Raw genomic sequence first — 144,179 nt, forward strand, 5'->3', positions numbered from 1 at the left:
GAATAAAGTCCATGCATGTATTGTGACGCTATAAAAAGTCATGAAAAGAACCACAGGCATTTCATCATTTTTAAAGGTGCCCTGCCATACAAAACCGTTTTTACTTGCATTTTTTTGAAATATGTTAGGTCCATTTGTGTTTGTGTTATGTTGTGAATGTGAAAATGAACTGCTACCTCCTTTGTCAGCTCTAGCCACTGATAAGAAATAAGCAGAGAAATCAGGCCAATTACAAAACCTGGTCAGTCTGACATCATATTGCCTGAGCTTATTACTATTCATTAGCTTGCCCAGTTGGGCTGGGTAAAGGATTCTGACAGCCAGGCTCTCATTGGCTAGCTGTTAGCCAATCAGATTCAAACAGCTTAGCTTGTTGAATATTAATGTAGGCTTTCTATACCACGCTAGAACGGCTTGTTACAGAGTCCATGGTAGAACTTCAGACATTACCACAAAGTAATGAAATACGTGTGGCAGGGCACCTTTAACTTCTTTTTGGCAGCTATATTCCTATAAAAAGCTTGTCAGTGGTTGAACCCAGAGAGATAGGCTAACAGGACATTCTTAAACTGATATTTTATAATTTCCTGTAACATCTTTTAATCCCACTTGTTGGCCAACATTAACTGGGTGTATCTGCATTTACATCCTATGGTTTGCTGTAACATTTGTATTTGTGTAATTTCTGTAGACCACAAAAACAAACAACTCAGTAATGCACTCCGGAAGCCTTGTAGGCTACTGAAACCAGTTACTGAAGTGTAGATTACTTGGCCAAATGGGTGGCTTCAGCTCTGATTTATTCGCTAAAGAGATACTACAGTGATTAAGTCACACCTCTTAGAAATCAGGCTGTAACGTAATAATTTATTCACTGTAGTCGTGGATGCTGCGATAGATTGCTCTGCAGTAAGAATGATATTAAGGAATTTGATGAAAACCATTTAAATGCAGTGTGTCCTCCTTAAAGTAGCAAAATAAAACTCTTAATATGCTAGAACTAGGCTTTTAATATTAATGATAGAAGACGGGGTTTTAAGTGAAAGCATGTTTGTATTTTATTTTTTTACTATATAGCATAATGATCACTGAATAAAGACCTATTTTTCCTCCTCACTGCTCGGAAAGCATCATGAATAATCTGCACAGTATACACTTGATTTAGTGCCGCATGTCCTCTTAATGGAGATACAATAAATGCAGCGTACATAGATAAAATAGTCCATCAAATTAAGTAGTTAGAGGTGACTGGGCTGCCTTTATGGGTCTCATCGCCTTGCATTTAGTTGATGTTCCTTGTAAGTGCTCCGCTGAGGAGTTATTGGTTTTGTGAATGAGATAATTAAATGATGCGGCACCACGTGCCAGGGCCAGGACAGGTCAGCACAACAGTCTATGGTCAGCACTGTTGAGTCATTGTTTTCTCCCCTGAAGACCGACACTGCCGCCTTGTGGACATAAATGGCAATACCTCATATGGAAAACAAAAACAGCCAATGCACAAAAAGCAGAACTATATCACAATACAATACAACAGACCTGCAAACTTTTTACATTACTTGTTCTCTTCACATTATGTTTGTAGTTATGGTTTGTTGTATTGTTGGGTGTGTCCCTCTTTCAGTGGTGGAAAAAGGACTCCTTTACACAACAATGTAAAAAATACTCTATTACAAGTATTGCATTCAAACCTGTACCTTAGTGAAGTAGGCATATAATTAGCTAGTACAGGAGGATTATTAGCATAAGTATAAACTGGTTCTGCTGAAAAATGGCCCCTGTGACTGATATTATGTATGACATTATATTGTTCATACTGATGCATTAATGCATAAAGCAGTATTTTGTGTTGTAGCTGGTAATGGTGGTCCTATGGTTATTTTAATTTGCCTACTTTATTTTGGTAGTTTATAGACAAAAATAGGGGTCCGAAATGGTCACAAGAAAATTCTGAGGGGTCGTGAGATGATTAATGTGGTAGAAAAGAAGAAATGTTTTACAACATAGTTTTTAAAGGCTCTGAACACCCACAGAGGTGTTTTCAGTTAATGCTTGGTCTAACCAGGACTGTGTGGGTGTGTATAGACTGTGATTGATTGACATCTTCCTGAGTCTCCTGTTAGCATTGTTGCAGGGCAGGGCACCTTTGTCATTCTTAGATGACGATTTGTGACCTAATACATTTCCCACCAACTGTTCCTAATGCCCCGACAGTTAGACCTACCACACTGTGGATTTTTAAAGTGCATTTTCAATTATTCAGGAGCTAGCAGCACATGTCTCTCCAAATTCAAAGATAAGAGAAACTCAGATAGAAAAGAAAGAAATAGGGAACTCTGGTCCACACTCCAGTAGCCTGGTAAGTGGCGGTAGGCTAATGCACCTCAAACGCTAGATGCCACCTGCTCTTAAAGGTCCCATGGCATGAAAATTTCACTTTATGAGGTTTTTTAACATTAATATGCATTCCCCCAGCCTGCCTATGGTCCCCCAGTGGCTAGAAATGGCGATAGGTGTAAACCGAGCCCTGGGTATCCTGCTCTGCCTTTGAGAAAATGAAAGCTCAGATGGGCCGATCTGGAATCTTGCTCCTTATGAGGTCATAAGGAGCAACACCGCCACCCTCTCTCCTCCTCAATAGCTACAGACACAGAAATGGCACATACTAAGGAAAGCTCATTGAGGGACTGGCTCTAGTGGCTGTAATTCTGCACCAAGGCTGAATTTCGGGAAAGAGACTTCAGATACAGTATTAGGGGACCACTAAGGTCTATATAAAAGCATCCAAAGAGCAGCATGTCATGGGACCTTTAAACAAAAAAGATGGGGAAGGTAATTTGCAGAAAGATAGCTACATGTTGAATGTGTGGCCGAGTGTCAGGGTAGGCTTGCAGTTAGTGATAATAATGCAATAACATTAAGGATGAACTCATTACCAGTACTGTACCTCGGCATAGTTAAAAAGAAAAGAAAAAAAAGGTGGTTGCATTGCACAAATTAATCACTCGTTAATGCACCACCCAGACAGTGCGCTATCAGCTTTAACTACTGTTGATTCGCACATCCGACTTAAGTGATCCAAATAAACACATCTGGCTAACATACTAAATACTAAGATGCACACGGTGGATCCTCCAGCTGTGACTTCTGCTTCACTGAGGAACTTCTATCTTCAGTGAGCAGTGCGAGGCCTTTCTGATGTCTGTGACATTAAAATCCTTCTCCCAGGTATGACTGCAGACTCCTTTATTCAGAGATTCAGACTTTGAGGAGGCAGTGGGACAGAGAGACTGAGTGCAATGGTTACATTGTGCTTTGAGAATGAACGAGCAGAGCAAGTTGAACCTGGAGCAGATGAGGTTAACTTCTAGGTGCACAAGAGTCACCTGGGCATTCACCCAGGTGAGTAACAACAAACTTAGTACTGTGTGTGTGTGTGTGTGTGTGTGTGTGTGTGTGTGTGTGTGTGTGTGTGTGTGTGTGTGTGTGTGTGTGAGAGAGAGAGAGAGAGAGAGAGAGAGAGAAATGAGTGTTATTTTTCCATGCAATCACCATGGGGTGTAAACTCTGTGAGTCTGTTGACAGGTGGAAAGAGAACTAACTTAAAAATTAGAAATCATGATTTGATTAAAAGAATATATCAGCTGTAAACACCTGAACCCTAGATTTTGCAGTTATGTAAGAGTGCTTGCAAACTAGTTAGCAAGCGAGCACAGAAGTTTAAATAGGTTGTTAGCTAAAAGTAATGAATAAATTGGTAGAAATCTTAAAGTATTGCATAAGCAGCTGAAAGGGTTAGGGTAGGCCCACTTACTAAACAGTTCAAATAACTAGCTAAAAGTAATAGATACATGGTTGAAACATGCATGAATCTAAATATTGACAGTTCAGGTATTTAAAAAAATTAACAATATCCACTTTCATATAATGAATAGTGTTATACATTTGGAATTGATGAAGGGGTAGCCTACGTTAGTTCATCTGACAGGGCTGTGGGGGTACATAAGACCAAAAAGGTTGGGGACCACTGATTTAGGGGAACTGACCCTTTAGAGTCAAAGTCACTCTTTGTGTCAATAGAACAGCAGGTGGCAGTATGTATTCATTACTAGAGCAGGATTTTGTATTTTTAGTTCAGACCTTAAAGGTTACAGACAAAGATATTTAATCTTCTGTTGTGTAGTGAGAAGGAATCTCATATAGCACAAGGAGACCGTGTTGGTGTAGGCTAATCACGCTCCACATATCCACAAAAGTAAATAAATACTTAGTTAATAGTATGTGGATTACACTAACTCTCATGCTAACTATTCTACACAGTCTGTTGCATTTGCCAGCAAGTGGGTGTTGTGTTCTTCATTCCCATTACCTGTATAGTATGTGCTAAGAGATGCTTTAATGGATTATGCTACTCAACCAATAAACTCATTACACCCAAGCGTGTGAATTGCCACTGCCAGATCACTCAACAAGAGGGTAGATGGGAAAAAAAATGGCCACTGGTTAAATTGGTAAGGAGCCAGTATGCCGTAACTTCTAGCTTCTAGCCAAGAAGACTGCGAAAACAAACAAAAGCTTTTACAAACATCATTGGCTCCATCATATGTAATGCATGCTTTGGCATCATCTGTACACTTCAACCCTGAGACTAACCACTGATTTTGTTTATTGTGCCCATGTGTTGTAAGTTTGGTGGGATGAGAAAAGAAATGAAATGCTGTAGGGCACTTGTGGTGTCAATGTAAGTATAGTTATAAGTACATCATGTCAAGTACTGTACGTAAATAGATATTTTGTTGATTTAAATCAAGCCCTGTGTCATAGCAGTGTGTCCAGGTGAACGGTGTGTGGCTTCTCTCCGTGGCCGAGCTCGGAGCAGCCGTGATCTGCCGGATGACGCGAAACGCTGTGGCGCCACGGAGTGAAGCCCAACACTGTTCATCTGCACACACTGCCCACAGTGCCATGACACCGACCTGGATTCAAATCGGCAAAGTATCCCTTTAAGTACAATTTTGAGGTACTTGTTTTTGTTGCTTAATAATTTCCATGTAATGCTACTTTATACATATATTTCACTAACATCTTTAGAGGGAAATATCGTACTTTTAAAGTGTAGTCAGAATTTGCTCTACCCTGACCAGCTACAACAATATATTGCTGCTTATACTTCAGGGTTTAACACTGTGGCTCCTAACCCCAGGGTAGGGACTTCCAAAATGATCTTGACAAAAATCTTAGTCATCACAAGATGATCAAATTGAAAAAAACTCATATCTCTAAATTTAATTATAATTATTTTTCTCCAACTTGTATCCAGTCTTTGCTTTTCTAAAGCCAAATACTGGACTGTTTTACTTCTTCAAGCTTCTATAAAACAGTTCAAATGAAACAATCTCAGAAGGCAAGAGCATATGTTTGAACTGTTCAGTCCATAAACATAAGGGAGTCTTACTTAATAAGGGTCATTAACAACACAAAATAGCAGCACTGAAGGCATTCAGCATCTTGCTCAAAGATATTTTAGTAAAGCGTGAAATAATAACATTTACCTGCGTGTATCTAGAAGGTAACCAAGCGGAATAGACCATTAATACACCTTAATACTTTCAGTTTTAAGCAGGTAAGTCACCATAGCCACAGAACATGAAGCTTTTATTATATTCCTTATATCATGCGGTAATAATTCATGCAGACAGCATGCATGGGATTTGAGTTATTTGTTATAAATCCCAGTATTTGCTTAGCTTTAATGGAAGTGAAATATCGGTGTGTTTGTATTTCAGGCACACACATCCTCAGAGACCAGCAGACTCTAAATGTCTGGCAGAATGGTGACACAGTACTTTATTCAGGCCAAATTACACCACTGAGCAACATTATGCATCCAGTAACCTACTTAGACAATAGAGGAAGTCTCCAAACTACACCAGGTGTCCAAGGTAAGTACATCTCTGTTCCTGCATCCTATTCCTGTGTTCCTTTTAACCACAGCCATTTCCTGTGATGGATACATTTTCAAACTCTATTTAGCTGCTGGGACGTGTTCTGAAATGTTATCCTTGGCCTCACAGTGAAACTATTATATGAAGCTTTTTGCATTATGCCTCTCTTCTAATCCTTTTTTTCAGACTCCAACCTGCAGTCCAGAACATTTCCCTGACTGTGCTTTGCTGGTACATTACCATACTAGCCCTGTCAGAGCTAATGAGGAGAAGAGCCACTCTGCGAGCACCCACAGCATACTGATGTATGTTCAGAGTGGCTCAGTGCGGTTGGTTGGGAAAAACAGACATTCTGCCTTGTAACATTTTGCCTGTGTCAAAGCAGCATATCATTAATGCCTGCATCCTACATCATTAAGCCCCTATGGGATATTGATTGGGACACTGCTGACTTTGGCCCCAGAAGTGCTGAGTGGAACTTTATGCCCACAAGGTGTCTCACCACTCCTCTTTGTGGTCACATCCATAGTCACATCTCTCTGGGCTGGTCTCTAAACTCTAAAGGCACAGAGCTGGACAATGTAAATAGACTCTGGTTTCTTTTTGTGACGAATATAAGAGATACTGGCAGTTGCATCTGTGATCACAAAAGTTTAACAATTTGTTTCTATCACACGAGCCACCGTACTTTCTCCAAAATAATCTTTATTTTATGAGTGGCTAGGGCTGGGTATCGTTCAAAAATGTTCAATACCGGTACCGATACCGTGACTTCAATACTGGTTCCTAAATTATACTTTTTTTTATACCAATTTTACAAAATAAAAAAAATTACACATTATAGCACAAATCTTAGTATTTATTTCTCAGCTCGTACTATGTGAGCCCAGTCTCTGTGTATAACGTAGAGTTTTCCTGCCTGCCTCTACAACGTGTAACGTTAGACAGCCAATCTATTAGATCTGGGTAGAAGCATGCTGCATGTTTATTGGCTCACTGACGATGATGAGATTTACTCCTTAGGTATTGAAATTAGGTATTGAATGACGAGGCATTTTTCGATACTCAATACTTTAGAGGCAATTCGGTCGGTGCCTAAAAAGTATTGAATTCGGTACCCAGCCCTATGAGTGGCCCTGTTCCATGTGTATTGATGGAGAGGTCATCCCACCCTATGGCTCTGGCTCCATGTACGGAAGCTGAATCATACAAAGCAGGTTATATTGTTTAATCAAAAACTGTCATGACCTCAACACAAACTCATATTTTTCTGAGCTGTCTATGCAGGGAAGTTGCAACAATGAGCCATACGCGAGCCCCAAGTTCCTGCAAATCCTGCTGTGGAATATGCAGCATAAACAGACATTTCCTCTAGCTCCTACTGTTCCAGCACCACACACCTTACTGTAAAACAAGCAGCAGTAAACAGTCAGAAATAAGCAAATACTTGCTGAAAGAAATATGAATTCATTATCATTAGTCTATCAATTCATTGTTTCTTCTATTTCATCACATCTGAGGGGCAGAAGTGCACTTTATTCTGAAGATATGTCACAGTCAGTTCAAAATTAACAATCAATATACAGTGTTTAGTTTATAGTGACTTTTTGCTCTTACAATATTACATTTTAATTTGGATATATGTATGGAGAGTTGCCGTAATCAATATTTTTTCAAGAGGGTTTTTCTAGGGTTGGCTTCAACTTTATTTGCCTTTCAGCTATAATGGGCATTTTTGCAAATCACTTCTCTGCTTGCTGCAATATAGGCTTATCTTATAGCCCTACCCAGACAGCCAAACCCACCCAATCACAGGCGCCATTCCTTGGGTTTCATCAGCTCTCTCCGTGTTTTCCAGCCTGCCTTCTGTCTCGTCCCACTCACACTCTGTCAGAGCGCCGCGTTGACAGCCACTGGCCACTGATCAGCCCACTTTGTCGGGGTTTGTGTCTCCATGCAAGACTGCTGAAAAAGAAGCTCTGACTCTCGCATTTTCTTTTATTCGCAAAGGCAAGCATACGCGACCAAACAACAAGTCCGTCCACGGCAACGAAAGCACGAGGTGTAAAAAAAAAAGAAAAAAAAAAGCCTTTAAGTCATTTTCTAGACTCATCACTGTCTCACAGCTCCCTGCACAATGTCTGGAGAGGACGCACCTGCCGAGCAGCAAAACGCCGTGGACCAGAAGCAGGAGACCAAAGCCGCCGAGGAACCCAAAGCCGAGCCGCCCAAGACGGAGCCCGCACCCGCCGCCGCCGAGGCGACGGCTACCCCCGCGGCGGCCACCGAGAAGGTCCCCGAGGAGGACACGTTCACCTATCGTGCTCTGGTGCTCACCGGCTACGGGGGGTATGATAAAGTCAAGCTGCAGGTGAAGAAGGGCAAGCCGGCGCTCAAGGCTGGCGAAGTCCTGGTTCGGGTCAAGGCTTGCGGGCTCAACTTCGCAGACCTGATGGCTCGGCAGGGGCTTTACGACCGGCTGCCGTCCCCGCCGGTCACCCCGGGAATGGAGTGCTCTGGGGTGGTGGAGGCTGTGGGGGAAGAAGTGACGGACCGAAAAGTAAGCACACTCTCAGCTTTAATCCTGCCACTTTTAAGTCTCATTTTTCTGTGTGTGTTTTATTGTTGAAGTGATGAGTTTTTGCCTCGCTTCGGGGTTTTTTTGGTTCTGAACTGCTACATCGGTATGGGCGTGTCAGGCTTTGCTCGCTGCACAGGCAGTGGTGGTTGTGCTGTGCAGTTTCATGACTTAACGTTAAATGCGAATAGGCCATTGGGTCAGGTAATTAACACAACAATAGGTTAATCATAAATATTGATCTATAGTTTATGTTTGAGCTGTTATTGGTGCTCATTTATTCATTCTTTTCAGTGCGTAAAGAGACATTTGTTATCTCAAACTGGAAAGCATGAAGCCTGTTATTGTGTTCATGTTGTATGTAATATCTGTAGAACAAGCCAAGTGTGTAAATGACACGAGTTGAGTACAATGAAGTCAGCAGCAGGCGTCGCCCCTCTAGTCTCCCCCGGTTTTCAAATTGCGCTGAACTGTGCGCACTTAGATTGAGCAGCTTCAAGTCCAAAATAGTTGCCGAGATGCAGATGGATTCATTTATAATACGCAACCTTAGTTGTAAGTTTTAAGTCTAAATAAAGACATAAACTGCGGGATGCTTACCACCCTTGCAGCACCTACGCTGTTGCCTACTGCGCTTTGATGTGTGCCAAGGCGCGGAGAGCTGCGTCAAAGCAGACCGAATAAGACCGGAAATTAGACTGCTGTGCCTTCAAAATGAAAGCTTTGAATAGTCACCTCGGAGAGTTTCCTTTTCCTTTTTATTGTAGCAAAAGAAGATAAATTAAAGAAAATATGTGCACAATACGGAATTCACGAAGGAGTGATGAGTAGCTATGGAAAACATATTTAGCTTAATGGACGTGTCAGATTTGGTCATATAGCTACAGTGCACATGTAGGCAATAGGTGTGCATTTCTTCATCCTGCTTAGGGCATTTAATCCTCTAAAGTTAAAATCTAAAATGTATTTTTATTTAAAATACCGTTTTGGTTAAAACTAAACAAAAATGCCACCTCGGTTCCAGTTTGCTACTCCTAGTTTGCTTGCAGTGTGTCAATTAATAAGGGATTTTATTTTGGAGACGATGGCCAGATGCCACAGTTATTAATATGGCTGACTTGACACCGGTGGCGGAGACCGAAGTCACCGACGCCTTTTGTTACCGGGAGCGACGGTGGCGCACAGACTCACCGAGTGGAAAGGGCGAGGCGCGCCGCAACCGACAGCATGGTGTGAGAAATAGGATCACTCGCCCTCACTGTCATCAGACAGCCTATCAGAGAATATTAACACTTATTTAGAGTAAATATATCACAATTAAAGTTCAAACAGACAATGAAGCCAAGTCAATTAAACAATCATAATACAACAGCTTTTCTTTAATGTTCAGCCACAAGGAATGAAGTGGTGTTTGAAAGATGCTTAGTCTTTTTCTTACATTGCATGATGAGTCACAGGCCTATATGTCTGTCTCCTGGCTGCATGGCATCACCACGGTAACACTTGTGTAAGGCAATTAAACTACAATGCCGAGATGTTACACATAAGCCAGTGATGACTCACGACATTTGTTGTAAGAGCACCACATATTCTCACATCAGTCAGTTAATGTCCGTGGGTAACATCAGGCTGATCAGATGTGTGATGCAAATGCAGAATCAGTGCATCTGGCTGGGAGTGGCACATATGCCAAGTCCTTATGGATGGGGAATCTATGCAGACTAATAGGAATATGATTGGTGACAGGTCAGCCAATGGCAGCCATACATCATAGAAGGTTAAGACCCTTGTGTTTCTAAAATACTTAATAGCTTCTTTCCACATTGTCAGTAATGTAGATTGGATTTAAAGGTCACACATTACACACACACACACACACACACACACACACACATGCACAAACACACAGCTTGTCATCAAGGCCTCACACTCCCACATCCCCTTGCAGCCCTTAGCTTATAGAATTAAGAGCCAATCTTCCTAATGGATGGAGATCTGAGATCTTTTGGCAGCCAACTCAGAGGGAATGTGCTGACCCTGACGGCACAGAATTTTTGGGAGGCTCATCACTCACAGCAGCCCTATCTGTCTGCCTATCTATCTCTGTTTCACACACACACACACACTCACACAAACACACACACACTTTTTTCTCTCTCTCTCTCTCTCTCTCTCTCTCTCTCACTCACACACACACACACACACACACACACACACACACACACACACAGACACAGACAAACAATAATAGGTGTGTCTAATAGTTTGTTCCACATACAGTGTATACAAAGCTATGCACACATCCATGCCATTTTGGTATCAAAACTCATGTATAGAAACAATTCAAACAACACTCATCCCCAGATATAATGTAATTAGACATTTGCAGATTTAATAAAGGCAGCACTTGCACCATTGTTTCCCTCTAGTCTCCCTGTCTTTGTCTTGTTTATTGTTTTCCTGCTTGCTGCCTCTTGTATTTGTTTATGTATTTATTATCCACTGCATGCCTTCCATTATATTTCAATAACTTCTTTAAAACAAGTATCCCTTGAGGGGGACAATAAAGTTGAATGAGGTAATGCTACAGTGCTCTCACCCGAAATGACCTAAGAGGGACTGTGGGGAAAAGTGTAACAGTGAGTAAGCGAGGACGAGGGGAAATATTACAAATCACACCGAAGCTCCCCTGACACCAAACATCAGCACTTTTTTCTCCTGACCTGCTTTTTTTTTCATTTTTCATGCTCTCCCTCTGTGAGTTTTGGTCGGATCTGACCCATATGTTCTCAATTATCTCCCCCTGGCCCGCATTGTCAGTCTGGTATTTCCTCCATCCCTCCTTCCCTTCCTACTAACTATCTCTCTGTCTTTCTTATGATCTCTTGATTCTTCCTCTGTCGATCGTTCTGTCAGTGAATCCCTCTATCATGCTGTCCTCTCTTTATGTTACCATCCTATCTGCTGTTTGTAAGCAGGGCGCGGCCTTTATCCGAACATCATACAAACTGTGTCAAAGCACAATAACACCTATTCTGACACAAGGCAGATATTTGTGTGGGTGTTACATTTAACCATCTTTCGCCTCAACCTGACTCAGGAACACTATCAGAAATTCGGTTCATTCTTTTTTTTTTCTCTGATAATTTTTTGCTGAGATCGTCAAAGCTCAGAGCCACGAAGCAGCTGACTTGGAGGCCTGCATACCCCAAAATTGAATCACCATCTGATTAAGTCCATTCATGTACAGTTAACTGGAAGTGTCTTTGTTCAGTGTCCCCGCACTCCTGACCCCAACTGTGACTACATTTGATGCAGTGGCAAGAAGGCTGAGAAAGGAGGTGTGTGTGTGTGTCAGTCACACTGTGAATATGTTGTAACAGAACTGTCACAAGGCTAGCTCGCTTGGCCTTGAGTGTTCCTACCCAGATTCTGTGTGACTGACAGTAACTCACATGCTTTACGTGGGCACAGAAGACAGAAGAATAGCTGCAGAATGTGTTTTGTGAGTCATATTTATGTGTGTTTCCTGTAAAAGCCTGAACTCCCTCACCTATTGATTTGTGCCATACTGCACCCCTAATTAAACCTGCGAGGCTGATGAGTTTGAAGACTTAAAAAGGGGGAGGGGGGATCTCAGCTGTAGATGGGAGAGAGCAAGTCAGCATGAATAACAAAGGGGAGGAAAGAGAAGTAGCCCACAGTGAAAAAGTGAAAGTTGAGTTTGAAAATAAACCAAATGAGTAGAACCTCAGAGAGAAAGATGCGGGTATGAAAAGAGAGAGGGAGAAAGGGAGAGAAAGAGGGAGATCTCTCTAATTGGAGTGGATAGACAGCGAGGCGCATTGCTCCCTCCAGACCATTAGAGAGGCCCGGGTGGAGAGGGTTTGTTCCCAGGAGGAGAGAGCTTGTCTTATGCTCAGCCATGGGGAAGAATCTGGCAAGGACTCTGATGAGTGGAGGGAAGCCAGGGGAGAAGATGGGCCCCATTGTCCTGTCTCACTGATGAGGAAGAGGGAGATACGGGACACTCCTCGCAAGAGAAAAGAAAGAGGATGTTACAGACAAAATGAGACAGTGAAGGATGAAGAAATGGGGAGGAAAGAGAGAACGTCAAAGAAGGCGGCACGACCGAGACACAGACAGGACGAGACGAGGGACTGGAGAAGGGGAAGGAAGACGTTCTAAAGTTGTAAGGGGAAAAGGAGTCAGGAAGTGAAAGAGAAACAAGGGAAGAGAAAAAGTGAGGAGAATGGAAACGGTGCAGGAGGGAGAGCTATGTCGACAGGGGTGAAGGGGGAGGAAGAAAACAGGAAGACAGTTATAATGCTGCAGTCCTCTGTTTCCTGTGTCCCTCGAGCAGGCTCTCCTGATTGGTCAGTGAGGGAGCCAGGAATACGTTTACATCGAGGCTTGTCCTTCTGGAAAGAGACAGTTGTGAATCAGAGGATCCTGCTTTGATAGGGAGTGTTTGGAAGCACAACATGACAAGATGCTGATTGTGGTGTGCAGCACGGTGAATGATGTCTGTGGCTTCCTCACTGTCACTATAGTGGTTCCGAAAGATAGTATATAACATGGTAAACAAAAAATAGAGCCACTTCCTTTTTTTTTTTACCCTGATTCATCTGTCACTTAATTATTTCTAAAAGTACTAATACCACACTGTAAAGAATACTCTGTTACAAATAAAAGTCCTGCATTGAAAATGTGATTTAAGTAAAAGTATGTATTAAAAGTAAGTATCATCAGGAAAATGTACTTGAAGTATTAAAAGTAAAAAGTACTCAATGCAGAAAAATCCTCACATTTTAGAAGCAGTCAATCAAAACAGTTCTGTGTTTAATCGGCTAATCATTTCAGCTAGACTTTAATTTATAATAAAACATCGTATTTTATTACCTACATGTGTTTTGTGGGCAAAAATCTGAATTTGTAAAGTAACTAGTAACTAAAGCTGTCAAATTAATGTAGTGGAGTAAAAAGTACAATAGTTCTCTCTGAAATGTAGTGGAGTAGTAGTAGAAAGTGTCATGAAAAGAAAAGACTCAAGTACAAGTACCTCAAATTTGTACTTAAGTACAGTACTTGAGTACATTTACTTAGTTACATTCCACCACTGTCTGCAACTACCCCTGGTTGGGGATCACTGCATTAAGGCTCTGACACACAAACCCGACTTGAGCGTACGTTCTGCGCGTGCGCAAGACGTAATATGTCTCCATAACAGCAGGTGGCGCTAATCTGTATTGTCGCCCAAAAACTGGCAGCTGATTGGACGAACGCGTCACTTCTCCCGAATTCCAAAACTGACCATAATGGCGGCTCGTTCGGAATACGATCTCGTATTTTATGAAAGTAGTTCACCGAAACGTGTTTCTGAAAACATTTAAAGTGAGAAACAGGTCATGCAGTTGCTGAATCTGTCTTCATTTCAGATCGACAAAGGTCAGTTTGTCGGATTTTGAGAGGCGCTCATCCCACTCATCATTTCCGGGTTAGCACTCCACCAATCAGATTGGTCATTGAGTCCGACTGCCCACTGGCCGACTAACCCTAACCCCAAGTGAAGTTGGCCCAAATGAACGCCGACGGCTCCTCCGACTGACGACGGCACGGAACACACCGAACATACTCGAGTCACTGACCTCACCAGACTGTCCGACGGCCGATAATCGTGTGCCAGTGCCTTTAGGTTAAAGCTATAGTGCGTAGTTTCTGTCTCCCCCATGAGGAATTCTAAGTAATGACAACAATTCTGTGGGTGCATCCACATGATACAAGCCTTTCCTGACCACGCACCCCCCCCACCCCCACACACACACACACACACACACACACACACACACACACACACACACACACACACACACACAGAGTTGCTAGTAGCCAAGGAGGACATGGAGGATTAAAAAAAAACATGATTTACTCTTAAGAGGAGATAATTATCTTTACTCGAGTTTCTGCCGGAAGACACCAGTTTCTAAACATAGCCATACTGAGAAATAAAGAGATAGTTTTGTGGAGCCGATAGTCTTGACTAGCTTTGTAGCAACTAATTTGGCAATGGCTTGAATGTAACGGACGTTCATTATTATAAAAAAGTTACGCACTAAAGCTTTAAGTTACATTGTTTTCAGTAACTGGAAACAGGTACAGACAAAGAGTCCTTTTCTTTACCTTCTTCTCACCCCCTGTCTTCCTGTGCCTTCTGTTCCAGGTTGGCGATAAGGTGATGGTGTTGAACCGCTTTGGACTGTGGCAGGAGGTGGCAGTGGTGCCGTCAACCCACACCTTCCTCATCCCAGAGGGCATGAGTTTTGAGGAGGCAGCGGCCCTCCCTGTGAACTACATCACTGCCTATATGATGCTGTTTGACTTTGGCAACCTGCGACCCAACCAGAGCGTCCTCATCCACGCTGCTGCAGGTAAAGAGACAAATACAGAAGGATACACACGGCACACATGCACATAGGACACACATAAACCCTTTTAATCTATGTCAATCTTAGGTTGGGAATCTTCATGAAAGAGTCATACATTTCAATGATGGTTGAATTCATTATAAATTGATTAATAATTCATTCACAAACCAAAGCAAACATTGTTTTACTGTTGCTGTAGTATCTATGACCAACTGTCGATTTATGTTGTAATCCTGCAACTGAAAACCACATATAATCAATTTAATATATATTAGACTCTCTCTAACTGCTCTGTAGTCTGCAGCAACACAAATCACAAATAATTTAGTATATTACCACCAGCCTTCTCTAGAGAATCATTTTGAAATCCTCTACAGAAGCTCAACACAACGATGCAAAGCTTGTATTATGACTTTAAGGAAACGCCTTTTGAATGTTTACTGTACCAGACTTCTTCCTTCTCTGCACCTCCTGTTTATGCTTTTTTTAATATATGAATTATGGCTGCTGGAGAAGGTCCCACTGTCCATAAGTATGAGATATGGCTCAGTGCTTTTCACTCTCTAGGACTGCACTAATACTGGAGCACCTGCCACCTGGACTGTGAGGTCAAAGTTCAAAGTGAGTGGGTGGGGGAAAGATGGGGATTGAGGGAGTAAAAACACCTGTTTTTGGGTGTGATGCACTGAGCCTGAGAGCATTTTATTTTGATGTGTTTACACAATCAAGCCAGCTGGAGAGAATGGGGAGTGCATTAGCCAAAAGAAATGGTTCTCTCCCCGTTTCTCTCTCGATGTCTGCCGGTGTACAACTTACAATTTTCCTCCTGTTCCTACTCTGTCTTTGCAGAGGGAGTCAGAAAGGAATCCCTCGGCATTTGGGACAGTGTGTGGGCGTGGATGGCTAAGAGAATCAAGCACACGATGAAACCTGAGCCCGTTTTCTTTCTGTGAGACAAAAAAATGACAGAGAGCTGTAGTAGGCTGCCAGCCCAGGTGGATGTATCCCTTGGTACTAACACAATAACACTCAAAAGGAATGAGTATGTAAGAATATCATTTAAACCGTGCAGTTTCCCCAGAGCTGACTGACAGCTAACAGACTCATAGTTGTGGGATTTGTGGTTTGCATAGGAATCCCAAATGTTTGCGTTCATTTCATCCAGCTGATGTCACTCATCTTGCCAGATTTTCTGTGCAGAATATGTTTGCTATAGGAGGAATGCTGTGGAAGTGTGGTGTGAGACACTTTCCCCCACTGGTTTGGTCGAGGCGGCGGTCTCTGGTTTCTCAGGGCAGGCTGCCAGTCTTGTCTCGCCAGCTGTCCGGACATCAGGATTGTAAAAGCACATTACTGAGGCTATGACAAAAACATTTGCTTAACAGTCTGCCTCACTGCATTCTGTCATTCTTTGCATGTGCAAATCATTATCATACTGTATGCTCTACAACGCCCCTCCATTGAGACTTTAGAAGTTAATAGCAGTGAACTTGATAGTAGTGGTGTGAGAGATGTGCACATCCTTCGCCTCCCTCCATCGTGGGGCTGCATGGCTCACATGGTGCTGGAAGCTGAGTGTGGGTGGGGGTGGTCTAAAACCCCTGAGGCTGTCAAAAAATGCTCCTGATATTCTCTGATTAGAGAGATCAAAAGTATCTGATGTGACAGGGCCCGAGAGAGAAAATTAGATTGTGATTGTCTTTTCAGGTCTGACATTTTTTAATATTATGAAGGAAATTGCAGACAGGGTGGCATATGTACCTCACTAAATGTATTCTAATTCTGGAACTGGCTGTTTTAGCAAAATTGTAACATAGCAGTGTATTTGTGACAATATCAAGGAATCTATTTAATTTATTAGTCGATCGACAATCAATTTTGATAATTAACTAAAAGTTTGTGTCAAGTCATTTATCAAGCAAAGATGCCAAACATTCGCTGGTTCAGGCTTTTATAATGTATCGAATATCTGCTTTCTCTGTTTTATATCGCTGTCATTTGAATATCTTTGGGTTTTGCACTGTCGGTCGCACAACGCAAGCAATTTGAAGACATGGGATGACAGATCTTGGTCTCTGGGGAAATTTAACAACCATTTTGTAGCATTTTCGACATTTTACAGAACCAAACCAGATTCACTGATAAACCTGAACTCTTCAGTCCCCCTACAGGTTGGAAGCGGAATTGTCCATTACTGCTGTCATTCGAACTACAGATCCACTACCCGATCTGGCAAACTTGCACAGTGCGGTTATAGCTGATAGAGGGCCACAAAGCGAATGCAGAAGTGCAGTTCACCCGGTTACGAGTTGATGAACCACTGAAACTGATTGATTTTGGAAACATTATTTTAAGGTACAAAAGAATCTTTGGTGTTGCTTTAATTGATCATGAAAATAAATGTTAGTTGCAGCACTGCAGTAATGTAATTTAAGGGTGTGGTTCCCTTTTTGGCTTAATATCATTACAGTCCATCCTCAGGTCACACGTATGTCTGAGTTGTATGCAGATCAAAGAGATTTTCCCATCTATGATTATCTCCCATGAATATCTTATAATGGCCTGAAGAGCTAAAACTTTACAGTATTTCACTAAGGGTGTGACGAGATTAAAACGTGACGAGATTTCTCGTCGAGGTGAAAAGTTGTCTCGTGAGGCGATGTGATGTCAGCGTGATGGAGCGTGAAATTACTATTGAAGATCCCCCTGCCACTTTTAAATCATTTGTGTGGCAACATTTTGGTTTTCCTGCGGAAATAATAAACGGCGAAAGAGTGACAGACAAGACGAACACAATATGTAAACATTGTAAGAAAAAATGCCGTATACCGCGGGCTAACACGAGCACTATGCAAAAACACTTACAGCACCACCACAGCTCTCTACTAACTACTGCACCCGCGACGAAAACATTAAAAGGGCAAACAACTCTAAAAGCCTTAGCATCTCTGCCACCGGTAAGTGCAAGAGCCACGGCAATAACGAGGGACATAGGCGTTTTCATTGCAGCTGATATGAGGCCATTTTCTGTGGTGGAAAATGTCGGATTTCGGCGACTCCTCCACACATTTATTTTTTATGTTCGATTTGTGGAAAGGAGTTAGATTTCTCATGTGAAATTGTACAGGGCAGAAGCCAGTTGGTAGAGTTTATACAAAACATTTTGCAGTGTTTGCGACCGCTTTACTGCATATAATTCATTAAAATAGTAAAAAAAAAGTTAAATAACATTAATCATTAATAGTTGATTTCAAAATGCACCTAAATTTTTTGCATTTTGTGATTTTTCAGTTGAATAAAAAAACAATTTTCCATTCATATATTTCATTATTGAGGATTTCTTTAAATTGTTTTTAAAAATCTCGTCTCGTCTCGTTCTCGTGAACCCAATCTCGTGATGTGTCTCGTCTCGTGGAGTAAGCGTCTCGTCACACCCCTATATTTCACACAAACATTTTCTTTTCTCCCTTCATCTTGAAACACCCGGTGGGGATCCTGACCCGCTGGTTTGAAACCACTAAAGTATTATCCATCCTAAGTAATGAACTCTGATTACTTTGCACTCACTTCATTAATTTGACTGTAATGTGTCGCATGTAAATTTAGAAAACCACCACTGTTGCCTCAATACAAATTCCTTGTTTCAGTTTAAACGTTTGCCAAGAATTAAACTTGTCTTTTTTCACAAGTATCTGCAGTGAAAACATTTCGAAGTAACACATCAATTCAATTAAATTTTATTTATAGTATCAAATCATAACAGAGTTATCTCGAGACACTTCACAGATAGAGTAGGTCTAGACCACACTCTTTAAATTCCAAAACCCCAACAATTACAGTAATTCCCTCAAGAGTAAGCATTAGCAGTGGCTGTTGCGACAGTGGCGAGGAAAAACTCCCTTTTAGGAAGAAACCTCGGCAGACCCAGACTCTTGGTAGGTGGTGTCTGACAGGGCCGGTTGGGGGTGTGATGAACAGTGGCAAATAATAGTCACATTAAAGATAATGGAACAGTGACTTCGAAGGTAGTCGTGGAAGTTCATGTCATAGCAGGACACACCGTGTCATACTGAGTAGTGCATCAAAAGCTAACAGAGCATGTCTTGTATTTTGATTGTGAAACCGTAATTAACAAGTACTCTGTTACTACTCAACCCTGCCCACAGCTCCAGTGAACAGCCCATTTAACCACACACAGTATTACAGTGGTTGAATGGCTTCAACCCGTCAGACTGTCTCACAAGACTTTGCAACTGACCATTGCATATACAGTTTTGCAACTAAACAGTAGTGATTTTGTGTGGCAGACATGCCTGCACAACATTACATTTCTGCTAGATCAGTCCAGGTCTTGCGAAGATAAAATAGTAAGCTTTTACATGGGATTAACTGGGCCTATTTGTTCAGCCGAGGAGTAGAGGCAGTAGAGAAGACAGCGATTCGTTTTTCACCCTCACATGGTACGGTTTGTTAACCATGATTACCAAACGGCAGCCATAGACTGTGTTTGAGGAGCAGTTTTCTTCTTCTGTCACAAAAAAAAGCTTGTTTATTCTCATAATAAGGACGTAATCCACTGATTTATCCACATCAGGAAAACGATTATCCTCTTTTCAATTACTTTTTGATTACTTTGTGTCCAAAGCCCCTGGAACGTCGGTGTTAAACAAATAACTAATTCAACAATTACAAAAATGTAATAATATTCATGTAATATCGTCATCTTCAACAGGTATTTCAGAGATTTCAGTCAAGATATGTCAGGTTCTTCATCTTGTGACCCTGTCATTAAGAAATAGTGTCATTTTTGGTCATTTATGTTTTGTTCAATTTTGTTCATATGGTCCAAAATCCCTAATACTGTATGTCTGAGAGTGCTTTACGAGTTACACAAGTTAACAGTTTATCCTAAGACCCTTGATTAGGATAAGGAGAACCCTTAAGTAGGAGAGACAAGGAAGAAACTGAGGAAGAACAACAGAGGAGAGATAGAAGTTAATTACAGAGCTGCTGGTCGACACATTTAGTTAATCTTTGGACAAAGCCAGGCTAGCTGTTTCCCTCTGATTCCAGTCCTGATGCTAAGCTAAGCTAACTGGCTGCTGGCTCCAGCTACATACAGTACTGTAGAGTACTGTACAGAAATTAGACTATCAATCTTCTCATCTAAGTCAGAGCAAATAAGCAAATTTCCCAAATGTCATGTCCCATGTCAAACTAAGTAAAATAGATTTTTAGATAAAATGTAAAATTGTTCAGAGTGGAGATTAAGGTATGGTTGTAAAAAAACAGAAATGACAACATAACTTAGCTGGTCACATTCAATGATCATCATAAATGTGTTCATCTTAAATATTGCTGGTGCAAAAGCTCAAACGACAGCTCTGTATGGTAAATAACCTGTTGAACCATGTTGTAACAAGTGCTTTTACAGAGCGATGACGATGGGTATCCATCCTCCTGCCTATCGCTTCTCCATTGTTCCATGTTTGCAGGTAATGCCAAGAGCTCTCCATAAAGAATATAATTTCCTCAAAAGCATGGTGACCTTTAGCCATCCCAATCAGGTGACCAGCGCAGAATGCTCGACTGGTGCTTTGTGTGTGTGTGTGTGTGTGTGTGTGTGTGTGTGTGTGTGTGTGTGTGTGTGTGTGTGTGTGTGTGTGTGTGTGTGTGTGTGTGTGTGTGTGTGTGTGTGTGTGTGTGTGTGTGTGTGTGTGTGTGTGTGTGTGTGTGTGTGTGTGTAAACTCTGGTGAATAGTCCTCAGCTGCCTCTCCCGTGGGTTTGCTCCTGTCCTCTCTCTCCAAACAATAGCTTGTTGTATTTCCTCCCATCGTGCCTCCCTTCTCCAACGCACCGCACATCTGCATCCTCCGTTCTCCTCCTCCCCCTCCGGCTCTCCGTAACCTCCGCTCCCTCTGCGTGACCTCGCCATATCCGTGCTTGATTCCTCGTCATCGGGGAACGAGTACACGTTTCTCCTTGTGTTTTCCCCGGAGGGCTTGGGCGGGGGAAAGTTCAGTGACATTTGGATGTATCTCGTGGGTCTTCTACTGTGCCCGGCCAACAGCCTTTCCTCTGACCTCTCCCTGAACTTGTCCTAATGTTTATGAACCCTGGCTGGCTACCCCACCACCACACCCACACTACACATTCCTGCATCCATAAGGGGCTCTGCTGCATCCAATGATGACGTCCACCTTGGTTTTATTTATGAGCTCTCAGTTGACTGGAGGCCAACGTCAAGCATTGTGTTGCAGATGTGGAATGCATAATATAAATTAGGTGGTGGTAAAGGAGTCCGTGTCATCAATTTATCTTATAATTTTGCTTCATGCCCTCAGCCATCTCCCCCTGTGTGACATTATGGCTCTGATGCGATTCTGCCAGAGTTTGTGGTTTCCAACTTGATAAATAAAATATATTATCAATAATCTCCTGTCATAAAGCTCCACAGTAGTGTGTTTGAGGTTTGTCTGTTAGATTCCACACATCCTGCGCGCTGTTTAAGCTGACTTTTACTAAACCTTTTATTTTTCCTACCAGCCAATTATGGTGGCTTCCATACTTTTGCAGCTGCTTCTTGCTGGAGTATCTGTGTATAGGATATAGTTACACCAGGTTACGTAGAGGATTATCTGGAAACCATTGATGTGAGTGGCTTCCAGCTGCTGCATGTGGGTGTAATATACCCATGAGAGTGATGGGGTGACAGCAGTCACAGCTAAGGAGTTAAATCCTTGTTAATGGCAATCTATAGAATTGAGCTGCTGGTTCTGGAAGTTATTTTTGCCATTGGATAATTTAATGGTATTATATGTTTATGGTAATGCCATCAGTTATAATTATTTTAACTTTGTTTCTTAGAAATCATGTTTTTCGGTTGTCTATTTGGTATGACAGATTGCTCTAAATACTGTGCTGATGCCAGTTGGGCGTGCAGAGCTGTGGTAAATTCAGGATGCTTCACATTTGCAATCTGGAACAAAGAAATGCACCATAGTCGCCAAATTCATCCAAAATTGACCCTCAATCTAAAATGCCGTTAATTTGAACTTCTATCTACAATACCTGATCTTAAGGTTTGAATCACTTTTGCTGGCACAAAGATATCATTTTAAGTTTGTAATTGGATGTTTTTTACTGACATGCTCCTCTGGGTTTGTACTGCAGTTGACCTTTCTCCTTAAGTTCTTAGCTACACAAGCTCACATATGTTATTACTTATGCATGTTCTCATCAGCAGAATGTCCTGCCCTATCATGTAACATTGTCATTAAAAAACATCAACAGGACTTTAACTTCTGGAATTAAATGACTGACTCTATTAGCTGTGTCTGACAGGGAAGGTGGCTTTAAACATTTCTGTACCACAATCTTAGAAAAGTGTTGTCAGAGGTGTACTGTAAATGCCTAAAGCAAGAGGAACAGGTGGCTGGATCTCTTGGGTGTGGTGAAGGAGAGCCCTATCCTGGTGTAGATCTTCATGACTGCTGTCAGACCTTGAAGCAGGGCCTCAGGCATATGAGCCCTCAGTGCATAGCTGATTGCAGATGGGATTGAAAAATGAGAAGCAAATTATATTTTTGGAGGTTGGGTGATTGCAAGAAACTTGTGAGCTATAATGAAAGAAATATAGATTTCTATGTATGTTATTTCTCCTAGGACTCCCCCAGACAGATTATTGTTCTCATTTATTATATACCAGCTGACAGAGTCCCTTGCTGTTTAAGCATTAGCTCAAGTGTAGTTACAACTCTCTCTTTTATGGACCCATTGTTCCTGGGAGCCATGAAAAAATGTGATGTGCCTTGAAAATAGTTCCCTCTCCTCCCAGTATGTCTGCTCTGGAGGTCTTACCCTAGTTTAGAGAATGCTAATTCAGTCTGACCACTAAGCGGGAGTCTGGGCTGCGTGGTTGAACCGTCTCTGTGTTCCCCAGGCCTGGCATCGCCGGCGGCAGATCAGCTGCACTGATAGGAGAGGGAAACCAGGGCAACCTCCAACCTACCCCACCAATCACATCGCTCGTCGCGTTCTCATCGCTGCAGCCGTTGACAAATTACCCCATCCACCCACCCCCCACCCTAACCACCACATACAGTCGCAGGTGTATGTGAAACCTGTGTCAGGACACCTGCTTGTGTGAAACTGGATGAGTGTGCACAAGCTTGTGTTTCATTTTGCACCCGGGTTCATGCGAGGAAAGAGAGGTCCTTATGTCAGAAATAAATTGTTTTGGTCCATACACACAGATGCATATTATGTGCATGTGTGTTGTGTTTCTGTGTTTGGGTTAGTTCACAGTGTGAGAATCCTTACTCAGTGAATCACAGGGACCACCTTCAGCAAATGATGTTTTTTTTTAATTCACCCAGTAAAAAAAAATGGGCTTCCTCTCTGCTGCACGAAGAAAAAATTCACCATCAGAGAGAGCACATTAAACTGCTCTTCAAGCCCACAGTGTGTGCACACACACATACACACACACTTACACAGTCCCAGAAAAAACACCAAGGTTACATAATGCAGAGTAATACCTCAAGAGTAAATGTTCACAAACCGCCAACCACAGCTCCTATCACCGTTACAGGACTCATTTGAACTCTACAAAGTGGCAATAAAAAGTTCATTTATTTGGTTCAGCTTGTTGATGTTGTAGCGCAGCCACAGCGAGTTTGGGTAAAAAGAGATGCTTGGGTCCACGTTTGTATTTCATTCTTTGCCAGCCACTACCACTGCAGGCTAATGATAGGTTAAGAAAGACAAGAGTCCTTGAGGAACTGTGGAAATAAATGCAAAAGAAATTGCACAAGAAAACAACATGGAGCTCAGACACAAGGGCCCAGTCATCACTCTGGTGTTGACAGTAGACATATGGCCACCATCCGTCCCCCGACTAACACCTAGGATCATAGCCTGGCTCACACAGTTTGAAGAAATGCTGTGATGTGAGCTCTTTTTTTTATTTTGACAAGAAACATGAGCTGTCGATGAGGGATGTATTAATTGGGACGAGGCAGACATGTCCGTCCCATTATTTTTTCATAAATAAGAAAAACATTTCTGATGTCCCCACCCACCCCTGTTGTTAAGCTCTGGGTGTGGAGCAATGACAGTGGCCTCAGTGTCAGTCTGGATTCCACTGTGTTTTGGGGTAAATTCCTCTTCGCAGTAATGGAAGCCAAGTTCAATTTGTGCCAAAATGCGAGTATGTAAGGATTCAGAGGAAGACAAAACCCTATGTATCCTGTTTCTCCAGTGGGAAAGAGAAAAACAAAATGGATAGATGGATGCTTTCCATTTCCAAGTGTAAACAATTCAGTTGAATCCTGAGGAGAGCAAATACAATTAGCAACAAGAATTTGTTTTCTACTACCCCTGAGGAAAGTGTTTATGGATGGTCATAATTCACACTCAACCCCTACCAAGAAAGATGATTTTAGTCTAGAGATAGAGAAAGGTAAATATTTTAATCTCTGTGCATATTCGTAAAGATAAGGTAATTCGATCAGCCATTCAGGATGTTCAAGGCTGCAGCCCCATTTCTCTCTCCCTTGTGATCTGTGTGTGTGTGTGTGTGTGTGTGTGTGTGTGTGTGTGTGTGTGTGTGTGTGTGTGTGTGTGTGTGTGTGTGTGTGTGTGTGTGTGTGTGTGTGTGTGTGTGTGTGTGTGTGTGTGTGTGTGTGCGCACGCGTCTTTGTAAAGTGAGGTGGGGAGCAGTAAGGGGTTCTTGGCACAGCTCAACAGTCTTGTGATGGGCGATCAGGAGTTTGTTTCTGGGGATTCATATTAACTGTCTCACTTTTTTGGAGTTCCCTTCTACCTCAGACAGTTGCTCATGTGTAAAAACCTGTGTCAAAGGCAAACAGACGCACATTCACTAGTGTTTGTATGTGTAAAAATATGTATACAAGTACATGTGTTATCACATATCAGTGTATAGCATAAATCCACTGCCCCTTAAACTACCTATAAATTACTCCTTACTTACACTTACTTACAGATGGCTTGCTAAACAAAGCTTGGTGGCTACTAAAAGGACGGTATGACCCAGTCTGTGAAATATAAACTGATGACAAACATATGATTGCCATTAAATGACTCTTATACAGTATGCCCAAAGGAAGAACAGTCAATGACACAAAATGGCTCCCTTTGCTCAGTCATCACTGGCAATTTGGCTAAGGTTTCCTTGGCAACACAAACTTGGTTTCTCACTGAGGACAAGGAGAGATGGTGCTGTTATAACGCAGCTGCAACAACACTTGCATCCAACAGCAACAGCCTTGATTTTTATTTTCTCATTCAATTCTCTCCTCGTTGTCAGCAGGCGTGATTATAGTAATGCAGTGCAATGGACCTCTAAGATGAGAACCACAGATCAAAAAATGTTTTTGATCCTTACACTGAAATAGAGGGCAGGAAAGGGGTTGTATTCAAATGATTTGTCTTGCCTTTTTTTACATCAAGGGACTATTTTCTGTAACAAGGCACTCTGAGGATTTTAAAACAAGTTTAAAGGCCCTGAAATGAACTTTTTTTGTATTCTCATGCTGAGCGTTTCCTGAACAGAGATTAATAAAGAGGATAATGTGATTTGGCACTAATCTTATCTTTACATCTCACTTCATTTTTTTGGCCAGTGTCAGTGCTGTTTTTATGTAACCGTGCAGCCTCAGACACTAACTGCCAGGATGTCGTTGAGGAAATTGTCCTAAGACTGATTCAATGGCTCAGAATATTTTCTATGCTGAGATGAAGAGGGACCAGAGGTGCATCAGTGTCATCTAATGTTCTACTCCATATAAAAGATATAAAGACATGATATTTCTGATATTAGTCCAGTTACACTGAGTATGCAAACTAGACTATAGAAGATTCTCGTAGCTGTCCAAGGAAAACATCTTTATCCATTTTTGGTGATTTTGAATTAGTCAGATAAACCAAAGGATTGAGTGTACCTTTATGGGTTGAGAAAATTCTCCTACATCGTAAGCTGAAAAAGCAATTTAAAAAGCCGTTGGATTTCCCTAAAATGCATTGTAACACAACTAGAAACGGGGCTGATTTTTTTTTTTTTAGCTTGTGAAAAGTTGACATTTTGGACATACATGGTTTTCATTGGACATGGAATGGTGCAAGTTACAGTCTGATGTAATATGTGTCATTTCTGTGTGTGTGTGTGTTTATACAGATAAAGAAAGAAGATTTTTTTTTTTATTAATGTCACATGAGAACAAGAAATGTGCTAGATTAAAAATATATCTAGTCTAATCACACATGCATAGGCCTTCTCGCGCATGTGCCTGCCTTCCTGCCTTTCTTTTGTGCATATTAAATGTTGGGTTTAGTAAGTAAGCAAATCAAGATTTCATCATTCATTTAATTTAAACCTTACCAGCAGTCTGGCAGCTCCACTATGCCATTACAAATGGATGTAAATGCACATGTTTTGTGTTGCTTTATTCTCTGGTATCAGATAAGACGTGCTCTTTACTTGGTCAGGCATAAATGACCTTTATGGATGCCGTTCAGTTCAAGTCCTCAGGTCAGCCTCCATTTAAAACAAGCCACTGCTTATCAGTAACCTATTACTTCTTGCTCTGGCTGCCTTAGCAAACATTGGCAGAGGCATTTGCCACAACTATGTACACACTTTCAAATAAAGCGAACACAAACACAGATATCTGAAACATCCACTGCAGCACACAGTCTCACAGCACGTTGTCTTTAATAAAAGTTATCTTGGACAATGTAGGACGTTTTGTTTTCAGCTGGCACGGTTATAAGGAGCTGTGTTTATGTAATTTGCAATAGAATGTCATCCAACTCTCCATTCCTAACAAAACAGATACCACTGCTAAATTTTTTTTATTCCTGTGGAATTTTAGACAGGTTGTCTTGAGTAAGGGAAACAAAAAAATTACGTGTCATTTGAGCTACAATGGCGACTTTCTCCTGAGGTGTGTGTGTGTGTGTTTGTGTGTGTGTGCGTGCGTGCCTCTGTGTGGATGTCTATTCTCCCTAGGCCAGTCGGGGTAATGTGATTGTGTTTAATGCGCTCTTTACATACCCTTGAGCAAAACACATCCACGCTGTTATTGACTGGCTTGTCTGGGACAATAAATAATGCAAATCGAATTTACCTGCCATAGAAAATACGTGTGGAATGGGAATTCTTAGGTGCCTTTCTGTTCAGCTGAGTTTCATTCTGGTCTTGGCGTTGCCTTGAATAACCATGTTCAGTTAACTTTGAATCCTTGTCAGTAGTATTTGCAGTAGAATAAATCACAATTCATGTCCTGAAATTTATATTTTTTCACAAAATCATAACTGTTTATTAACCCTGCCCCTCTTCCTTCAGGTGGTGTGGGTATTGCAGCCACTCAGCTGTGCAAGACAGTGAAGGATGTGACTGTGTTCGGCACAGCATCCGCCAGCAAGCACGAGACCATCAGCGAGGGAGGAGTCACGCATCCCATTGACTATCGCACCAAGGACTATGTGGAGGAAGTCCGCAAGATCAGTCCGAAAGGTGAGAAACGTCAGACAAAATACTCTAAATTCGGAGTTTGTGTGTGCAGCGATTGGAAATAATTTGGAAAACCAGTGTCACCTATCTGTAATCAAGGTTTACATCAAAATGCATGTTTTCACAGAAATTGTTTCATAAAGCACATCAATATATTCCCACTGGCACAAAGCAATACTGTGTGATTGCATGTTGTGAGATGATATATTTTCATACATATTTCTCGTGACACAATTCTCAGCAGAGCTGGCTGCCACGTACACTAGACTGACAGCTTAGAGAGTCATTTTTCCTACCGAGCAAACTCATTTCACTAAACAGCGACTGTTTGGATTCTCATCGCTATCAATAATGCATCCACAGAGTTTTATGGAGATGCGGCCCTGGACTCGCCGAGAAAAACGCTGCTTTTCAGCAAAATGAAACAACATCCAGTTCCTGTTTTTTTTTTTTTTTTTTCTTTTGCCTACTGCTGTGTTCCTAGCAGGATGGAGACTGTTATTATGCTCATTTCATAGTCCCCTCTCCAACCCTGTCTGTGTTCTTTGGAGCATGGAGCGAGACAGACAGACATTACAGAGACAGATAGGAGGAGAGCGAGAACTGACACTTTAGACAGAATGTATCTAATTAGAAGCCTGGATCAATGTGCAGCCTCCCACAGTCAATAGAACCAGGGTTTAACGCAGCAAGGAGGGGTAGCCCAATTTGAGGAGTCCCCTCTGGCACAAAGCAACATCATTAAAGCCGGGCCTTCATGGCCAGACATTAATAAGCCACAGAGAAACCTTCATATTTAGGTTGCCATTCTTTACCATCTGTTCAGAGGTTGGTTTGTTATTTGCTCCACCTTGGAATGGAATGGACAGAGACAGAGAGACATTTTTTCCCTCTTGTCTTATCAGTGACAAGAATGACGAAACATAAAACAAGTAGGATCTCACCTCGCTCTCCTCCTCTCCTCTTTTGGCATACGTATGGGTTCGTCTTTGTGTAAACATGGCACAACTTGGCTACACTCACTCCTCCTAGTGGAGTGCAGTGGAGTGCAGTGGACCTGCGGCATGCGGAGAGTGCTGCTGAGGAGACTTGGCAGGCTGCTCTTGCTGAATTCACACCAGTAATAACTGTCCCCTTCTTCTCTCTCCTGCGACAGGGATGGACATAATACTGGACCCTCTCGGAGGATCAGACACCCATAAGGCCTACAACCTGCTGAAGCCTATGGGGAAACTTATCACGTATGGTAAGTAGTAACCTGTGTGTAGATCAGGTATTTTCAGTGTAGAGCCAAGTTTGGAGCAGCTCTATTTGAATCCTCAGTGATACGACACAGCCCCTCCATGAGTGAACAGAGCCAGAATAGGCAAGAGTTAACGCAATTGTAGTTGGTTAAAATGGTCAGTCTGGGAAAATATTTGCCAATTTTATCACACGAAATAATCAGATTCAGAACCACTTTTATGAGCCAATGTCAAATAAAAATGAAGTCTCAACCTCCACAAGCAAACGTGGAAAAGACTCACGCAGAGCTTGCCCCCAGGCTGTATGTATTTCTTCAACCAAGATTCTCAGTTTTTTTTTTTAAGTTACCAGAACTTCTTATGTAATGCCTGAATCCAAATATGTGGCAGCTCTTGTTGACAGCGCTCCACATCATGGTAGGAAGTACAGCCGTTACCTTTTAAGTTGGCTAGCTACCTGCACGAGCTAGCAGCTGACAGAAATACCCTCGAAACTCATACTAATACTGAATATATTATGATTATCTGTAAGTTCTTTACTAAGTGGCAATTCTTTACAGCTTACTTATTATTTTAAAATATGATTCCACTCTATTGCAAAATATTCTGAAAAGCAGCTGCAAATTCCGTCATTTTAGACTGCTTGGTTTTAATAAAAACTACATGAAATCCTGTAGTGTAACTGTTAAGCAAATTAATACAGTACATGAAATAGTCATTGGTTTCCACATGCACAGAATAAAGCTGCTTCCTGGTGGGCAGTGTGACCTCTCTGTAGAAGTCCATGTCCTCAGTGTGCTGTATGTCGTCTGTGGGAAGGCCTTTACGCTGGCTCTGTGGCAATGCCAATCTGGAAGCAGCATGCATGCAACAGTGGGCGGGGTCGGCATCCATGAAGAACAGGGCCTTGCCTTTGCATGCTGCACAAAAACCCACTACTCAGCATGGTGCCCCCAGGTCCGCCCCACCCTTTTTGCTGGTTGCTTCTCTTCCAGCTTATCAGAAGTATGCATGGCGGAACAATGGGCGTTCTATCCACACGAAACCTGGAATGTGTCTGAATGTAGCAGGCTGGGTCCCTCTCTTCTCTCAGAGCATGCTTTGTGTTGCCTGTTCCCCCCGAGAGAGACACAGAGAGCATAGGAGCCAATGTGAACACAAAAAGAAGGAATAGGAGGCGGATGTGGCGACAGAGGTGAGAGACAAAGTGCTAAAGAGGTTTTCCGGGTGGAAGGTGTAGGTGAGAGTGTGAGAGAGGCGGAGCAAAGATATAAACCAGAACTAACCAGTAGAGGTACCTGACAGGACTTAATGTGGATTTGACATGCTGCCTAAAGATGAACTAGTCTCTTATTTTTATCCATTAGTGTTTGGCCCATAATATGTCATAAAATTGGAAAAGATGAAATATCACCAAAGCCCAAGATGATGTCTTCAGATTGCTTGTTTTTCTCAACCAAAAATCCAAAGACATTTAATTTACAATGACATAAAACCGTGAATGTCTGGCATCATTCCTTGATAAATGACTTAAAAGATTAAAGCTGCAGTAGGTAAGATTGTGAAGATCCAGGACTTTGCCAACAAATTTGAACATCGACAACTTCTCAGTCCCTCCCCCCTTTCTGCTGCAGCCCAAACCGTCTCCTAAGCCCCTCCCACACAACGGAGTTTGACAGAACTGCCGGCATGTCAGACAACATTTTCAATAACTAAACACCAACACAACGTTAACTTTACTCACCAACAGTAAAACGATGCTAACTAGCAGGCTACCGTTAGCCATTTCAGCATCATATCAGACCGACCACTGTGCTAACGTTACTATCATCCTCACCAACGTAGCTTTGTGGACTTTTGACTACTAATAACCAAGTGAAAGATAAATTATTCATGGTAATTATGTTACCTGTTGAGAGGAAATGTGGCTACGTCTGCATCGTTCTTCAGATCTTTAAAATCCTGCAGCCACGCCACCTCTGAACAGCCACTCCCATTATTCACCGAGTTTTGGAAAACTTTTCTGCAGCTCGTGCCCGGGGAGGGGGGAGGGGAGAACGCTATATATGCGTGTGCCTGAGCAGTGATTGACAGGCAGATAGACACCCCCTGTTGCCCTGATTGGAGAAAACCGACCGGGAGCGGTGGAATTTTGCCAATGGCACTACAGGCTGTAGGAGGTGCCAGAGGAGTTGTCTTTGTTTTTTGTTTTTTTTACATAATTCATGTAGTTCTACTGGAACATAGGGTCAGTTTCAGCAAATATGACAGAAAGTTAGTTTTATAAGACTTACCTACTGCATCTTTAATGTATTGACAACATTTGTTTGGTTATTTTCTGTCAATTAAGTAACCAAGTGATGTTAAAAGAGAAAAGTTGATGATCAGGTGAGGGAAAAGTGGGAGTAAGGGGCAGATAATGTGATAAAAAATGAACCAGACTTTTAAACATTTCATCATCAGTAAATCAACTATACACAAGGATTTAGAAATGAGTGGGACAGAATCTGAATTAATATTAAAACTATGTCACATGATGTGAGGGTGCGCCTCATTCAGTTCGAGATTATGCATCGCTTCTATTGGACTCCTTCCAGATTGTTTAGAAATGGTCTGAAAGACACAAGAAATTGTTGGAAATGTAAGACGGAGGACGGCCAATTACTTCATGTCTTGTGGTCCTGTGATCAGGTCCAGGAATTTTGGACTGGGATACATGATAACCTATGTCGGATTGCAAGGACCCAGGTTCCATTCAGCCCAAGATTATTTGTTCTGGGAGATGGGTCGATCCTAAACGGGATGGATACGCACATAGCCAGACGGAGGAATGAAAGGGTGCTTCACATGTTGCGAATTGTACGTTTTGTATGTTGTTTAAAAAATAATTAATCACAAAAAAGAAATGTACCTGAGAAAACAAAATACACACAGACACACGGTCTTTCTTAGATTTTCTCTCCCACAGAGTAAAGATTGAGGTTCTTTTTCTTCTTTCAGGTACATCCAACATGCTCGCCGGCCAGAAGAAGAACCTGCTCGCCGTGGCCAAGAACTGGTACCATCAGTTCTCCATCCACACGCTCAGCCTGATCCAGGGGAACAAGTCGGTGTGCGGCTTCCATCTGGGCTACCTGGACGGGGAGATGGAGCTCATCACCCAGGCCATGAACACCATCCTGGATCTCTACAAGGAAGGCAAGGTCAAGCCCCGCATCGACTCCACTTGGCATCTTGAGCAGGTTTGTGTCTAACTGTGGTTCCCCATCCCCTTACACCTGGAATTCATCTCTAAACAAATTACTTGTACCAAGATATTATCCTTAACATCCACCCTAGTTACAACGGATGCAGCTCGTTTTCCAGACCTGTATGTGACCATTTGAAATGTTGTTTTGTCTTCTTAGGTTGAATCCACACTCAAATATGTATTTCCATTAAAATGGCCTTTGTATGTAGGTTTCAGGTCCATTTATGCCTGGTTGTTAGTGTGACTAAATGCATCACTGTGCACCGCATAGCATGGGTGCATTTACACCTGAACTACATCATATTTTACGCCATGTGCTTACAACCCAGTCACCCAGAATTGATGTGAATGCCAGCTATGGGTTTATGTGTGCATGGGTTTTGCAGTGGGATCTGCAGGAGTTGGGTGTGGCTCTCAGATTCAATAAAGCTCAGCAATAAACAGGCAAAGTTTGTCCACAAAGAAGCACTGTGTCTCCTCAAGCATAACTCAGTCAGCCAGACAGAGTCAGATTGTTGCTGACAAAATGAACACTGCTAACAGATATGAATAGAGAGTGTGAAAAACACAGAGAGAAAGAGGGAGTCAGAGGCTAACATCTTCTGATTGTCAGGGGGGGCGGGGGGGGGGGGGGCCCCCCCCCCTCTTTTTTTCCCCCCTCCTCTCTTTTTTTTTTTTTCTCCCTCTGTCTGCTGTGGGGGGGGGGGGCTGCGGGAAAAAAAAAATTTTTTTTTTTTTTTTTTTTTTTTTTTTTTTTTTTTTTTTTTTTTATTATCAAACTCTTTCTCTCTGTCTTTAGGTTATTGACTCCCTCTCTGTCTCTCTCCATCTCGCGCCATCTTGCTGTATTCTCTCCTTCTCCCGCCTCACAGTGTATCCTTTTTGCTTTTTCTCTCTTGTTGCTATGGTGACTTCCTTTAGTCAGTGTGTGCGTCTGTCTTAGGGAGGGGCCCTGATGTATGAGAAAGAGACATGGAAGGAGCATGGAAAAACAGAGGAGAGAAGAAGGTATATTTCAGTCTGGCTTAAGGCGATCAGGTGTGGAAAGTTTCCAGTGTATATGCATCAAAGACAAAAAGCTGTTAGGTGATAGTTAATCAGATACGTGATTGATTATTACAAGCGGAGTACAGATGCCACGTCCTAACCCAATCCATCACAGCCCTTCCTCCATCCTCCCCGTTTTTGCTCCAATAATCAATAAAAATGCTTGGACGATATTTAGAAATTAGCGGTATCCCTCCCTCCTGTGCTTTCTCGTGGTTCATTATCTACATGTGCACTGATACCCAGGAGAATAATGGATCATGTCTGCAGCCGCAAATAGCACCCTCTTGTCCGAGATGCCTGGGAGCCAGAGAGGTCGACAGATTGACAGATCTGCGACAGTGAAGAGTGGAAGTGGGCGGAGTCGTCAAAAGAGCCTCAGTCGCTCTCACTGTGACTTTCATTCACATTGAAGATGATTCTTATAATTCCCGGACTGCCCCCACCCTCCCTTTCAGTTTCGGCAAGGCGTGTTTCTCATCTGAAGGACACCAGTTGCTCCCTTTGGTTCCCTCCTCCCCTTCACTTCGAACTCCCACACTCCCCCTCTTTACCATGTGTCTGAGTAGTCAGGGCCACGTTTCAGCCAGGCTTTACGTTGCTAGGAGATGGCGCAGTTGCCGTGGCATTGGTCGTTAGGTGGTCTGCCTGGCTCGCACGAAGAGGGGGATTGGAGGAAGGAGGGAGAGGGAAGCGACAGAGACAGGAACAGACAGTGGACAGAGCTCGGTGGTCAGGAGGAGGGTGGGGTTGGTCTGGCGGGGATTCTCCTCTCCTCGTTATGTTTTACAGTCAGTTGGACCAAGTTAGTCGATCCATCATCGGATGGGGCTGATAGCTGTCAACACAAGAGTGTCTGTCCCCAAAAGCAAGATGATTGGTTAACTCTATTAATTCCAGCTTTTATGTCACAGACCAAACATGTTATAGTTCTACAGACTAAAAAAACATACTAAAGACCATTTTGACCATGTATAAAGCTCTTCCATTATCAGATTAGCCACCCCTAAAGTTAAGACCGTTTTAACCTAAGGCTGTGTCCTGGGGTTTAACCTGTGATGAACAAGCACTGCTAAAAGATAGGTTCACATTTTTCTAAGTCTATCTTTAAACAATACTCACGTTCTTAAATTTGGCTAAAACATACGTGATCTGATCTACACAAATCGTTTAACCTCTTAAAATTCTGACGGCCTGTACACAACTGCTATGTTTGAGTGGTTATGCATGCGACATATCTCTAGAAAGCTTAGATTCTTGTGATTCGATTGATGTAAACCATTTCAAGATACAATCACATTAGCAGGTCACCTCAACAAGCAAACAGTTGCAAAATTGAGGCAACTCACCTATGAGGCCACATAGTAATCTACCAATTGAATAACATTCTGACAAAAACAGTCTTGTTACATAGGCAAAGGACCAGACGAACCAATCCAGTAAAATATCTAGTCCAAAACACATTATTCCATCAATAAATACCCACGGACTGCTGTTGCATCATTTTAAATTAGACAACAGACTCCATGTACTCCAAATGGTTCAAGAACAGATTACAATCAACTTCTGGGCATGCCTTGGATTGGCGTTTTCGATTAATTTATCAGGAATGGTAAGAGGTTAAAGTTTTAGTGCAAAATTCCCTCTTTGTTTAAAAATGAGATGTAGCACTATCTGGCAGCAGCAGTTTATTGATTGATTCATCTGCACTGGCTCACAACTTCATTTTACAGAAATTATTACATAAGAATTCACATCAGATCCATCATTAAACGCCAGCACCTGTTAGAATTGACATCCAAACTAGACCAGGATTGAACCAAGGTCTTAGATCCAACTCCATCATTCACACTCCAGGAAATCTGCCTCACGCCCCCTCCTTTCTGTCCTTAACTTTAAATGCACAATGATCAACACATTTTAATGTAGAGATGATATCATTTTCTGATTGAAATAAATTTGTTGTTTGGTGGCATTGGGATAAAATGATTACTTTCTGCTTCATGTCTCAATTTTCTTTTATGTCTACGTATAATCATAAACATTTCATTATATTTATACTTGATAAAATCTGATATTGAAAGTATCTCTTTGCAGTACATATTATTCCACTCATTTATTTGGTTATCCTTCTGTTATCTCTTTTTTTCTTTGCTTTTTTGCTGCTGCAACAATTTCATTTCCCCTCAAAGATTATTACAGTCTCATCTAAACAAATGCAGTTTCTCATATAGTGCATATTAAAGTTCTATTTGAGCCTGTAAAATTTGCTTCTAGTCTGTGGTATCAAAACAGAAGATTAGAGGAACAAAATACGAGGAGGCTCGTATTGCTTTGGAAATGTGTGGGTGGAGGAGAAACTGGCTACTAATAAACATACTCTTAATAGATTTTTCTCAATGACAGGTGTATTTAAAATCTTTATTGTCATTCTTTCACCCTTCACTCTTTAATCTCACTTTATGTAACCATCTTCCTCCTTCTATCCCTCCTGCAGGTGGGCGATGCCATGAGAAAGATGCAGGAGAGGAACAACATCGGCAAAGTGATCCTCAACACAGAGCCAATGCCCGAGGAAGAGAAGAAGGAGGAGCCCAAGAAGGAGGACAAGAAGAAGGAGGACAAGAAGAAGGATGACAAGAAGAAGGACGATGGCAAGAAGGAGGAGAAGAAGGACGACAAGAAGAAAGAGGAGCCCAAGAAGGAGGAGGAGAAGAAGGAAGAGCCCAACAAGGAGGAGAAGTGAGAGGGAGGGACGGATAGTCAAGCAGAGCAGCAGGGAGTTTGTGTCCTGGGAGCAAGGGGGGGAGGGGGGGAGGGGGGATGAAGAAGGAGATGGATGGGGTGGGAAGGTGGGGTGGAATGTAAGAAAGGATTGGAAGGAGTTAGAAGGGTAGATTACAAAATGATCACACCAGTGTCAGTCGTTCATCTCGTCCACCTCCCCTCCGCCTCACCCTCTCGACTCCACAATGGCAGTGATTACTCAGGCCTGGCTCCACCCACCCCCTTCCCATCCTGTATTCTTGCATTTATCTATTAAAAAAAAAGAAGAAAAAAATGTCCAATCACTTGTAACACCTTGTAAGCACCGCAACCTATCTCTCTGCCTCACAAGATTGAGAAGGCAGCCGCAACATCCGAAAGATGACGAGAGACAAGAGCCGTGGAGGATTGTGGGTATGGTCCAGGCCTGGGGCAAATTACTGTTTCCTTGACAACCGTAATCCCTGCTCGCGCTCCGGCCCCACCCTCGACCCCCATGCCCCTCCACACCTCAACTCCCACTGTGCTAAATTGTTCTGCTCTGACTTCCACCTGCCACCTCCTCTTCCCCCCTCACTGTGCTGAGTCTCTCTTCGCCCCCCAACCCCCAAGTCCCACACCACCACCACCGCCCCCAACCTATCCACAGGCCGGACCCACAGACAGGCACAAAGGCAGGCAGATAAACGGAGAACCGCACCCACCCACACGTTGCTCTTCTAGTGTCCAACGCTTAGTTATGTCACTGAGGATGAGTCAGAGATGCCTGTGATTGGCTGATGCACCCCTGGAGATATTTGCATCGTGGTTTTGATCATGATGTTTGATTGCTCAGACAATGGTGTTAGTGCTAGAAGGCCTAACCTTGGTTATCATATATATATATATATATATATATATATATATATATATATATATATATATATATGGCCTTAGCTTCGATATTTCTTGTAGAATTCAGTGTAGAATGAGACTGCTCCATAATGCATGCGTTCCAATCCAATTTCAGTGAAGTTAATGTAGTGACTACAGTTTTGCACTTGCCTGAATATGAATTGTCCTCATAATGAGCCTTTCTGTGCAGTGTTGAATAGGGGGGCAGAAATCATTGCTCAGCTTCCTTCTCCTTAGTTACAGATTTTTCTAGCTGACCAACTGTTGGCAAGAAGTTCGCAGTGCCAATTAAGAGAGAATTTGTTTCTGTTAAACAAGCCACAAATACACACACATACACACTCTGAATGAGATGAAAGAGGCACTGTCATGCTGAGACAGTGAAGCGTCTGAAATGAGCCAGTTAAGAAGGTGACTATCAGTCCTTTTTCCTTCAGGATCAGGCTTTCTTCCTCCCTGATCCCCCTCCAGGCATTCCATGGCATTCTGCTGCTTTCACAGCAGCCGCTCGCCTGTCGATCACCCTGACCTGTGAGAGGAGAATTCAATTTAAGTTGGCGTCCATACCTCGCCCCCGCTTGTCTCTACTCTACACTCTCTCTCCCTCCTCTTTCCATTTCCCTTTCTATGGTCGGCATAGCAACAGGCGTCAGGCTCGTCAGAGGAGGCACTGTGGTCTGTTACTCTGACTCCCTCTTCCTGTGTCTCTCTTTTCTGCCTCCCTAACTCTATATTTGCCAACAGTCGGTGCTGTCGACCAGTATTCCAACAGGTGTAAAATGTATTAAGGATTTCAGATGATAAAGATGAAGAGGTGGAGCAGTTCTCTAGGTTGTTAGTATTGCACTACCAACCAGTGAAATTTAAACCGAGTATTGACAATGTGTGCAATTAGCAGTGTGCTGGCAAAAACAGCGCACCGCTCCCCCTAATGGCCAGTATGAATTTTGTCTCACTGGTGTAATGTCATTGGAGTAAATCCTTAGCATTTTAGCATAAATCCCACTGGGTGGACTCTAAATATTTCATGTAGGAGGATATCAACTTTGAAACTTTGATCTACCTGGCTGCCTGCCTGCCTGCCTGTCTGTCTGTCTGTGAGCCTGGCCTCAGCGTTGAGACTCAGGTGGTGACTAGTGACTTTGTAAAAAACACAAAACAAAATGTTTGGAGAAAAAAAAAAAAAAAAAAAGTTGTTGTGTTAGCATGAGTGGCCTCCCTCATGTGCTGTGTGTGGTGTGCCATTGTGTGTGAAGATGTGTGTGTGTCCTCAGGTCATTTGTCAGGTTTTAAAAGCACCCACCCTACCCATGCCACATTTCCCCCTCACACTACTCTGCTACAGTATTATGTAGCTACAACCCTCCCCTCTTACTCTATCTCTCCCTCCTGTCTGATAAGAGGCCTGTGTTATGAGGACAGTTGGTATTAGTATTTTTGCACTCTGCTCGCTGATCTTATTGCACTTACAGGCATGGCAGTCGCACTCTAGTCCCACGCAGGCTTTGATTCTGCTCCAGGTTTGCAGTCTGTTTCCCATCATCCATTCCCAGTGTATCTGCTGAAGCTCACTGAAAGCACAGGTGGCACACACACACACACACACACACACACACACACACACACACACACACACACACACACACACACACACACACACACACACACGCACACACACGCAGGCACGTACACACACACACACACACACACTCCCTCATGTAAAGGTCCCCTCATTTTCAGCTTGCCAGTCCCTGCCCAGGCCAACTTCTCCTGGGTGGCAGCTAAAATCAAAGCATTCATCCATCCTTGACTGTGTGAAGTAAAATGTGGAGCAGGGCGGAGTGAACTGGGCTGGAGTACGACCGCTACGCTGGTGTGGGGAGTGACTGTGTCCTGTCAGCCTCTGGTTAGTGTTCTGTTCTAATCTGCTGGGCTCCCTTTGTGAACCTGTGGACGGTGCTTCTGTTCCGAGTGCCATGTGAGACACAAGCGCTTCAGTAAAAACAAAAAAAGAGGATGTTTTACTTAATGTTATTTTAATTTACCTTTATATTTCCGTTTGTTTGTCTGTTTTGTTATCCAAGGGTTTAAAGTTCAAAGTTCATACTTTTTTTGTGGGGACCTGCCAACCTGCACTCCTTTTTAAATGTGATGAAGTCTTTCTGTTGGTCTGAACCATGTGTGCCAAATTGTATGTATATTCCTCTGTCAATGCTTTGAATATTAACAGTGCATAAAAAATATGAAGACAGTTCTGTTTTTGGATGCATTTCCATCAATCTTGAAGAATAGTGAAAATATAAGAGTTTTCATAGTGTGTCAGATTTGTATCCCAAAATGCTTATGGGTGCTGACAGAAATTTTGCTGCAGTTTACAAAAGGTTTAACACAATTTTTTGATTGGTTTCAGTCTTGCTCAAGTGTAGGCCTGCACTGTGCCTCTCTCCTTGCACACAGCTTACCTCAATCCGAGGCACCTCCCTCCATATTCATACCCTTCTCGCTGTGTTTTACCAGCTTTCACATCATGTCGACCACAACAGGTTGAAGTGTTTACAACCATACTATTAGTATCACAGTGAAAAGGGACTGGACATTGTGCATTTAAGGTTCAATACTCCACCAAAAGACATAGATTCACAGAAATCTGCAAATTTCCTCAAAATCCATAGCTCCACCGTATTCCTCTCTATGGATTTCTATTTCTTTCAGTTTATTTCCAAATGGCTTGTATAGCAAGTGAGGGAGCAGATGTTTTCACACAGCTGTGCAGGGATGCCAATACTGTAACACAGCTGCACAAAACCCCAGCTTATTGGCTGATCATAGCTCAGCTCTGGCCTACCCCAGACACAACATTTCCGCTTTACTGCTGATCTCAGTTCACTCAAGGATTATTAGAGACGTTCCTCTTTTCCTGTGCTGCATCTGCAGAGCCTCTTGGCCGGTGCAACTAGTGGCGGCCCAAAATTCTGCTCCATATCGCCCCCCTTCTCTCTCCATACGCATTTATAGCAAATAAAACATTAGTTTGACATCTGGAATTTGAAGTTGCATGCAGTTATTGGCATGTGGAAAACCGATTATGATCTCTTTCTTTCTTTCACATTTTCCCCTTGGTTCTTTTGAGCTAAGATGCCTTTGAGATGAACTCAATCAGTTGGGCGGTTGGCCTGCTGCCTGAGCACACTTCCACCATGGTGAAGCTGCAGTGTAATGTCATCTTGAAATGGTTTCCCAGTCATTCCAGACACGTATGCAAGAGTACTTAGCAACTCAGAGATGCACAGGAGAAAAACAGTGTTTCAAAGTAAAAATAAACAAAGCGGTAATTTTCTGAGTAGTTTTAGATTTGATATTACTAATTAACACTTGTAGTTTTGGGTTTGAAAAATGCACTAAGACAATGAGTGTAGTATTTCCAATAGCTACTCTTCTGTCTGTCTTGGCTTGTATAGCTGAAGTCTCTCACAGGCACCCACCGTTCAGCTTTGAGGTGAATTTCTTTGTTTTATATGGTTTCTCAGGTCATTCCAAACAGCAGTTTACTTCATGTAAGAAGCCAACCTAATTTTGCGTTTCCTAACACACACACACACACAACGTCCGTCTGTTTCACCGAGTTCACTGCACAAACCATCTGTCACACCATCCATGTTCGATGTAAGCTTTAGTATTCCGAGTCAAAAGGTGATGCTCTGTCATTGGGTTATTTCCAAATTCAGAGCAACTGTGTTCACTCATCCACACCGAGAACCCAAACAACAACCACATCTGCCTGCAGCTATTGTTTCCTTAGCAGTCATTTTTTACATCACAGCAACATTGCAGAGATGCTATGGAAGTACAACCTGGCTGGGTTTGTCATGTACAGTACTAGGATGCATGTGTATTCGAGAGAACTAGAAAATAAGGCATGTGTTTGTGTACAGCTCACCGTCTCTTTCCACGATAGTTTAGTCGTCGTGTAGTGGCGTGGTGTGAAGAAGGAGAATGCCCTTCCAGTTGTATCACGTTGCCAACTGAAGCCAATCCACCGCTCCCTGACTCCCTGTCCTCACCCTCAGCATGGGCACTGTCATGGCCAGCTGGTTCATTCATGATACACCTTAACCTATCTCTGGGAATGTTTCAGAAACTCACTTCACATCCATCCCCACTACACACCACCTGTTGGAATTCAGTCACCACTGGCCATTTTCTACAAGGCATACCCAACAGGTTGATTTCAAAGCTAGTTCTCCTCTTCTTTGTCCTTCCTTGTGTTGTTGTTGTTTTTTTTCCTGGTTGCAAACACTCTTCTCGGCTTTGTTTTTTAAACCCTTTGAATTGATGCTGCTTCTGTGCTTGACTCTGGGTTTACTGCGTGGTGCCATGTTGTCCACATGGCCTCTAGAGCTTGTAACGCTTCAGTGTGTAATGTTACCATATGCCTTACATGTTTTCCAGGACTAATAAAAAAAGCATAACAAAAAGTCAGGAGATGTGCTTTTTTATTTCTGTGCCCATTTTGAAAAAAACTGAAGAGAAGCAAACTGAATTAAAAAAATATATAATTTTACTCCTCAATATTCTACAAATATCTTCCTGTATTTAAACTATGATAAATGATCCTTGAAACTACACAGGATGAGACAAAATGGATATCTATACAGGGCCATGTACACAGAATAGTATGCATTTTCTTTTACAAAATAAAGCTGAGACAGTAAGAACATGTTGGAATGATATGAGAAATAACTAAGACAATAGTGGTTGGCCACATTTTTCTTGTTCTCTTAGTTTGAAAAAAACTAACTCCAATCATCTATCTTAAAGTAAGCAACAGTGAGGCAGGTTATAACATTTAAAAAAAATCGAAAATGGCTGCAATGAGCCATAATTATCTGAAAAATATTTCAATCTCTATATACATTATCAGACATCATGACCTTGAACTCATGAACTCCCTACACAAATACAGTGCAAATGACTTTTTAAACTACATAAGAACTTCTCCTCACATTGCTTTTAATCTTAACACTTGACTGGTAGCTCCTCGATCCCCTTGGAGGTCAAGACCTCGGACAAGCGAGTCAAGTAAGTGGAATCTGGGTAACCGTTCCTGAGAGAGACAAAACGGATCAGTGTTCAGCTCAGACACATGGACTAGTGTGGCCTTTAACTCTACAGCTCTGTTCCCACTGGCCTCACTCACCCTGATTTGCCTCCATGTAGGGTGGTCTTGTGTGGGATGCAGTCCCAGGTGACATTGGCCCCTGTGTTTTTGCCCATCACTGTGAAGGTGAGTCCCTGCTTGAATGCTTTTTCCAGTCTGGGCACCAGCTTCCTTGTCTTCTCGCAGTCTGGAAGATAGGCTTCAAACACCCCTCCTTGGAATGGCTTGCCTGGAGAAGGGTGATCCTCCTGGTAAGCCAGAAAGCAAAGACCACTGTCATAAACAAAGTCTTTAGATAGTAAAACGTGAGCTAAAAGCAATATAAAACCTCTATGTGATATCTTAGCACACACCATTCATAAGAAACTTGTACAGTACAGTAACTTTCTACGCACAATGTCACTATGTATTTTTTAATAGTTAAGCTAAATGCTTTTTTGAAATCATATTGGAGTCAACTACAACACAAAGTTTATCTGTGTATAGCTTCTCTGTAATAAAGGCCTTACAAAGGATAATAAAATTTCCTGTAAAGTGACGTCAGAAAAGTATATTAAGGAAACTGGTGTACGATAAACAATACAATGTGTGAAATATATCAGATACAACAGTTATCAGTAAGAATATGTAAAAAAAATAATAATAATAAAATGAGCTCACCCCTTGTATACCATCAGGAATGCAGTAAGTGATCTTGATGGCTGAGTCTTTTTTGTGACCTGGTACGCTGATGTGTAGTTTAGAGAAGCTCATTTCGCCCTGGATGCCCCGTGCCTTCGGCTCTTTCTCATGACAAACTCTGCAGTGGACATGTACAGTGCCCAGGCACTTTGAGCACATGGTAGCCCCACACTTAGTTTCCATCAACATCTCACTCTCCCCACACACACAGATGCACCAAAGGCCTCCCAGACCTGATCTTGATTCCTCCGGTGGGTCCTGGATTTCCGTTTGTCTTTGCTGCATACTGCCCTTTTGGGTAGAATGTAAAGTTCTCTCTTTCTTATGAAGGGCCATGTCTTTATCAGTAGAGGTTGTTGTTGTTGTTGACCCGACATCATTCACAATTCTCGTACTCCTATCGTTTCCTGCTTTAGAGTGGCTGACAAATGTCTCAGTCTTCTGTCCATCCATCTCCACTGTACCTCTGATTTTCACCTTCTCTTTAATGACAGGGTCTTTCCTCACTAAAGGTTGGCTAACAGATCCATTCACAAGCTCGGTCTCACAAAACTCACTTCTCTGGTTTGTTATCCTTTCCTGATAACTATCAATCCCATCAGTTTTGCTTGTTTGGCTCTCTAGCATCACCCGAGGATTACTGGAACAGTGCAGACTAGTACTCTGGTCCTCATTCATTTGTAAAAATGTGGATGGATTCCATTGTGAGGTAGAAGGGCCAGAGAAGTCCTTGTGTTCAGGTATTTGGGCCGAATCTCCAGAAAAAACCTCCCGCAGTGAAGCACCTACCTGAGAACACAACTCCTTTGGACCGAGAATATATAGTCTCTTCTTTAAAATGTGCATGGTAAGCTTCCTGAACCGGCTACGTACCTCAGCACAACAAGCCTGTAAAGTTTCATCTGCTGTGTCATTAATACCCAGCTCCGACAAGCGCAGCTCCTGCACAGAGAAGTCTACACTAACTGAATCAACCAGCTTCTGTAAACCTAGCCAACATGAACTCACGTTGGATGAGTTTGCCCCTCTGAAGGTGACAGTCACATCACCACTACCCTCTGAGCAGCTCTCTTTCATCTGGACGTCAGAAGTCAGGTCGTCCACTCGGGTGCTGTAGGCTTCTTTTATGTGCTTCCACATCACAACGGAAACTGTAATCTCCGCATTATAGACGTCCCGCTTGTCCCTACCAGTTTGGTTACTGAAGCTAGAGGACCTGGCCCTGGCTCTGACTGTGGACTTGCTGGAGTCGTCTTGACTCTTCTGACTCATAACTTGGGCCTTCTGCAGAGGCGTTCCTGAGAAACTACTGGCTCGCTTCAAGGTGGATCCAGACCCAGCAGGTGGAAGTGGGCTACTTCCTGACAAACTGGACTGAGCTGTGCTTAGGGGGGATGTTAAACTCTTGGGTCGAGTATCAATTAAATGTGAGTTGGAGGAGCTTTTATTTTGCATAGAAGCAACTGAAGGCAAAGCATCTTCACTCTTAAACAATATGTCCCCTCCAGTGTTTTGGGATAATGCTTTGGAGACGCTTTCATCAGCAATCCCTGCTGTTTCTGACAATACATCACGCCCTAACATTGGCCCAAGGCGTGTTTGTCTACTGGGAGATGAGAGCCCTCGTAAGGTGAAGTCAGTTGGTCGACTGCCTAACGCAGCAAGCCCTAAATCCTTAAACCGAGCAGCTAGTTTATACTTTCTGGCTCCTTCAGCTCTCCTCTCATCTTCCTCTGACCTGCCCAGCAGCTGATCTATCCTGTCATCCGGAGAATCTACAGTGGAGGACATGGTGAGGGGGACACTCTCGCCATCAGCATGAGTTGATAAACCTGAATCGTATGGAGGATATCTGGCTTGAAGACTGGCTACATCCTCTGTTTTACCCCTCACTTCGCTGGGGTCCAGGAGAAGAAACTGCTTGGCCTCAGACACGTCACTACTGCTCCCAATAATGTAAATATTTCGATCATCTTCATTCAGAAGAAGCTTAGGAAATCTGTCACATAAGTTCTCAATCGCCCTTTGCAGTCCGCCCCTGAGGGACAGGATACTCTTAGAGAGCTGGTCTCGACGGATCTTGGTCTCATTCTCTTGGTAAAGCCTACTTATTGCCTTTCTTGCCAACTTCAGGCCCTCTTGATCTCGACTACCCTCCCCTATTCCTGTTGCAACCTGCAAAAACAGAGTAGTCAACCCCTGAGTTGTCATATCCACCACATCAACACCATACTGACTAAGGATTTGCTGGTATTCCTTCCGGCAGTGTTTCTGCAGATACTGGAACATGTCTGCATCCACAATTAGTGTGAGGTCCTCCTCTGGTGTGGTAGGATGCCCAGGAAGCTGCAGACCTGCACCCTCTGTCTGGCCAGTATCTTCCCAGCCATAACCATAAGGTGCCAGGTCTCTATGTGAGCTGGAGTTGTTCTCATCAGAAGGTCTGCCAATGTGAACTTTCTCTCGTGGATTTCTTTGCTTATTAGGTTTCCTGCTCTGATCCTCAGACTCCAGAGTATGAGGCTTCTGTGCTATCTGAACAGACCTGGAGCCACTGGTGGAAGGTTGACCTGATTCTTTGTTTTCTGCTGATTGTGGACCTCCAGGATGGCCAAATAATTGTGCCAAAGCCGCCTGGACTTTGGAATAGGCCCCATGCAATGTGCCCAATTCCTCGGTAGCATCGTAGTTTATTTGGATATCAGGGTGGCTCTTATGGAGCCTCGTCAGTGCCATTATTCCCCCAGGAAGCTGGCTGTGGTCGACAGTTGCTGATAAACTTAAAATGACCTATGATGATATAAAAAGAAAGACAACAAACACTAATGGATCTTACTGTATATTCAGTATTTGTTGACATATTTCCCAATATTCTACATTAGTATACCTTGTTTGGGTCCAGGATTTCGCGGTGCTCAGTTACAATGACTTTATACCTTTTCTCATCCACTTGCAGAATGTGCTGGCTGTGTTGAATAACTCTCTGTGCCACTGTGTGAGAGGGGTCACCAGACGGAAATCAATCTCAGTCTGTGAAGCATCCTGACTAAGCGCTTTACCATTGGCTATTTCATTGACTTGCATGTCAACATTCCAGCTTAGTGTAAATCACTGGTGACAGCCGACAGAGTGAAATATGTTACTGATACTTTGCAAATTACTGCAATTACATTTTGGAGTCTTTAGAGTGAAAGTTAATGAAGCATTAACTGTTCTATTGTCAGACCTGAGTGGTAATGTAGATAATATAATATTGTTAATAGCATTTTCACACCAACATGATTCTGTAATGGAACCATTTAAGTATTCAGAAAAATCCCCCTCCATACACTTCATATGCACAGACATGCACACACCCACTGACCTCCACTGTCCTCGAAGGTGATGAGGGCAGAGACGGGCGTTGCCTTGACAATGGTGACAGAGTTTATTTCCCCTCCTCCATTCTTGGCTCTCAGGAAGTGGATAGCTAGCTTATCTTTCAGCCTGTCATCCTCAATGTCTGTGGGCAGACCACTTACCCTCACAGTCCTCCCCGGCTCCGCCATCTGCTGGGAGAAACACAATCTCTGCTGTGTAGAAAACCTATTTTAAGAGTGATTGAAGAAAGCAGCGCAAAAAATGTCATGATTCTGCAAAAACAGTGAGCGTGAACATCAACAGGATGATAACAAAAAGTCAAAACACAACAGCTCTTCCTGAAGCTGTTCATATAAAAATATCAGCCAAGCATTCACAGACCCCACCCTTGCAAATAGGATGGTTGACATATTTGATAATATATCACCCTCTATTGGGGGTTACTAGGACACTACATCAACATTAACGCCAAAACGTCCATTTCATGTGCCATCATTAAGACTTTAGTTGAAATTCTCAGCAAATAATTTGTCAATCTTAAATCGTGTGTCTCACTCTAATTCCTCTAAAGCTGGTTCTTTAAAACATTGACAGGCTAAGATAATGACAGGCTATGGCAACTGATATTTGAGTATTTTAATGCCATATGAGATATTTGCTCTGTATTGTTCAAGGAAACGTGTTGCCATTTTAGTTCAAATCGTGCAATATGAAATGTAAAAATAGTAAATAACGTGCAAAATTGTGACAGATGATGATCTTAACGCCCCTTCTTCCTCATTTCTACCAACAGTTTGCTGCTGTCGTGTTTGAAACTAATTGACAAAGAATGAACTGCTCCAAAACAGCATTTCTTTATGAACTAGATGCTGCTTTTCACACACACACAAACAAGAGATATCTGGTTAAATAACCATATTATGATCTAAACTATGCTGGTCTAATTTGCAGCCACCCTGCAACATGTGCGTAAAATGTTGAGTGTTTATTGCTACGGGATGTCAGAAAACATATGTAGAAGCGAGCTGGAAAGCCACATTGCAGAGCGGGGTGTCAAGGAAGTGGAAAAAAATCAGACAAATCCGTCCATCGCACTATCGACGGATCTTCACTTTGCACCCGCTGCTGTTACTATGTCCCACAATATCTTGGATATATATATTTGTAACGACTACTGACCTTACAACTGTTTCACGGTGGTTCTTGCTGTCTTTCAAAGATCGTCGCACTTTAGACTACAAGCCATGGAGGAAAAGTGAAACTACAAACTGATGTGTGATTTGTCATGTCCGCGCGAGGGGGCGACCAAGTGCCGTCTCATTACGTAGTAGACTATAACAATATTTAACAGTAGGCTACGCCAGAGTGATAGAGAAAGACACGTGTGTGTGTGTGTGTGTGTGTGTGTGTGTGTGTGTGTGTGTGTGTGTGTGTGTGTGTGTGTGTGTGTGCATTTATTCAAGTACTAAGTATAATTTGGAGGCATATTTTAGGCTAGCTCCACTACACGTCAGAAGGAAATATTGTAAACTATTGTTTACCCTACTATACTTCTCTGACACCTTATTATTTGAGACTTTACATTTAAAAAAGCAGATGATAAATATAAAAACACGTCTTGTTAAAGATTAAACCATGGTTTCTAAACGTGTTTTGCTAGCGACTCCTTAAAAAGCAGTGTGGGGCCCCTTGTCATGTTTCAGATGCATTTTATAATAGCATTTCCTCAAAAGAAACATTTTCCTTCTAAACGTCTCAGATGCTCTCATTTAAATACCTGTTCAGACCCAAAGTAGTAGAATTATACAATATTTCACAAAAAAAGTCAAAACATGAATACAAAATTGTATGCTTTTTCATCTTTTCTACCCCATTAATAATTTCATGACCCTTCCGATTTTTACCTGACCCCTAAATTGGGAATCACTGAATTAAATTACCTAACTGTAGCCTAGCCTATAAAGTAGTTAGATCTAGCTCCACCTCAACCAGCTACAAACAAAATTCTATACTTACATTGCATTGCTGCATCAGTATTAATAGTCTAATAATGGAATGCAACAGCCTAATATATCAGGCTACTTTTACTTTTGACACTTTAAGTAAGCTACTTTTGTACTTTTACTCAGTACAGAATTCAGGACTTTATTATTATTATTATTATTATTATTATTATTATTATTATTATTATTATTATTATTATTATTATTATTATTTTAAAAATGTTGTATTGGTATTTTACTTTAGTAAAGATCTACTGATCATATGCAGCCATAAAAACAGCTAACCAAAGGAATGCAGTGATTTGAGCTATCTTGACCTTATAAACACAGAATGTGTGTAATATGGTTGAGGTCAATCTGACAGACACACAATATTAAACAATTCTTTAATTTGGATTCTCTTTTGAGATTAAAACGTTTAATTGAATGCCACACTGTACAATAAGGTTATGATTTCAATACCTGAAGAACTGACAAATGAATGAATGAATCATCTGAGGTCTACCAAGACTCTAAAAACAGTAGGTGGAAGTAATGCCATATTACGTTCAATACCACTCACTTAACAAGCCGTAGAAGAAGAGGTCTGTCTTTTGTCCAATCAGAGGCTGCGTTGCTATATGCAGTGCGCAGGCGCTGTGGAGCAGATATTTCATGTGTTGTACGCACGTCGTGTCCGGTGGAGGTCATAGACGTCTGAGCAAAACTGAGGTGAGTTATGATATGCAAGCGTGTGCGTGACTTAATTGTACAGCCACATGTGTGAATAGCAGTAATTATAAAGCAAACTGGAGATTATTTTTTTTTTTAGATCTATAAAATACGTTATATCATACATAGCTAGCTAAGTGTTGAGTTGAACACGAGCAACCCTTTTGCATCAGCGAGAGATAACATGCGTAACGTAAGTCACCCGGGTTGACTTTACTGACAAAAGCATTTTTGTAATTTGAATGTATCTTAAATGATGAAAAAGTAGTAGTATTTTATATCGTAAACGCTAAGATATAGTTCTCGATTTACTCGGCTTAGCTTGCTAGCTGTCTTAATACACCGCTAGCTGTCAAGCTAATGCTAGCTAGTGAGCTAAATTAGCTAACATCCACAGCCTTGGCATCTCTCAAGGCCAACTAGTACTGGATGGAAGGGGTTTATACCGGCTTTTTAAACACCGTCACAAACACGTAAATGGTTGACACTGCGCAGAAGGTAATGTTGGTGATGTGTAGTAATTGTATCAACCTCTTGTCTTATTTTCACTGTTAGTGAGATTGCTGTCATGGCAAAGCTGTTCGAGTCTATTGGGAAGTTGGGGCTGGCCCTCGCCATTGGTGGAGGTGTTGTGAACTCTGCCCTTTTCAATGGTGAGTGCTGTCAATAGGACCCCTAATAACTCATAACTTGCCAATTTACTCCTATTTTTTGAGCTTTCATGTGATTCATATGTCCTTGATGTGAACACTGCAGCATTCAGTCACGAATTCTAATCAATCAACTGAGCAATCAAACTTAGTGATTATTTTGTTACAGCTGTTCACATTGAATCATACAAGATGTAGTAAAAAAACGCATGCAAATTAACAAAGCACAGGAAACAATACATTTTCACTACTTTGACAACACATAAGCTGCAAAAAAAATTAGGAATTTTACAATAGGTAGAATACAGAAATGCATTGCACATGTTGAAATTTCCTAAGTCTAATAAAACGCAGCTGAAGAAATACTTTCACCAGTGATGTTGCAAATGAGGCAACCTTTTGGTTTTTAAAGTCCGTTTACGTGATTCTGATATTATTTTAATATTCATCTAGCGTGTTTTTTCCTGGAAACTTCTATTGTGTTGTAACACGACCAGTGTTTCTCTAAAGCTTGTGTCTTTTGTATTTGCTGTTCGTTTCTTACTGCTTGTGTGTTGTCAAATGCATGATGAATGTATTTCCTAAAATATGTCTAATAAACCCGATAATAGTAATGTAATAATGTGTAGCTCTTCAGCAATATAATTTGTATGATTTAAACAAATGGTTTGATGTCAAAGGTTAGGAAAACACTGCCCTGGTTAAAGAAAAAAAATCAGCAAAACATTTGACAGTTGTAGAGCTATAAACTATACTGCTATAAAAACCTGTATGCTGTGTACACAAACCTCTTGGCAGAGAGACTCACTATACTCTTTTCTACAGTTGATGCAGGGCACCGGGCTGTGATATTTGACCGGTTCAGAGGTGTGCAAGATGATGTTGTTGGTGAAGGGACCCACTTTCTCATTCCCTGGGTTCAGAAACCTATAATCTTTGATTGTCGCTCCCGTCCACGCAACGTGCCTGTCATCACAGGCAGCAAAGGTACATCAATTATCTACTAAACCGCTGTAATATTGTCCTCACTTTTTGTTGATAAACATTCTGTCTCTTAAAAAACAGTAGTCTGAATGGGTTCTCTGATGCATCATACAACTAGCCTATTGGAAATGCTATTAAGGACAAAAATATACTGGCAAGGCTTACATCTAATGCTACCTAATGTAGCAATTCTATATGTTAACGTTAGGTCTACAAGCTGTGCAAAAATTACCTAAGAATATAACTTGTACTGCACACAAAATTCACTTGTCACTTTCACTTGTAGGCTAATATGTGCAGTAAGAGTTACACTTTAATCATTGCCCCCCCCCCACAGATCTGCAGAATGTAAACATCACATTGCGTATCCTCTTCCGGCCGGTAACCACCCAGCTGCCACGCATCTTCACCAGTATTGGTGAGGACTATGATGAGAGGGTGCTGCCATCCATCACCACAGAGGTCTTGAAGTCTGTAGTGGTGAGTATGAGTCGAGTAATTACAAATAAACAGATGACCGTTCTTGTTATAAGAGAAGTCAAAAAACTGACTCTTCCACTGTCTTTTATTTATTTATTTATTTTTATTTTTTTCCACAGGCTCGGTTCGATGCTGGTGAGCTCATCACCCAGAGAGAGCTTGTGTCTCGGCAGGTCAGTGAGGACCTCACAGAGAGAGCCAACACCTTTGGTCTCATCTTGGATGACGTTTCACTGGTATGAAGCTGCTGGCAAATTTTACAACGTTGTCCATGTTATCTTTTTAGTTGGATATTAACTTGGAGAAATAATTGTATTGTGTTCCTTCAGACACACTTGACCTTTGGCAAAGAATTCACAGAGGCTGTTGAGATGAAGCAGGTGGCCCAGCAGGAGGCTGAGAGGGCCCGTTTCATTGTCGAAAAGGTATTTGTTTTATTTTATAATCCACAGGTCATCCCTATACTACTTGTGCATTCAGAAATGCGTGACAAAGTCTCCATGGGGAGGGGTGGACGGTTTATTACAGTTAATGTGAATTAAGGCAGCTCACACAATCTTTTTATCCTTTTTAAGGCAGAGCAACAGAAGCAGGCGACCATCATCTCAGCAGAAGGAGATTCCCAGGCTGCCTTGCTCATCGCCAACTCCCTGATGGAGGCTGGTGATGGTCTGGTAGAGCTACGTAAGCTGGAGGCAGCGGAGGACATCGCTTTCCAACTCTCCCGCTCCCGTAATGTCACTTACCTGCCATCAGGACAGCGCACATTGATCCAGTTGCCCCAGTGATAACATCTCATGTGTAGCCCACTCTCGCTGTCACCAGCTGTTATAAGGGCCATGGAAGGGGTGGTTGGAGGATTTAATAAAGGACATTCAACTTCACACACATTTCTCCCACTCTTTCTCTAACCAACTCTGGACTGGGCTCTGCTAACAGCAGGATGTTGGGAGACAGAGTGAGAGGTCTGTGATGGATGCATTTATAAAGTCCAACCATGTGTAAGGATGTGTAGGGTAACCTATATATATATATAAAAATTGACAATGCAGTAAATTCTCAAGATTAGTCTTTGCTACATTGTTTCAGAGCACTGCATGTGTGGAAAGCACACTATTCCTTTAAAAGATGAGATGATGAAAGTAAATGATGAATGCCATTACTCTGTTGTATGTTCCGGAACGTTTCCTCAAATTGTGTAACTACGTATATTCAGATCTGTAATGAAAGGCTCTCCTTTTGATTCACTGACATAAATGACTAGAGATGGTGTATTTATTTGACTTTAATTCTTTGTGCTTTGATTTGCCAGAAGGATTAAATCTCTGGAATATATTTGCTTTCTAGCAAATGATTTCTTCATGAATAATATTGCCCCTCCCAATCAATTGGAATGTGCCTGTCATATAGTAGGGGATGATCCTTCATTCTTTACAGTCCTCGCTGTGTCTTTAGTTTGTGTGGAGGAAGTGTACGCCCCATTTTCCAGAAATGGCTCAAAGCAACAATAAAATTGTCTTTCTACCTCCCAGTGGTCACGCTTGTTGTTCAAGGCCTCAGAGGTGAATAGTATTTTGTATTGAGTGCAATTATAATCATCACCACAGGAGGGTGTGTCATAATTGCATTCCCTTTTTTATTTATAAATATTGTAGAAGATAAGCAGTCAGTTGTACTGTTCCTTGTTGCTTTCTTAATTCCTCCATAATGTCTCAAAATAGATAAAATTGTTCCAATCTGTCATTGGTAGCTTTAATGACAAAGTGAAAGTTTAAAGTAAGTGATTTTATTTAAACAATGGCTTCTTGGGAATAAATTTAAACCTCTATGCAACTAATGATGGGGCTCTTTTAATAGGTCCTGGTATATAGATGAAATATCAATTTAGCTTAAATACAATAAATTTTAGAAGAAGGCTGAGATCACTGTATTTTAGCTATATAAACAATGTGTTTTATATTGATTATCCGTTTTTAAACCCTTATGCTATGCACTGTCGCTAATGTTATTTACCTTTTAGGATAATACATTCCATAAAATATTGAATTTTCCTTTCCGCCTTGTGTGTCCAGAGTCAGACAACAAAAACTTAGTTACAAATCCAACATCAAACTCATCAAATTGAAGAGGTATATTAATTAAAGATTGGGAGTCGATGGTAAAAATAGAATAAAATCATTACACTTTTAGGATTTCTCCTTTGAGAGGATAAAACGGTCCTCGGGGTCTTTTTATTACTATTTCATCAATCAAGGAATTCATCTCAGCGCGTGTGCGCGCGCGCGCCGGGTGTCTGATTTGGAGGGGAGACGTAAAGAATCCAGACCCAGACACGCTGCCGCGCGCCTGCCCAGACAGCGGCCTCAACGCCTAGGATGAGCGCGGGACGGCGGTGGTACGCGCGAGAGCTTGGCCGGGCCACGTAGCTGGGCTGAAGACACCGGTGCGCAGGTATCTCCGCAGCCCATACCGCACATCAACAAATAATCTCCCACACATTTGCACATAAAGATCATTGGCATTTCCTTTTTTAAATGCACATCCGCCAATGTAGAGGGAAAACGAGCAAGAGAAGTGCGCGTGCAACCCTGAATCTGTGCAACTCTGATTGCACGAACGCAAGAGGGAGGTCGCTCTCGACGGAGGTAAGCCAGCAAACCGACAACAAAATGTTGCTATATAACTTCATCGTATGCACTTACATGTATGACAAGCATGCCAGCTGCTGGGAAAAGCACACGTAGGTCACCGGTAGCCGGTGGCCGGAGCTACCGTGAGAATTGTCCGTGAGCTCAGCTAGCACTGACTTTGTGACAGTGTCGAGTTGAGTGGGTTTGTCAGTACAGCAGTCGGGGTTTTGTTAGGAAAGCGGTGCTTTTCATCTTGTAAGACAAGAAAGATACATTGATAACAAAGCATGACATCGGCTTTTCATCTAGCTTGATGTGGGTCCGATAACTGTCACACTTTTCCCTTCAAAGTGCAGTATCGAAATTAAGCGTAACGTTAATGCTAAATATCTGACGTGAATGCTAGCTTTAAGCTAACTAGCCCCAATCTGGGCGGTTTTGGGTTAAAAAAGTGGAAGTCTTGCATCTGTTATTAGCTAATGCATGTCGGCAAATACTAGCCTTTAGATGGTACAGCTTGTGCAAGGTAATATGATTGTTGTTGAGTGACCTTTAACTGCACTAGAATATCTAATGGCTGCACCTTGAGCTAATGTAGCCAAGTTAGCTTGTCATGTGTGTGCAGGTTAGTATGGAGTATCGTTAGCTAACGTTACGTAGCTAAGTAGCCTAAGTTGGCCAGGCCTGCATAGTGTTATAATGTTGCCTTTTTTGTTTTAACCCTTTCTTTGCTTCATACACACTGCAACGTTACCTTCAAGCATGTAGCTTAAAAAAGATTGCCCTCAGAAAGATGAAAGTAGCTGCTGCACTTTATCTCGTCATACTTCCCAAAATGTTGTAACGTTATTTGGTTTCGCAGAAATAGCAAGCTTGCTAGACCCAATCCTTCCGTTTGTTTTTTACAGTTCAAATCAGATTTTAAACAAAAGATCCAAGTTCTATGTCCCTATGTTATCTTCCCCTATTTAGAATACAGATATACCAGTTGTGAATATCAGTGGAATGCTGTCAGGCTTGACATTGTCTCTCTGTACAGTGATGAGAGTCAAGAAACTTGGTATGGGAGACCAGATGCCTGAGATAATACTCTCACTTTTCTATGATACCTCAGATGATTTATACCAGACCAAAAACACTAGGTATGCTCTGACCCGATTATGAGCTTGAGGGCCAAATACTTAGAGAGGCATGGAGCACCCCTGCAGTGCACCACACAGTGAGCTGGTTAAGGTCTTATGAGTTTGGACAGAGTGAGGAATGTGAACCTTCACACGGTTGTCTACAAGCTGCCAACGGGAAAGCTCATTAAAGTCTAGACGTTAGAGGAACCGTGGATTTGAGGAGCACTGCTGCATAATATGAGGTAAACGTGACACATTTTGACGGCTTCAGAAGTCTCATCTGCTTTACTGTCACAAGGCAAGTGTTTGGGATCACTTGCACATTTTAATGCTGTTGGTAAATGTTGTATAGTGCCTTTGCAGTAAAGCTCCCATCCTGTGTCATTCAAATCTTAAGCCACAGTAGCATCTATCCGGTATATGACTGGCTTTGTGGCATACCCTATATGAAATTGGTTTTGGTTTCTCATCACGTCTCTGAAGCATGGTTGAGGAAAGCTATAAATGGGTTATCGTGAATAAACTTTGATTTCTGGGCAAGTTTTGCAGAGCATTACTAATGCTTTGGATTACTTAAATGGGTTGTCAGAGACATTCATTTATGCACTTTTCTCTTTTTACGTCAGGGTACAAAGATCTTTTGAAAGCTGTCCAAACTAAAAAGAAAAAGGTCAAAACAGTTGCAAATGATCATCATTCCAATAGGTTTGACCTCCCGATCTGACAAGGTGATTGTGTAGACTAATTACCAGTGATATTGAGGAGTCTGCGCTCTACTTGATTCCCACATCAAAGGACTGCATTATTTCGCTGTGAGTGAAACCCTGAAATGACTCATCATTGATAATGATAAGCCGGTGGAAGGATTTTACTCTACATGGGTTACATAACCACACTGTGTGTTTGTTTATTTGCCGATGTGCGTGGTGTATTTTGGACAGTTTTCAGCAGTGAATTTAGCACTTTTATTATTGCGAATGGCAAATTAAATAATTCTTAAACTTAGCTGTTGTATATTCTTTCAGCCCTATAAACATATATTTTAAACACACCTGTACTTAAAAGAGAATGGAACAAGGTGCATGCTAAATCATGTTCAGGCAGTGGTTTCTCATGCAAATATTCCCCGTCATTCAGACGCAGGATAATCTATTAGGCTTTGTCTCTAAGACAGCCATGTGAGTGGAGTTGTTCTGTCAGTGCAGGGCTCACCCTCCCCTTGTGGTCTTAATGCTCTCGGAGCTGCTGTCCAATTCTCAGAAAGGATCAGAGGCAGCATGCACAGGAAGACAGGTGTGTCTGTATATGTTGATAGACACATTCTACATGAATTACTTTCGCTTGTATTTGCAAAACTCGTAGAACATAGATTCATGTATGTTTGGCTTAATTAAAAACTTAACCACAAACATAATTTAGTTACATGTATGCCTGCCTTCATTCTTGCATGCTTTTTGTATGACAGTAATAAGATGTGGTGTCAGGAGGAACAAGAAAATCAGTTTAGGGTTGACTAAGAGAGATTATAGCAGTGAAGTGAGAATTAACTTGGTCAGAACTTAAGTTAAGATTGCATATTGAGATATAGAAAGCATCTTTTGGAATGATTCTGATTTTATTACTGATTACTCTGAGCAAGTGCAGCTTCTGTTCAGTTTGAATTAGTGTTGGTGTTGAACCCTCAGTAATAAAGTAGTTATGAGGGCTGTAGTAAAAGTAAGACACCAGAAATGGAAACACTTTTTAGTTGACAAATACTACTCCCAGTAGAAGTAAAAAAACAAAACAAAAAAATATGACTTTTTGCCAATTGTGATTTTAATTGTTAAAATAATGAGGCCTGTATTATTTACTGTGACTGCTTTGCTCTACACTCACTATGATCCCCTCTTTTTCACACTCTTTTGTTCTTCTGGCACTTCTGCAAACCCTTTTATCTTAATCATGACTAAAAATTAAAGACCAGATCAAAGTAGTCTTAATGGGTCAGTGGTGGTATGTTTGACTCTTGGCCTATATGTTGTCTTTGTAGAAAACAGAGGAGCATTTTGTTTTAAAAGAAATGAAGCAAAAAATGTTTATGAAGACGCAGAAGAGAGTTTGCCGTCTCCAAGAAAGGAAATGTGTTTTTGTTTCATGCTCCGGGAGGTTTTCTACTACTGAACCAACCGCCCTGGTGCACACTCATTAACGCGAGTAGGGTGTGAGGTTGTTTAAGGTCACCCAACTGTCAGCCAGGGGCACCCCAAGTTAGGTGTATGCAAAAGTAAAGAACATACAAATGCCCTCAAAAGCAAGATTTATTTGTTTTACTACTAACTTTTCATATCATTACCTTGCATAAACATGTTACTATTACTGTAGGTTCCAAACTGTGCAGTGCATACGCTTCAATGGAAAGTTGAAATACAGTTTCCTGTGGTTGTATCTGCAATACAAGCGCCTGAGCTGTGGTTACTCTATGCCCTCTAACAGTCAATGAGGGTGTGTGTGTGTGTGTGTGTGTGTGTGTGTGTGTGTGTGTGTGTGTGTGTGTGTGTGTGTGTGTGTGTGTGTGTGTGTGTGTGTGTGTGTGTGTGTGTGTGTGTGTGTGTGTGTGTGTGTGTGTGTGTGTGTGTGTGTGTGTGTGTGTGTGTGTGTGTGTGTGTGTGTGTGTGTCCTAATCGACACATCGTTGTTTAATCAGTGAAGTTGTTGTGGGTTTGTGTTTTTGCAAAGTGCTCAGATCCTTTTACGATGATGATATGAAAACATAATTTCGAGGAATTACATTTTTGAATGGTGCAATTAATTTACTGTTTGTTTTTTATTGTAGGTAGATGGTGTACAGTGTTCGATGTTGTCATAGTCTATTGCAATACATATTGAGCTATTAACAGGTGTTTCAAGGTTTTTCTGTTTCAAACAATGAAACCAAAACAACAGTTACTACTGAAATAGGTTGAAGCTTGAATACTCTAAACCACACGTGTCAAACTCAAATCAAATCCGGCCCCTATATACATTTAGGTTCACAATACATTTTGGCCAACCTACTTTTTGTCACTTCTCACAACGTTTGGTTTGGTCGACCAAACTGTAAGTGAGAAGCCTATATGAGACATGCGATAATACAGTCAAAGATATTTGACTTTTCCCCATGACATAAAAGCAGTACACTTTATGTCTGGCCCTTGATGTGATTCTCATTTTCAAGCTTCTCTAAACTGCTGGGGATTCCTAAACAAGTGATGCTGAAACCCTTTGATTTTATTTCTACTGTCATTCTCACTTGTAATAGGTTTATGTGTTTTGCATTTTTATCTATTTAACCAATGCTTGACTACATGTCTTGGGACCACTTAAGTAGTGTTAGGGTAGTTAGGGTTTCTTCTTCTTGTAGGTTGTAAATGATATTGAATAATACAGATTTCCTTTTTTCTCCAAACCATGATAGTATTTATAATGTGCATTATTTGCTAGTGTCTGGGCCCCTAAACACAAGCTTCAAATAGCTTACCAGGGTGTCCTTTTTCAAGTATATGCATTATGTCTTATGATTGTACTTAAAAATGTTGTGAATGAAATGAAGACTGTCTTCAAGAAGATATTTTACATCTTGTTGTGAATATGTTCTTAAATTAACAAGCTACATTACAGTGTGTCACTCTAGAAAGCAAACCATCAGCATTTTTTTTTTTTTTTAAATAGTGAGGTGTTTCAGTTGTATATTTCTAGTATTTAGACTCCGCTTTTGAACTTGAATCCACTCACATTCATTTGTGAAGGCTGTGGTTTTGACTCCTACACACAACACTGAAACATTTGTGGGCAAATGTGGCACTCAGTGTTGAAAAGTTGACATTATGGTTGTAGTTTCAGTTCAGTCTCTGTATTGACAGTGGAAGAGCACCTTTTCTAACCTCATCTACACCTCTCTTTCTTCTGTCTTATCTCCTAGGTAATGCACTGTAAATGGATCTTCAAGCAATACACTGAAGTCCTTACAGCAGCTCCTCCATGTCTGGCATTCAGCTCGTCTTGTCCTGCTCTGCAGTTTGAAGACACTGGCGTCCTGCGGAGCAGCAGCCTTCAGAGAAACTGAATCTGGGATCTGCCTACACCTCGCATACAAACTGAAGAGAGGAATTTAACTTCAAATGTTTAGCATTGAAGACACTGAGCCTTTGATTTTGCGGTCTGATTTTTAAGCATATGGAACAGATTGTATGTCTTTCCTACTGCATGTTCTACCTTGGACAGCATGGATGCTCTTTTTGAATCAGGTTGACGATCTGTCGCCTCATCCCCTCCTTCCTGTCTCTTCAGTAGAAGGAGGGTGGGGGATTGGTGTGGCGTCCCCTGCCCCTCCTTGTAGAGTAGGCTAGTCTACCTTGCACCGTAGCAGTTACTCTTTTCCATTGCCTTGCACCAACTTCATTTTCTTCTCCCTCTAAATGAAATCCTGCAAGAGCCTCAAGGAAGGAGTTTCTGTGCCTAGCATTGGCGGGATGTCACAGGAGGAAGGACGCAGGGCACCGGTGTCCCAGTCCTATTTTCACTCCCCTAACCCAGATCTGGACCTGACGGGCAAGCTTTATAAGAGAGAGGTTGGTGGTAAGCCATATTCTGTGTTAGTGGACAATAAAATGGCAGCCAAGACATCCATTGGAGATCAGAACATTGGTCAGTTGCCCGCTCAACATGTGACTCCACAACAACATCAGCAGTATTTCAGAGAGGGAGGAACAGGGCAGGAAGTGGGGACGCAGGGGTCCCAGGCTGGCAACGACGGCTCATCTGAAGACACTGAAGATGACGACGACGATGAGGAAGAAGAGGATGAGGATGAGGAGGATGAGGGCTTCAAGCGTGAGCAGATCATTGTCGAGGTTAATCTGAACAACCAAACACTTCATGTATCCAAGGGGGACAACAAAACTGGAACCACAGCAGAGGACTCTGAGAGAGCTGGCAGCGACGACGACGATGAGGAGGAAGAGGACAGCCCTGATGATGATGATGACGACGACGACGACGAAGAGGAGGAAGACGACGAAGAGGAAGATGAGATTGAGAGTCGAAGAACGAGGTCAAAAAGGGCCCGTCGTGGTGCAAGTAGTACAGCAGCTCCCAGCCAGCCTCGGAGGAAAAGCCTCAGAACCGTTCTGAGCACTGCTACTGCAGGAATGACCACCAGGGGGCGACGGAAGCGCATGGAGCCTCCAAAGAGCAAGCGCAGGTCAGCCCCGTCGTCTGCCGGGTCCACAACCACAACGACAGGGGGGAAAGCAGAAGTGGAGGAGAAAGAGATGCTGGCGTGTGAAAAGTGCCCCCGAGTCTTTAACACACGCTGGTACCTGGAGAAGCACATGAATGTCACTCACAGACGAATGCAAATTTGCGACAAGTGTGGCAAAAAGTTTGTCCTGGAGAGTGAGCTGGCCTTACACCAGCAGACTGACTGTGAGAAGAACATCCAGGTAGAGCAAACTTCTCCCGTCTCATATCATATCTCTGTTAATTCTCTTGCAAATTAACATTTTATTGTGAATGATCGAAAAGTGCATTTCCAGGGTTCATCATAGGGCTGGGCGATATGGAGAAAATCAAATATTACGATACTTTTGACCAAATACCTCAATATTGATACCGCAACAATATTGTAGTGTTGACTATTGGTGCTTTCACAAAATATTTACACAATGAGATTTTTGATAAATAATCATCAGTAATGTAGATATAATGACTAAGTGGGTAAAGGCAAATAATAGAACAGTTACAACAGTCTGGTAAGTTCAGAAAATGACATCACTTTACTGTAATGCAGCCTTTTAAAACCAGGAAAAGACAACACTTATGCCATATTACGATATCCAAAATCCAAGACGATATCTAGTCCCACCATATTCTTTGATAACATCTTTATATACCTAGCAGGGCTCGACAGTAACAGTTGCCCTTGGCAACCAGATTGAGTCAATTGGCAACCGTTTTGTGGCCTCTGGTTGCCCCCTTTGGCAACCACCTGGAAAACAATAATAATAATAAATAATCAAATTAAGTGCAAATATAACAAAAAGTTAGTTTTACTCGGACACACAAAAACCATCACTGGTGTAGCCAAGTGAATCTACATAATAAGTTGTATGGAGATCACCTATATTGAATTAAAGTGGAAAAAGTAATTGTTTTTAGGTTCCATACACCTGTACAGTATCTGGAAGGTCTGACAGCTGGTTAGTCCATTTCAAAACTATATCATGAAGACGAAGGATCATGCCAAAACAAATCAGAAAAGAACAAAACAAGGGTAGGATACAAGAATCCTTATCCCAGGACAGTGAACTTATTTTAAAAATAGGTTAAAAACTAAATCATGGCACAGTGTAAATCTGTCTTGAACAGGTTTACTTCAAAAACTGAATGTCTGTGTGATAAAAGTACAAGTGAGGCTACCAACAGAGCTCCAGGGTTCATGGATGAGATGGAAGACAATATGCACACACACAACTGTTTTTCCTGTTCCTCGCCAGTTTTATGGTAGTGGAAAGCTCACATGATGGCACGTGTTTGCTAAAAGGCATGTGAGAAAACAAAGTTGAAGTCTCTTTGGTATGATGAGCATAAAATTAAGCTTTCTGGTCATCCTATTAAATGCTTGGGTTTCGGTGTTTCATATCTTGGTGGCAGCATGATGCTGTGGGGATGCTTCTCTACAGTAGGCCCTGCAGTCGGCAAGAGTACTGCCAGTACAGCTGGATTCATCTTCTAGCAAGACGACAGCCCCAGACTCTGAGCCAAAGCTCAGGAATGTCCAATTTTCCACGTCAGTCTAAACTTGAATCCAGTCGAGAATGTGTACAGTTTTGCAAAGCAGAAGTACAGTTTCAAAAAGCGCAAAGCTCTTACAGATTGACCCACACAGACGTAAAGCTGTTTGTGTGTATTTGCTGCCAAAGGTACCTCTAATGAATATCGATTTGAAAGGGATAGAATACATATGCAGTCGATTGTTTTGTAATTTATGAAGATCTCCAGAGGGAATTCAGGAAAGCAGACTCATTGTGATATTTCCCCCAGCAGAGGGAGCTGGAGTATAATGAAACCGTTTGGGCAAATAAGAACAATCTGATGGCCATCAGGTTTTGGTGCTCATAATATTTATCAGCAATCCCTAATCTTAATGTTTTTTTTTCTACTTGTGTGTCCTTTAGTGTGTCTCCTGCAACAAGTCTTTTAAGAAACTCTGGTCACTGCATGAGCACATTAAGATTGTGCACGGCTATGCAGAAAAGAAGTTCTCATGCGAAATTTGTGAGAAGAAGTTCTACACAATGGCTCATGTCCGTAAGCACATGGTTGGTAAGTGAGGGCCTTTTTGTCCTTTTTATCACCCTAATATCTTATACTGGGGTGACTCTCAGTTCAATATGATTAAGCCATAACATTGTTTTATTTTATAGAATCTATCTATCGATCTATCGATCGTATTTCTTTTCTTGGTGTATTTTGTGACTTTACACTTACCATTTTTTTTCTTTTGGAGGTGTGTATGTAGATGTGTTAACACTGTCTACAGTTTACTAAAAATATGTCTGATTTAGTATGTTATCTCTGGTTGTTTATTAGTCTCTTATTCATAAACACTTATCCTATTTAAAACATTGATGTATTAGCTGATCAGGTGTATGCAGTTGTCTCATTGTTTTCCCCCCCAAACCCAGCTCACACTAAGGACATGCCATTTACCTGTGAGACGTGTGGAAAATCGTTTAAACGCAGCATGTCTTTAAAGGTTCACTCACTCCAGCATTCTGGAGAGAAGCCCTTCCGTTGTGAGGTAAGATACATATTGTGCCCCTGTTCTGATTAATTTAGATCTAATTGCAATTCCCAATAGTATCTTTAATGTGTCTCACTTGCATCTAAAGCAGAGATGGCAAAAGTACTCACTTCCCGTACTCAAGTAGAAGTACAGATACTTGTGTTAAAAAATACTTTTACTCAAGTAAAAATGAGAAAGTGCAGGCTTGGAAATTTACTTAAAGTATATAAGTAAAAGTAGCCTTGCGAATTTTTATTTATTTTATTTTATTTTTATGCAAAACTACCTGGACCACACAAATGTTACTAGAGTGCCAGCTGAGAACCTTCAGTGAACATGGAATAAAAGGCTATTCATATGCCATTGCCTATATTTGCCAATAGGCCTAAAACATCACATATATGATTATTGTGACCGAGACTGGGACTCCAGGTTAATAGATTCACTGACTGAGTAGCAAGATATGGATTCAGTTGTGATTCTGTGAGAATTCACAGATCCAGTTTCTCTTTTTTTAATCTTCCCCATAACATTTAAAGAAATATACATGTATTGTATGTGTGTGCTCAAATATGGCTTCTGGAAAGAAAATATGAATTGGTCAACACACACACACACACACACACACACACACACACACACACACACACACTGTTAATCTGTTCTAAATAGGGCTACACAATATTTAGTTTTTTTACCATCATCGTGATATAAACTGCCGCAATAAAGACATTATGAAAGGCTGCAACACATCGCGAAAGACACTCAGATTGTTTTGTTAGTTGAAACATAATCTCAGAAAAATGCACTTTAACATGTAACAGTCATTCTTTTTTTATTTTTTTAGTGGTGCCTTTTTATATTCAGTTCAATTTGTTCAATAAAAGTGTGTTGGAAATGATTTCCTTTTTGTTTTTAATTCAACAAGCAATTTGTTGTATTTTAGCAGAATACTGAAAGCAGCAGAACTAAGTACACATATCTATTTATCACAAGTAATATCGTTATCGCGATATTCAACAACTTTATCGCAAATTTTCCTCCTTTTGTGCAGCCCTAGTTATAAATGTTTATTTTTTTCTCAACATGGGAGCGAACAAATATGCTTGCTTTAAGCAAATGTTTATTATTATTATTGCAAAAAATCCAAAACAATGACAAATACCGTCTAGAATAACCTCAAAGGTACTGTGTGCTCAAAAAAATATGCTGAAAGCCTAATATGGCGAACTCAAGCCCATCAAGCAACAACAGATGGGCATATTGACCTCAATGTAACATTACTTGCTAATACTAACTCAGTGTAGTGTCTCACTTTATACTTGTAAAGGTTAACTAAACATCCCTTTATTTATTTATTTATTTATTTATATATATATATATATATATATATATATATATATATATATATATATATATATATATATATATATATATATATATATATATATAGCTCAACACAAAACAATGGACCTTGCACATTACAGCAACATACACATTGTACAAGTACAATGGTCAGCTAAATGTAACAATGTAATTGTGTTTAACCTCATGTGGGAAAATAAAGGCTCACAAAACATCTCCTTCTTCTCAGTGGGATCAAAACAGGGTGATACAAAATAAAGTGTGAGAGAAACCGACGGTTCGGTGGGGGCTATGTGCAACTCAAGGCATATGCTGGAACGGGGGGGGTGCCTGGCCACTGCAATCATGTACTATCAGTGGTCAGTGTGCAGACTTTATGTCCCACTCTCTGGCTACTTGCAGAAAGTGCTTAGCACCCGCGTCGGCTTAATGCCTCTCCCCTATCTTCATAACGGTCAAAGCGACCGAAGTTCCCACTGTGAGTCAAAATAATGTGCTGTGACCCCGACGTAACTCATTACTGAGAGAAATCTCCGGTGAGTGCAGCAGTGCTGCATGGCTTTCTGATTTCCCAAACTACGGAGCAGCACGAGGCCCAAATCACAGAATGCGTGTCATGAATCATGCGTCAAAAAAAACTAGTGTCGTTAAAAGGAATTTGCGTTAACTCGTTATTATGGCATTCATAGACAGCCCTAGTCAAAACCTATATAAACATATTGACATTGGCATCCTGTAGTGATGGTATGCACTAAATATTTTGTCATAAACGCACACACCTATAGTTTAATATCATAATCTCTTTCCTTTTGTAATACTTATTTTGGGCTGAAATCAGTACTCAAAGAGTGGTTGGCTGTTTGTGTGTCGTGACTGAAGGTTACGGTTTTGATGAATTTACCCTTGTGTGCCACCAAAAGAAGCCTCAAGGTAGTTTTCACTCATTAGTTTGAGCAGAGGAGCAGCTGTGCCATGTGGTTTGTGACCAACCAAATATGGTCCGTTATATTCAGTTGTTGGCTTTCAGAATGGGTATTTTGAACATTCATTGCACGGTTATATCATCTGAGTTATACAGAGAAGTCAAACCATGTCAAATATTAGCAAACTAAACATACAGTGTTTACAAATTAACTAGAACATGACGTAGAACTAAGTGTTCAGGGCTTTAACTGAAGACTCTTATGAATACATTTCGTCACATTGTAAGTCAAGATTTTCGAGCTTATTTGCTTAACAGGGTTAGTTGGAGTTGATTATCTTATCCCTGTCCTCACTCGTGAATTCAGAGGAAGTTGACAGATGGGGTGGTTTACTCCCACCCGAGGCCTTTTTTAATGTCCAACCACTTGAATGGACGGCACACAGAGAACATGTGTGTATGGGTGGAGTTGCTCTAAATAAATGTTTGAAGTCCTCCTGCATTGTAACATGTTACATGCTTATTAAGGGTGTATGTAATTTATAGGCCATTCTCTTAGTGGTCTTACCGAATGGAACCTGCCAGATCTTTATTTTTTTTTCCCCACAGACATTTATTTAGCCAGGTGGTGCCATTGAGATTATAAATATTTTACGTTAGGAAAAGACCTGACCAAGAAAGCCTCATAATGCAAACATGCAGTGTGGCTATGTACCCAAATAATCTGGTTATTGTTGGCTTACTGCAGTAATCCCAATTTCTTAAATGTCATGTACATATAAATAAGAAATTGTTGATCTGAAATGAAGACGGATTCAGTAACTGCATGGCCTATTTTTCGCTTAAAATGTTTTCAGAAACACGTTTCCCGTGAACTATTTTAGATTTGAGAAACCAGACCCACGTGACACTTTCGTTCAATTAGCTGCCGGTTTTCATTTTTGGGCAACAATACAGATTAGCGCCGCCTGCTGTTATGGAGACATATTACGTCTCGTCGCTTTGGTGTGTTCTGAGGCACTTTTTTTGACCAACTCGGGGAGACTGATCAGCCCAACTGCCTTTTCTTCCAATGGTCAGCCGTCTGGTTGGTGTGTCTGGGCCTTAACAGGACTAACCTGGTTTCTTGTGTGCATGTAAAGAGTAAAAGTAGTGACAGCAGTGTATCTGTTAACAAGATCACATAACTTGTACATGTTTTTAATGCTCAAAAGGAGCATTACACATAATATTGAGTCAATCTGTCACCCTTCATAATCAATTTAAACTTGTCAAAGGAAACCCTTAAGGTTTAAACCATTTTCAACAAGTTAGCAAGTTATAAAGAAAAGTGTCATTACCCTAATTCAGAATTTTTTTTGACAAGACATATTGTGTTATGTGATGCTTCTTTTGTCTCTGCTGTAGAACTGTGACGAGCGGTTCCAATACAAGTACCAGCTGCGCTCCCACATGAGCATTCACATCGGACACAAGCAGTTCATGTGCCAGTGGTGTGGCAAAGACTTCAACATGAAACAGTATTTTGATGAGCACATGAAAACGCACACAGGTGAGAAATGACAAGTTTGGGCGCCAGGGTAGCTCACCTGGTGGAGCGCGTGCCCATATGGAGAGGCTTAGTCCTTGACACAGGGGTCGCGGGTTCGGCGCCGTCCTGCGGCCCTTTGCTGCATATCATTCCCCCTCTCTCTCCTTTCAAGTTTTAGCTGTCCTGTTGGAAATAAAGGCCTAAAATGCCCAAAAAATCATCTTTTTAAAAGAAAAAAATATATATGACAAGTTTGCGCTCCCAGTGTCCTTAGAGCCTGTGGTTTTACCCTTTTTTGATCCGAGGAATTTTTTGTGGGAAACAAATGTAACCAGCTTTTTGACTGCAGTCTGCAGAAACTGGGAAGCTTTGTGGGAAACTATGAACCTGATTGATGTAGTGACTGAAATATCTTATTTTTGAATTTAGTTCCTAGGTTAGTGTTCCTGCCCAATAAGACGTTCTGTTCCAGAGATTGTAGTTTCCAATGGCCCAGGAACTATCAGGGTGGAGACTCCAGTACACGCAAGCCCTGGCTGTCACTAGTATAGATACTGTCACTAGTATAGATACTGTATAAGGATTTGATAATTGATTTGATTGTATTGTTATAAACTCATAAGTTGCAGCCAACTTTCCAGCACATGACCCTTTTTTACACAGTGTTTGATTTATACACTGGCTAAAACAGAAAAATAACCGTCTCGCCTTTCTGGCATCAGTCTTTCCTTCAATGCCTGCATTTCCTTTCCAGCATTTACAGTATTTAAATATCACACAGTCGTGCTTTAGTAAATTACATAGCCAACAAAATGACTCAGCTGTTGTGGCAGTGCCTGCAAAAATTGTTTCATACAAAGTGGTCATATTTAAATCTTTTGTCTGCTTTGAAACATTTTAGAAATTGTTATCAGATATGTTTTTATTCTGCCTGTTGCAAAGCTAAATACAGACACTTTAACCTTCAGAAATGTTTTAAGATAAAAACTTTGCCCAACAACAATGTTCCTGGGCTCAGACAGCTAGCCGGTCACCATATACTCTCTAAAAAGGGAAAAACATGGGATGTTTCCAAGATGAACATTATGGTGGTAAGAGCAGGGAGACATCGCCCAGTTTTTGTAATGAGAGGGATGTTCTACATCAAACAAGAGACTTGCATAAATTGGGGCTTATAATGACTACCCAGACACATGCTGTATTACAGCCCTCTGGTGCTCTGTCCCTGCTGCAGTGCTATTTCTAAGACCAAACTGAGCAGTGCAGCCTGTTGGTCTTTCACTGTTTTTCTCCAGCCGTGCCTGTCGTGGGTGTACACTGCTCTACGCTGAACCTCACGGTTCTATTTGTGATGTGTAATTACGCTGCCCTCTCCTCTCCCTGCCGCTACCAACCAATTTAGCCTCCTGCAGGAGGAGACGCACCCAGTCCCGCCCTGTAATAGGCGCCACACATGTTAAACACAAACGCCCAAAGTTGAGTTCACTGCTCACATTTTTCATGATTTCTTGTGAGTGTAATGTAACAGTTACAGATGACTAGCACATTAGCTGTCACCTTTTTTTATTTTCAATTTGTTTGGAAGAGCTTTGCACATAACATGCCAGTGTACGGTATTTAGAGAGCCCTTCAGCAGCATGTTAATACTGTAGATGACTGTGTGGGTGGTAGCAGGCACATTCAGTAGCTCCATGGAGGGAGGTTAATGAGAGCCGCATTTCAACGGAGCTGCTGTTATTCACTTTCACATCTCTTCTCCTCAACGTGTGAATTGTAATGGCTTCCTGCGGAGTGGGTGGGTTGACAGCAAAGACCCTCAATTCAAGATGCCAACTTATTAGCATATTTATAAGAGAGCTGTCGCTCTCAGTTGAGAGAAATGGTTGAAGGGGAAGTTAACTTTGTTTTTTGGAGAGCTTTAATCAGTTGATTGTTTTTATTATGTAACCATCACATTTGATTACAAAGGATTTGACTCTGGTGCATCATATTATTTTCTCTTTGTAGCTCCAATCTTTTTGTTAATTGATATAGTCTGTCTTCCTCACGCATCAGTCTTTTATTTTCTGAATCTGTGCAGGAGAGAAGCCTTTCATTTGTGAGATCTGCGGGAAGAGCTTCACCAGCCGGCCCAACATGAAGCGCCACCGCCGTACCCACACTGGGGAGAAGCCCTATCCCTGCGAGGTGTGCGGCCAGCGCTTCCGCTTCTCCAACATGCTCAAAGCACACAAAGAGAAGTGTTTCCGGGTCACCAGCCCTGTGGTCCTGCAGACCAGCGGCCCACCTGTGCCTGTCCGCATCTTTGCCAACACCTTCTCCTCCTCTTCCTCCATTTCTGGTCCCAGTCCCTCAGCTGCCACCACGGCCACCACGTCAGCACCCCTGGGCCTCAACCCGACAGGGGGGCCCATGCCTCCAAGAGGCCCTGTGGGACACACATTTTCCCACGTACAGCTCCATTCAAACCCATCTCACCATCATCCCCACCCCCCGACAACCCAGCAACACCTCTCAAATACACCCCAACATGTCCCACCTCACCCCCACCACCACCTGGCCGTGCCCCCAGTCTCCCACTTGCCCCCACCCCCGGCCCTTTTCAAGAGTGAGCCCTTAAACCACTGTGGGCACGAAGACAGCAGCTACCTGCACCACATGGCTCCCCCTGACAAGGGCCCTGGAGCCCCACAGCACCACTGAACTGTGCTCCAGCTCTGCAGGCTCACACCAAACCGCGCCTTGTTCCTCCTCTTCTCATAGTCCTGCTTTAGTCTCTCAGTTGCCAGGGCCCCTGATGAAAGGGTGCCCCTCTCAACCAGATTTAGATAAGTCCAGCTACACATACACACCTTTTTGTATGTGACTCAGACATGTACGCCCTCAGTGCACACAGTATTTAAGTAGAACCCCTACTTAAAAACCCTGGTCAACTGACAAAGATTTTACAACCTCTAGAATTTTTTTTCTTGAACATTTTCTTAAGAAATCCACAAAGTGATTTCTCTGCGAGTTCTCTATCTGTACATTGATGGGTGTAAAGTATCTCATTGTCATCAAAAGCTGCTGATGGAGGTCAATGTATGCATTACCTGGGCTTCAAGGATCAGTGTCATTGAACTTTCCTCTTTGTGTCAAGTTGACTTATGGTTGCACATTGATCAGGACTCTCTTTGCCGTTCCTCCCCATAGCAATACTCAAACTGTCCCCCTAGTTGTACTATAGAGCCTTTCCCCACAGAAATGTTTGTTGACAATTGTAACCGGTTCTACCTGAGCCTTTCTCTGTCCTAAGGCCAAGGCTTTCTGTCAGACGGGCAACAGCAAGAGTGCAAGATGCAGTGCCATAGGTTACAGTAAGAAGGGGATGGGGGGAGGAATTTTTGTAGGGGACATTGAAAAACAGGTTTTGTAAATGGTTAGTTGAATCTAGTCTTAGATTCACATCATGGTTAAATGGTGCTTTCCATTCCAGTACATACAATAATTCTTAATTTTGCTTTTCCATTTGATTTTCATAAGTGTAATATTACAAAATAATGTATTGTGTCAGCCTGGCTTTTCTACAATGGATTTGAGGTTTGACTAGATATTTTGTGGTCAAGAAACTCAAATTATGCATGACATGCACCCTCACACTTACTCAAGCACACACTCAAAACACAAAGACCGTATGGCCACTGATTTACTTGCTGTAATCCGTGCAACCTCAGCTTTCAGTACTGTTGGTCAACAGATGCTTTTAGATAACAGATGACTGTCAAATACTGCCACTGTGAGGGGCCAGACAGATGGCCCCATCAGGATTTACCCCACTTCCTTCGCTGCTGTCGAAATGATACGGGTTACCATGTGAAAGGCCATTTGACACACACAGTATACACACCTGGGACCTTTTTCATCACAGTTCTTAACAGGCAATTATGCATATTCCCCTCCGCCTATATTCCACGGTTTGGTGTGGGGCGTTGTAATGTAAAGGTTTGTTTTTTGACTTTCATCGTACTGATATACTTTGATCCACACAGGCAAACGTGTGTCTAAACCTGTTGAATGTTGCCTACGCAAAATGATGGCTGATGAGTCATATGTTTATGTTCTCTGATAATTTGCTCAGTTTTAAGCTAATGAATGGTTCTGCAGTGTAGATGTACTGTTAGCAGATGATAGGAAATGTCAGGATAAAAGGCAGTGGTCATACGACTTCTAATACTTGGAATTCTTGTATAGATAAGCATACATGTGATTAAGTCAGCATAAGAAATTACATTTGATAATGTAATAGCCGATGGTGTGAATGTTATTTGTTTAAAATTAGCATAAAGAGTTGGCAAGTATTTGGCATGAATTTGAGCTGCGTGGTTGTTAGCCCTTCACCCAGTCTGACAGCTATCAGGTGTGTGTGTGTGTGTGTGTGTGTGTGTGTGTGTGTGTGTGTGTGTGTGTGTGTGTGTGTGTGTGTGTGTGTGTGTGTGTGTGTGTGTGTGTGTGTGTGTGTGTGTGTGTGTGTGTGTGTGTGTGTGTGTGTGTGTGTGTGTGTGTGTGTGTGTGTGTGTGTGTGTGTGTGTGTGTGTGTGTGTGTGTTTTACAAGTCTGTCTGGTTGTCCCCAGTGCTCTTCTACCAAAAGCTGCTTTTACAAATTGTGCCCCAATATGTGTATTGGGGATACCTGAGATGGACAATAGCAGTACATTTAACATGATCCTCTTTCTACCACTCAACGGTATTCTGTCTGAAGTGGTTAAGCTCAGTAGTTTAGGATGCCCCTTTTGTGATTTGAGACCTGCAATCATCCTGCCATTACTGTGGGTCCTAAGATGGCTGCATTATTTGCTTAGCATCCTGTCCCCTCCGGTTCACTGCTGTGCTTCAGCAATTTTGCAGTATGGATCTTTGTCCTGTTTTTTATTTTTTATTTTAAAGCCTTTTCATTTGTGTGTATTCTCTGCACTTTACTGCTGCGTGGGTGAGGCGCAGGGAAGGGAGGGACTGACAATGCATTGTGGAACAGAGTGCAGTTGTGGCTGCATTGGAAAGGGTGGAGGTGACAATTTTGAGTGGATGTTTTTAGGCAAGGAAAGGAGGAGAATCCCGGGTGGAGGCGGTTAGTGGGGAAGGGACCATAGCAATTGAATAACATGTCTTTTAGTATGCGCAAACATTTTATTTCCTATTGTTTCAAAGAAATACACTTTTGCTCTCCTCAAAGTGAAAAGTGATGTTCCTCCTGCTTTGGCGCCTTTACACTAGCCCCTCCAAGCTATGTCTTACATACTTTCTTCTGTCCTGTTTGTTAATGGCGTTTTTGTCTCTGTAATGTCTTGGTTTGTCTTTCAGTTTGCCGAATGATTCTCCTCCTCCTTTCTTTGTTATATAGAATGCACTTTCTACTAAAATTCTTAGCTAGTTGAGAAAAAAATAACATTGTATATTCTTTAAAGATGTTTTAAAAAATCAATATACTTTTTTCCCTTTGTATTTTTAACCACTTAATGTAGCATTGCGTATTTTATTATTGTATCTGGTACAAAATGTGCAGCTTTATAATGTCCTGGTTTGTCCTTTTTGTATGTTATCTGGAGATTGAGGAGAAGTGGAAAACGTTGGGCCTTTTTTGATAATGTACATTTAACTGACTGCTAACTTTGAGAAGTAAAAACAAGTAGCCATGATTATCACGATTCTCTCGCCTCTTTTTATCTTCAAATGCTGTGAGTTTACTGTGAACAAGGAGAAGTATTTAAACCTGAAATGTAGAAAAATAAGAATTGTGCACAACATGTTCCTGATCGGAAGCTAAGTACTAAGCTTTGCTGAAAAATCTAAATTTCCAGCGGACTGTTGCAACTGCACAGACTAGATTTGCTTCAGGGCTGTTATTTTACTATTTTAGGGTTCTGTGTGGCGGCGGCTGTGGCTCAGTGGTGGTCGCCTGCCAGTCGGAAGGTTGGTGGTTCGATCCCTGACACTGAACCCTGAGTTGCCCCCGATGCTGTGCATCGGAGTGTACATGAGTGTGAATGTTTATCTGATGATAAACCTTGTACGGCAGTCTCGGCCACAGCATATGAATGTGTGTGAATGGTGAATGGTTCCTGTGCTATGTAAAAGCGCTTTGAGTAGTCGTTAAGACTAGAAAAGTGCTATATAAAAACAGTCCATTTGGTGTTAGGCCTGTAACCAAACAACGTCTGCTCTGCTGGCTGCACATGACCCTGCAGCTGAAAATTTTAGGTCCTCTTCTTTGTGACCACTTCCTATTTTTCATTTATTTTTTTCCCCCGATGTGACTATATCATCCATCAGATGAGCAGTTGCATTTAGAGAAAGTGTCTTTTATACAAATTGAACATCAGATTGAAAACAGGATTGTGCGAAGAATGTCCTTCCCTGGATATCCTTTGTTCCAACTTTAGCTTTATTCATCCATTAACAGAGTGCACCTCCTCTAAGGGCACATTAAGACCTTTACTTCTGCTAAAATGACTCCTAAAATGCAGTGTTCCCTCCACCACCATATGTGGTTTTAAGTGGCGCACCAATGAGTCACATAATCCCATAAGATACTGAGCGGGCCGATGGGTAGAGAAAAGCGTAAGTGACTCAGTGATGGTGAGTGGGTGGTCAGGTACCGAGGCTCACTTCACAAGCAGAGGAGATAATAACACACCGTCTGTACATCTCCATTCCCATTTGGGTTTGAAAATAGTCAGCCACCCCAGCTGTTAGTCATTATGCCTTGTGGTGTTGGGGAGGGAGGAGGCTGCGTCTGTCAGCCGGCAGATAAAGAGAGGAGGGCTTCACGCAGTGTTTTTTTTTTTTTTCAGGCGTGAATTCGCTGCTCTGAAAGTCGCTGCGCGCTTCATTAATCGCTGCGTATTTGCGAGGATTTATCTACAAACCCTTGCTGCGATGCTACTGTTTCTCTGTAGTTAATAAATGGAGACACCACATTGTTCCAAATTTAAAATGAAGTATTACTTTTGAAATGCTTGATTCATTTGATTCCAATCGATCTCTTAGATGTGATACCGCTCTATTCTCATTTCCTGCGTCTCCCTCAAAATAGGAAACGGTCAGAGGTCAAGTACAGTTCAGAGCAGAATCTGTTTTTCCAGCGTGCTTACTGTCACACTGACCCAAATCCTGATCATCCTGTTGAAGGGTGGGGGGGTGGGGGGGGAGAGTCTTTAGCAGGAAATCTTTTGCATTAGGCCAACTGAACAATAGAGACTATTCAAACCTTTCCCAGTAACTGCCTAAAAGTTCACTACCATGCACCTTGGGGGCTTAGTGACGGAGGGCAAAGAATTACAGGTTCAAAGGGCTTGAAACAGGTTTAATACCCTGCGTCGTCGCCGATGCTACGCACCTCTGACCCAGTCAAGGAAAGGGTTAACCGAAACATACTTTTGGCCAGTCGGTATTTCTGCCAGACTCCCGCCTTTTGGCTGAGTCTCTATCTAATCTGTCAGAGGGAGAGCAGGAGTGCTGTTGTGAAGATTAACGCTGGTAGTCCCCAGAGAAGAAGTTGGTAATTTCATGGCGCAGATTAGGACCCAAATTGAAATGTAAGCAACTAAAATTGATGAATGTTAATTCAACAACAACAACAATTCAACAAGAGTTATCTCGAGACACTTTACAGATAGAGTAGGTCTAGACCACACTCTATAATTTACAAAGACCCAACAATTCCAGTAATTCCCACAAGCATTTACCGGCAATTTCCACTGGATGCGGAACGTCTTAGGAACGTCTCCGCAACATCGACGGAGTCATTAGGTTTCCATTAAAGTCAGTGTGTGTATTTCCACAGACTGCGGAACGTCTGCGTCCCGACTCCGTCCCAGTTCCGTCAGTCCGCAGCCCTCCGGAGCAGATACGCAGAGCTTCTATTTTTGACGGATGACGGAGAGCTCCGCAGCAATTCAGCACACGGCAGATAGTGCGGGACAGGAAGTCGAGCACAGAAACAAAATAAATATCCAGTTAATTTTCAAAATAAAGTACACCGTGCTCACGGCGGATCATATTTCCCTGCACTACACCTTGAAAACACAGCTCAGAGTCGTTTCCCCTCTACTCCTCTGGATGGAAACTAACTGTTGGTTTTGTGGTTCTATTCTACGTGAATTCGCAAGAACTTGTGGGTCCTCGTGACTACAGCTGTCAGTCATGGCCGCAGCCGTTGCGCAACAAATCCGGACCTGGTGGGTATTGACGGACAGCGGAGCACGCAGCAGACACGCAGCGGAGCCGGTCCCAAGCCGTTACGCATGCTGTGGAAATGAGGAGTCAGTGTGACAGTGGCAAGGAAAAACTCCCTTTTAGGCAGAAACCTTGAGTGGTGAGTAAAACGTCCTTTTTAGGGAGAAACCTCGGACAGACCCACATTTGCGTGTCGCATTCTCATTAGGGGCTGAGCCCCCCTAAAGGTCTGATCCTAGGATCACCCCTGCTCCACTGGAAAGTGAATGCCTTGAGACACAGATCATTATTGCAGAAGGGAGGCGGGAACAAGCTGACCCGTTCACTTGGCTAACATATGCAGGAAACAGAATATTTACATTCTGTCCTTGTTTTATTTTTTTCTGCCTTCCTTTCCTCCCACAGCTCTCCCTCTCCTCTTCAAGGTGTCGTGCACGCGCTCAGTAGGCTGCTATTAAATGGGCGGACTGTAGGCGCGGTCACGTCCACAGCGGCTCCGGTGGTGACTGTCACATAAAAGCGGGCGTCCCACCGGCCGGCCTGCGGACTCCGACTCTGCGAGACCGGATCGGACCTGACCGACACCGGGGATCTGAACCACCGCTCGTAAGACAGTAATGTATTTTTTTATTTTTTATTTTTTTATTTTGCAAGAATAGGCTAATAGAAGAGTTCAAGTTTGATGCGCTGCGTGCCGGGCTCTGTGCTTATGATGAAGTATGATGGTTATGATGAAGTAGGTTAGTTCAGCATTCGGCATGTAAGGTTGGCAGGCTGACAGGTTAATTTCCAAACAGACTTACCTGTGTTGGACATATATATGGATTGTGCTGTACCCTAAAAGTAAAGTAGCCTAGCCTATTCCTTGATTGTTGTAAAGGGGACTTTAAATGTATTCGACAGCCAATAGACTTCAAAGATTCATTTTAGTTAGCATTTGTAGACATATTATTCTTTTTCTGTAGGCTATTTGATATCATTATGTGACTAAGTAGACTGATCTCCTTTTCTACATAGGCTACTCTTGTAGGATACATGGAGTGAATATAAGGGACCACCATGTAATGCTGCCACGCACCGTTAAGTTCAGCGTTTAGCCTATTGTGTTTTTCCTCAATACAGACAAAACCAGTCGCAATAGCTTGAAGGCGACTTGCAGGAATCAATACGAGATCAGCTGACATCCGCTGTTGACATCACCTCAAAGGTAGGCTATATATACCTTTTTGTATTATATGCTGGCAGACACGTATGCACACTGTAGACGTGGGAACATCTTGCTTGTTCGTGTAATGTTCAGTTAGTACATTTGCTTGCTTTCTTGCAGGGTCTGCATGTAGACTAGTTAAGCTATTTCATAGATCAGAATATAATCATATTCCCCTCCTAATTTTTTACTTCTGCTACAGCAGGATGATCCCCAACCCCCCTCTTACTTTAGAAAGTCTTTTACATTTTTTCAGAGACCAATGAGCTGGTGGATGCTGCCTCTTCTGGTTTGAAAGCATTGCTGGCTGTCTGCTTTGCTCACTTCACTCACACAAAGGTCATTCCTTTTTTTAATGTTATATTTCATTGATATTTTTTTTTTTTTTATCTCCACCCCAATCCCCATTCTTCGCCTATTCATGCATTGAAGTTTCCCAGACAGCCATCCTCGGTAGCCTCCACCTTACTGTGGCCTGCCTTGGCGTGGGATGCTGGAGAGTGGGAGAGCAGGAGGGGAGATTTGATGCCAACAGTAAAAGAGGTGTGGCATAGCTATAGTCAATCATGGGGGATTCAATATTCAACTGCTGTTATGTCCCACCCCATCCCCCAGGCGAGGGGGAACTCTCCGGGTCCAGACGCTCGGAGATCATGGCCTCCAATTCAGTGAACATCTCCTCCGACAAGCGCTTCCTCATCTTCTTTGACTTCGATGAGACCATCGTGGATGAAACCAGCGACGACCTAGTGGTGCAGGCCGCCCCTGGTCAGCACCTCCCGGGCTGGCTGAAGGACACCTACCAACCCGGCCGCTACAACGAGTACATGCAGCGCGTGCTGACCTACCTGGCGGAGCAGGGCGTCACAGAGAGCGACATGCGCAGCATCATGGAGAAGATCCCGGCCACCCCCGGCATGATCACCCTCTTCCAGTTCCTCCGCACCCGGCCCCCGCAGGACTTTGAAGTGGTGCTGTTGTCCGACGCCAACACCTTCTTCATCGAGTCCTGGCTCCGGCGTGCCGGTGCCCGCCCACTCTTCCACCGGATCTTCAGCAACCCGGCCACCTTCAACAAGGATGGCCGGCTGGTGATGCGGCCCTTTCACTCCCACGACTGCGCGCGCTGCCCCAGCAACATGTGCAAGCAGGTGGTCGTCAGGGACTATGTGGCCCGAAGGACGCAGGAGCGGGGCCGTCCGTACCAGAGGGTCTTCTACGTTGGGGACGGAGCCAACGACTTCTGCCCAGCGCTCTCCCTCGGGCCCCGGGACGTGGCTTTCCCGCGGCGGGATTTCCCCATGCACCGGCTGATCACGGAGACCCATGAAGCCATGCCCGGGGAGTTCAAGGCTGTCACGGTGCCGTGGGTTAGCGCGGAGGAAGTGGTGCAGAGGCTGAGGAAGCTGGTGGCAGAGTAGAGGGGTGCACACAGAGACAGAAAGGGAAGAAAGGAGATTACTAGGCTAAGGGGCCAATTGACACTTTTAGTCATATTCTCAGGTCAAATAGTTGCAGAAAACTAATGTTCCAGGCAATAAAATCACTTGTACTGTCAGTAAAAATAAAGTGTGTCTAGCCTGCACGTGCCTCAGTCTAGCCTCTCTCGTTTTGTTCTAAAGGTCACTCAGAACAGAGGCCCAGTTTCTCATCAGCAGGTTAATGATTATGGAGCCCTGCCATTGTCACCCAAAGAGAGGAAAGCAATGACAATGCTTTATTAGGCATATAGGCTATATAAAAACATTTAGAAGTAAGAGTATGATTTTGTCTGTATTTGCATAATAAATACCCTAAATTCAATGGGACATGGTGCATTTAAGTGTTGGGTCATTGTGCTTTTAAGTGTTGGGAATGGTGCTTTTAAGTGTTAAACTGGGTCAATAGAGAAACCTCAGTAGCAATACTATTTAAAATGGTATGGATGTTAACCAAGTGATGGGTTGCTCTTTAATAACAAGTGTATTTTCTTATCTGCACTTTTTTAAAATATGAATTGTGAAATAAGTCTCAATACAGGAATCAGAGTAGCCTACACTGCCATCTGATGGGCATTTCAACAGATCTACAAGATGAACAAACTATTTTTTGTATCAATATACTTCTCAGAGAATACCCTATGTCTAATTTAGGATTTTATGACAATGCTCTATATATGGTTGTTTGTTTGTTATTTTAACTTGTTTATCAGTCTGTTGTGTCTTTATTGTGTAGGCCAGGCCTACTGAAAGAAATATTAACACCAGCAGGAATAAAGCCATCAACTGAAACCCTGTTTGTGTCTGAATTTATCATTAAACCTCATCAACATGGAATAATTCATACATCCCCCTGTTACATGCTACATGTAGCCTATCTGAAGGCCACATTCTATATTTGAACATCAGTACTTATTTTCAACATCGTGCTTCACTTCTCTGAAATGTTAGGCAAAGATAGTCCTTTGCATTCAAATCATGCATACCACATCAACAGCAGTTTAACAGGTTTAAATAAAAGTCCCATGAAAGTGACAATAAACAAACTTGAATAAAAAACCTTAAGGGGGCTAATTTAGTCACATGTTCCCCCAAATAGGCTAGAGATTCTATTATTTTTGTATTTAACATTGATAGAAATTGGTACGTTTCTAAAATACTCTTAATACTTATTTAAAAAGTATAGGATCTATTTTAATATTGAAATCGTTATTTTTCATAAATTAATTTAAATATTACAAAGTTGTTCTGGAATATTACTGTATAGGGCTCATTCAATTATAGTTATAAATTAGACTTAGACTTAGACTTCTCTTTATTGATCCTTTTGGGATGACTCCAGCAAGGAAATTAGATTTCCAGCAGCAGATTTCAGCAGCTTACAAAACACTTGTATAGAAAAAAAGAGGTATAAATGAATACCTACAGTATAGAAAAAACAGTATAAGAATAACAATAACAAACTTTTAGCTAGGAAGTAGCCTAAACAAAAAGTAAATAAACAGTAAAAAACAATAAACTACAGATAAATAAAGATAAATATATAGGACTGTGTATGGCATTGTGTTATTATAAAGTGAATACATGACATTTAGCATAAATTAGCAGTTAAGAGCAGTTAGAGTGCCCATTATTCATCCATTATACAAGTCTATACAGGCCTAATCAGAGTAGACACTCAATATCTCTCTCTCTCACACACACACACACACACACACACACACACACACACACACACACACACACACACACACACACACACACACACACACACACACACACACACAATTATTTTCAGGTAAATTTATTTCATGACCAACTGTCATGAGTAAATGTTCACTGTCCTCCAGTGGTCACAGTGCGTAACTACAGCCCCGTCTATTTAAAAAGTTGATTGTCAAAGCGCTCGCCCGAAAATGCCTTAACGTCTGGCCGAGTCGATGCATTTATTTCATGCCTTGTATTAGCGCGGTGTCAAGATTTTATTTTGGCACACGGCTATATGCCAAATGTACAGTGAATTGCAGGGAGACGACAAACTCTTCTTAACCTTTCGGTGAGCACGTACAAAATCCACCGAAGGGGGTGATAGTGAGTACAACGATGAACGCTCACCGACCTCATTCAATAGAAGAAGAGAGACGGAAGTAATATCTCATACGCATGGCGCTATTTGGGAAATTATTCATCTTCTGAATACATATACCCAACTTGTATCTCGTTTGATAATATTCTTTTCCTGACTGCATTATAACAGAATACAGGTAAGTTGTTTTTGCAGCATGCGAGTTATTGTTTAGTGCTGTGAGATAACGTTAGCTAAACAACGTAACTGAAACGTCGCCTCCAAGTCATTCATTTCTTTACTGTTAGCTGGCTAGGATGCTAGTTTTTGGCTCGCTAATAACATTGCCAACACCAGAAAAAAGGCAGTTTATCGAAAACTTCTGCCTGGAGCTAAATTTTTGTCTGAGTTTTTGCTGACAGAAAGCATCTGTAAGCTTGATGAATATATAGATTTTTGGTGATGCATAAATGCTAACTTTGTATGCAAAGTTAGCTTTGACTTTACTGGTAATTTAGCTAAGGTACTAGCTATTAAGTAAGCTAGCTAGTTAGCTAGTGTTAGTTGTCACCGGCTTTTTGGAAATATAAGCAAAGCCTAATTCACATTGCAAGGCAAATTGACATTATAAAGGAGACGTGAAAATGACTATATTAACGTTACTGGTGTACATGACACTCACACAGCAACACTTAACGTTACACATAACTACTTAAAACTAATAACATGTTAAAACAATTCTAGTTGTATCCTGTTGTATACTTTCTTCACATTAGGTAAAGATGGTATGTCTATGTAATCCCCATTTATGTTTCAGCTAAAATGTTGTAGCATTGTCTTTTTGCATTGGATCTCGTTCATGTATTGGCAAAAAGCACTAATATTTATTAACGCATGACCCCTTTGTCAGTTCTCTACAAGATGGAGGCTGATCTGTATGACGAGTTTGGAAACTACATCGGTCCAGAGCTGGACTCTGACGACGATGAAGATGATCTGGATGCAGGGGACAGAGATGTTGACGAGGTACGCTTCAAAATCAGTGTTAACAGTTATGACTAGGTAGTACTTTAGTTTGTTTATACAATATGTGCTCACATGTCGTGTTAATAACGCTCTCCTTGTGCAGGGTGACGAAGATGATGATGATGAGCCTGCTGATGCTGATGAGGATGTCCCGGGTATGGAGGTGGTCCTGCATGAGGACAAGAAGTACTATCCTACAGCAGAGGAGGTTTATGGGCCCGAAGTGGAAACTATTGTCCAAGAGGAAGACACACAACCTCTCACAGGTTAGACCCAAAGAACACTGTATTTGCAGATTTACAATTAAGTGCATAGTATTTGCTTACTTAATCCACATACTTTCACGTATTTATAATGGTATGTGATGGATGCTAATAATTCATATGCTGTTAAGATAAACACACAAACGCTAGTGTTTTCTCTCCACTCCAGAGCCTATCATCAAGCCTGTGAAGAACAAGCAGTTCACCCTGATGGAGCAGGAGTTACCTGCCACTGTTTATGATATGGAGTAAGTCGTCTTCATGATTATACACAGGATGTCCTGTTTTTCTTTGCCTGAAAAGTGTCGCGATAAGTATGCAATATTTTGTTTATATTGTGGAGCGGAGCGCTGCGTCCCGCCCGTTGGCTGTGTGGCTTAGTTGTGTTTGATTTGGAGCCCGCTTGAAACGCTATAATAATCATGTTTCATTGGCCAGTTACCGTGCCACTTGCACATGTTAGTGCACGTCAGCGCACGGGTCCTATATGTGACAAACCCTATGGAGCGTACCACGTGTGTGCATATTTCAACAGAGTGACAGTGTAAGTGAAGAAATAGATAGAGACAACTAAATGGAACAAATCAGAAAAGCAAAAGAAAAGTTGTGTCCTGTTCTCTTTATTTATATATTTTATACTGTAAAACATGTCCTGTTCTGTAGACATGGTCCTTATTTATTTATTTATTTATTTATTCATGTTGTACCAGTCCAATATGACAGTCAGTTGAAATAAACCTTGTGTTTTAATGAATCTATTTTGATGCGTTTTCCCATAACTTTTGTAATTTCCCATATGTTTAAAAAAATATCGAAATTAATATCTATATCGCAATATTCATAATTGATATCGCAATATCACATTTTGTCAATATCGCGCAACCCTACTGTAGATGCAAATGTTCATCCAGATCCTAACTGGTGCAACAGCACTCTTCTCGATCTTTCATTTACAAATGTTTGCTGTTCCCTCCTCTCTCTTGGCAGATTCCTTGCAGATCTAATGGACGGTCCTGAGCTAATCCGTAACATCACCCTGTGTGGTCACCTTCACCACGGCAAGGTTAGAGTCTGCCTTACGGCTGCTTCTGGCTTTTTCATTTAGCTGTGTGTGTTTCTACTAAGGGCTCTTCTGTGGCATTTTGCCAGAGAGGACATGTGTTCCTTAGAGTAAAAAAAATGTGTTTTGGAGCATATGCCAATGATGTGGCTGCACTTTAGACTCATCTGTGACTCATGGGGAGCTAATGAATTTGTTTTTTCTGTTCAGACCTGTTTTGTGGACTGCCTTATTGAACAGACGCACCCAGAAATCAGGAAGAGAGACGATGTGGATGTGAGTGTCGACTGTAATAATAAACACATCTTTGCAGTTTATTACATTTAAATGATGTATATGACAGCAGAAACTAACATGACTTTGGACTTTTTCAGCTCCGTTACACAGATATCCTCTTTACAGAACAGGAGGTGAGTTGTTTGTTTGAACTGTAATAGTAATTGTAAACATTGTAATATGATCGACAAAAGAATTTAGTACTTAGTCTTCTAAAGCAGCAACATTGCAGGACCTTGTTGCCAGAAATTATGATTTTAAGAAAATAAGCTTTAACAATGGACTTATGGTACCCTTCCTGCAAAGGTGATTTCTATCTTGTTCTTTTTCCAAAGAGAGGAGTTGGTATCAAGAGCACCCCTGTCACAATGGTCCTACCAGACTCCAGGGGCAAATCCTACCTTTTCAACATCATGGATACACCAGGTATTGTGTGCGGCTGGATGCTTTGTTTCCTGTAAGTATGTTTTGGTGTATCATAGCAGAAAGTTATGTAAAACCTTGTGTCTCCCTCGAAGGCCATGTAAACTTCTCCGACGAGGTCACGTCTAGCATCCGGATCTCAGACGGTGTCGTCCTCTTCATAGACGCAGCAGAAGGAGTGAGTCACTTATTTTTCCTTTTTTTGATCTTCTCCCAATCCTGCACTCGCTCTGCACATTTGTCATGTTATTCAACCTTCTACGTAACTTACACTTTTTTTTTTTTATCTCTGCCCAGGTGATGCTGAACACCGAGCGCCTGATCAAACATGCAGTTCAGGAGCGTATGGCCATCACCATCTGCATCAACAAGGTGGACCGGCTCATTGTGGAGCTCAAATTGCCTCCCACAGATGCTTATTATAAACTTCGTCACATTGTGGATGAGGTCAATGGTTTGCTTAGGTAATACTTGAAACCCTTAATGTCTGCAGAGCATATACTGTATGGCTTTATGTGATGTAGTGCTACATATTGGTGGGGAAAAAAAGTGACATTTCATGGTTGGTCATTTATCTTCCTTCTCAGCACATACTCAACAGACGAGAACTTGGTGGTGTCTCCTCTCCTTGGAAATGTGTGCTTCGCCAGCTCTCAGTACAGTATCTGTTTCACTCTGGGGTCCTTTGCAAAGATCTACTCAGACACTCATGGTATGACTCTTCAGCACATGCTCTCATAAACTGGAACTGGCACATCCTTTTCTCATCTCATGCCTAATGAAGTTAGGAAGATATTACCTACCTCCTCTCTTTGTGTTTGCAGGTGACATCAACTATAATGAGTTTGCCCAGAGGCTTTGGGGAGACATTTATTTCAACCCCAAAACGTGAGTAACTAATTTTGGATTTAAACTGAATGATAAGCCATCCTCCTCTTTTAATAACCCCTTCATGGTATCGGTCATTTTTCTTTTCTTCTGTTCAGTCGCAAGTTCACAAAGAAAGCTCCCAGCAGTAACTCTCAGCGCAGCTTTGTGGAATTTGTCCTGGAGCCCCTCTACAAGATCCTCTCACAGGTTGGACACGTCGAACATACATTTGTGTAACAATGCAATGCGGCTAGCTCAATACTTTCACGCCCCATCGGGCTCTGGCTGAGTTGCAGACCTCAGTGTGTAATCCTCACCCAAATCCTCTTTGTGTCTAGGTGGTTGGGGATTGTGACACATCTCTCCCCAGAGTTCTGGATGAGTTGGGGATCCACCTGACTAAAGAGGAACTGAAGCTGAACATCAGACCCTTACTGAGGCTGGTCTGTAACCGCTTCTTTGGAGAGTTCACTGGTATGTTTATTTATTTTTTAGCATTTTATTATTGTATATGGACAACTGTATGAATAAAGTAATAACGATACTGCAGAGGCACTATCTATCTTGCTGCTTTACTTAATGTATCTGCTCATAATTGTATTTTGTTTTATCTGAAGATAAATGGTCATGCTTTGGTATACAGTACAGGCCAAAAGTTTGGACACACCTTCTCATTCAATGTGTTTCTTTATTTTCATGACTATTTACATTGTAGATTCTCACTGAAGGCATCAAAACTATGAATGAACACATATGGAATTATGTGCTTAACAAAAAAAGTGTGAAATAACTGAAAACATGTCTTATATTTTTGATTTCTCAAAGTAGCCACCCTTTGCTTTTTTTGATAACTCTGCAAAGCCTTGGTGTTCTCTCAATGAGCTTCATGAGGTAGTCACCTGAAATGGTTTTACCTTCACAGGTGTGCTTTGTCAGGGTTAATTAGTGGAATTTTTTCCCTTATTAATAAAAAAGCAAAGGGTGGCTACTTTGAAGAATCTAAAATATAAGACATGTTTTCAGTTATTTCACACTTTTTTGTTATGTATATAATTCCATATGTGTTCATTCATAGTTTTGATGCCTTCAGTGAGAATCTACAATGTAAATAGTCATGAAAATAAAAAGGAAACGCATTGAATGAGAAGGTGTGTCCAAACTTTTGGCCTGTACTGTACATGTTAAATCAAAAAGTCAAGCATACATTTCTTCCCTACAGGCTTTGTGGACATGTGTGTACACCACATCCCCTCACCACAGGAGGGTGCTCGGAACAAGATAGAGCACACATACACTGGCGGTATGGACTCAGACCTCGGGGAGGCCATGGCAGAGTGCGACCCTGATGTGAGTATAATGGAAGCAGAACAGAAGTCTCCTGTTTATTGGCTGATGAGAAGCAGATATGCCAGTTAACTGTGAATAGCTGCAATCTGTTTCTAGTCGTAGCCAGTGGTGTAATTCCAGCTGCTCTTACAGATTAAGCCAACAGGCCGTTTTAATTGGCTTGAAATGAACAAGCTGTTAAATAAGCCAATTTAGGACAATGCTGGACATTGATTACCGTTTTCCAAGTTCCATTAAAAGTCTTACTGCCTTTTGCCTAAGCCCTCTTATATTTCTTTAGGAACAAATGTTCCAGTGGTAAAACTTTCCTTTCTTTCTTATCCCTTTTTCCTGCTCACCACATGCCTCTCGCCCTCAGGGTCCTTTGATGTGCCACACCACTAAGATGTACAGCACAGAGGATGGGGTTCAGTTCCATGCCTTTGGCAGGGTGCTGAGTGGGACCATTCAGGCAGGTCAGCCTGTCAAGGTTTTAGGAGAGAACTACACCCTTGAAGACGAGGAGGACTCCCAGGTCTGCACTTTGGGCCGTCTCTGGATTTCAGTTGCCAGGTACGCTGCAGGGGTTCGGCTTCCTAAGTTTAAAGAGTCAGAAATCAATGATTGTTTGTATTAAATCTTAACTGTGCCATCCACCTTTTTAGATACCAAATTGAAGTGAACCGAGTGCCAGCAGGCAACTGGGTTCTCATCGAAGGTTGTGACCAGCCAATCGTCAAGACTGCCACAATCACAGAGCCCAGAGGGAATGAAGAGGTGAGACTTAAGAGAGAAACACCACTGAGATCTTTAAAAAAAATACCTTATGAGAATGGCATGGTTGACATTTTTTACTTTCTGTGACAGGCTCAGATTTTCAGGCCACTGAAGTTCAACATAGCATCGGTTATAAAGATTGCAGTGGAGCCTGTCAACCCATCAGAGCTACCGAAAATGTTGGACGGACTAAGGAAGGTCAACAAAAGCTATCCGTCTCTCACCACAAAGGTAAGTCGCCATACAAGCTAGGGATGGGCATGATTACTTGACGATCGATAATTGATTATTAAGAATTTCGTCGATCACGTTAATTTATCAATTTAAACTAATGCTGGTTTCGTTGCGTAGTGTGAGTCTTGAAGCATTTAAATGAATTTCACATTGTGGCAGCAATTAAAAATGTTACCACCTGGGGGCAATATTTGACTCCATACTCAGTTACCTGGCTGAGACTTTCCGTTGACTTCATTGATCAATGAAGAGGACACGGCGAAGTGTGGCGTGGGACCATTTTGATTGGAAAAAAGAACTACTTGTTTCACTGCAAACACCGTATAAATACAACACGGCCACGACTCAAACGATGTAGCCTACCACTAAACAAAGTATATCCGACCCTGGTTAATGTCGGTGGCGGCCGCGGTGCATCCTGCTCTCAGTCTCAACCTAGCATAACCTCGACGTTGGCACGGAGGAGCTGCGATGCACAACGAGCAGAGAAAATTACCCAAGGGACCTGCAAGTTCATTGAGATGGATATTGGAACCATATCACATTTCGTCACGACGTACCATCACCAGACTGGTAGAAACTCACCACGAAGAACGGAATAAGGTTCCCCGGGCTGGCCAAGTTAGCGCGGAGGTACCTGTGCATCCTGGCAACGTGGCTGTTTTGGGCGGCTGGACTGATGGTCACAATGTAGCGGTCGCGTCTCACCCCAGATCATGTCAACATGCTTATCTTTCTCAACAAAAATCAGTAGACTGGTGCAGAAGTTGTATCTGAGTTAGACTACTGGTTATTTTTTATTAGGCTTTGTCCGTGCCTTGGATAGTTTTGAGTTACATTTTGACAAAACCTGTCAGATCTAAGTATTATTATGTTTTTGGTTAAGTTATTATTTAACATAATTCTTTTTATTTATTATTTTGGAACAAACGAGGGTCTCTGTTTAAGAACGGTGGCTCGCAGATGCAGGTTCTGCTGCTTCGCGCATATATCTATAATCTATATCTATAACCTCCAGTTAAACTGCCACAAGTTGTTCTTCTTGTAATTAAGATCTCATCGAGGAAAAACACGCTGTATTTTTGTATTTTCATTGCATTTTTAATTTATAAAAAGTTAAATAAATAATGAATTTTAATATAAAAATATTAATGATTAATCGATAGTCGATCGTTAATTCTCCCAATGATCGACGAAGAAAATTTAATCGAATGCCCATCCCTAATACAAGCACAGAAGTGGGTCCAGTAGTGCATTGTAGCGAGATTATAAAAGGTATTAGGCTTGTAATACTTGTCAATTGACACATGCATTAACACAACCTAAATAAATAATGAATAAATAAAACAAAGTAAGCAAGGAATACATGAGATTACACTTTCAATTTAGTTGACACAGCTAGCCATCGTATCGCCTCCTAAAATGGTTTTCTGAAGAACAAAATACAAATATGGACCCCAAAGGAAGGACAGATGTGAAAAGTATAAACTGTGAGCTCAACAATAGTTATGTAGCTATTCAATTGCTTAAATTCAAATTTACTATACTAAGACGTGTGTGTCTTTGTCTTTCAGGTGGAGGAGTCTGGAGAGCATGTTATCTTAGGGACAGGAGAGCTCTACCTGGACTGTGTCATGCACGACCTGCGCAAGATGTACTCTGAGATCGACATTAAAGTAATTGTTCTCACTGCTTACAAAAAACTTGACACAGTACTGCACAGGAGTGGGGCCTTTGGATTCTTTGTGTAATTATTCTCATCTTTGTCCACAGGTTGCTGACCCTGTTGTGACTTTCTGTGAAACGGTTGTGGAAACATCATCACTCAAGTGCTTCGCTGAAACGCCTAACAAAAAGTGCGTATCAAACTTAATAATTTTAGATTCTTTTATTCACACATACAATGACATGACTGCAACTACAAGAAAGCTTAGTTTGCTATATTATTAATATACCTCAAAACTCATATCTCTGTAATGTATTTTTTGAAGTTTCTGATTTCCTGCATGAACTGTTATGAAGACTCTTGGATGTTGTATTTCTTGTTGGGGAGTTTGATTTGTGTAGTGTTTAAGTCACTGTCAGAGTTAGCCCTTCCCTTTGGCCGAGTGTCTACCCAACCCAGTGTGAGTGATTGACAGCCGTGTGATGTGATTGACAGGAATAAGATCACCATGATTGCTGAGCCCTTGGAGAAGGGGCTGGCTGAGGACATAGAGAATGAAGTGGTGCAGATCACATGGAACAGGTAAGATGTAGAAGATGTCACCATCACATTCACACATATTAGGTAATCTCTTAATTAATTAAAATTATATAATGTGCCTGTCATGTTAGACGTATCTGTAGATTTTCCCCATTTCAGTCTGATATGGCAGTAGCCTTATTAATTTCTCCATATATCCAAGCCATTCTGACCGATCATTCGTTTTCATTATTCCCTCGGTTAGCAGGGATAAAGTAGCCGGCATGTAAAAATAATGATTGATTCTTTAATTAAATGCTGTTATTGAACAAGGTAGAGCGATATAGAAATGCCCAGAGCTGAAATAGTCATTTAAAAAGAGCAGTTATTGGATTTCATTTTTGAAAGTTTTGAAAAATGTCAGAACTGCAGAACGTGACAGTCATTTTCGGAAAGTGGATTTCTGCTTCACCATGTCAGATTGAAAGGTGCCTTAGAAACTCTGTGTGTGTAAGAAAGGCAAAAAATAAGAACAATGTTCATTACAGATATATATCTTTGAATATCTATTTGAAAATTGTGAAATAGATTATTAGAATGTTGAAGCAAGGTAAAGGACAGCCTGTACATTGTGACAAGTGTTTGCTCATTAAAATCGTGTGCGTGTGTGTGTCGAGAGTGGCTTCCTGTCAGTCCTCGGGCGCATCTGTTAGGCCATCTGGACCTAGCGGTGCCAGTGTGGAGTAGCAATGCCAAAGAAGTGACATACTTTACACACCATCAAACTGAACCTTCGCTCTACTCCTCCTCTTCCATTAACCCCTCTGCCCCCCCGATCAACCAATCTCCTTAATGTTCCCGCTGACACAATGTGCAGACCTCCTTTCAACCAGTGGCTGTTCTGTTTCCTCATGGCAGGAAGAAGCTGGGAGAGTTTTTCCAGACAAAGTACGACTGGGATCTGCTGGCTGCCAGGTCCATCTGGGCCTTTGGACCAGACACCACGGGACCAAACATCCTTGTAGACGACACACTGCCCTCCGAGGTATACGATACACATTAACTGCTGTATAGTGCTTGCTCCAACTGTTTAGAGCCACATAGACCTGTGACTAGCAGGTCTATGTGGCTCATTTTTGAAACGTTATTACAAAATTACCTGTTTTAGACCAACAGTTCAAACCCCACCCACCCACATATTCAATTTACAATAGAAGAAGCACCAAATCCTAACACATGAGAAGCTGCTATCCAGCAAATGTTTGGCAGTTTTGATTAATAAATACCTTAAACGAGTAATTGAAATTGTTGCTGATAATTTTGCGTCGTTTGACTAATCGGTTGAGTTATTTCTAATCTAGAGCCACACACTTCGTTGATCTATATCACAGATGACTGTAATTATATTATTTCTAATTGATATTAAATTAACACCAGATTAGGCCATTGTTTTGCGCTGTCAAACCATGTGCACATACAACATTGGAGTTTGAAATGCCAAAAAAAGAGAAAAACATCCATTCATAAGTGATGAGTCAGTACTTTTAAAGCATGGGGTTAAAATAACTGCATGTATTTACGATTTATTATTTACACTATAAATATATTAACATCCGTTAACTGGGATAAAGATTACATAAGGCTACTGAAGTCTCAGGTTTTGCTTTATAGAGAATAACTGTGTTTGTACCTAACTCTTGTTGTGATATGTCCCCCCACCGTAGGTGGACAAGGCGCTGCTCGGCTCAGTCAAAGACAGCATAGTTCAGGGCTTCCAGTGGGGCACCAGGGAGGGGCCACTGTGTGATGAGCGTAAGTTCTCTCCGCTTTCTCTTTCAACCCTGAAACACGTTGTCTTTAGGAGTAAACCTTTGTTCTCTGTACTGCCATTGGTGCTGGAATTTCCTCTTCACCAGAATGTCTAGCATTGTGAGCATCATGCATTGTGCAAAGGGCAAATGTATTTTTCCTCATCCGTGTTATGTTACAATAACTCGGTCTTTCTGCTGCCCTCAGCCATCAGGAATGTCAAGTTTAAGATCCTTGACGCAGTCATTGCTCAGGAGCCTCTGCACAGAGGAGGGGGCCAGGTCATCCCTACAGCTAGGAGAGTGGTGTACTCGGCTTTCCTCATGGTGAGATCATCCCTCCCTAAGCCTATTCTTCCCCTCGCCTGCCATTTACTCCTCCAGACTTCATTTTCATCTTCACTTTCTTTAATGTTCCATTACAGTGATTAAGGTTTGGATTTTGCTGACGTGCGTTCTTTTTAATTGTAGTGCAAAAACATTCCTCTTTCACAATTTTGGCTCTTTCCCTGCTCTTATCATAAATCCATAGGTCAGCTGTACATGTGCTGGCCATACAGTTTCTCCGGGCTTTTGTCCTTCCTCTAATGCATGGTCTCCCTTGTGTCGCAGGCCACTCCAAGGTTGATGGAGCCTTATTACTTTGTGGAGGTTCAGGCTCCAGCTGATTGTGTATCTGCCGTCTACACAGTGCTGGCTCGTAGAAGGTTGGTATACTCTACTTCTCTTAAAATCTCGTGTCAACCCAGGCAGAAATGTCATGCATTGACAATATCTCCTGATATTGAAACACATTTATCTTTGTCATCTAGGGGTCATGTCACCCAGGATGCACCTATTCCAGGGTCTCCTCTCTACACCATTAAGGCTTTCATTCCGGCTATCGACTCCTTTGGCTTTGAGACAGATCTTCGCACTCATACACAGGGACAGGCCTTTGCTCTGTCTGTGTTCCACCACTGGCAGGTAAACATATTTGCCAAAAATTAGATTGTCAGGGCACCTACAGGTAAAATACGTTGCATCACTGCCCCACGCCTGCATCATTTCTATGGAGAACAGTGTAACAGGATTTTTTTCTTCTAATGCCTAAACAAATGGCTGAATCGTTCATTTATGAATAGCATTGTCAACATTACACATTTTTTAGATTTAAAACTCTTCCATTCAGATGACAAATCTGATTTTTGAATTTGGTATCCTGCTGTCACACAAACTTGCATGCACAAACACAGTCACATATTTACTTGCTTACTTTACATAGACCAACTCTCTCATACACAAACCTGTGGCTGCTTGTGCAGCAGAGTGACCAACCTTGTGCCCATGTCTGCCACTCTGGCTAAATTGTCTTTGATGTGGAGTGTTGAGTCATTAAGTTATAAGTATAATGTAGCTGTCTCTGCCTGCCATGTCTGACAAGTGTTCGTGTCTGCACTCTGGAGAGCTGTGTCAGGGGAAAATGAACTCCATTTACGGAGGATTAATACTTTACAACAAAATCATTCGTCTGGAAGAAGAAAAAGGTTTTCCTCTGTGCAAATATGTAATGTTTTATCCCCTTGAGGTGAAATTCAAGTGTTAGACAAGAGACTGGAGATGAATTATTTATTTGCACGCTTGTCCCAACACTGGGGAAAGGATGTATTACAGATCCTTTGGGCACATCAAGTATAAATGCAAATGTTGTTGACATTTCTTGACTATGCAGAATCACAGATTGCTCAAGCATGTATTACCACACGTTTTACAGTAATGTTGGTAGGGCTGAGCAGTATATTGAAATGTATGATTAATTGTCTGTATTGTAGTTGCATCATGGGATTTTTAGTACAAATCATAACACACAATTTGTTTAGTAAACTATATATATGAAGCAAAGCACTGAATAGTAAGTAAAGCAGTTACAAAATCAGATTTCCCCCCAGGATTATTCCTGAAATGTTTTGTTAAAGTCAGCTGGAATAGCCCGTTCTGTTTTGACTTCCTGTCATCGTGCGGTCCAGCGTGATGATTTATTTCCATAACACCTAGTCCTCAGTTAGTCCTAAACAGAAAATACCTTTTCACCCCACAAGACACCCCTGGGGTCCAATACCGATCGCCTCTCGAAATTACTTTCTAAAGGGCAGCTGCAGAGTTTGTTCGTTATACAGTCAACACTCTGAATCTTCTCCTCTGCTCTGGGCCTCAACAGACATTATTCCTGTTGGTACATATTAAATAAACTGCCTCAGAAAATAAGGAAAACATGGGAGTCCCTGAACTGTGTTGTTTGCTCATTGAACTCAAGAGGTGTGTGCCTCCCTCATTAGTTTGATTATGTACTGCGAGTATTGGCATGCAAGAAGCTCAGTGTTGAGTTACTGTTGTTTGCAGCTCTTATCCATATGTTGATTGGGCTTCAGCCACTCCGTTGAAGATTTTTTCCTTTTTCCTTCCGCTTAAGCTTTCCCCGAGGCTGGGAACGTCTTATTTAATCCAATCCACCCGATGTTTTCCAGAGGACATACTATCAGCTCCTTTTTAGATAATGGTTTTAGTGAATCATTTTTAAAGCCTGTGAACTCTTCTTCTAACTCAACTTGCTAACACTGCATTGATGCAGCGTTGGCCACAAACTGAAGGAGTGACAGCACTTGCACATTGCTTTTCCATCACGTTGATGGACGCGCTCCTGACTCAGTAACAATGGGACGGACTTGCAACTGAATCAGATATTTAGTGAAAGGTCGGAGCCACTATAGCAGTGTCCAGTCAGTTTGTTAAAGCTCAAAATGTGCTGTGTGTTTCATGTTGTCGGACTGTTTCTCAGGTTGGGCTTGGCTGGATTTCCTCTGTTGGCCGTTTGCTTCTTCTCTCTGGGTTAACTAGATATCATATTTCCTTTCAGATCGTCCCTGGTGACCCTTTAGACAAGAGTATTGTGATCAGGCCTCTGGAGCCTCAGCCTGCCCCCCACCTGGCCAGAGAGTTCATGATCAAGACCCGAAGGCGCAAGGTGGGCCTTTTGTCTATCTGTTCATCACTTCACAGTTGTTGAAGTTCTTTTCCTGCATGACTGATTGTTTGTTGTTCTGCAGGGTCTGAGCGAGGATGTGAGCATCAGCAAGTTCTTCGACGATCCTATGTTGTTGGAGCTGGCCAAACAGGACGTGGTGCTTAACTACCCCCTGTGAGACTGCAACACCCAAACCTCTAGTGAATCAACAGCAAATCCTACTTTGTTTATAGGTATTTGGGCAATAATGAACTACAGTTACCAAATCCATAAAAGGTTTTCCTAGTTTCAGATTATTATTCTTGATCTCCAAAGACCATTTTATATTAGCTTTTCTCCCATTTCCTACTGTCCCCCAACCAACAGTTTAAAAAGATCTGTAACAAAAGTAGGTCACCTGGATCAGTCCTTGGATTGATGGAAACCAGGAAAATCCACGGCTCTTGCTGTCACAGGAGAGTTGTTGCTCTCCTGTTTTGGAAAGCAGCTGTCAAAACATTGCAGAAGTTTGTCTCGTTTTTGTTGTATTTTTATTTTTAAAATGTACAAATTGTTTTTGTAGAAGAAGATGACGTGGAAGCCTTTTTAAAAAAAAAAGAAAAAAAAAGAAATAGGATATAGAAAATAGGATGTCATTGATCTGGCGTATGTCTGAATAAAAGAAGTCAAAGAAAGACGTTTCCGTGTTCTGTACTTTAAGACCATGCGAGAAACAACATCCTCACAATGATGCTATCTCTAGGGCTGGTGTAGTTGAGATATAGGAGGAGTTGGGAAGCTTTAGTGTAGTGAGAATAGTGCTAAGTTGGAGCTTTGCTGATGGTTTGAGTGATTGGCGTGTCTGTTTGAGACGCTGTGTGGGCGGTGACTGATGGACAGGCTGTTGGAAATAGGCGGAGAGCAAACAAAGGTTAGCCGAATAAAAGAATAAGGGAATGATGCAGCACGTCACTGATGTCACTAAAGCAACAAGACCTAGTATTGACATCCGAGTTAGCCGAGAAATAAGTTTTCTCATTTGAGAGAGACCCAGGGGGTACTTCTTGCAGTTGCTAGGGGTTACGTTGAAATATTGTGCAGTAGTTTAGCTAAGACCATATCCACATATCTGTGTTTCAGATAGAGATGGCCCGATACAATTTTTTTGCTTCCCGATACCGCTTCTGATACCTGAACTTGCGTATCGGCCGATACCGAGTACCGATCCGATACCAGTGTGTATTTTATGTTTTAAGAACTGTATACTACTATCCCTGTATGTGGATAGTAGTATGTGATGTTATTTCTATCTTTGGTGTCGGTCTGGCTCAGGTTAAACTCTTTGTGAAACATGAACAAACACAAACAATGAATGCCCCAGAACTTTCTTTTATTCTCCAGTTTGACAGTCAGTTATAACGGAAAAAGAACATTAAATAAACTACTTCAACGTAGATTTTCTTTAGGGCTTTATTACGTGGTATCGGATCGGTGCATAAACTCCAGTACTTCCCGATACCAGCGTTTTTGGCAGTATCAGAGTCGATACCGATACTGGTATCTGTATCGGAACATCTCTAGTTTCAGAGGACAATAGTCACAAGTATATTTATTGTCATAATTAATAAATAACAATTAAGACATGGGCTCGCTGCATAAACTAGTTAGCAAGTGAGGAGAAAAGTCAAAATACATAGCTAAAGATAAAGTGTTATAATGTCGCTCTAAATTAAATTTGACCAAACCGGAAATAACAGGTTTGGTGGAGCCTCAACATTGACTTCAAGGATAGAAAAAAGAATTTACTTTTTTTTAGGGCGGTAGTGGCATAGGGAACTGGAGGGTGGCCGGTTCAAGTCCAGCATGGACCAGGTAAGGAGTGTTGACTGGTAGCTGGAGAGGTGCCAGTAAAAAAAATAACAATGAACAAATACATTTCCCCAAGGAGGCACACTGGGCCTTGAGTTTTTAAGTTATACTTCATCAAAAGTCTTCGTTTTTCCAAATACACAGAGGAGAAGGGGACTACGCAGCAGCAGCGCTTGGAGAGGTACTATCTGCTCTGAAACTCGTCACCATGCATCGTAACCGGTGTGATTTCAAGCCAACCACAGCCACTGTGAAAAATGAAACTGGCAACCTTTCAAGCCTACAGGTGATGAGTATTTGATCTTTAAAACGTATATGTTGTGTGGATAATCACTCTTGAGAAAAGCGTTTCACTACACTTCATGATGAATTGATGCGCGAGTCTGATGTGTCTGAACGGCTCAGTCCTTCATCAGTCACCGCTGACAATCCTCCGAACAGTCCTGGAGGTGATGGAGATAGGGAAGGTAAGAACGGGGACAGGAAGAGTCAAAAATGGCTTTAGCTGCTTTGACATTTGGACTGAATGTCAATCCTGTCCAGCGAGAAAAGTTTTTTTTTTCTTCAACAGACGTGGGTAGATGGGGAAGGGGGGGGGTGATACTGTGCCCTTTTTAAAAGCTTAGGGGAAGGAGAAAAAACATTGAGGAATTGCTGTAAACATGAAAGAACCATTAGGAAAAGCTAAGTACAATGATGACACTTTACTCATCAAGGTGTCGACATGTAGATGATTTCAGGGTTTATATCCTCTTACCTCTGCTCAGACAGAATGAGCTCAGACAGAATGTGATCAACTCTGCACACGTGTTAGGTAAATGTTCATCACTCGTCACTCCTGCCCTGCGCTGGCGTGAGCCGAGATCGTGCCTCGCCCCGGGCGGTGAGACGGATGGCAGCAGTTGTTGCCGGTCTGAACACAGGGCCCTGGAGCGCTCGTTACAATCTGTGGTCCCTGTGCTAAATATAGACGGGAGCAAGACTCTGCCTCGGTATAGGGCCGGCTAGGGGCACCCTCCTCCTGCAAGTCAGGCCTTTTCCTTTCCACCTCCATCTGCTCTCAATCGCCTCATCAGTCACCTTTCCCTGCAATAAATCTGTCCTCTGCTCTTACCTCTCCTTCATCTTGCCCCGACTCTCTGCACCTACACACCTCTCTGGCTCCGTCATGTGTCTGTGACTCAATCACACTTGTCTCTTCCTGCTAACATCACAAGCAGACCTTTCCCTCCAGAACATCCAGTCCAAAGTAGGAAGCTACAGGCATGGAGAGTCCAGTCAGGCAATTTTTAAACTGACCGGTGGCCAGTTCAACAAATCATTTATAGATCTGCGGGCTGAATGAAGATGATAAAGGTTGAGTCAGCCTCCAAACAATGTCATGACTCCAAAAAGTGTCTGCAGGTTGTGAATTACTTGAGGTACAGTGAGAGTGTATGCGCCCCTGCTCTTTCTTCTTTGTAGGAGGGGTGAGGCCTGTTGTCTCAAGATCTGTCCATGGCTGTAGGCTATTTGGAGTTACAAATAGGTGATTATTGATATTATTTCATATGAAAGTAAGGCAAGTATTCGCATTCATTTACTACACTGAATAAAAAATGTAACTATTAGTAATGTACATTTCATTATTACCAAGAACCAGGTCTTTAAATTTGAGTCCTAACACATTTTTACTCACTTTACAAATGTGCCCATTAAAAACTTTTCTAAACCCAGCTCTTAATACATCTTTGCTTTCTCCATTTACCAAAGGGCATCATATTTGTTCTGACGTCTGCCTCTTGAATAGTCAAATGTAGCTTATCCAGCAGAAACACAGGAGGGCGCCATCCCTGCCCACCAGTTCAGTGACAATTTGAGGTCTGGCAAAGTCAGAGCTGTGGGCAGACTCACAGAAAAAAAAAACGCACGCCTGTGTAACTCCTGCACCCTAGGTCCCCTGAAGGAAACCAGGAAACTGAATCCTTCTCCTACAGAGATCAGAGGATCCAGAAGTCAAGTCATCTCAGAGTTTAGCTGCACTTACTGATGGCTGCACATGCACGGGTTCCTTAGAGGGCTGCATTTGCCAAATGAGCCATGTGTGTTCCCCTGCTCGAGGCCTTCCACAACAGCAGATTGACACCAGACGCAGGCCTTCACACATTGAGCTGGTAACAAACGGAAAAGCACCTTGGAATGATCCAAATCATTTCCACTCATTATCAGCAAGACGGAAGCATTTTAGACTGTGTGGAATCATATACATCATCCATTGAAGGATCCTGTGTGCTGCAGTCATTTCCTTGGAATATGGTTTGCGGCCTGTTGGTGTTTCGTCAAACTGTGTCACTTTGTTTTCCATCCAATGAGCTAAACTCATCTAAATCTGCACTTTATCCAAGCTTTGTGGACTCCACAAACCAAACCTGATCAAAGTCAGAGAAGAGAAGAGTCTGTTCTGTTATTACTTTCCATTTCATTTCTCTTTGACTGCACTGTAACCTATCATGCTTTTTCTTTTTCTATTTTCTTTTCTGTTTCCTATCCTGTTTTCTTTTCTGCTTCCTGTAAATCACTTTTAATAACCTTTTTTCAAAGCTGTGATAGAAATAAAATTATATTTTAATATTGTAATGTAAACCAACTCAACAATTCTTGGGTAAAATGTGAAGTAGTTAAGCCACACTGACAATACATTATTCATACTTCGAGAATATCAATGTATTATTGCAAAGTCATAGTAATGCTATGTTTTTAAATTATACTATTCAAATATTAGTCTATATAAATATATGATTATGACTTAAAAATGACACCTTAGCAGGTACAATCCCATTAAGGATTAGCATGCCACTATAGCTACTGACAGATAAAACAGTCTTCAATAGGAATACTTTGAGAATGTAAATGTAAGATTACTGCAAAACCATAGTAATCCTAAAGTTCACGTTTTTAAATTATACTATACAAAATGAGTCTATATAAAGATATCATGATTTAAAAATGACACCTTAGCAGTTAAAAAAATCCCACTAAGTATGATTATACCATTCTAACAGACAGACAAAACAGGCTTTACTATTTTGAGATTATAAATGTAGGATTATTACGAAACCATATTAATCTTACGTTTTTAATACAGTCTATATAATAGATCATATACATTGTAACAGACAAAACTGAATATTCTGATAATATATTAGTTACTTCTAAAAGTCTGCACAATATAAGCTAAACGAACAGGAGGTTTTGTTTAAAATTGTCTTATTTTTTTTTTTTTTAAAGGCAGATGTTGTGGACAGAAGATGTGTGACCTGTCGGGTGCGCGCACTGTCAAAAACGCGTACGCGCAGCATCCTGCTTTACTGCTCCCCTGCAAAGATGGGTCGCCAAGCTTTCAGTCAGAGAATCCAGCTGTGACTCAACGAGACTCCCATTCAGCCAGTGTCGGACTGTATGTGGCACACGGCGGAAAAGCCGATCCCGATAAATACAGACAAAGACACCGCTGGATGTAGGTGGACCTCCAGCGATCAACAGATCGGCCACTCCACTGTCCACTCCTCCTGCGAAGGAGAAAAAGATGAGGGACCTGAAAGACAATATCGGAGCCAACTGGCACACGTGAGCGTTATTTATTACCACATTCTTGAGCCAATCACAGATATGGACAATATAGCTCTCAGGATTTGGTTGTAATTAGCCGATGCAACTGTCCTTGGCAGCGGAGTAGGTTCAGCCCATGCCAAAATGACCAGACTATTATCTAGCATCGCTGTAACGGAATGGGCCCGCAGGAATTTTGGCACCGGTTTTACGCAGCAGACCACATAGTTTAATCGACGTATCTCGACCGAAGACAGAATAGTGAGGCTGGCATGGCCAAAGAATGCGTACACATGTCGTAGTGATGCTATGAGATAAAAAGACCTCAGCGAATCACCGAGCTGGTTCCTCCCGAGAAGTAGAGCAGATTATCAACGGCGGGATTCAAGTTTGGACCTCACCAAGTCCAAAACGACCTTCCCCTTCCAAAAAAAGGATCATCTTACATCTTAAAGCATCTTCACAGACTCGCATAGCGGTAAGAATTTGTCTTTTGATTTTTCAATATTGTGACGAGTTCCATCTTTGTTCTTAATGTGGCTAATTTCTAACCCAATGGAAGCCTTGGTGGGAGTGGATGTTGGGGGTCATGGACGCACCAGTTGGCACCATAACGCACAGACGACGGTTGCGTCTTTGTGGTCTATTTCTGTTTTAATTTGCACTGGATTTTCTCTGGGTTTTTTTTTTTTTTTAATGCAACACGTTTGGTCAAGGCCAAGCTGTGAGCAACACGAGAGCAACTTCTCTATACAAACGTGCTTTTGCGAAGCAGTTGCGACCGACGCATCGAATTGACATAAACTGCTAATTTGGAGTCTTAATGCCCTTCCATCAGTTTCAAATCAAATGCAATTTAAGCCTTAAAAGCAATGCTAATCAAGTTTTGAAGACTGAACCACAGTGTCTCATAATCTTTTGTTCTCAAATCATTTCAGCAGAAACATGGTGTAGATGGGCGGTGCAGGGATTCTCCCCGGGATTTGGTTTAATCCTGCAGGCGCTGTTCAAATTAGTGGAAGTACACTCAGACTTTGTAATGACGTTATTGGCAAACTCTTGAGATTTATTAATACTGAATATATTTCACGAGTGTTGAAAAGCTTTGCCTACAATGCATTTTTAGCTGTGTGTAGTAAATTGTATTGAACAGTCCTGTAATATATAGCATGCAGGCTCCCATTATTATTATTATTATTTAAAACAAGGTCACAAAAGTGCTAATTGCAGCTGCAGTGCTTATTATCATAAAACATATAATTTGCTTAATAGATTGTTTAAAACTAAATAGTTGCCAAAAGAACATAACAATACCACCTTTCTAACAATGACCATTCAAGGTATTTAATTGCACAATTGAACATAGAAAAATTTGCAACTCTTTAATATAAAAACACTCGGGATTTGATTTATTTGATCCATGATGGCATGATTGGGTGATCTGGCTCTAAAAGCCTTTTACCTTTCTTGCAATAGAATGCGCTTACAATTGCTTTGACAGCCCCTCCATATACATATTCCCTGATTCAGTGATTAGCTCATCATTTTTTAAGTCAGTATATCAAAAGAAACACTCCCACCTCTCAGAGCGGTTAACCTGGGGAGCAGCCAGCACCCGGCATTATTCACTATGATGAGAATCCGTTTCATTGTGCTGGATGCCTTTGAAATATGCCACATTGGTTTCCGTGTGGAGCATTTGTCAATGCCACAGCAGCAATGGCTCAAATATGAGCCACGGTAATGACTTTCTCTCCTGTGCTTCAGAAAATCCTCGCTGTATGTCAGGTCACTGTAATGGATTTGGGATATTGCCAAATGAAAGAGCTTAGTGCTAGTGAATTATACTTACTTTAACATATGGATGCTATGCATTTCTTCAGAATTTATTTTTTGGTAAGCTGCCAGTAGAAGCATATCTACCTCCATTTGCCCTTTATTCCTTCTTCTTTGTTTGCACCCAGTAAGTGCTGTTTTGGCATTTCACAGCCTTGCATATAGATTTAATGAACATTTTCTGTATGTGAAACTATTACTGCAAGGCAGTCTATCTCTGTCGCCCGATACCCCTCCCACCTTTTTACCCCTGCACCCCCAAAGACCATTATTTCACTCGGTGTGGATTGGAAGAGGAACTTGTACCAATATGGGAGAAGGGGAAGTCGACCCCTGTGCACTCCAGCACTGAGAGAGAGATGAGGAGCAGATTCTGTGTGGCAGCAAGGAAATGCCCCATCACTTCAGTTAGTATCATGACCAATGTGCTCCTGTCCTCTTTTCATTTAAAATATACAGCATATTCTGTATTATTTCACTCTTGGAAAGAAACACTCTTGCGACCACAAAAAAAAAAAAACATGACTTGGCAGACATAAGTGATAAATTGTGCATGGATATTTATTAAATGATCAGAAGATGTCCCAGAAATGTCTGAGAAATGTTTCATAGCCACTTTGGTTGGTGAGTTGATTTATAACAGATCCAATAGTATATAAAAAAACAACATTTTCAGCTGTGTTTCTTACAAAAAGAGTCCATCCAAAAATGGCTCTTTGATAAGTTGTGATTAGCAACACTCACAAAGCTGGCTATCTACTATGCAGCAAAGTAGTGCCTTGACTTACGAATTGCATGATAAAAGTATGACATTTAGAGCTCAGTTTTACCTGCTAAAGAAATTAGAGTGGAAAAAGCACCACTGCTATTCAGATCATTCACTTAAGTAATACTGCAACATAAAATACTATAAAAATGCAAATACAGTAACAGTAACCACTATTTTCAAGTCATGCACTGAAAACCTCAATTATGTAAATATACATAAGTATAATAAGCTAAATGTACTTAAAATATCAAAAGGAAAATGGCCCCTCTATTTGTTAAATTAATTTGGGAATTTCTATTACTGATGCAATCATGCTGCTAATGAGCTACTTTTAACTATTTTATATACTGTTGAGTAGTTTAAACTATTAAGGTATTATATTTTATAAATTCATCATGTGCATTGTTTGTAAAATCTTAATCTGAAAAGTACCTAGAGCTGTCAAATAAATTAAACAGTAAAACTGTAGTGAAAAGTAAAACATTCCCTCTGAATTGTACAAATGAAATAGAATGACAAGTACCTAAAAAGTACAGTACTTGAGTAAATGCACTTAGTTACATTCCACCACTCAAAGTCTTAAGGATGTTCAATCTAAATGATTTTATGTATCCTGAAGGAATCTGGTTCCCTTGTTAACATTTAATATTTTTATCAGTCTAGTCCATAATGCACAGCCCATTACAGAGCTTTATATGTTTGGCTTAAAAACGTTACTATTGAATTCTTAATGACTTATGATGAAAGGAAAATCAATATTGCCATATACTGGAGAATTCATTATTCTGTTCCTCTTTCAATTCACATTTAAGGGCAGGAACAATGCTCCTGGGGGTTGTAATCGATAATGGTGTTATTAAATTAAAAGTGCAATAGATTTTCTTGCAACCTTTCAGGGACTTTGCATAGAGCATCATGGTTTAATGTTGCATTTAACTACATACATAATAATGGAAATAAAAGGGCTTCTTATTGCCACACAAATGGTCTCAGCCAGATGTACATAATACAGTAACATACAGTATTCATAAATGATAGTTTTGAATCCTAAATTGCTTCATTTCCACCATTAAAATCCTTTAAATCTCTCAATATCACCAGCATATTATGTGTATCAAATTATATACCTCTGTTATTTAAATGTTTTTTAATGTTAATCACTTGCAATTAAATCAGGCATTTACAATTATCATAATTGTCCCGTAAAATGTCTGCGGGGTGTGTTAAAGTCAATTACATGCTTTATAGGCAGCTATTTTGAATACATGGAGTAATTCACTTCCTGTTTTTCCCAATTCTTCCCTTCAGAATGTGTGATGTGGAGCCAGTACAGTAAGAGGTAAATTTTATGCTTTTAGCCACTACATCAAAACACACACCAACTTGTATATGAGGAGCAGGTGTTTTGCAGCACAAGCAGTCAACATGTTCGGTGGCTGCAGTGTTGTGGATGAGTTGAGAAATATGCAGGGATGATTCTTAGATCCTTCGCTGCTTTAGCCTTCCCTAACTGGCTTGGTGTGACATGAAATATCAAGGTATTATGTCTATATCTGGTTTAGCAGACGTGAGCACACTTCCAGCCTTAATCCTCAGAGTGCAGCACACAGAGGGAAAACTGTGTCTTTATGCCTGCCAACTAGTCTGGATTCCCTCAGCTTGACACTGTGTACTTTGCTCTGCATTTTCTGGTTGCCAGTTCCTGTAAACGACATTAAAGTAAGAGCAGAGGCAAGCGACTTCACTCTCTTTGTAATTACCGGGTGATTACAATTGTTAGAGGTCATCAAATGTACCCACCTTAAATCCCTCTTATATAAAGTAGGGACTTTGGTTCAGCTGTACTGATAGGGCATTTGAAAGTACAGTATGGATGTAATTGATGATTTGGATGATGTGATGGGACTATATATCTAATCAGCAAATGGTAATTTTCTGGGAGAATAGTTTAATCTAGAAGATTGAGTGAATATAGTGAAATTTGTTCCATAACATTGGTATGAAAATAATTGATGAGGCTACTGAGATGTGCCAGAGTGTCTTTAGATAATTGTGAAGATTAAAACTGCAATTAAATTGACCTTCTTGTGTTTCCCTAATTTAGTCAGCGGTGATGTGACTAAAGAGTCAATATGAAGGATGAATCGTTTATGTACTAGATGATTGTAGTCTTAAGTACAAGAGTACAACTGAGTATGCTTTGTGTCCATAACGCCGGTTATTTTAGGGGAGACTCCAAATATTAGAGGACGACGAGCAGGGGAGGGTTGTGTCATGCTCTCTGTGACTCACAATGACTCCTCGGTAAAAACGAGCCTCGCAGTCTGACCTGACCCTTCGCTAAACAGTTGTGTCGGTGCACGTGTCACTGTGACGCCACAGCAGATCTCTGAGTCTGTAATTAGCAAAAAAATTAAAGAGAAATGTCTGATTTTGTCTAAAGAGGGAATCGTGATCACCATGGTTCATGTCCTACATGTAGTACTGCTGCAGCATGTGCATAGAGGTCCAAAAGCAATGCAGTATAGCTGAATACTTCAATTTTATATTGTATTTGCACACACTCCAATTTATAATTTTTTACCATAGAGCTGAAATAATTAGTTGATTAATTCAACATATTACGGTCAACAGGTTGGCAACAATTTTGATACCTAATTAATTTAACTAATCTATCAAACAAAGTGGCAAACATTTGACAGTTTCAGCCTCTCAAATGTGAGAATGTGCTGTTTTTATTCTGTTTTATAATCAGTATAAATTGAATAATTTGGGGGTTTGGACTGTTGATCAGACAAAACAAGCAATTTCTAGATGTCATTTTTGTGGACTGAGAAGCCGGGATTGACTTCTCTCTTCTTCTTTTTTTAACCATTTTCTGACATTTTTTTTAGACTAAATGTTTAGTTGAAAAAAATAATAGACGGATTCATTAATAATGAAAACAATTGTTAGTTTCTAATTTACCACTGAAATAAGTTCACCTTGATAGTTTTATTACTTTTGAAATTAAACTGTTCTGCCACATCATGTGGAATTATCACATAGGAGCTCCAACTAACAATCATTTTTATTATAGTGTGGTAATGTCTTTACAATAACCACAGATAAGACAAAATCCCATCATGTGATCCCATAGTCCAAAGGGAAATTGCCTGACCAACAGCCAACAAACTTAAAAGTATATAATATAATAACATAATATAATCTACAATGATATGAAATAGAGAAAAGCAGTAAATCCTCACTTGGAGAAGTTGTAAGCAGCAGAGATATGTGTATTAAGAGAAAAAGATTGAGACAGACAGAGAGAACCCCACTGAGTGTGGATGAAATCAGATGTCACTTTCCCCCAGCCTGTACTCATGAAGAGATATGGGCAGTCTTGCAAATGAAAACAGTCGTGAGGCTCCTTCCCACCGGGAATGTCACTATAACATACCAGGATCAGCACAGACATACTGTGTGCCTGGAAACACACACACCACACACACACACACACACACACACACACACACACACACACACACACACACACACACACACACACACACACACACACACACACACACACACACACACACAGATGCACTGAGCCCTGCACGTACAGAGATGTTTACGCTCCAGTCAGTGTTGAACATGCATATTCAAACTGATATGACATACTCATGAATCTGCGCATGCTGACACATTTACATATGAGCTCGGCTGTTGTGGGCCGGGCCGTGATTCGGGGTGACAGGTCTTATGCCACTTCCCTCGGGTCAAAGGAGGGGCGGAGTCACAACGTGACAGGAATGAAGGCAGAGAGATGCCTTTCATTCACTGTCAGTCTCCAATGACACAACCTTCCTCTCTGTTTTAGGCTGAATTCACACCATATCAGGCATTGTGCAGCAGTGTCATCATGATGGCCCATTTGGGTCTCCATTGTGTTCCCCATGCTGCTCGCATTTGGCCATGCTGCTAGTATGCTGGGTTCTACAAGTGATTGTCTGTCCGCATCGACAGATAAAAAAAAAACTGATTTAATTTCAGTAACTCACCAGGATGCAAGGCCGATCATTACGGTGGGTTTTAAACTGGTGCATTTACTGTAAACGTAATGTTTCACTCCATTGTGATTTTTTCTAATCGCTGAATTGTGATCTGTCATGTAATGTCAGGTTGCGTTTCTCCAAAAGTGGATTCTGTTTCCACTTTTCGCTTCAGGGCCACCGCGTTTTTTCGGCACCCCCTGCAGTCCATACATACCCTTCTCATCTCTGTGCGTGTCATCTCTGTCTGACGCACCCAGCGCTAGCCTCGCTTAGCACAGATCCTGGAGGTAACCTGCTCCATCTAGCCTACTGCTCCCAATAAGTGACAAAATAACGCCAACATTTTGCTATTTACATGTTGTGATTTGTATAGTCACAGCGTGTACAAATAACAAGGTCACATGAGACACCGCCATATTCTAACCATATACGTACTGGGAACTATATTCTCAGAAGGCGAAGCACTGCTACTTCTGCTACTTGGGCAGAGTGATTTGCTCGCAGGCAAACTCTCTGCTCCTCACCACGGGCTTCTCAGGTGCTGCGACATGTAAATAGGAAAATGTTGGCGTTATTTTATCACTTATTGGGAGCAGTAGGCTAGATGGAGCCGGTTACCTCCAGCATCTGTGCTAAGCGAAGCTAGCGCTGGGTGCGTCAGACAGAGTTACGACACGCATGGAAATGAGAAGGGTATGTATGGACTTATCTACTTCTGGGGGATAAGGTGAATAAGCTAAAGTCCCAATAAGTTGGCGTGTTCCTTTAACACATTACCCACATTCAAAGGAATGGGAGGACTGGCATGTCCGCCGCAATGCCTGATTTAGTGTGAATGCAGCCTAAGTCAAAGTACTGGGTTCAGTTGTGGTAAGGTAACATTTGTGCTACTACACAGCTGACTGTGCATCGCATTGTGTGTGCTTGTGTGACTCATACCTGTTGTTTCACTTCTATCTCGTGTTGTCAGAGTAGGTTAAGTGTATTCTTGGATTAATTCAGAATATCAGTTTGGCAGTGCTGCTCCAGTCATGTGGTTTAAGGCCTAATTTGTATTTTAAAAGTATATTCACATATATTGTTAATAATTTTAACATGGATGGAAATAAGCAGTTTTGTGTTTCTTTAATCCTTATTGAAAATTTGCACTGCAACTGACACATTATTTAAATTATCAATTAAACGTCAGTTTAATTGAAACGTCAGTCAAAAATGAGCTTTAGGCCCAAAATACTCTTTCAACTTTCAGAAACCCATAGCAGTCAAAATGTTTACAAACCCACAGTGTTCAGCCATGTGACTCTGTGTAATCCTTTGAAACACTATCAACCTAGCCGTAGTGAAGGAGGGTGCAGAGAGTTCATTAAACGCACAGACACTCCTTCATTATCTGAACAAACACACTGGAGTGATCAGCAGAGTGCCGCTGATACTGTGGGGAACATATTAGAATCCATACGGGGATCTGTGCCACAGCGCTGCACATGGCGGAAGGCATGCGCTGATCCGTCCACTAGCGCTCACGCCTGATTGGCCCAGCTGGGGCAGCCATGGTCGGGCGACGTCGCTCTCTGTCACTGCCGGAACAACAGAGCAGCCAGGTTCACAGACTGAGGCCGACACCCCCTGTCACCGCTTTGCTGCCACACTCAGCCACACACTGAGGCAGACAAACTAACACACATACACACACACACACACGCTAGTGCACAAAAACAGGAAGGTGGACCACAGAGCAACAAAAACCCAAAGTAGTTGAGGGCACAGGAAGGATTGTGTGAAGTCCAAAATGTAATTTGGGAAAGGAGACATTTTTGGGGTATTTTTGTAGTAATGATTCACTATAACAATAACCAAATTCACATATTACTACCATTTCATCAGTGCTGTGTCAGCTTTTGCAGACCCTCCTCCCCCCCCCCCGCACCTGCTTGCAATACTGCAAAAGGTCACAACCTCAATTGCGTCACAGAGCTAATTATTTAGCTCATGATAAATGCACACAAGTGTGAGCATCATGGAATTAGCTGTACAATTTGTTACATTTTATTTCCACCTTTACTAATACAAATATTGACTCATGTTAGCATGTAAATCCCAATTGTCTCTTTCTTGAATGTACTGTGATTTGAAACTGTTTATGCCATGACATGTGAACCAGCAGATGGGTGGCTCTTTAAATGTCGTAGAGAACAATTTCACTCGATTGAGCAAATAAAAGGGGTGACACTAATAAAAAGCTAGAAAGAGACAAGCTAGCACAGGGTTATTTTTAACCACTGTTCCATATACAACATGTTACTCCAGACACTAAGATGCTCTGGGGTCATGCTCAGTGTTTATACAGTCTCTTATGGAGACCTCATACCTTAGACTAGATTTAACTGGAGCTTTACTGGAGCCTTGGAAATAACTAGAGTAGATTTTGAGGAAATGTTGCAGGTTAGATATAGGTTTTTACAAATCCACAAAAAACATATATTCATGAGCTCATATTTAACCAAAATGATCACCATGATACGAGTTATAGCTCTAATAAGAGATAAGTTTCTGAGAAGTTTCTGATAGTGTTTTTGACTGCGTGGCTAATAACAGAAGGTCTGTGTGTTATTATATTATTTGCAATGATATAAAACAAAACTCAGTCCTCTCTTTTGTTTTGTTTTTAGGAGGTGCAAGCAGCAACATGAATAGTGTGAGTAAAAGGTAGAGACGGACAAAGAGAAGCCCACTGGTTGTGTGTATGTATAAGTTTACATTAATAAAGAGAAAATATTCATTTTAATGCGTTGATTAAGCATCCCACTTGTATGTAGGTAGGCTATGTAACCTTTACCAGTGAATAGAGGAAAGTCCCCCACATACAACCTCAAGTCAGCTTCCTCTCCATATGTTTTGGGCAGCAAAACACCAAAGCAGCGACTCCTGTTGCTTTTCTCTTTCCTGTTACATCACCAACACGTGATGTGTCTCCCAGGACATTCCTGTCCTTTTCTCTTCTTCTTCTCCTGTAGTCATGTTTAAACAAAGTAACATTCATACATGAGTGGGTTTCCATGGCCACAAGGCCTCAGGACTATCAGAGCCATGGCCCACCATGGTGTGATTGGTAGGAAAAAGCCCAAAGGCACGCACAGATGCTCTTGTGCTACAAGTGTAGCCTCGATGATAGCCTTACAGGCTAACACTTTGAGACGCTACGTCTAAAATAAAAAAAAAGAGGGGAAAAAGATTCCCTTGACAGAAATGCTTAAGGCCTTACTTTAAATAGCTCTGTGCTGTTTCTGTTTCTGTTTTTTTTTTCTTTCTCTTTTCTGTTTATTATTGGTTTGGGCCTCTGCTGCTCGGGACCATCTTAAATGCAGTTTTTAGGAGTTGAGGGAACTGATCCTCTCTCTGCCTTGAGACAGAGCGTTTACATAAAGATTACATAAAGAACGTGTTTGTTCTGAGAATGATAATGACTTAGTGATTGTATGCACAGGCCGTAGGGGAGAGCAGCAGCAGCTTCCTCGGCTGGCACAGTGTGTTTGTCTCTGGATCTCATCACTGCTCCTGTCTCTGTTTTGGCGTGGGAGCAAAGGAGCAGTCATGACCCCTCAGCTTCAGCCCACCTCTCTGTCTAACCCTCAGGGCAGACACACTCATTTCTCCCTGAGGTCGGCAAACCTGTCTCATGCATTAACCCAGATGATTTATTCTTATTAGTTTTGTCTTGTAATCCTTAAGATCTCAGATTTGGTGACACCTGTGGTTACAGTGATGGCAGTATAGCCTGTTGTTTGGGTGAAGTGAATGCACCTTTGCACCTGAATGTGTATCCTTTCCAGGCAGGAGTGCTTGTGCTGTCCTCCCAGCCTCACTTTGGCCCAGATGATGCGCCGTTTAACTTGCAAAAGTGGAGTTGGACATGCTCTAACGCACCTGTGCCATGCACTTTACACCATGTGCTATAGATTGTTTAAATAGGGCCCTTAATCACTGAATGTAAATACAATCAATAGCTATTGTAGAAAAGAAACGCCATAAATAGCATAAAAAATGGGGCTGGATTTCATAAAAAACCTTAAGTATTAGAATTTAAAGCACTATATAGGCTGGCTGGATAGCAGATAAATCCTTTTTATGTATTGGTGAATAGAATACAAAACGACTTGGAGATTTATTTTTCCATCTTACATTATATACTTGTGTTTATTTCATCTGCTATAATAACAGAAGCCATAGATAGCCCTAAACAAGAAAAGACTTTACTTTTCCAGTCTTGATGTATGCAAATGTAAGCAAAGCAGTGTGTGGTCTTTAATGTGATGTAGGAGTGTTTATTGGGTTGCTGTACACACCGACTGGGCACCTCAGCTGTGAGGCAGCCTGAAAGATTTGCCTCAGGCAACAATGGACTTATGGAGTCTGTACTCTCAGCTTAGAGAATGTGTGCTTTATTTGTTTAGGCAATTCTTGAGCAGACACGTCATTTTCTAGCTTGTGTATGTATGTGTATTCCAATGCAATTTTCGAAAAATGATCACAAAATCAGATTTTATAAACAACACATTGCCATGTCTAAAAAAAAAGCTCTTGTGCAGATTTAAATCTGTTCCTCCATTATTTGCTAGCTGTTCCTTTTCTTGTCTTTGCATCGATGGACGGCATCTAAAATCCAATTTCTGCACAACCAGACCTGTCAGTTGACATGGCAAGCATGATTGGATGATTAAAGTTGCATTGGAACAAGTGTAACCGTAGGCGAGAACACATTGCTGCAAACGGGCTCTTTTTGTTCTCAGTATGTTTCCTTCTCAGCTCCTCCAGCTTTCTTCAATCTTTTCTTTCCTCCCCTTCTCTGCATCCTTTAAGTGTTTTATAGGAAATCTGATTGCTCAGTTCCGTTTACATTCACTCACCATCTGCTGAATTTGGCTGCAACTGTGAATCAATTTTTAATGTTGGCAGCTTTGCATTCACTTGCCTCCTCTTTTTCTCTGTGCCTCCATTTCATCTTTTCTGTTGTCTCTGGCATATTTTTTTTATCTTTAAACACTAGACAAAACTCTCAATAAAAGACAGAGAGAAGACACCTCAACCACCAATTACACAGAAAAGCTGGGTGTGTTTTTGAATGAAAAACATTGATTGAGAGCAGCAAACAATGACTGACATCAAAAGACTTCATCTTTTTTGTAGTTGTTTTTACATAAAATTTGTGATTTATATTGAAGGTTTATGGTAGCAGCTTATACATTTACTATGAAATAATCTGCTTTTGAAGCAGTGAAGTTACTGTATGTGAATTAATATGAATATTGATATTACTTTTTAATGCATGGCTATATAATACCCAAACTGCTCAAACAATTTCAACTTCGACCCTCTTTCCAAAGAGATAATAAGAAATGAAACATATATAGTAATCGGGACAAAATACCATCTTGTCTTCAAACATACACACAAAAATCTCCAAAAAACAAAACCTAAGCAACCAAAATAATCTGCTTAAATGCTAGTAAAATTGTGCAGAGGCACACTTTGGAGAAATTTGTCCTAGCAAGGCTTCAGTCTTATGGAAGTGGAGATGACTTGTACCTTTTTTGTGATTCAGCAATAACTACAAAACCTATTTTAAATGGAGGATAAATAAGGTAAAAACTAGAGTTTACAGCCATGTCAGCGACTATGTGAGGCTGTAGCCCAGCTAAATGCTAACATGCTCACAATAACAATGCTAACATGCTTTATGTTGTACCATGTTTATCATCTAATTTTAGTTTGTTAGAAAAGCTAATTTTCTAATTAACACTAAACACAAAGTACACCTGAGGCTGATGGGAATGTCATTAGTTTTGCAGGTATTTGGCTTTAATTCAAACATTGACCTGATGATAATGCTACAAGAAAAGCAGGAAAGAAAAAGGGATCACCAAAGTTGTTACAATTCATCATGAGGGGGACATGAATGTCTGTAGCCAATTTCATGGCAATACATCCATTAGTTGTTGAGATATTTCAGTCTGACGAAATTGCCATCCATAGACCTATGTTGGCAGCATGGCTAAAATTAGAGCTTCAATCCATTTACCTCTTGACTTTCACCTATTAAGCCCGTCATTTATACTGACATGTATGTCGCCATGTGGTGGCTCTCTGTAAGTCACTGTAATGAATTCAGGCTGAACTCTGCATCAACTCTGTCTCTAAGTATTGTCGTTTGATGAAGCTTGGCCCTTCCTTCTGCTGGAGTCTTCAGTCAGCCTGCTTTGCTACTTAAGGCGAGTGGAGTGATAGTGGCCATGGTGCAGTCAGATAAAAGTGAATGATGGCTGATGGATGCTATGCACTGACACTTGAGTTATTACCCACAAGTATAGCTTGGGAGATCCTTGTCCCCTGCTATTCATGGCCAGATATAAATATGAATGATGTCTTTTGGATTTGTCAAAAGAAACAGGGTCAGGGTCAGTGTGTGCCAACGCATTTATATTTATATCGGAAGGATCTGCTAAAACATCCTTGAGTGAAATGCTTAACCCCTACCAGCAGAGGGTGAATTATTTCCTCAAGGCAACGAACAAACAGCTGTTATAAAAAAGAGAAGATGTTGTACAGTAGATGTTGTGTTCTTGTCTCTGAGATGGTGTATATATCAGGGAAGCAGGAAATCAACGTTTCAGGCCTGCAAAAGTATGTTTGACTTCAGTACACTTACATTCTTGAAATTTTTTGGGGTATTTCTATTAACACAACCTGATTTTGATTAATTGTATGTTACAGTTTAAACTCATATTTTCTGGGAAGTTACTGTATGATGACTGTTCCTCTGTGAAAAGAAACATCTGACCTCTTTCACTTTTTGATCAACTGCACAAACTTAAAGTCAGCATTATATGATTATAGAATAGATATGCATTTCTACAAAAGAATATTGCATATGCTATCTCCCACAAAAGACTTGCAACACCATGACGTGTTCTCCTTTATATTTATTACATTAAAATAAGTATATGTAGACTACTTCATGGCTCTTTTTCTGTACCTGATGAAGAGCCAGTTTGGTTTTAAAATGTCTGTCAAGAGATATAGATTACAAATTTTGGACTAGGATCATTTCTTTCCTATATATAAAAAATTGTAATCTATATCAAAGAGAGAGAGACAGACAGACTGCTCAATATTGGTGTTAAGTGAATCATTCATGTCAACAGGGAGACTCGGTTGCAATTTATCAAGGGTTCATGTGAACAGCTTAACCCAAACAAAACCTTAATTATTATATGGACTTACTCGGTGCATCGTGAGGGTGCATGTACAGTACAGGCCAAAAGTTTGGACACGCCTTCTCATTCAATGTGTTTCTTTATTTTCATGACTATTTACATTGTAGATTCTCACTGAAGGCATCAAAACTATGAATGAACACATATGGAATTATGTGCTTAACAAAGAAGTGTGAAATAACTGAAAACATGTCTTATATTTTAGATTCCTCAAAGTAGCCACCCTTTGCTTTTTTTGATAACTCTGCAAACCCTTGGTGTTCTCTCAATGAGCTTCATGAGGTAGTCACCTGAAATGGTTTTCACTTCACAGGTGTGCTTTGTCAGGGTTAATTAGTGGAATTTTTTTTCCTTATTAATAAAAAAGCAAAGGGTGGCTACTTTGAAGAATCTAAAATATAAGACATGTTTTCAGTTATTTCACACTTTTTTGTTAAGTACATAATTCCATATGTGTTCATTCATAGTTTTGATGCCTTCAGTGAGAATCTACAATGTAAATAGTCATGAAAATAAAAAGGAAACGCATTGAATGAGAAGGTGTGTCCAAACTTTTGGCCTGTACTGTATGTGTGTTTAATCACACTCATTTATGCCAATGTGAGCCCTGAGCGCACAGATGTCCCGCCTCTTCCTCCACACAAGCTGAGCCAAAACCATCTTCTCAGCATTCAGTCACTGTGATGGCAAGAATGTATCTACTTATCTGCAGTAAGAAAAATTCAACTGCGGCTGGCAGTGGCATTTGGCCTCTGTGTGCTCTCCTTCCTGGCAGCATGTGTGTGCGGAGCCGCTGCCATCGGACCCAGCAGCTCAGGGCTTGGTTCGTGAAGTCAATGCCTGCTTCTCTAAGATGATTTAAACCGCTCGTTGCTGCAGGGTGAAAGCCACATTTCATCACACAATGCTAATTAATTTTAGCAGGAAGTCATGCGTGTTTCTAACTGATTGACTCATTGTCACACCCTAAATAGATGTCCACGACTCATGATGCTCTTAAGTGCCAATTTCACGCTAGCTACAGGGGTGGAAGTTAAGCTATTAACTTTAAAGTGAAATGTCAGGTACTAGGAATGGGAGGACTTTAATAAGACAGCTGTTAATCAGTCACTCATTAGTGTTGTTGCATTGTATTACATCCTCAGGGACCTGTTTGTGATTTACGTTCTACTATTTGTCATCTCGATGGTGAGCGCTGACATTGTCAGCCCTGACAAAGCAGAGGGAGATGAGTGCAGTTGGCAGGTCTCAGGTCTGCTTTGGCCCGAGACAATGAGCTTCACAGTTAAGCCAGGCTTCTGTACAGGAGCGGTCTAATGCTCTTATGGCCCCCTTCATCTCGTTTCCTCTGTCCTGCTTTACCTCGCTTAACCCGTTTGTCTTTTCGCCATGCATCCCCTGCGTCTCCCCTCTCAGGTCAATTCTAGCTGAGTACAGAGTGCCATTATTTATGGTCAGTCATAAATCAACAATCTAATCAGCTCCTGCACACATCAGCTGGCAGGGATAGCACATCTGAGCACAAAGAAATCAATCTCATCAATAAGTGAAGAAACTGTGTTTTTGTGTGTGTGCGTGTAGTAATTGGCCCGTGTGTTGAAGTCTGTGGGGGGGTGGGGGGGTGGGGGGGGGGGGGGGTTAATCCTGCCTTCCACTGCTTGTTAGCAGTTTGTTTCACATCACTGCTGCCTCTCACTGAAAGCATACAAAATCCTCTATCAGATAGGAGCAAGATGGTATGTGTGCACTGGGCCACACACACACAAAGGATGCGATTTTTAAACTAAGCACATTTATAGTCTTGTCATAGCTGAGTTAAAAAAACATTATCATTTCGCTTTCATTAGAAAACCATGATTTGTTCCAAAAGAGCCTAACACTGGATTGTCCGTAGCATAAAGTTGACACCAAATATAAATTAATTACTACTTCTTTTATACTTTTTTTATGCTGAGTTAAAGGCTTTGTTAACCCTTCATTTCAGAATTGCCCTCGGTTTGGAGTACCCCTCCAAAAATGAGAGCTGATCTATAAGAATAAAATGCAACTTGCGGCTGACATGAGAATGGAAACCATTTATTTATTTATTTAATATTTAAGATAATTGTTTGGCGTTGTCCCCTTTATTGGACAGGCAGACAGGAAACAGGGTGAGGCAAAGGTCCCAAGCTAGAAATCAAACCGGCGATGTTGTGGCGTGACCTGTAACCATTCAACTACCAAGGCGCTCAGAAACCATTCATAAAGACCAGCAATCAAGCTGTTAAGTGCCACATTCGCTCTTGTTCAAGTGTTATTTAATAGAAGACCATGATCATTTGAATGTTGCTTATTTACCCTCTGTCATTTATACTTGTTTTGAGTTATGACAAGTGTAGTGCGGAAAACTCTTGTTTAGAGAAAAAGGTGTCACCTCTGAAAGGTTTACATTTTGCACACCACATTTCCCATGATTGTTCAATCACACGGGGGACGTTTATTAAATAGTGATACAGAAGAAATAAACGCGCTTTCGTTTGTTCCACACTCTCGAACATCTTTTGAAATATAGTTTGATCTTGAGTCAAAAACTCTTGAGCCGTACAGTGTAGACGTGTCTTTGTTTGGAAACCGTTATCTCTCCTCTGTTTGCTTCTCAGTGGCTGCCATGGACACTCAAAACAGAGCTACTATGTACATAAACAGCATTCCCAGAGCAAAGCTCTAACTTGTGGTTGTAGCAGAAGTTATAGCTGGTTGGAGCAAGAGGTACCTATAGTTGAACTGGGGATCTCTTGATCTGCAGTCAAATGCTCTGCCACTGAACTCTACCCCCATTCACACTGACGTTTGCATCTGATATGAACATATCTCACATTATGGATGGGAGATGACAGTTCTAAAGTTTTTTAGATGTTCTTTTCTTTTTCATTTGAATTACTAGAAGTTTTCACCTGCCTAAAAGTGTATTCAAATAAAACAGAATGCGTATGCCTGGTCACTAGAGTGGTCATTTACTCCCCAAGGGGTACACAAGATAAATCTGAAGGGTTACCAAACAATTAACAGATTTTGTATGTGATTTGTTTCTGGGGAAAATCCCAAAATTCAGCTCTCATTGTGAATATTTTCTGCTTTTCTTTGTCTCACATGATTGTCATTGTGTCTCAGACAAAACAAGCAATTTGAAGACATGACTTTGGGCTTTAGGAAATTCTGATAGGCATTTTCACATTTTTTCTGACAATATATAGACCAAGCGGCAGGCATCGTACTGTATATACGTGACCTCCAGTTTGGAATAAACCATTATCATCATCCAGTGGCAGGCAGTGTGTGTAATTATAAAGAGCGTCTGTCCTTATGGTCCTTCGTGGATGATGATGAGGAGAAGGAAGTGGAGGTTTTGGAGAGGGGGATGGGGACTGAGAACAGTAGTGAAAGCAAAAATGAGGGAGGTTAGTGGAAGGGTGAGGGTGTGCTGGGAGTTGTGGGGGCGGGTAACGAGGGCCCACAGGGAGGGAGGTGGGGGATGGTGAGGAAGAATACAGAGTCCCCCTGCTTTCTTATATTATAATTCCTCTATACTGTGATCTGGCTCGCGAGCAAGCTCCATTTTCTACCCTTAGTGCCAGACTATGAATGGGGGTGTTGCATGAGAGCTTTGTCATTGCTTAGCGCTCGATGCCATGGGCTGAAACAGGGCACTCCATTAATGCACTCTCTCTGATTTTGTCTCATTAGACTGTGGGCGCAATGCGTGTTTAGCTCCCTTTGTTTGTTTAGGTTTACATACATACATGCCTGTTTGTTTCTATAGAGTGTGAGAATTGATTGCTTCGCTTGCAGGGTTTCCCCCTGGAACATATGTGTGCATCAGGCGCAGGTCAGCATCTGTATCCATGGTCTTTTTTTATTATTATTTGTTTTCCTGTGTTTTTTGACAGCGGACGACAAAGGATAAGACCTCATATCAGGAAAGGAGGGAGGAGACTACTCTCTCCAAATTCAGTCCAAGATTTTCCCACCCTCAGGCCAGTTGTGAAACCGACACAAGCTTTGAAGGCAGTGTTACCCTTGTGTTCACCTCTTCCAAAAACAGCTCCAAACAGTGTGACTTATTTTAGAGCCCGCTCCGAATCCTTGACCCGGAAGTGTGGTTTTTGTTTTCACTTCATACAAATGTTGAATTGCGAATTGAGTGTGTTTGAAGCACACCATCAGTGCTCTCCTCAGAGTCATCTCTCATCACCATTCTGCTCTTTGTATCTATCAGTCTTTTAGACAGCAGAATGGCCCCTACAGTTTAGACTGAGGCTGAAAGCTGCAGCTGCTGCACACTCTGAGCAGAGGCAAGGGACAGCACTCCCCCTGCTCCACACACACACACACACACACACACACACACACACACACACACACACACACACACACACACACACACACACACACACACACACACACACACACACACACACACACACACACACTTTTTTATAAAGAGAGAGAATTGCTCCTCCCTGTTTGTCTGATGTTTTGCTTTGCTTTAATAGCAAGACTGATGCCATTTAAATCTTTCGCTTCAATTCACTCAATGCAAATCCAGCTGCATAAGTGGGTTACCAAAGTCCTTTACAAACACATAGGCGAGGACAGTGAATGCAGCGGGCCTATACAGCCAGTTCAACTTAATTTATTCTAATGTCAGATTTATCTAACTGATACATTAGCCAAGCGTGAAAGACCTGTAGCCATGTGAAGATTGCTGAAATTTGCATTTTCTTTTTACATACTGCTAGAATGATTTAGCATTTCAAAATGAATGTGCACCCATTTCCACTTCCAGAATTTCAATTAACAGATTAACATTTCATATCTCGCATGACCTTGATAAATTTGCATCGACTAGGTTGTGTGTTACTAATGATAATGATTGTTATCAGGTAACATTTTTGTCACGGTTTCATGTATGCTGTGATTTCGGCTCCGCTGCATTTCAGAGGGAACTATTGTACTTTTTTTTTTACTCCACTACATTTATTCGACAGCTGTTGTTAAATTTACTTTGCATGTTAAGATTTTCCACACCTTATAACAAAGGACCCCTTACAAGATAGAGAATATATTGTGGATCCCCTCATATATTTGATTTAAAAGTAATCTATGACCTATTATAGATTTAAATATCATTCGTTGAACTATAAAGCCTTTTGTGTCATGATCATTTAAATAAATGAATCTGAAAACTTTTCACGGACCCCGTGGCAGAATGCCATGGATATATATATATATATATATATATATATATATATATATATATATATATATATATATATCCATATACTTATAATTGTCTTCTTAATTGTCATTGTATTTGCCTAGAGTTTGATTTCAATTACTGGGCAAAAAGAGTCATAAAATGGATCATTCCTTTTACTTTTGGACCTTATGCTGGTAAAAATGACTTTAACTTAAACTATTTTACTTGTGATTTTCACATTCTATTATTTTCATGTTAGTAAAGCAACATATCTGAATACTTTCACCTCTGATAATTGTAATCATGTAACATAATATTTCATACATGTATAAATCAGCAGTATCATAATATGTTACTACTAAATGCTTTTATGCCCTTTTAATCATCAGATGTTGTGGCATATTAGCCAAAAATGCACACAACCATGCTACCACTAAGGAAAAGCATACTAAATTCAACTTATACTCTCCAATTCCCATTCCTCATTTTACAGCAAAAACAGATGTACAAACAGTAGATGACTTAAATATTGGAACCAGCTTTGGTATTTATACACACATATTTGGAATGTTTTTTAAAGAAACTTTCCTCTCATATCCGTCTTCCCTCTGCCCGGCTTTTTGATAGATACACCACTGTAAATGAAGTCATCCCTAATCCTGTATGTGCTGTATGGCCGCTCTGACGAAGACTCAGAAAGGTGAACGTGCTATGTGATTTGTTGGATATTATTAGCATGGTAATAGGGTCTTAGAAGACACGGAAAGAGAGGGAGCGGCACACGCTATGCATCCAGGTGTGTGATATTTAGCACCAGCAGCCACCTCAGGAACAGAACTGTCAGACAAGTGAACACACTAATGAAAGACTGACCACTTCCCTGGGCAATGAGAATAATATGAATAAGAATAACACACATGTACAGTAGTTTGTGAGCACAAACATTCAGAGATTTAAACAAACACACACAAACACATACATTCCCTCTGCCCTCTAAACCTGTCTCCAAAGGCAAAGTTGCTCTGCACATGCACCTACACATGTAGACACACACACACACACACACACACACACACACACACACACACACACACACACACACACACACACACACACAAAAAAACACACACACGTCGAATATGCTCCATCCCCGCCTGAAGACACAACAAAAAACATCTAATTCTGAGTCACTCTCAGCCTGACTCACACCCAAGCACACACACACCCAAGCACGCACGCACGCACACACGCACACACGCACACACACACACACACACACACACACACACACACACAACACACACACACACACACACACACACACACACAAAGACTAGCTGTTACCCTCAGGAGAACTTTGCTTTACCAATGGCCTTTAACTTGGTTACTGGGACAAAAGTGTTTCTCTAATTCACCATATATTATATATGCTTACTCAGTCAATACACACACAAACACTGCCTTCATTCACACACAGACTCCACTTCTTTCAGCCCTCCCTCCCTCCCTCAGCTCCTTCCTCCCTATTCCTCCTTCCTTCTCTAATGACTCTCTGAGCGTGCAGGTGAGCCAGAGCCTGAGGAGGTGATAGCTGTGTGCTTCCGGATGTGTGCATGTGTGTCTTGGCATGCATGATTATGGATGATAACGTACACATGCTCACGGAGATGCCCGACCATCTGTTCATCTCAGGTTAACTCGTCTCCTCGCCGCTAATTAGAGATGGGAATCTTAAAGGCTGAGTTGAGTTAAAGATTTTGGAATGGCAAAGCATTAATGAAGTGTAGCTCAGTCATGCTGCTGTACATGTGATGGAAGATACAGTATGCAACTCTCAAAGAACATATGCAGTTCATAAGAAAAGGTTAGGAAAAAATGCAGTCAAATGCTCTACCACTAAAGCTTGATTTATGGTTGTGCGGAGGCTCCACGCAGAGATTTCACCGTAGCCTACGTAAGTGGCCTAAAGTTTATACATGTGCATTGGTGTGTGCGTCGATCTCTGTAAGAGAATAGCAGGGCCGCATGTATGTGCGCATGGGGCGTGTGTGGTAGAGCGAGTGAGAGAGTGACAGTGATTAGTTTCGGAGCGAGTGCCGACTCTAGAGGCAGAATCAAAGTGTCTCCCCTGTGCTTTCTGACCACAGTGCTAAAATTTATAGCAGGAAAAGTTAACCCTCTCCTTGATTTAATGTTGTTTATGGAGAAGGAGAACCAGGAAATGAGTAGTGGGAAGAGAAACGCCACCAAGCCACAGCCGAGCGACATGCGTCCCTACGACCTGTAGTTAAATTTTTCGAGAGGTGCACGTCAGGCTACGACGTAGGGTCCGTGCCTCCACGTACCTATGTATGTAGCCACGGCTTAGATTTAACACAGAAGACTAAGAGACATGGTTATATGGAAGGAAGATGTGAAGCAGAGATCAAACATACATGATCGGGATTTATAGAATACAGCTTGTAGCTCTTATTATGTTTGTAGCTGCAGGCTTTTTTCACAGAGCTCCTCTATTGTTTGCTTTAACATGCCACCAAGGTATGGTCCATAGAGCACTGTTTACATTAGTAATAAATAGAGGGGGCACCCAGAGTTGAACTGGGGACCTCTTGATCTGCAGTCAAATGCTCTGCCACTGAGATATACCCCCTTATATGTGGTGGATATTAATGCTCAACTCAACTCAGAGCTAAAACAAAACAGCTATTACTGAGTCAAGCAGGAATCCCGTTCCTTCTCAATCACAGATGTGTTGAGTGTGTTCACTCATGAGCCTCTGAATGTTTTTGTTTGATAATGAAAGTGTGCTTGTAGATGCTGTAGCCTCTATTCACCCTGAATAATTAATTTGCTCCATGCTAATTACAGAAAAAATGTAAAACAGTTTAATATTCCCATGGACTTCCTGCAGTTAAATATTCAAACACTGTTGTACATGAGCTGGAGATACCATGAACCTCACAGTGAACTCACACCTTACAGACTTTACTCTTATTTTTATTTTCTTGCCAAGTAATCAAATCTAATATTATAAAAAGTAAACTGATGAATGGTACATTTAGAAAATATCAGAGATCTTAATGTAGATGTGAGCGTGATCAAAATAACATGAACAAAAATGGACTTATTACCAAAACAGATAAGACTAAATAGTTTGTTGTTTTCCTCTGGTCTGCATTAATAGATTCTCAGCAGGAGGATTTCCATAAATGTGATATGGTTGGTTGGTTGCTTGGTTTTTTTGTGTTTGTTTGTTAATTAGTGTGCAACAGTATTTATATTGTGCATTGTTTAGGTATGCTATCTTTAGACCCTATAGCCATCTATTCATTACCCTATCAAAACAAAACCACTTACATGGAGGAGTAGGTTAGTCGGGGTGTAGCTCAGTGGTAGAGCACTATCAAAATGATATGTTGTATGTCTACATACAACATATATATCCTTTATGCTGTTTATTGCAGTCTAACAGCACAGCAGTCCTTATGTAGACGCTGGAATGTTTCAAATGAAACTAGCAGGAATCTGTTTCCTGACATTGAGATTGAGAACCACTGGCATTTAACACAGAACATTACATAACATCACAGCCACAGGTGTCAAACTGTGTACTAGTGCGTTCTGAAAGTCTACAGGTTTCCGTTCTAGCCAGACACCACACTCAACCACACTGCAGGTAATTGTACGAATAAATCCACCCCAAACATGCTGTTTAACCTAAGTGAGCACTTTGCATCAATATTGATTCACTGAAATGGTTTTTGTACTAAGGCAATGATGATCTATAAAACTGTTTCACATAGAATTAATATTGCCTTACAGATGGCCCAGTTTAGTACATTTTCATGTTGTCCTGATGCACTTATTCAGGCTCATGTAAATCAATTTGTTGAACTGAATAAATATGCATTCCAGTGCTTCCACACCATGTAGTACCTAGAGGTTGTGTATATGGGCTTTCAGGGGGCACTCAGAGTTACACTGGGGACAACCTCCTCAACTCTGATCAGGTCTTGATTTAAATAATAGTGCAAATATATATAGACTGTAATTCCCTCCTGTATCCCTCCAAGTATTTAAAAAAAAGTGTTTTCACATATATAGACTGCCTATAATTAAGGGCTTTTTTCAGCTAAGCATGAAATGATGTGCGGCTGGTCAGCTGTAGGTACACTATTGATAAAGACATTACAAAATTTTTAACTAGATTCTAAAATAACATTTATAAGAACTATTTGTTCCTAGGATAGCATTTAAGGTAGGTACTTCATTAACCATATTATTATGGTTAATGAAGTGTACCCATAGTTGAAAACGGGGACCGGATGCTCCACCACTGAGCTATACCATCTGATTGCCATAAGCTGCATGACATGTATGCTTGACTTGAGATAAAGAAACATTAAAAGCTCTTGGCTTCAATTCTTTAAACTCTGAACAAATACAAGTTGTTTTGTATCGGTCTTTGAATTAACTTATTGACCTGCAGTGCTTTCTTAGCGAGTCTGCTCACACAAAAACATCTGTACTATCACTGTATAAACAAAGGAGACAACCAGAGTTGAACAAGAGAGCTCCTGACCTGCTGTCAAATGTTTGGCCAATGACTTATACCAGTGGATGTAATTAAACTAAATGGTGTCCAAACATTCCAATGGAAGCTGCTTACCCAAACCAAACACCAAGAAAGCCTCTCTCACCCTTGTAGCTCTCTCCATGCTGGGCAGTGGGCCCATATTATATGTCTTTCTCTGGCTTTATAAACAACACAATTATAATATCTTAAAACAGTTCTTCATACAGTTTATCCTGAACTACCTCTGATATTTAAACCAGAGATGCATACAGTAGCTTAACAAAGAGATCAGGAGGCTCCACCCAACTTGTTGTCTATGTCATTTCATGTCTGTTGATACTTTAAAGGTCCCATGGCATGAAAATTTCACTTTATGAGGTTTTTTAACATTAATATGCATTCCCCCAGCCTGCCTATGGTCCCCCAGTGGCTAAAAATGGAAATAGGTGTAAACCGTATCCTGCTCTGCCTTTGAGAAAATTAATGTTCAGATGGGCCGATCTGGAATCTTGCTCCTTATGAGGTCATAAGGAGCAAGGTTACCTCCCCTTTCTCTGCTTTGCCCGCCCAGAGAATTTAGCCCACCCATGAGAAAGAGAGAGACATCATGGCTTTCAAACAAGCAAAGTGGCAGTTGGTCAAGGCCACACCCCCACCCTCCACCTTGTCCCCACCTCTCCCCTCCTCAATAGCTGCAGACACAGAAATGGCACATACTAAAGGCCTTTTTATAGTTGTGCGTCGAATCGATGGCGCAGGGTCCGGCGTAGACGCAGACCCCTCTGCGACTATGCCGGACCCTACACCGTAGCCTGACGTGCACCTCTCGAAAAATGTAACTACACGTCGCGGCGACGCACGTAGCTCGGCCGTGGCTTGGTAGCGTTGCATTGCATTTCCCCCGGCTCATTTCCTGGTTCTCCTTCTCCATAAACAACATGAAATCAAGGAGAGGGTTGACTTCTCCTGCTACACATTTCCCACCATGGTCAGAAAGAACAGGGGAGACACTTTGTTTCTCTCACTGTGACTCTTCTCTCTACCACACAATCCCCACACACACACACACACACACACACACACACACGTGTGGCTCGCTTGACGCACACACCAGCGCACAAGTATAAACATCAGGCCACTTTTAAGGCTACGGTGAGAGCTCTGTGTGGCGCCTCCGCACAACTGTAAAACGGCCTTAAGGAAAGCTCATTGAGGGACTGGCTCTAGTGGCTGTAATTCTGCACCAAGGCTGAATTTCGGGAAAGAGACTTCAGATACAGTATTAGGGGACCACTAAGGTCTATATAAAAGCATCCAAAGAGCACCATGTCATGGGACCTTTAATATTTACACCACATGCGTAGTTTACAGTGACTCTGTATAGGAAATATGCAGACACAGTCAAGATGTTCAGTTACTGTTTGACTAAACATTTGAACTGGAAGGAGATGTGACTTACAGTACAGTAAAGACCTCAGTCAATTGTGTTTTTACTCTCCCGATGAGATGCCTGTTGAGAGGTGGAAATCAAAATATTTGTTAGTACATTTACCAAACACCTCTAGTTGAAACCATAGGTTGAAACAGGATGTTGGACACAACATTAAGTGGGTTAAGTTAACTTGATAGCAAGGGAGGAAGTGTTTAGGAAAATAGTAATATTATTGGTTGGAGTTTAGTCAGTCAGTCAACTTTCTGGTGGTAAACTTGTAAATTCCTGTGTTGACTGTGTTGTCATCTTTAAAGATGCACTGTTTTCCTGGAAGTTAAACTTTTCCATGAAATCCCCATTTCATGATGACACGTGACATGTGCAGTCTCAGGCTTAATGCACATTTATAGCAACCCATCAGTCTACAACTCAGAAATAGAGAAATTGCTGTAAAAGCTTGAGTGAAACTCAATGGAAAAAAATTACAAGAAGACGTCTGACGGATCAGTCACTCAAGGCTCTTCTTAAAATGTTTACATGGACTATAAACTGTCAAATAAGCCAAATCAGTTTGGTTTATGCAGACAGGCTGAAGGATTATGAGAGTTAAAACCCCCCCAATCTCCTCAATCCATCTATGAGCAGTCAGTTTAATGACATGCTGATATATACATATTTGTGAAGGCTGTCACTTTAACACTGTTTTATGTAGTCCTAGTGTATACATGATGAGCAGCATGGAGGGAAGCCCCAGATTTATGAACTGAGGGCCAGTAAAGTTGCACCCACTGAAGGTGATTATTATCCCTGGGGAGGATAATATATCACAGTTAGTTCTAGCTTAAATATTATGATCCTTTCACACATATTTGAAAGAGCCAAAATCAGATAATATAGCACTCGGACTGTATCCAAATAAGTATAACTCCACATTTTTTTCTTTTGCCTTTTTATACATGTAATCTGGGAACTTTTCAGTCGCCACCAGGCTACACAAACTCATCTTTGTAACTTGTCTCAGCTGTGTTTGATGAAGGATAAAGGATTGATATTACAGTGTCAGTCGGACTCAACTGATTTGCAGTCCATCATTTAACTCTGGTTTCTGTCAAATATATTTAGTCAGCAGATCATCCCACGTGTACACCAACCACAGCTTACAGATTTCTAATATTAATAGTTTTTCTAATGCTGCGTGGAAGACAAAAGAGAATATGATTATGAGTTAGCACTGCTCGGAAATGTTACTGGAGACTGCTATGACAGCAGGAGGAGCTACAGCATTATTGGTTAAATAAAGTAGAGTAGTTGTCTTAACAGCTAATCATAACTGTTAGCAGTGAAACTATCTTTATTTTATAATAGCCTAATAATATTTATCCATAGAACACTTTGAAATGCAAGTTACAAAGTGCTTCACAAAGGCAGCAAAATAAACAGACAAGTCATAAAATCATCAGGTTTAAAAGAATGCTATATCTTAACTGTTATACTGTTTTAGCAGTTAGTATACAGTGTCCGCCAAACTCAACGTTCTTAACCGCTTGGTGCTAACAGGAAGTCATGCAATATGTGTGATGTCAGGCGCCCATCAAATTGCGACTTTGACAATTAAACATGATAAACACAAAAACTCTTTCTGCAGCTGTTGTACCAAGATTCACAGATTGTATTTAATTTTTTTCTCTAGCCGTGAGCTGCTCCTTTATTTCCTTTGTACATTGCATTGTGGGAGGGTATCCATCACCAGCACACTCAAAAACCCACTGTATTTAGTGTATATAATGTCTGATTTGAGAACATTTAATTTTGTCATGTTTCCAGTGTGATAACACTATATACTAAAAAGTTGCTAAGAATATATAGTTTGAATTTGGGACACATTTAACAGACCTGCAGCAGCCATCAAGTAGAAGTGCTCATGTATTACCTGTTGTAAACCTAGATATATTTTTGCACTGTAAGTATTCTCTAGAAGGGGTCAACCAGAGTTGAACTGGGGACCTCTTGAGCTGCAGTCAAATGCTCTACCGCTGAACTACACCCCCTTGTGTTAGAAACTGTCCATCACAGTAACATGGAGTTGATCCACTTTACGTCCACAGAAAATTAATGTAATAAATCATCTCTACCCGTGTGCTGGCTGAGTCTGCAAAGATGGCCTCAACTGTTGGATAAACAAACAGGCAAAGTGGCTTACATAGCGATTTAGTATTATTCACAGGTAGTGTTTGAACACACGAGGTACTGGTTGAAGCTGTAAAAAGCTGACATTATTCCTCTTTTGTATGTATATTATAGCCATCAATATCACCATCACATCTAGTGCAGTTTTCTATAAAAAAATAAGTATGATTGAAGGAAATGCTCCATGAAATACTTAGCCCTACATCAAAAGGAGATGAGGACGTCAAATTATTCAAGGTTATTACCAAGATGAAACGTTAAAAAAAAAATTTCCCCACTTATCAACTTCACATTCATCAAAACCAAATTGCAATAGCTGTACATTAAAGAAAAACAAATTTAATGGCAGCTGTGGACTTTGAGCGACATGATATGAATTTAAAGAGGATTTATACACTCTGATTTCTCAGCACATGATCTGTGAATTTTGGTGATAACAATTGGTCCGCTCAGAGGAGAGAGATAAGAAATGAGGCTGAGATAGCGTGCAGTCCTAATTTGAGCAACCACCACTGGTGAATGGATTTGGACAATATCAAACGAACAACTTTTATTGTTTGTAGCATTGCATGATTATGACTCTATGAGTGGGCATTAGGGAGGGAGCAGAGTGATGGAGGGACGAGGGCATGCAGAGTGATGGGGAGGATTATGATAAGTATCCCTATATCTGCAAGCAGAAACTGCATAAGGGCAAGCTCAGATGATTATTTGGATGTTTCCCAACTTTTATCACAAAGAGTTCAAGGAGTGTCCTTTTATGACTTTTACAACAACTTTCTGTGTGGACTAATGTTGCTGTTTTTTATATAGTTGGCAGCTCACAGTCTGGCCTTCTCTCAGATTTCTCCCAAAAATCTACTGGCATTCATTACATGCAGCATGTTGGACATCAATTATTTGTTATGCTTTGACACAGTGGACTTGGTATAAAACCATGGCCAGTGGTCTGAATAGTACTATGAGTATAGCCCAACTGATACTGGAGTTTTGAGGCAAATAGTGAAAATTCAGATCTAAAAAAATCTAATTTCAATATATTGTCCATTTCTAATGTTTTCACGTAAACGCCCAACAAAAATGTAGTTTAAATTAAAGAATTAGGACCAATATATGTACTGAGCACAGTTTTATTTTACAATTGAACATATTTTTTTAGCACTAAACACAAAGTACAGCTGAGGATGATTTGAATGCCAGTTTGGTACTCTGTACTGTACTTGTTCTGGTCATAAGGCAAAGTATTACAATTTTGCCTGATGCTGGCGAAAAAAATGAAAGGTTAGGGAATTACTAAAGTTATATCAAATTCATGCTGAAGGGAAGATCTGAACCAAATTTTATGGCAATCTACCCAAACGTTGTAGAGATATTTTACTAAAAACCTCAAAGGGAACCTTCATGGTTGGGCTAGAGGAAAAGTCAGGGGATCACTAAAGTATGAGGATATATCAATTGGGGACAATGAATGTCTGTACAAAACATCATGGCAGTCCAACCAATAGTGGTTGAGATATTTTTGTCTGGACCAAAGTGGAGAACTGACCGACTGACCTAAAGACTGACATTATCGGTGGATTGGCTAAAAAATGTTTTTAAGTGTTCTCAGGTGGGAAAACAATGGAATTGTGACACTGTTTGTTAACTACTGCAAATATAAGGTCTTTGGTATTTCTTTATTGCAATTTCTATTCACTAATTGGACGACCTATACCAATACTTAAATATCTGCAATAAGCTAATATGGGCCCATATATCCAGCTCTTAGGGCCGGGTTATGACAGAAAGGTTAATGTTACTTTATTGTCTCCCATAGGAGAAAATTGTCTTGGAGAAAGGGAAATTAATCCATTAAGACTTGACATCACAATAAAACACATTAAATAACACACGTGCAAACATACAAACAACACAATTAATCACAAGCCATTCAATCTGTTAAGAGCTATAGCAAGAGCCCTCCTCCATGTCACCAGCAGAGCAGCGCCATGTTGGGAAAGAAAAGAACTGGTTGAAGTCAGTTGTACTAAAAAGAAGTGACAGGTAGTTAAAGAATGAAAAAGGAGAGCTAGCCCTTGTGTCGTCTTCGGGTCAAATTTGACCCGTTTTCAAAGTTTCTTTATCAGAAATATGGGTTTCTTTCAACCAAATTAACCAAAAATAGCATGGGTGGTTCCCAATTAAGTTCTTTGCAAGTAAAATTAATGATCACTGCTTTCATAGAATTTTGGGTGTTTTATTTAATTTTATTGCATTTGTGTTCTTCCCGGGTCAATTTTGACCCGGTGGTGCAATGGGGCACTTTTGCGCTCAACAGCAGATGAACACACACACGTACATGAATGCACATGCGGAGACACACAAACACCCCCGCACACATGTACACACATACACCCCCCCACCCCCCACCCCCACAAACGCACACATTCATACAAACAGCAGCTGAGAACTACCTCATGTAATTGATCACTTTATTGTGCTTTCTAGCACATGGAAATGCACCCAAACACACACACACATGGACAACAAACATGCACATGTACACGTGTGTCGGCGCGCTACACACACACACACACACACACACACACACACACACACACACACACACACACACACACACACACACACGCACGCACACACACACACACAAACACGCAAACACACACACACACACACACACACACACACACACACACACACACACACACAAATACAAACATACAGACACAACTTCAAACTACAGTTTTGTAAACTTGTTGTTATAACACCTTTGATGTGTCTTTTCCTAAAAGGGGCCAAGTAAACTTTCCGTAAATTATTTTTTTACCATAAATAGAACAGAATAAGTGTAAAACTAGTTGAGATGAATTGGAATGAAGTTGAATAAAAGTGGTAACACAGATTTGAGTTATTAATTATAATTGCCTATGCTTTATAAACACGGAAAGCAGATCAGGTCACTTTTTGCCCAGGAAGACACCAGATGTGATTATTGGCTGCCATTCAAAATAATAAAATGGTTTCAAAACCATATCCTGACTAATCACTACCATATACCAGTCAGTGATTATCCACAAACATAGGTTCATCTGATCTTAACTATAATGAAAATAATTCATAATTTATGCTTATTTTACCCCTAAAATTAGGTATTATTTCATGTAAAAGAAGTTTATTCACCATAAATTCCAAAAATAAGTGTAAAACTAGTGGTAATATGTTCGAAAGAAGTTCATAAGAAGGTGTAAAATAGAATTGGTTGATAATTTATACTTTATGCTTTATTAATAGCCAAAACAGACCGGGTCAGTTTTGACAAGTGTGATTATTGGCAGCCATTAAAAAAATTGAAATAGTTTCCAAACAGTATTTTCACTAAACTTTGACTTATACCAGTCTGTGATAACCCAAAAACATATGTTCCCATTGATCTGTTAGTCAAAATAATTCATAATTTCAGCTTTTTTTTGACTCAGAAATTAGGTATAAATTGATATAAATGCGTTTTTTTGACCATATATAAAAAAAATAAGTGTAAAATTAGTGGTAATATGTTGGAAAGAAGTTGTTAAAAAGATGTAACACAGAATTGGGTCAATTTTGACCCGGGAGGACAACTAGTGCATGGTCGATGGGAGGAAAACACAAGGGCTAGAGAGAGAAGTTCAAAATCTGGCACCTTCGTGCAGCTAATAAATCACGGCGTGAAGTGGAAGTGAATGTTAGAAAGTTGCAGAAATGATCAGACACAGCCCCTCTTAATCCGACATCTGAAAGGTGTGATGGGAGGGGGTTCCCGAAGAAGTTAAACTGCAAGTGTATCTGGATTTATTTCCTATTTGCTCTATTGCTTCTTGTAGCAAAAGGTTGCAAAGGATAAACATGTTACAAAGCTTTATCTCTGTTTGCGTTAGTAGCTCTCGTAACAGTTCTTTCTGTTTTATGGAAGCTGAAAACCTTCTCAGTCATGTTCCCATTTGTAGTTTTTTCTGTACTAAAATATTGTTGTACAAACATATCCTATCTTGGTTACTTCAATTAAACATTTCTTTTTCCTTTTTGCAAACCAAGGACAAAATGTTTTACTATGTATGCAAAATACATGCTGTAAGCTGTTTAATTAGAATCTACTGGACTCGCGAGGCTACAGGACATGTAGGCTGCATTAGATGCACAATAACACTGTTACGAAAACATAAAGAACAGATTCCTGATTGCTACCCTTACCCTTTAAGCCCCATCCTGTTACGCCCAGTGGCCAGAGGTCTCACAAATCTACCTCCAAACCTTTTACTTCCTCTTCCACACTATCACTGTCTGTCAGTCAGACTTTGCCTCCCTTCACCCCTCCAAAGGGTATTAAAACCCCACCACCTCTTCCTCATTCTCATCATCACCACACATACAAACACACACCCATCCCCACCCCCAACCATGACCCAGTTTGAAAGGGGATGAGGGGGTAAGTGAGGACCCTTTTGAGTACCACAGGGAGAGAGGCAAGATGCTCTGCCTCCCTCCTTCCTCTCTTTCAGGAAGAGCTCACACTTGGCTAAGCACACACACTGAGGCTCTTCATGAGAGAACGGCAGCGGAGCCTTGTGTTTTGTTTGGAGGTTTTTGTTGTCTGGATGCCGTTGATTTTAGGTCTGGGCTGTTTGATGTCAGCCGAGGTTAAGGGGTATGTAAAAGAAGCTAAGTGAGATGAGAAGACAGAGATGAGGGGCCTCAGGTCGAGAGACAAAGGACACAGTACCTGTTATCTGGGAGAGAAGGAGTAGAGTGAGTATGCTGCTTCACCACTTTCATTACTTTGCTGCTTGTTTATTGTCTGCATGTGCTTGTATTTTGTATTATTTAATACAAAGTGACTTTAAGTCAAGAAGACAAAGTTTCATTTGTAACTGATCAGTTCTATCAGGAAGCCAGACCTCTTGACCAAAAGACAAATATTTATAGGTCTGGCCACGGTGCAATGTCTTCTTGATCCTTGTTCATACTCTTTTAGGGAACTTCATATCACTAAAAAGACAATTTACATGTTTGTCCGTCAATTTCTCTGCTCGCAGTTGAATTAAAGGCACATATGCACACAGAGAGGTTGCTCCTGCCTCAGAGATTCATCCTGTAACATATGGAACTGGTTTACCGTTGCGTTTCTTCCCTTCGGTCACCATTAATGAGGGAATTTTTAGTTTCTCATGAACAGTGAGAGACAAATGGTCCTTCTGAACCCGCCTCTCCCCTGCACAATATCGAAGAGCTCATTCATCCATTTTTAGCAAAGACTTCCTCGTCTCAAGATTCTCTCACAGGCCGTGTTTCAAGTTTGACCACAATGTTTAGCAGTTTCTATTTTTATCCCTCACTAGTGGGGTTTTCTGATTTGAATTCCTGTATGTCTTCCGTTACACGTTTTATGAGCCAGAGGCCCAAATTGGGGTGTACTGTCTACTCAAACCTTTGGAATTTATAATGTATTTGTTTGTCATGGTAGAAATTAGTGTATGAAGTGGATGTGATTAACAGCTCTGATAACATTCTGTGTGGGTGAACTTAACTTAATGCAAAGTCACTTTTGGCATGCATGTTTTTAATTACTTCAAGGACTCATTTGAACAAAGTTGCTACTCAAAAAAAAAAAAAAAAGACAACCAGAAAAGCTGATAAGAAATCCATTTTTAGCTGTGCTGGATTTTTTTGGGTGATTTGAATAGCTCTGAGTGCCTAACAAAGGAGCCTATCCAGCCTTCAAAGTAGGAGAAAGGGGAACCACAATATCAGAAACCTCCCTGTGCTTTTTAAGCCAAGCATTTGTTTGGCGGTCGGTCTTTCACGCGGCGCTGTTACAGTGGTTATCTCTACTCATAGCGTGAAACAGAAGCTGGTGACCCTTTTTGACATAAATTTGTTGGTTTAATATGGCATTGCAAAAGCCCCGATTTAACCCACATATGACGATCCAGGGGGTTCTCATGGACAGATGTCTGGCCAGCTACTGTGTGAGCAGATTAGTCTGATGTGTGCAGACTATGGGACAAGGTGGAGGCTCGGAGGGGCACCAGTGTAGCCTGAGGATGCCACTGGCAGAACAGAGAAAGAGGGCATTGACCCTCATGTTGTCTCATAGCTCTCTGATGCTTTTGTTTGTAGAAGTATTTCTGTTTCTAGTGACTGGCTCTATTATGAAGTTAATGAGATAATATTAAATACACTAAAATTATTCATGTGTCTCTCGTTGGCTTGGGGTTACCCTGATATCAGAATCTATTCATTTATTAATTTCCTTTCATTTACATACTGTATGCCTCTTTGACAACATGCCACACTTATATTTTCATTTCATCCCAATTAATTATTAGTTACATTGTTCAATTTTCCGAATTAAGGTGTTTCTTTGTATGTGACTAGTGAAGACTGAACTGGCTTTGGTCTCGATCTTCACCAATTACATTTGCGTTGAGGATTTCTGTTCTGTTCAAAATTCTAATTTTATCTAATTCTTATTTGACTTATGAATGTATTCAATTTTAGCCATGAGGTATTCAATAAGTTTGAATAGAGAAGGTTTACGGTTTTTAGAGTAGATAAATAACCCTAAAACTATCTGGGTTTACTGACTCTAGATTTTAATCCCAAAATATATATGCAATATAAACATTTATGTTTTATCTAGGATTAAATCTGACATCTAGGCACTAATGAAACTTGCAAACAGATACAAAGTATGACAAATATGACAAAACAAATTATAGCTTTCATCATTCCTGTTTCCACTTACAAAAGTGTGTAGGTAGCGAACAGCTAAAAATCTCTCAGCAGCACATGTTGCTCCCCTGAAATTGTTGAAAAAATAAACATGGACACATTTGCCACAGAGGGTTACAAATATTTCATTTTTGGACTTTTAGTTTAATAAGAACATGTATGATAAGAACATACAAATCTGGTTATTACTTGAAGCACATACTTTAAATAGTTACTTTAATTTTTAATAATGTAACATTCAGTGGTCATGTACAGTAAGGGAATATACTTTGTGCCATCATGTTGATGGAGACAAACTTTTTCAAATAATGCGAGCCATTAAAAGTTGCAGACCCCATGAAGCAGCACTGTGCATAAACAAAGAAGCAATCATAATCACATAAAAATGTAAAGTCAATGTGAGGAGTGTTTTAACACTCAGCAGCAGATCAGCAGGATCAGGGCAAAATCAATTAGCAGAAGAAAGTTTCTTTTACTAGATCTGCTTTAAGATCTTTTACAATTAATTTAAATTATTAGCATGTATGGTGAAGCAGGAAATGTTTATCCCAGCCTGTACTCACAGCCTGTACATGTGTGCTGTGAGCTGACTGATGGATAGCAGCTGCTGCATCTGTAAGGATGTTTGTCTAAGGATGAGTACTGCGTGAGATTAACAGAGAAGCAGAGACAAAATCATATGAAAAATAAATAGGAAATTATCTAATAACTTCAATAACTAGTGTAATTTATACACCCCAACAGGACAATATTGATATAATGTACAATAATAGTTTTGCATAGCAGTTTAATATGTTTCATTTGTCTATAAATGTACATGTTAGTATGCTTTTCTTGATTAAAGTTCATCCAGAGGCAAATAAATCTAATACTCTTACATACACTCATTAGAGCTTTTTTTCCTACCATGTACAGTACACTCATTATCTAAACTGCCTGTGGCCTGTGTTTATTATTGTGGCTTTGTTTGTGTGTGTGTGTGTGTGTGTGTGTGTGTTTATACATGTATCTGCATATATCAAAGACAAGCAGGAATAATATGTAGACAGTTTAGAGGCAAAGCGACAGGACACAGACAGAAAGAGAGATTTATTTTAACTCCCCCTAACAGTTTAATAAAGAGAGACTCTGAAAAAGCTCAAAGCATTAAGGTAGAGACCTCTGACACCTGCTCTGAATCAGCCTCGTTAGTCTTTCCCTGTTCCCCAGATTTGTTTCCCAGCCATTCAGCTCCCTGCCTGTTTTCCTGCCTGATCACCTTATCCTGCACACCTGAGCTTCTCCACCGATCTCTCCACCCACACGTCATCCCCTTGTCGGGATAGTTTGTATTTAAGTCCCGGTTTTTGGTTTTTTCTTTGTTGGATCCTTGGATTTGTTCTTTTTTTTAATCAGTTTTGCGTCACCTGTGAACAACCTTAAATAAAGACTTATTTCTTATTACTTATTAAGTTCCTGTTTCCTGCAGTCTCCTGCGTTTGGGTCCACCTGCTCCACTCTTCATGGCAAAAGGACAGTTAACTGATAGTGATGCTGAAATATGATGTACAGAAACCATGAACTGGCAAAACCTTTTATGTACCTTTACCTGTTGTTGCACAGGACTCCCCTCAATGAAGCATGCAGTCACAGCACATCTAACTGTTACACAATTACAACCCTCGTTAACCTGCAGGGGTCGGGCTTTGTCCCGTGGTGGTCTCCTTCCCCTGGTGTCCCTCCCAAACCCGGGGCCCTTCAGCTGGACCGTTGTGTTCACGTGATGAGTCAATTGTGAAATAGGAGCACTTCAGCTATGCAGTGTTCCTCATCGTCATGGTGCGTTTGTGTACAGGGACATTCTCGTCTACTCCGCATGCTTTTTGAGGATGTGTGTGTGTGTGTGTGTGTGTGTCTGCCCCTCTGTAAGTCTGTCTATGTAATATATCGGGATGTGAGTCTCTGTGGATCCCGAGGGATAAAAACCAGGGACTGAGGGGATCCCTCCAGTGACGCTTACTGTATTTGTAACTGTCTGATTGAATCGGCTTGTGAGGTCATGAAGTGGAGTTTATCCCTTAGGAACTGATCTTGTTGACCTTTGACCTTGTACTGTTCTGGTAGGGCTATGAGCAATATTATGAGCTCAGATGTATCAGCGAGACTGATAGTTTGATGACGCATTATAACACAGACATGACCTTTAGGGCTGATGGCTATAGAGCCACTGATCATGAATGTTATTCCCTTTCAAAGAACATCAGTAGTCTTTTATTATATGAAATGACATTGGGATTACACTAAATTAAGTTTTACATGTTTCCTTGTCTCACTTTAGAACCAAAGTCTGGTGTGCTTTTTCATGTTATCACGTGTGACATGATTTCCATCAGTTTATCGTTTATATCAGAGTAACAGACAGAAAGCCTGCCTGCTGTGTGTGCGCTGCTATGTGGGAGGCTGACTCACCCCAGTTACTTAATGCATAGAGTCAGCTTCTTACCCCTAACTGCCCCACTAGCTCCCACAGACATAAATTGAATGAGAAAGCAAAATGCCAGGTTTTATGTGGCTGAGGTAGCAGGATTATTAAGCTTGGCTGCCTGGGCTGGAGCGTCTCTCCTGGTCAGGAGGGAGTGTGACAGTTCCTGGTGCACAAACAACCTAAGAACTCTACAGAATAAATACAAGGCTTCGTCAAAGGATGCACTTAAATTCTTCTATGTCTTGTGAATGTGCAAGAACTGTTTCAGCTGGGTCTCAGCTACAAACGTGCATTAAATTGCATCCAGCAACATTATGAAATTAAAAACACCTCTGACCCGCAGAGCTTCCCATTCCCAAAGTTTCCAAAAATACCAAATACCAGACTGGATATTGAGGAAATGTGTATAAAATCATGCACAAGACATCTGAAATATTTCCATTTGAGCCAATGGTGCAGCCACAAAAACATGAAAACCAAAACAAATATTCAATAAAGTCCCATAAAAATGAATTGTAATAAAAAGTACAAGACTAAAAAGACAAATGCAGCAGAAAAAAAGTAGGAAAAAAAACAAAAGATCCACTAATAATGAAACATTTTGCCCCAAAATAATAAACAACACAATAAGCTTACCATTACTTTTTATCAAAGCAGCTCAACCTTTGCAACCGATTGTTTGTCTGGACTCAATCTGGTTGTTATTATCTAAAGGACAACTGTGCAGCACAGTAACAGCTATGTTAAGAAATACAATGATGTAATGCTGTAAAAGTCAGACAGAGATTGACCATGGAAGGACACTGCTATGACTCTGTGTGCTTGTGGCCTCGGCCATTTGGTGCTTACTCATACATGTCGGTCACAGACGCTCACAGTTGGCACTCTCAGACGGACTGCACAGTTATGGCCTCTTACTGTATGTGGGTAATATGAGTACTAGAGTGTGCATGTACAAACAAAGGTTTCCTGGCATAAACTCCTGTGTCTCTGGCAGGCCCTTATATGGTCAGAGTGATCAATATGACACATGTTTCATCGCAAGCCTTCTTCAAAACATTCCCGCCCTCTCTGCTCCTACTGGAGACACAAAGCAGAGGGCTGGGAGCTCCTGCTTGTGTCCTCCAGCTGAATTTTTCCTCACGCTGCAGCTGCAGCTTGCTCCGACTGAGCTCTCAACCTGCTTGGTAAGGATATCGTCCCTTTAAACCCCAAACTAAGCTAGTATTCATGGTGGGATTTTCTTCTCAGTCTAGCTGACAATAAGCCATGCGCTTGCGGCTTCATAAGGGGGAAAAGTTCTGTGGAGGTGTTAACTCATCCCCCAAAGCTGCCCTGAGGGACAGCAGTGTTTGGGTTCAGCTCCACTGCCTGAGCTAATGTGGGTCTGCTGTCTGACTCCCCGCTCCAACGGTTTGTGCCCGGCCACCTGCTGATTCTGCTGGTTTGGATGGACTGCCTGGAGCCCAGACCTAACCTACATAGGCAACGTGTCCCTCTTCCTAAACACACACTCACACACACACACACACACACACACACACACACACACACACACACACACACACACACACACACACACACACACACACACACACACACACACACACACACACACACACAAGCATAGCACATTGCTATTTACCTCCCAACCAGAACAAACCAGTCAAGTTAATACAATCCTGAAAACTGCACCTCACACAGAAGAAGTCTCTCTAAGAGGATTTATTCTTCAAAAAGAAAGCTGTTAAATAAAGTGAGTGTGTATTTGGCGATAGCAAATTCCCTATTTGGATTATTTCACGTCCTTCTCAGTGCTGCTTGATGGTATTCTTTAATACCGATATCCTCTTTCCACTCTTTTTGGTCTTCTAATTCCCTAAAAAGCTCAAACTTGACAGCAACCTCACTGTGGCACTGAGCTCCATATTCTGTGTGCATTTGTGCTGCAAAAAGCAACAGATCAAATAAAGGATTTGTTGATTGCCTGAGCTCAGAGAGGAACATTTATTTTAATTAAGGCAATTATTATGTCACCCCTCTTCCCATCTTGCTGCTGAATTTGCAGAACTAATACTATTTCGACAGGGATAAAAGTCTAGAAAATCATACTACTTGCTTTGATCACGTTTTGAAATTTGCATTTATTGTGAACATATGTGAACTCATACTGTCTTTCTTTTTCCTCCCTCTTGTCTTCCCCTTTCCTTTCTCCAGAGTCTGTGAACAGGTGAGAGAGGGACACTGTCTGCCCCACTGTCCAGCGACACAATGAGCTGGAGCTTCCTCACGCGGCTGCTGGAGGAGATCCACAACCACTCCACCTTCGTGGGGAAGCTGTGGCTCACCGTGCTCATCGTCTTCCGCATTGTTCTCACTGCTGTTGGGGGAGAGTCCATCTACTACGACGAACAGAGCAAGTTTGTCTGCAACTCGGGCCAGCCGGGCTGTGAGAATGTCTGCTATGACGCCTTCGCCCCTCTATCTCATGTCCGCTTCTGGGTCTTCCAGATTATCTTGGTGGCGATGCCTTCTCTCATGTACATGGGCTATGCTGTCAACAAGATTGCACGGTTAGATGAAGCCAAAGGAGGAGGTGGTTCTGCTGCAGTTAGAACAGGAGGAGAGAGCTACACGCACAGGAAGCCCAGGAAAATCTGCTTTGGAGCGCGGCAGCACCGGGGGATCGAGGAGACCGAGGAGGACCAAGAGGATGATCCCATGATCTATGAGGTGCCAGAGATCGAGCCCCCGAAAAGGCCACGGGATCCACTGCAGCCCGCACCCAAACCCAAAATCCGGCATGATGGGCGCAAGCGTATAAGAGATGAGGGGCTGATGAGGGTCTATGTTTTGCAACTGGTGACTCGTACACTGCTAGAAGCAGGCTTCCTTGCAGGCCAGTATTTGCTGTATGGGTTCCGTGTGACGCCTGTGTTTGTGTGCTCGGGAAAACCATGTCCCCACAGCGTTGACTGCTTTGTGTCGCGGCCCACAGAGAAGACCATCTTCCTGCGCATCATGTATGGTGTCACTGTCCTTTGCCTCACGCTTAACGTTTGGGAGATGCTCCATTTGGGGATTGGTACCATCTGTGACATTCTTCGGCGTCGGCGCTGCCCACCTCAGGAGGATGAGTACCAGTTGGGATTACTGGGCACCAATGGAGGTGTGGAGGGCTCAGTAGGGGGGACAGGGCCAGAGGCAGGCTCTGAGGGAGGGGTGGGTGGAGATGGGGCTGCGGATTACGTGGGTTACCCCTTCTCCTGGAACACCCCATCAGCTCCACCTGGCTACAACATTGTGGTAAAGCCAGAGCAGATGCCCTACACGGACCTTAGCAACGCTAAGATGGCATGCAAGCAGAACCGGGCCAACATTGCCCAAGAGGAGCAGCAGCAATTTGGTAGCAATGAGGATAACTTTCCCACTGGAGGGGAGGCCCGCGTAGCTTTGAACAAAGACATGATTCAGCAAGCTCATGAGCAACTGGAGGCGGCCATCCAGGCTTACAGTCAGCAGCACCGGGCAGAGGGGCAGCTTGGGGACAACCAGGACGACAAGCCCCAAAGTAACATCATCCAGGCCCAACCTCAACCACAGCCTCAGCTTCAGAAAGAGCGCAAGCATAGATTCAAGCATGGGAAAGGAGGCAGCAGTGGAGGAGGCAGCAGCAGCAACAGCAGCAGCAGCAAATCAGGAGAGGGCAAGCCCTCTGTATGGATTTAACCCCAGAAACAGTGGCATGTATTGAAACAATGTACAGTATATATTAGAGACTGGATGACGAGTTGTTGCAATTTTCATTGGATATTTCAACACCACTGTGCCTTAAAAGAATCATGCAAGCTGGAGAAGATGTGTGTTTGTGTACTAAGGTGTGTCAACAAATGTGATGTTGCAGCTGACAATTTGTTTTGTCTGGGCTATCATTGTTTAACTTGAAACATCACACCAACACAAACTGTAGGCCACAGTCTGTCGTTTACATGTCTCGTTCTCCTCAAGCCCTGAAGCAGATTATTGACCTCTGTTGTCTTCCCGTTCATCCTTTCTAAGGGATTTGAACTTGATAATGAGTTCTGTTGCAAATCAGATTGATCCCAGATTTGGCTTAGCTCATTTTCTGGCCACTCTTCTGCAAAGACAACGACTCCGTTAATACATTGGCATCCTAATTCTTTGGACATCAAAATGTATTTATGTATCATCATAATACAAAGGCAAAGGGATGCCATGTCATCACTATGTTCTGGCAAGCCAAAGCTATGAATCCATACTGTAATGACGTTATCAAGGAACTTCATAACACTAAAAATGCAATAAAATGAAACTATAATTGAGTGGCAATGCCTAAAGCAGTGACTTTATAATGCAGTGAGAACATCACCTTCCTGAAGGCTGTGTCCTGTCAGTCATGTTCTGTGTGTGTTCTACTTTCTCTCCAGTGTCAATCACAGTGTTACGTTGCTGTGACTTTGCTTTTGACATGTGGTTGTATATGTTTCCTGTGGGTTTTTTGATAGATGTGCTACACCAGCTGCTGCTCAAAAACCGAAAAGTACAGCAGGTGGCTTTTTTTAACCAGTCTACATCTGAAATTTCCTGAGAAAAAAAGTTATTTTCAACAAGGTGCATAAACCATCCAGTTTGTATACCTTATTCCTCAACATCTCAGTTTCTTTCTCTGGCTCTTCATGGCTATATAACAAGGCTGCACAGCACTCCACTGCTGTCCCATCTGCCTTGTAGTTGACTGCCCCCTGGTGGTATCTTCTACAGGGCTTCCTTTATAGGGGAGTAGATACCAGTTGCCAATGCTACCTGCATCCAGCAACACCTTAACCAGCTGTAGTGTTCCTTTTCTAGTGACAAGCCTTGTGTCAGTTAAGTCTTCTCAGCGCTACAAGTTCAGTGTTAGATGCACAAGGCTGCAATATCACCACGTTGTAATGGAAAAAGGTTTAAAGCCATTACTAAATAGTGAGACCAAACACTGTTTGTGTGATGCAAGTGTCAGTGCCAAGATTTTATGCTAGGCTGCCATGAAGCCTGGTTGTTTGTAGCTTTGGAATACTGTGGCCATGCTACTCCAATTGTGGAATAATGCCTATGTAAGACCAACCCTTTTCTAAAAGTCAATTGTTTTTTGTATTAGAGTATGTGTATTGCTTTTCAGAATGGGATTTAAAGAGCAAACTCCAAAATGGAGTTGATTTTTATGTTCGAACCGGTGTTTTATATGAAAACACTCTTTTTTTTAATGTGTTTTGTAAAATAAAGAAAAAGAAAGCAAGTTCTTTTAACAATGAATTAGTTGTATAGGTATTTATGGTTATTGTGTTTTAAATTGCCTTCCATTGTAAAAAAAAAAAGTGAAATATTACATAGTATATTTTTATAATATGTTGGCTACAGTGACTTATTGATGTAAAGAAAAAAAGCCAGACTTTTCCCTGTATGTTACAGTATCAGTATTTAATGTATGTAGCAACCCTCTGGGCTGTGTTTTAATAACAGTGTTACTCCTTTTCCAACATTGTTCTAAGATCTGTTTAACAGCTGTATGCGGAGACAAACTGGCTGATAGGTTCAGTTGGGGAAAGGACATGAAGTGCCAAATTATTCAAACCATTCCAAGCTTTGCCCACAGTGGCTTTCCAAACAAGCCACAGTTCATTTTATGTCAAAACTGGGAGGGGGAGCAAATCTGAAAAGCCGGCACATTATGTTCTTGATTTAATAAATCTATAAATCTTGTCTAAAGGATCTGAGTCTTTCCCAGGAAATAGTGAACTAACTAAACAAACCATTATTCATGTGAGTTGTGAGGCTGGACATTGTGACGTGGTTTCCTTCACATAAAGTTACAGCAAGGTGCTCGTGTAGAAAGAGTCTTTCTTATTGGCTTGTTCACCTCTTGGCTCCACATGTCTGTTCAACAAGCCGGCCAGCAGCAGACAGTCATAAATCATCAGAAGTACTTGAGTCAGCTGCTTCTCAGAGCATTGATTGACACTGGCTCCACTGGTGCCGTTCTATCCCAATAAGCCAGAGGTGATTTACTGACTTCCAGTCAGTGTCTCCTCCCCTGGAGGCCAATCAGCACTCATTAAATTCTTCCCCAGTGAGAAATGTTTCTCAACTAAAGTATTTATTGCGTTTTGTTCAATAAAAGGAAACAAACAATGTATACATGGATAACACGCAGCTGGTGATGCTTTGCAGTTAGCTGAAGCCACTAGAGGGAGACTTCCTGTCAAAAGAAGGAGCACTTCAGAGAGTGAGGAAGGGGCGTTTTGAGGGGGTGCCATGAGGGTACTGAAAGTCCCCATCTGCTCAGACTGCATGACTGGCAGCTTAGCCTTACAAATCCAACACTATTTGAGGTTATGTGGCTCAGACTTGTCTGTTTCTAGGGGGAAGAAAGGAATTCAAGCAGCTATCCAGCTCAAAAGAGTTACCCTGTGGCACAGTTATGTATTTGTGTCGCCCTGTTCTCTTTTGTGAAGTGAGTGACAGAGAAAGAAAGACAATAAGTTAAGAAAGAAAAAAGTGTGCTCACTGGACAGAAATGGCTTTTAAAACTACTTGTATTAGGGTTTATTTTCCTCTGCATATTGTTGCTGTCCTGTGAAAAACATGCATTTCCAAAATGGGCTTTAAAAAAAACACTTAAAGCAAAAACAGGGCAAACCAAGGTTGTCTTACAAGTGTATCAATGTGTGTTTTGACCTTTGTGACAATGCATTTGCGAGATAATAAATAAGGGTGTTGGTCTGTTAGGAAGAACATTTTTCTCAACCCATAATGAGCATATTATCCTTCAGTTTCAGCACTATGTAAATGTTGGTTTCTTTCATGAATGTTCTTTTTTTTTATGTAAGTACATCGATTCTTTAAGGATTTTCAGCTTAAACTTAATCGCTAACAAAGTACTGACAGTATGCAGTATGCATTACCTAAATTTGAGAGATTTTTTACTTGACATCAACAATATGCAGTTGAGCACCCTTTAAAACAATAATAAATAAATAATAAAATGGCTGTCAGTTCCAAAGAACTGACAGCCATTTTATTATCCCTCATGGCAGCTAAAGGAATTATAAGTGAAAGAACATCACACAGTGGTTGTATCAAAAGTCTTTTGTGGGTTAATATATCAGGGATACCACAATGTCCACCCTCATCTGTCTGTCAATGTAAAACAATGTCAGTGTTCAAAAGAAAGACTGCGGTGTTTCCCTTTATGTTTCTTATAGTCACCCGTGTGGGATGTGACAATTAAACCAGTGGTAATACCAGTACAAAAACTCTGATTCATACATGCATTTGTGCATTTCTGTGTTTTTCTATGCCTTTTGTAAAATGTAAATTTTTTTGAGTGCCATTCTTGCATCCCCTGGCAAAGATTTGTTTTCATATTCGTTGATGAATAGTACATTTGCATGTGAAAAGACCTATTTTCCTAAAAAAAATAAATCAGAAATGCATATTGAATAAAGTGTCAGCATCTTTTGTCTCGGCTCAACAGCCGAGAGAAACCCCTGTTAGGAAATAAAAATCTTCCCACTCTTGAAACGTTGAGTATTGCCCTGTTCTTGTTGTCGGTATGAGATCTGTGTTTGATTTTGATTAGTGGAGAGCAGGGGGTCTCTGCAGTCCTATCAGGAGAATTACAGTGACACAGGCTGATGTTGTGTCACTGGCAGGAACAACACAGGAGACCGAAGAGATGCCACTTCAGCTCATGTCAGCTATGTCATTTTGTTTGTCACTTTGGCAGTTAATTCAGTGACAGTTGAACTTCAAGTTGTGATGAGTGTGTCAGGCTTTGAATTACATAAATGCATTATAAGCACAATGTTTGTTCTCTAAAAACTGAATTGTGCTTGATACTGAACCAATATGTTTCATTCAAACAAAATCATTCAGTTCTTCTTAGAAACTGAAAATATGAGTACCTACAGTGCCTTGCGAAAGTATTCGGCCCCCTTGAACTTTTCGACCTTTTGCCACATTTCAGGCCTCAAACATAAAGATATAAAACTGTAATTTTTTGTGAAGAATCAACAACAAGTGGGTCCCAATTATGAAGTAGAACGAAATTCATTGGCTATTTCAAACTTTTTTAACAAATAAAAAACTGAAAAAGTGGGCGTGCAAAATTATTCAGCCCCTTTACTTTCAGTGCAGCAAACTCTCTCCAGAAGTTCAGTGAGGATCTCTGAATGATCCAATGTTGACCTAAATGACTAATGATGATAAATAGAATCCAGCTGTGTGTAATCAAGTCTCCGTATAAATGCACCTGCTCTGTGATAGTCTCAGAGGTCCGTTTAAAGTGCAGAGAGCATCATGAAGAACAAGGAACACACCAGGCAGGTCTGAGATACTGTTGTGGAGAAGTTTAAAGCCGGATTTGGATACAAAAAGATTTCCCAAGCTTTAAACATCCCAAGGAGCACTGTGCAAGCGATAATATTGAAATGGAAGGAGTATCAGACCACTACAAATCTACGAAGACCCGGCCGTCCCTCTAAACTTTCATGTCATACAATGAGAAGACTGATCAGAGATGCAGCCAAGAGGCCCATGATCACTCTGGATGAACTGCAGAGATCTACAGCTGAGCTGGGAGACTCTGTCCATAGGACAACAATCAGTCGTATACTGCACAAATCTGGCCTTTATGGAAGAGTGGCAAGAAGAAAGCCATTTCTTAAAGATATCCATAAAAAGTGTCGTTTAAAGTTTGCCAAAAGCCACCTGGGAGACACACCAAACATGTGGAAGAAGGTGCTGTGGTCAGATGAAACCAAAATCAAACTTTTTGGCAACAATGCAAAACGTTATGTTTGGCGTAAAAGCAACACAGCTCATCACCCTGAACACACCATCCCCACTGTCAAACATGGTGGTGGCAGCATCATGGTTTGGGCCTGCTTTTCTTCAGCAGGGACAGGGAAGATGGTTAAAATTGATGGGAAGATGGATGGAGCCAAATACAGGACCATTCTGGAAGAAAACCTGATGGAGTCTGCAAAAGACCTGAGACTGGGACGGAGATTTGTCTTCCAACAAGACAATGATCCAAAACATAAAGCAAAATCTACAATGGAATGGTTCACAAATAAACATATCCAGGTGTTAGAATGGCCAAGTCAAAGTCCAGACCTGAATCCAATCGAGAATCTGTGGAAAGAACTGAAAACTGCTGTTCACAAATGCTCTCCATCCAACCTCACTGAGCTTGAGCTGTTTTGCAAGGAGGAATGGGCAAAAATGTCAGTCTCTCGATGTGCAAAACTGATAGAGACATACCCCAAGCGACTTACAGCTGTAATCGTAGCAAAAGGTGGCGCTACAAAGTATTAACTTAAAGGGGCTGAATAATTTTGCACGCCCAATATTTCAGTTTTTTATTTGTTTAAAAGGTTTGAAATATCCAATAAATTTTGTTCCACTTCATGATTGTGTCCCACTTGTTGTTGATTCTTCACAAAAAATTACAGTTTTATATCTTTATGTTTGAGGCCTGAAATGTGGCAAAAGGTCGAAAAGTTCAAGGGGGCCGAATACTTTCGCAAGGCACTGTATAAATATCTTCAGGTTGTGATGAGAGAACATCTGAGTGGGTAGGGTTGGGTACGTTGGGGATCATCTGGTTCTAAACAGATCTTGATTCCTGATTGAGGGGCAGGATGAAAACAGATCACATGCTTAATTCACGGAAATAAAACATTTAAAAAAAACATACACAATTTATATTCATTCATATTCACAATAAACTTCATACAGTTTATGGAACGGAACCTGCAAATTAATTTATACTGTTTCATTTTTATTAAATAATATA

At 41.3% G+C, this 144,179-nt stretch overlaps 7 protein-coding genes and 1 non-coding gene across 23 annotated transcripts; 6 read left to right on the forward strand and 2 right to left on the reverse strand.

The window, feature by feature from the left end:
• Positions 1-7,806: 7,806 nt before the first annotated feature.
• On the forward strand, positions 7,807-41,160 carry vat1 (vesicle amine transport 1). Its single transcript, XM_039823887.1, has 6 exons — positions 7,807-8,505; positions 14,744-14,951; positions 27,317-27,487; positions 28,641-28,730; positions 31,729-31,970; positions 35,523-41,160. The coding sequence occupies exons 1-6, from the start codon at positions 8,083-8,085 to the stop codon at positions 35,769-35,771; spliced, it is 1,383 nt and encodes a 460-aa protein (XP_039679821.1). The 5' UTR covers positions 7,807-8,082; the 3' UTR covers positions 35,772-41,160.
• A 61-nt stretch (positions 41,161-41,221) lies between these two features.
• si:busm1-163l24.3 lies at positions 41,222-47,176 on the reverse strand. 2 transcript variants are annotated; one of them, XM_039823886.1, is made up of 6 exons: positions 47,064-47,176; positions 45,889-46,072; positions 45,412-45,515; positions 42,504-45,314; positions 41,883-42,091; positions 41,222-41,789 (listed from the first exon to the last, which is right to left on the reverse strand). In XM_039823886.1, the coding sequence occupies exons 2-6, from the start codon at positions 46,070-46,072 to the stop codon at positions 41,702-41,704; spliced, it is 3,396 nt and encodes a 1,131-aa protein (XP_039679820.1). In that variant the 5' UTR covers positions 47,064-47,176; the 3' UTR covers positions 41,222-41,701. The 2 variants fall into 2 exon arrangements, with proteins under 2 accessions (XP_039679820.1, XP_039679819.1); XM_039823885.1 differs by having other exon boundaries at positions 45,889-46,109.
• Positions 47,177-48,475: 1,299 nt separating this feature from the next.
• phb (prohibitin) lies at positions 48,476-52,243 on the forward strand. The gene is made up of 7 exons (XM_039825980.1): positions 48,476-48,598; positions 49,154-49,251; positions 50,074-50,235; positions 50,570-50,712; positions 50,832-50,948; positions 51,042-51,137; positions 51,288-52,243. The coding sequence occupies exons 2-7, from the start codon at positions 49,167-49,169 to the stop codon at positions 51,498-51,500; spliced, it is 816 nt and encodes a 271-aa protein (XP_039681914.1). The 5' UTR covers positions 48,476-48,598; positions 49,154-49,166; the 3' UTR covers positions 51,501-52,243.
• Positions 52,244-53,043: 800 nt separating this feature from the next.
• Positions 53,044-71,767, forward strand: znf652 (zinc finger protein 652). Of its 5 annotated transcripts, XM_039824768.1 has the most exons (7): positions 53,047-53,163; positions 53,267-53,357; positions 58,407-59,928; positions 61,663-61,810; positions 62,173-62,288; positions 65,968-66,112; positions 68,172-68,794. In XM_039824768.1, the coding sequence occupies exons 3-7, from the start codon at positions 58,903-58,905 to the stop codon at positions 68,792-68,794; spliced, it is 2,058 nt and encodes a 685-aa protein (XP_039680702.1). In that variant the 5' UTR covers positions 53,047-53,163; positions 53,267-53,357; positions 58,407-58,902. The 5 variants fall into 5 exon arrangements, with proteins under 5 accessions (XP_039680701.1, XP_039680702.1, XP_039680705.1 ...); XM_039824767.1 differs by having other exon boundaries at positions 53,044-53,357; XM_039824771.1 differs by lacking the exon at positions 53,267-53,357.
• Positions 71,768-74,500: 2,733 nt separating this feature from the next.
• On the forward strand, positions 74,501-77,780 carry phospho1 (phosphoethanolamine/phosphocholine phosphatase 1). 6 transcript variants are annotated; one of them, XM_039826217.1, is made up of 4 exons: positions 74,501-74,917; positions 75,426-75,510; positions 75,767-75,849; positions 76,126-77,780. In XM_039826217.1, exon 4 carries the CDS (start codon positions 76,164-76,166, stop codon positions 76,929-76,931), a length of 768 nt encoding a protein of 255 aa, XP_039682151.1. In that variant the 5' UTR covers positions 74,501-74,917; positions 75,426-75,510; positions 75,767-75,849; positions 76,126-76,163; the 3' UTR covers positions 76,932-77,780. The 6 variants fall into 6 exon arrangements, with proteins under 6 accessions (XP_039682151.1, XP_039682149.1, XP_039682147.1 ...); XM_039826215.1 differs by having other exon boundaries at positions 74,501-74,909; XM_039826213.1 differs by lacking the exon at positions 75,767-75,849 and having other exon boundaries at positions 75,943-77,780.
• Positions 77,781-79,101: 1,321 nt separating this feature from the next.
• Positions 79,102-92,899, forward strand: eftud2 (elongation factor Tu GTP binding domain containing 2). The gene is made up of 28 exons (XM_039825666.1): positions 79,102-79,252; positions 79,964-80,079; positions 80,183-80,345; positions 80,512-80,590; positions 81,330-81,405; positions 81,613-81,678; positions 81,777-81,812; positions 82,014-82,104; positions 82,197-82,279; positions 82,399-82,565; positions 82,689-82,813; positions 82,926-82,989; positions 83,088-83,178; positions 83,310-83,445; positions 84,191-84,318; positions 84,677-84,870; positions 84,963-85,074; positions 85,165-85,305; positions 86,883-86,984; positions 87,082-87,164; positions 87,470-87,556; positions 88,412-88,538; positions 89,218-89,305; positions 89,510-89,628; positions 89,914-90,008; positions 90,114-90,267; positions 92,195-92,302; positions 92,385-92,899. Exons 2-28 carry the CDS (start codon positions 79,975-79,977, stop codon positions 92,478-92,480), a joined length of 2,916 nt encoding a protein of 971 aa, XP_039681600.1. The 5' UTR covers positions 79,102-79,252; positions 79,964-79,974; the 3' UTR covers positions 92,481-92,899.
• A 4,586-nt stretch (positions 92,900-97,485) lies between these two features.
• Positions 97,486-141,901, forward strand: gjc1 (gap junction protein gamma 1). 6 transcript variants are annotated; one of them, XM_039825875.1, is made up of 4 exons: positions 97,486-98,216; positions 101,652-101,682; positions 107,053-107,078; positions 136,538-141,901. In XM_039825875.1, exon 4 carries the CDS (start codon positions 136,592-136,594, stop codon positions 138,047-138,049), a length of 1,458 nt encoding a protein of 485 aa, XP_039681809.1. In that variant the 5' UTR covers positions 97,486-98,216; positions 101,652-101,682; positions 107,053-107,078; positions 136,538-136,591; the 3' UTR covers positions 138,050-141,901. The 6 variants fall into 6 exon arrangements, with proteins under 6 accessions (XP_039681809.1, XP_039681808.1, XP_039681807.1 ...); XM_039825874.1 differs by lacking the exon at positions 107,053-107,078; XM_039825873.1 differs by lacking the exons at positions 101,652-101,682; positions 107,053-107,078.
• On the reverse strand, positions 119,472-119,543 carry trnac-gca. Its single transcript has one exon. It is a non-coding gene; the product is annotated as a tRNA-Cys (tRNA).
• Positions 141,902-144,179: the final 2,278 nt, after the last annotated feature.

The sequence above is a fragment of the Perca fluviatilis genome, chromosome 15, assembly GCF_010015445.1.
Source record: "Perca fluviatilis chromosome 15, GENO_Pfluv_1.0, whole genome shotgun sequence".
NCBI lineage: Eukaryota > Metazoa > Chordata > Actinopteri > Perciformes > Percidae > Perca > Perca fluviatilis.

What these genes read in the sequence shown, in the direction of transcription:
- vat1 (XM_039823887.1), top strand. Translation starts at nt 8,083, where the DNA reads ATGTCTGGAGAGGACGCACCTGCCGAGCAGCAAAACGCCGTGGACCAG. An exon ending in GGGGAAACTTATCACGTATG is followed by an intron (nt 28,731 to 31,728) that starts GTAAGTAGTAAC and finishes TTCTTCTTTCAG; the next exon opens with GTACATCCAACATGCTCGCC. An exon ending in CCACTTGGCATCTTGAGCAG is followed by an intron (nt 31,971 to 35,522) that starts GTTTGTGTCTAA and finishes TCCCTCCTGCAG; the next exon opens with GTGGGCGATGCCATGAGAAA.
- si:busm1-163l24.3 (XM_039823886.1), bottom strand. Translation starts at nt 46,072, where the DNA reads ATGGCGGAGCCGGGGAGGACTGTGAGGGTAAGTGGTCTGCCCACAGAC. An exon ending in AAATCCTGGACCCAAACAAG is followed by an intron (nt 45,315 to 45,411) that starts GTATACTAATGT and finishes ATATCATCATAG; the next exon opens with GTCATTTTAAGTTTATCAGC. An exon ending in CTACATGGAGGCAAATCAGG is followed by an intron (nt 41,790 to 41,882) that starts GTGAGTGAGGCC and finishes TGTCTCTCTCAG; the next exon opens with GAACGGTTACCCAGATTCCA.
- phb (XM_039825980.1), top strand. Translation starts at nt 49,167, where the DNA reads ATGGCAAAGCTGTTCGAGTCTATTGGGAAGTTGGGGCTGGCCCTCGCC. An exon ending in TCTTGGATGACGTTTCACTG is followed by an intron (nt 50,949 to 51,041) that starts GTATGAAGCTGC and finishes GTGTTCCTTCAG; the next exon opens with ACACACTTGACCTTTGGCAA. An exon ending in CCCGTTTCATTGTCGAAAAG is followed by an intron (nt 51,138 to 51,287) that starts GTATTTGTTTTA and finishes ATCCTTTTTAAG; the next exon opens with GCAGAGCAACAGAAGCAGGC.
- znf652 (XM_039824767.1), top strand. Translation starts at nt 58,903, where the DNA reads ATGAAATCCTGCAAGAGCCTCAAGGAAGGAGTTTCTGTGCCTAGCATT. An exon ending in AGAAGCCCTTCCGTTGTGAG is followed by an intron (nt 62,289 to 65,967) that starts GTAAGATACATA and finishes TCTCTGCTGTAG; the next exon opens with AACTGTGACGAGCGGTTCCA. An exon ending in GCACATGAAAACGCACACAG is followed by an intron (nt 66,113 to 68,171) that starts GTGAGAAATGAC and finishes GAATCTGTGCAG; the next exon opens with GAGAGAAGCCTTTCATTTGT.
- phospho1 (XM_039826213.1), top strand. Translation starts at nt 76,077, where the DNA reads ATGGGGGATTCAATATTCAACTGCTGTTATGTCCCACCCCATCCCCCA.
- eftud2 (XM_039825666.1), top strand. Translation starts at nt 79,975, where the DNA reads ATGGAGGCTGATCTGTATGACGAGTTTGGAAACTACATCGGTCCAGAG. An exon ending in AGCCCAGAGGGAATGAAGAG is followed by an intron (nt 85,075 to 85,164) that starts GTGAGACTTAAG and finishes TTTCTGTGACAG; the next exon opens with GCTCAGATTTTCAGGCCACT. An exon ending in GCTGAAACGCCTAACAAAAA is followed by an intron (nt 87,165 to 87,469) that starts GTGCGTATCAAA and finishes TGTGATTGACAG; the next exon opens with GAATAAGATCACCATGATTG.
- gjc1 (XM_039825875.1), top strand. Translation starts at nt 136,592, where the DNA reads ATGAGCTGGAGCTTCCTCACGCGGCTGCTGGAGGAGATCCACAACCAC.